Source organism: Lepisosteus oculatus, chromosome 12 (genome assembly GCF_040954835.1).
Source record: "Lepisosteus oculatus isolate fLepOcu1 chromosome 12, fLepOcu1.hap2, whole genome shotgun sequence".
In the NCBI taxonomy this organism is placed as follows: domain Eukaryota; kingdom Metazoa; phylum Chordata; class Actinopteri; order Semionotiformes; family Lepisosteidae; genus Lepisosteus; species Lepisosteus oculatus.
Window position 1 is genome coordinate 7,779,975 of NC_090707.1, and position 137,924 is coordinate 7,917,898.

A 137,924-nucleotide genomic window follows, 5' to 3' on the forward strand; every position below is an offset into this window, starting at 1 on the left:
GCGGGCTGATGACAGCTGCCCCTGTTCCCTGCCCAGGAAATGACATTGGATTTCCCCCCTTTATCCCTTTATATCTGGGACCCTATGCTGCCCAGCAGATCTTGCCTGTTCCCTTATGGACTGCGGTGGGGCTCCCCACAATGAGATCAGAGCAGCCCTAGTTTCTGCCGGTATCTGAGGCGTGGTAGAGCCCAGATCCCTGGCCCGCCTGCGACACTGAGCCTCAGTCTGTTCTCTGCAGCTCTTCTGCAAACTTCCTCAGGGTGTGCCACTGCTGCTCTGCTGTGCATGGCTACCTAGGTGTGGAGCAGCTCCTTTAAAAAATGATTTCCTGGTGCTTTGCTACACTTTACTGACCGTTTCCCATGGTGCACAGCGGTCACCTGATAGCCGATTGACGTTGCACCACATGCAGGAGAGAGGGTTCTGTTCCTGATGCTAAAACTAAGCTAAAACTACCAGACTGCGGTATCTGAAACTACCAGAGACTAACAGTAATATTTCACCTCTTAAAACCGCAGTGCAGGTCCTGATAGGACACAATGTTGTCAGATCATCTTTAGCCCAGTCATTTCCAAAACGATTGCTGCTCCACTTCATTTGATAAGGTGAGTGAATTGAGTCTATGGGTCACTGCAGCCACAGCCATTCAGCCTCCAGGAGATCAGTGCCAAGTCAACAAAGCTGCTGCAAATTGAACTTGATTTGTTATTAAATATTTTCAAAAGATGAAGATGAGGCTGCTGGGGAGTTAGCAGAAAACGTACACTCTGCCTTTTAAAGTTATTATGCAAAGCTTTGAGTCTGCTTTTTTTCAAGCCCAGGAGATCATCTGAAATGAATAACAATTCCAGGAAATTTTACATACATGAGATGATAGTGTTACAAAAAGTTAGCGCGTGGGTGCACATTTCTGGACTCTGTTGGGCTCTTTGACACAGTGAAGGTCTACATGTCCTGTGTGCTAAAAACACACCAAGCAGCACACTAGCATTTTTCTCACTCCTTTTAAATTCCCTGTATTAGGGTGCCGGCTTATCACAATTCATGATGGTCTGGAGGCCATTGCGATTTTGTAGTTTGAGCTCATCAGATCTGAGTAATTAAGCACAGCTGAGCTCCAGTACTGGGATGGGAGACCTCCAAGGAAAAAGTAGGTTACTGTCACAAGTGGTGCTGAACCTGAAGACGCTGGTCTGCATTCTGGACCTGAATTTCCAAGCCGACACCCCAGTCTGGTGAATGGAAACACGATGCTGTAAATGGTGTCTGTCTTCCTTTGGATGAGACAGTAAACTGAAATCCCAACTACTTGGTCATTGAAGATGTCAGGGCACTTCTAGAATGAAAAAAGGATGTTAACTGTCATCTCCTGGGCTTGAACAATCTTCCCCTACAAAGCTGAGCCCTTAATTCAGGTGGTGCAATGGTTCCTTTCCTCTCTACCCGATCTGCTGTGCAGGGGGGCTACTGCAGGTAGCTGTAATGGGCGCCCAGGTTGCGCTGCATTTCAGGGGTGGATGATGTGGGCCCCCTCCTATTCACTACGCATGTGTGCTCTTTAGGATCCTTTAGCATGAGAAGTGATATCTATACTGTATGTAAGGAGTAAAAGGAAAATAATACTGGAAAACAATTGTGAATCAGCTTTGTAATATGGCTACAAAATGGTTAACAGAGGTTTATCAGTAGGCTGGTGGATATTTGATCACAAGTCTAATGAATAAAGAAAGAATATGCATAGAGTTGAAAAGGTAGAGCTCGTCTTCTTGCTTTAGGATTCCCTTGGCATTGTCTGTGCATTAGCGTCAAGGCAGTAACTGAACCCCTGAAGAAGCACTTTGGATCTGGCATTGAGTCAGACAGCTAGGCCGCAGGCATCGCCCACATAGCTGCACAGTTGAACAAACACAGAAAACAGCACAGGATCTCTTCTCGCTGACCTTTTACTGCTTGTTTTTTTTTGTTCCTAATGGGAGAAGGACAGCTATCAGAGAGAGAGAGCTTTAATCCCTTTAAACTATTCTTTACAGATGAAACGGGAGTTTACAGCCGGGAGCTCTCAAGGAAAACCAAGCACTGCTGAATACCTTCCAACACACAGCTCTGCTTTCTCGTTTACAGGTCTTAAATCACCCGTCAAGATGACTGGGGGACACACGGGGAAGACCAGTGCCTCTGGCTCTTGAGGGCAGACCCTCTGGCGCCCTCTGGTGGGGAGGAGGAGAAGACACATGTTCCCAGGTCAGCCTGCTTCCCAGCTTTCGCTCTGCTTGTGGGCCCTTCACATGGAGCTCTGCTTCCATTCGAAATGCAGAAGCATTTTGTGTCTGTTATATCCTGTCCTGTCCCTTCCATTTTTTCTAACCACTTTTTCCAGTTCAGGGTTACAGAGGAGCTGGAGCCTATCCTGGCCAGCAACAGGCGTGAAGAGATCCTGGACGGGACACCAGTCTATCACAGACAAGCTTACACTCACACCAGGACTGATTGTCCCAGAAGCCGATCAGCCTGTCAGTATGTTTTTGGACTGTGAGAGGAAACACACGCACTCCCAGGGAGAACTGACCCCAGGTCTGCAGTGCTTACCACTGCACCACCATGCCGCCATGTTTTAGATAGATAGATACTTTTAGGTGGGAGCCTGGTCAGTACCTGGATGGGAGACCTCCTGGGAAAAACTAAGGTTGCTGCTGGAAGAGGTGTTAGTGGGGCCAGCAGGGGGCGCTCACCCTGTGGTCCATGTGGGTCCTAATGCCCCAGTATAGTGACGGGGACACTATACTGTAAACAGGCGCCGTCCTTCAGATGAGACGTAAAACCAAGGTCCTGACTCTCTGTGGTCATTAAAAATCCCAGGGCGCTTCTCGAAAAGAGTAGGGGTGTAACCACGGCGTCCTGGCCAAAATTTCCAATTGGCCCTTACCAATCATGGCCTCCTAATAATCCCCCTCTATGAATTGGCTTCATTACTCTGCTCTCCTCCCCACTGATAGCTGATGTGTGGTGAGCGTTCTGGCGCACTATGGCAGCCGTCGCATCATCCAGGTGGGGCTGCACATTGGTGGTGGTGGAGGGGATCCCCATTACCTGTAAAGCGCTTTGAGTGGAGTGTCCAGAAAAGCGCTATATAAGTGTAAGCAATTATTATTATTATTACTTTATTGATCCCGTGAGGGAAATTGCAGTGCAACAGCAGCTTGGCACAGTCAACACAGCACAGTGTAACAAAGTGATGCAATAATACAACAATACAATACAATCAGTACAGTCAGTGAGAAGTGCACTAAGAAGAGTTGCTCACAGTCCAGAATATACAAAGAACAAACCAGAACAGTACACAAAAAGTTGTATTGCACATCATAAATATAAATATGTTGCACACAAAACAGTTGTAGACGGGAAAAGCCAGATGTAAGCAGAGGTTACTGTTTAGTCCAAAAACAGGTCAATGTCAGTGTTGCCCCTTCCCAGACACACAGTGGATGCGTTGTACTGTCTTATGGCAGAAGCAAGAATGACCTCCTGTAGTGCTCGCTGTCGCCCCGTGGTTGGATCAGCCTATTGCTGAACGTGCTCTTCATTCTCACAAACATGTCATGGAGGGGATGGGAGACGTTGTCCATGATGGCCTCTAGTTTGGACACCATTCTCCTCTCAGCCACTACCTCCAGGGGGTTCAGGTCAGACCCAGTGACAGTTTTCCAGTTGTCTTCAGTTCTTTGCACTTATAAAAAAATAAAGCCAGATCCAAGCAGGCAGCCAGGCAGCATTTATCAGCACCACTCAATACTGTCCCAGGCAACAACACTTTAACCCAGTCGTAATCAATTTATACATCGCAAAGGAAGGGGGGGGTGACACTTCCTCAATGTAATGAATGAGAGAAATTGGCTGTGTACGAATTGGAGCTAGTGACAGCTAATGGACGCTACCCATATCTAGGAGATGACAAGAGCTAGATCATGGCAGAGATAATAAAATGCTACGCTAAAATGCAGAGATCAAAAACAGTACACGCAAGACGTGCTTGTACAAGACATAGTAGTGAATTATGGATATGAATGCTGATCACAGATATGACGGACAACAGGCAGTGGGCTAGGCTGCAGTCTTGTTGGCTCTGATGCGGGGGCTGTTGAATCATGTGGGCTGTGCTGTGGGTGCAGAGGAAGACACAAAGACTAAAACACTTTGCATGTGCTCTCGTACTGTACGTTTAATGACCCCTGCTGGACGTGACTCATTGGAAGGAGCTTCAGGGTGGTTCTAAAGGAATGAAGGTGATTGTTCCTTTTTCCAGATGAGCCAAAAAGGATGGAAGATGGAGCTGAGCAAGCTCAGACTATGATGGATACAGTCTCTGCCTGTCTGACTGGCCTATTGTTATTAGGAGATTCCAGCTGGAACGGTTCCTGGAGACCATCAGGTAGAAGCTGTCAGAAAAGATTACCTGAGACAGATTTTGCTTTAGAAATGGAAATTAGGTATTGAAGAAATTCATCTTGGCTCCTTCTGGCTGAGCAAAACTCTCCTGATGTTTGATTTCTGAAGGCTCTTTTAAAAAGATATCATGTTGTCTCTCTCATTGTGGAGCGGTGGTAGCAGCAAAACCTTATCATGTCTTCTCATCCCTCAGTGCTGGGGCATCTTCTAAAACCCCTCCTGACTTTCATCGCTTCCCTCAAAATCTCAAAAGCTGCAGGGCCTCACAGAAATCATTTCAGAAGTCCTCCATTCCACCCCCTGGAAGGTTATCAAGAAATTGTGTTTTCAATAGCAGTTAATCTGTACTGCTTCACCACTGCAAAAATGTTATGGAGATCGCAAATTGCATGTTGCAAATGATAGCAGATTAAAATGATAATAATTAATGGATTTTATTTAGTTCATAGACACTTCAGACCCACACATTTGCACATGAGAGAACACAATCCCATTCAATTACACTTCAGTGAATGAACAGAAGGCTTCTAATCCAGAGATCCATATTGAAGAAAAGCCACCACATGTGTGATACTGTATGTCACACCTGCTCTCAAACTGCCAGTCTGCATCGTGCATCTTATTCTTATAGCGTCATTGAGTTTGATATACTGTGAATCTATTGTCCTGCCTTTAACAACTCTCTGAGACCTCATTTTAGAATAAAACACGTCTCTCCAACAAAGACCCCAGAGATACAGTGCCTGTCAGTCACAGTGATATTTAAAAACCTCAGATTGAAATCCTCACCTCTCCTGCCAAGACTCCTGAGATACAGGACTCGTCGGTCATGCTGATGTGTTAAAACAGCCTCTGAAAAATCCGAAAGGACAGTCAGTCAAATTGGCAGAGATTTCTTTAGACAACAGTTCCAAGAGTAGAAACCCTTTCTTGATATTTCACTACAGCGATCAGACATAAGCCTACATGTAGTGTCAGACTGAAATTAGGTTACAGACGACCAGCACAGGGAGAAAATCAAATCTTCAGGCTGCGGACTGGGTTCTGTGAAGGCTGTGAGCCAAGATGAACTTTTTCTAAAGCAATCACTGCCAACACATAACCCAATATAGTCAGTTCCACAAAAGCGCCCCGGGTCAACACTAGTGTTTATTTGTTCTCCTCTGCCCGAAGCTATTGGTGATTGTATTTCAGAGCTATAATTGGACCTCCAGAACATATGTGAAATTTCATGCCTTGACTGAAACTTGAAAAGTCTTGTAGATTCAATAGTGAACATTCATTTGTGATCATGTTGAGCAAATAACTATAATATAATACAAAATAATTTGCATTGCATGTTGTGTCCTTAAAACATTATCGGTGTAGTACTGTAACATTCCTCAAGCCCAATATTTATGTACAGCTCTCAAAATGATTTAAATCATGAAGTAAATCATGTTCGCTTAGAAACCAAAATTTTGTTTTGTCGCTGTGGAGAGACTGTTGATTTGGATGCTTGAAAGAGGTAGATATACATCCTGTCGTTCCTTCTTTCTTGACCCGCACTCAGGCCAGTGGAAAGTACTGTAGGGGACTCCGCGCTGAAAGATCTTGCAGTTCCCTGGCAACACACTTGGAGAGGAAGTCCGCTGCGGGATCTGTAGATTGTGATTCATTCATCTCATTAAAGTGCCCAGAAAAAAGCACAAACATTGGTTCCTTTTTAATTATGATGCATCTGCTAAAAAATGCAGCACATTGGAGGAAATTCAATGTGCATTGTTTCCAAGAGCATTTAAGCTTGGCAGGCCCATTAATTTTGTGATGGAGAAGAGCAAAAAGCCAAATGAAATATGCTGTGGATGTTGCACAGACTGTGCATAGGCTTCTTATAACCAGATTTCTGCCTTGCAGGACCTATAGGCCTACTAATAGGAGCTATTTATTAATTTAATTGGCCAATGCTTTTATATAGCTTGTATTTGATCCAGTTTATAGAGCTACACATCTCATTGGTGCACACTGAGTCAACTAGCTTACTTAACAGTACAACAGCAATCTCACCCAGGATTTGACCCCTCATCCGTCTTGTTAAAAGTCCAGAGCCCTGATCACTACTCCACACAGCTGCCTCTGAGCCTGATACAGCATCATCAGAATGTACCGATTCTGTGTTGCCACCAGTGACTGCCAATGGATATTTGGCACTAAAAGGTAGCAGGAAGACAGCTCTTCCTTGTGTCAGTGTGTTCCAATCAAGATAGTTCTTGGCATTTAATTCTCGCTGCTAGAGAGCTTCCTCATGGTCGGTTGAAGATGGATCAGATGTGTCTGATCTTCAACATTGTAAAAAACTTGCAGACACAAGGACCTCTGGAGTCCTGTTGGTGTAAGGCACAGTGTGGACAGCTTAACAGGTAAATGCACCCTGTGACCCAGCTATGAGCAAGCAACTGACTCACCTGTATAAATGTAAGGAAAAGCAATGAGGACTAAGGCAGACCTCGAGTGAAGCTACAGCCCTCACTGGAGGTTAGTGTGACATGTGGAAAGGCCTGTCATTAATCATGTCATCAGTCTGTCTTGAAACATCTTGCTGAGTTTGAGTTCTGCAAATACAGCAAATGAATTAAAACCACCTGCTCTGGCTTGTAATGTGGTTTGTAAACTTGGTGTCCACATGCCCTGAAATTGTAGTGTCAGAAAGGGGCAAACTATAATTTGAGCAGAAAGGGTAGGTAAGGCAACTTTATCAGTTTATTACATCACACATTTTTTTTACATGTGATGTCTTCCACCTTCCACTGGTAGAGCCCAGTTCTTTTTCCTGAAACTAAAATAAATAGCTCTCAAAACTCTTACTTCTGGTACCTTAAATCAATGATCACTGGTTTCCAAAATAGTAGAAAAATTTGACAGTGCAGTAAAAGTTAGGTTTTACCAGTGACATTCCCTAGGTACATAAAGCTGTTGATCACACTCATTATGACAGCTGGGCAATTTCAGAATATTACCCTGGCTTCCTCTTCAATGGCAAAGCAATTGCTGGGCATGCCAGTCATTCATGCACAACACACAGGGGAGTTTTAATGTTTCATTCTGCAGCACAAAGTCACTATCTTGTTTCTAAATCCAAGGAAATGTCAACTGATTTTCCAGAGCTTCAACAAATCCTCATTTTTCATTTCCAGACTTATGTTGTCTCTTGATAAATGTGCCCCTTTAGATTATTACAGTTTGGAAAATTGGAGCAAACTTGACTCTGGAGCCAAGGGCTTTAAAAAATACTGACAGGACAATAGTTCAGTTGAGAACATTGGACTGGTTGCAAATGAGAGGAGGCCATTTGGTCCTCTGTCACAAGAGGGAGCGATTGTGGAAGTGCATTCAAACTGAGAACGACAGGCACCTCTTTACAAAAAGGGTTGTGGGAGTGTGAAACAAGCTAACCAGGTTTGCTGTTCAAGCCCACACTCTGACTTCCTTCAGGAAATGGATCAATTCGATACTAACTACCGCATGGGGCAGAGCAGGGGTCTCAAATATAGTTTCTGGGGAGCCCACTGTTTTCTGATATTTGAGATCTCTCAGTTACATAGTTGGTCTAATTGTTTAATTAGCTGCGCAATTATCATACTCTTAACCAGGCTGAGGAGATTTACAGGCCCCTGTATCTCTAATGAAGTGAATATCTAGTGTAATCCAGTGTAGAAGACCCTAAAAAATTCCATCGTACGGTACACCTAATAATGAAAGAAGTGAAAAAACGGGTCAATTGCTTAACTGGCTACTCAGGTCGGAAGAAAAACATAAGACACAAGGTTCTCCGGGAAGAGAGGCTGAGACCCCTGCTCTGGACCGACCACATGTGTCGTCAACCCCACGCAAGCACTTAGACTCACGAGCACTTCTCACCATAAACGTCAACGCACAAATTAATAAATTTTCACTCCACATGCTCTTCCCTATTTATACTCTCTCACTCGACTCAGTCTCCGCTCACTGCTAAGGTTCCCTCTTCCGAGCTCTTTCCCAGCTTTTCCCTTTGGATTAACACTCTAGACCTTATCGTCTTTCTTGGCTCTTGAAATCCTGGCTCAATCCCTGGACTATGGCATCGCTTGATGTTTTTTTGGGATTGGGTAACCTATTCGGAACTTTCCGGAACCTTTTCTGGGATTACTCTCCTACAGCCTCGCGTAGGGTCCAAACCCGCTGCCCTGCGGTCATCCTTGACAACGTGTCCTCCTCTCATTGGTGACCCTTCTGACCTTCTAACACGAAACCTTTCCTTCAGCAGTGAGGATGGGTGTTTCAGAAGATGTGGGCATGTGGGCCTGACCTCTGCCTTGGGCTACAGTCAGGAGGGGGGTTTATAGAACCTCCCAGTAGCTGAACACAAAATGTTGGATGTAATTGGAAATGTCCAAAAAACATTGCTAGAATCTGGGAATCGTCTTACCCATTAACAGCAGCAAAAGTAACAAATATGATCATTCTCACCTGTGAGCTCCACCACTCTCTCTGTTATTTGCTTCATGAATCACAAACTGTTTTCTGCTCCTGTTGTGAACAAAATGAAAAGCTGCTGAAATGACTCATTACTGCAGGCTGCTTTCTGCAGAGACTGCCGTGACCAGGCACAACGCTTAGCTGTTAAAAGGACGAAGGAAAAGAGTGCTCAGCTAATGGCTGGATATTTTTACAATGCCAAATTGTTCCCCTTAACTAATGGGAAAGCACAATCTTACAAATACAAATAGAAAGTTGGGGAAGAAGTCAACAACATCTAGAAGGGAAGAAAGCCTGTTATATGTTGTGACAGCCAAGGAAAAGGTGCCTGGCGAAGCCTAGCAAAGCCTGGAAGTGTAAAATCTGAACAATATGTGATCAATTGAGTCATTTTTAATTAATTATAATTAATTCATCATTACGTGAATGAGCCATATTTCAATGAATCCCAAAAGCTTTGGAATGCAACAATTTCACTTTCATTTCCATGAGTACACTAACATAACAGTGCGTCTGAAACACAGAGAATGCAGATCTGGGGCATTTATGAGCTTCCTCACTAGTCCACGTTCTTCTTTTCTAGTTTTCTCACTATTGTTTGATCATTTTGATCATTTTTGCTAACTGTGCATGAAATATCCAGGACAGGCTGGCTGAGCAACGCCAGAAAAGCTGTGACATGTCCTTGGCTCTGTGTGTGCATGGCACTGCCATGGGGAACTGGTTCATTTCACTGCAGTAAAGCCAGTAGGCAGTTCCCTCAGCCAGGTAGGGTCCATTGAGCAGAACATGTTCTTGTGCTTAGCTGATATTCATTCCCTTTTCAGAGGCCCAGCTTGGAATACATTTTAATACATTCCGTCTAGCAAACTTCAGCAAGTGACACATCTCTTCCTGGTTCTGCGTCAAACTACTCTTTCAGTCACCTCAGTCTCCTCTGCAGCCCACCATAGAGGATAGCATAGAGTGACCGCCAAGATAGCCAATTTGAGTGATCAGAAAAATGAAAATGGCCTGAACTGGCCACTAGCATGCTTTTATTATTTTGTAAAAATTGCTTTTCCTGCACATGAATTGCTTTAATTTTTTCAGCTGGAATTTTCCATCCTTACCATACTTATGGAGGCTTCCCACAATTCAATGAAAGACATGGACCATCTAAGCTGGAAGGCTGTGCTGAGTAAATTATACCAGAGGGAAAGAAAGTTTTAAGGTCTTTGAAGGTTTTGTTTTGAGCTGCTGTCAGTACAGACAGCCATTATATTCTCACTTCAGTTAATCCAATTAGGACTCAGGATGGGTAATGTGTACAGACAGTGTAGCAGAACTCCACAAAAACTTTGGCCCCCTTCACATTTGAAGGCACCCGGCTCTGCTGTTTTGTATCCTTTTTGTTACAACAGATTAGTCTCAGTGCTTTTTGCTTCATGCAGTGTGTGTTTGAGAGAGAGACATTTGACTTGAATGCACTTATGCCTTCTTCACACTGAAACGGATTGGCGTGCAAGGCTTCTAAAGTCTTTCAGCTTTAATCTTCTGCTCTGTGGGCAGCTGAGAGCACACTGAATAAATGAGTTACTTTTTTTTACCTGTGCATCCAAGAGCATAGACTGCCCTTCAATCCCCTTTCACATCTGCCAGATGACTTCACTCCACTTCCAAATGTGCGAGATCACTGCACTTCTGCATCCATGGGACCCTGTGTCCAGGAGTATAGACATCCCATCGCTCCATGGTTTGTACCTCTATGAGTATTTACTCATGCAGAAACAGACACAATGTTATGTTTATTGTAATATCTTTATTATATACACAAATGGGGGTGGTGTAGCATGGTCTCTGGTCTCACACCTGATGTGGGTTTGAGTCCCCCCTGAAGACACTGCTGTTGCACTTTGAGAGAGGTACATAACCCCAGTTCACCCAGCTGTGTAAGTATTGCTGGAGGTAGGCTCTGCAATGGACTGATGTCCAGGAGAGGTGTGGGTGGGGGAGTCACATGCTCTCTAGGCCACCTAACACCACTTAATATCGGCCACACTGGTTCATGAGCTCTGGCCCGATGAGCTTATATGACTTGGATATGGAAATGACCTTACAGCACCTACCTACTTTCCCAAATAATGCATATGAAGTAAAGAAATACAATTTTGTCTTATCTTGGTCCTTGTTCTTGAAATGATGACAACAGGCATCTGTCTCTGCTAGCTGGAGAAAGCTGAAATCTATTCAACTTGAACACACAAACAGCACAGGTGTCTCGAGAGCACAGAACTGCACGGGCTTAAAGAGCACATCTCTTTGTTTTTCTCCAGATGACACATCTAGAATTCAAAAGGAGGATGAGTTAATGAGTTTCAGATTCAGAGGTAAATTAAATCATTTTCATCCATAGAAGTTCTGTCCTGCATTGTCTGATTAAACACTTTGTTTTTGATCGTTCCTATAGAAGACAGTTATTTTAATTATGGTTGGGATATCATGAAGTCAAAAAATAATTTTTGATAACAAACCTAATTATGCCATTAATATTGTGGTCAAAGTCTCTGCTGATTAAAATTTGCTCTTTGTAATGTAATATTGCATTTTGCAAATTGTGCTGGGACTGTATGAATAATTCACGAACTACTCTAATTCACGAGCTGCTCTGATGCATGCAAAATATTTTTAATCACATTATCACTAGTTCATTAAGGATCTAAAGAATGTCCATCTAAATAGATGTTTTAAATTTTCTTCTTTCAAAGAGATGTCCTCTTTTGTGCCACATGTAGTAAGTAGTGATCAGATTTTAGCATCATGCATCTATATTCTAACCACTTCTTTTAGTTCAGATGCCAAGGTGGAGCCTGAGTCTATCCTGGTATCCTGGCAAGCAGCTAGAACATGGCAGGATATACCCTGCATGGGAGACACAAACACAGATACACACACACTCACACCAGGGCCAATTTTCCCAGGCAAATAACCTACCAGTAGGTCTTTGCACTGTGGGAGGAACCCACACAAGTACAAGGAGAATACACAAACTGCACGCAGACATCGCTCCAGGTTTGGAACTGAGTCCAGGGCCCCAGCAGTACAAGGGCCAATGCTAACCACTGCTAACCACAGCTCCACCTCATGTCATGGAAATCTTTTATTGTATTGTGCATGTATTAAGAGCCTTTCAGCTGCTTGAGAATAACGTAGAATACAAACGAAAAAGCAGCCAGGGCAGGAGTAACATGTTCTTTTATTTTAGGAAGAATGCTAACAACCTCTTTCTGGTAGCATTATGAGCTCACAACTAGTTGTTGAATGTATTGTGTTTTGAAAAGCTCCTCTTCAGGTACTCCTCACATGCTTATGCAAATTGTACTTAAGATTTTTACATTTTATTTTTGTCGTCACTTAAAAAAGATATTTTTGCATCTGAATAGTTTAATAAAAACAAGCTCCTTGTGGCAAACCAGAACCTTTTATATGATATTAGGCTTCAGTGTCTATGAAATTCTTAATATCACATTGAAAGGAAAATGAGCATGCTTTAATTATTTACTCATTTTAGCTTCTTGCTGTTCTTTCTAGTCTCATTACAAAAGATCATTATCTAGTGTGTAGCTTTTCTGACACTCCTGCTGAACCAGGAGCAGAATCCAGAGATGTAATTTCCTCTGTGGCATCTCTAGGCCTGGAAAAAAAATGAAAGATGCCCTGATATTCTCGGAGACTGTGACACAGCAGTGCTGTAGGCAGAAATGAGCCCTAGATCAGTTTTAATGTGATGCCACATTCCGCTTCTCAATTGTGAATTGCATGAACTCATTTAATGATTTTGGAATTGTGCCCTTTCTAAGGTGAACACAAACCACATTAAATCACGGCAGCCAAACAAGACAGGATTTCCACTGTTTCACTGCAAAGAGACACTGGAAAAGTCTGGACTAATTTATAACAATTTTCTGTCAGCCACATCAATCTTGATACTATACTACACCACGAACCCTTTCACACAAAATGGAAACGGTAGTGGTGAGCTCCACACACCCAACTGAAAGACTGTGGGTTCAAATCCCAGGTGGTTATACTCTAGTTGTACTCTTGAGCAAGGTAAACAGGTAGAATCCAGACCAGAGCCACACAGCTCACGGGGCCAGAGGTCATCCTGGTTTCTGTAGCGTTCCAAGGATGAGAGAGAACTTCTGTCAGGGAGGACCGGAGTAACTGGTGTTACATCATGCCCCTGGAGAACTCACCACCCTTAATCAACTCCTTCAAACTCCAGTGCAGTTTCCAATGAACTAATCAGACACACCTTCTTCCATCTGCCTATTTAAACCAACCTGACACACTACTCCTTGCTCAGTATTGGGTTTTACCTAGCTAGAGCTGCATTGTATCTTGTTCTCTGTTTTGCAAGATTTCTAGGTTTTTGGCACTGACCCCTGGCTTTGTCTCTGACTTCGTCTTCTGGATCTTGACTTGGTTATTGTGGATTTACTGGTTTTTTGACCCTGGCCTGACCTCCTGACCCATGATTTTGGAGAAACTCCTGCTGGTACTTTTGAGTTCAGAGGATTCTGCTTCTTCTGCACCGTAACAACTGGGGTACAGTGCCTCAGTCAAGGGTACCACAGCAGTGTCTGTAGCAGGGACTCAAACCCACAACCTGTCAGCATAGATTCTCGTCTGCCCTTAAGCACAGTACAATGCGTTCCCCCAGATAACATGAATAAATGCCCCGCTGTATGAATGGGTCAATGAGAATTTGTTCTGACACTGTCCTACCTGGGAATATAAAGGAATGAGTGATCCATGAAAGTGTGCCCAGGTGTATAAACATACAGCACCCAGACAGAGCTGTGGGACTGTCAGTGACCTCATACTGGAATGGGGCTGGGGCCCATCTGGAGGTGCAGACATGTTTCTTGTCCAGCAGTGTCTGTAACCACAATGCTCCTACTGGTTCTGCTTCATGGAAACAGACAGCTGTCCTTACCCACCCCTCATTCACAGAAGGGAGCCTAGCAAGGAAGCCCATGCTGAAATGCTCAAATGCTGAAACCCTAGTTCTTCTCTATCATTCTGTTCATTTAAGGATGACATAAATATGGGAATCAGTCATGCAAATTGTTGATAAAGATTCTATAGAAATGTACATACTGTAGTACTTCCTTTTGAAGACTCATGCATAAGCACTGGCTGAATCACTGTCTAACACTGTAGCTCAATGAAGTCCAGGCACTTTCTCCATCTAAGGCCATAGGACTATATTCTTCTCTGCCAGTCTCTGGGGTGGGGGTCCTGGACTCAGCTGCTGCAGCCACATACACCATGTGACAGGCAGCCAGGCAAATCTATGAGCATATTGTGGTGGACCCTGGGTTTGGTTTCAAGTGTGTTTTATGTGTGGTGTCTGCATGTTGTTTGGATGGGTTTTCTCCTATAGTCCAAACACACGCTGTCCAGGTTAACTGGTGTCTCTGTGATTGTCCTCTGTATGTGTGTGTCCTCTCTCTCTCTCTGTGTGATAATGACCTGAGTCTATCATTGTCTTAATTTGATCATTTTAACAGATCTTTAAGCTATTTAATGATGTTGATTTTAATTAGACAATAAAACCTCTGGACAAACCGGGCCTCCAGCACTGGAACGGGAGACCTTTGTTCTGAGGATGATTAAACGGTTTCTGATGATACCGGATAAATACACGTAATAGAAACAGCGGAACTATTGTTTAAGTGTCGCGTGTGGTGGTCGGACGATTTTACCAGAGGGATCAGAAACGGCACTTCCGTCTCTGGTAGTGGTGTTTTCTAGAGTTTAAAGCTGTGAAATTTCCAGAAAATCCATATCCTAATCACCTTTTTTTTTTTTCGGGAGTTGTTTCTAACCGACATAGTGATCTGCGGCTTGAGCAGCGGACAGACCTGTGCTTGTGGTCGGTGTTTAGTAATGGTGTAATCCGGAACGCTTTCTTCAGAGACAGCAGGTAAACAGAAAAAAAAAAACAAGGAAGGCGTTAAAACGCTTTCGCGAAAGCCAGTTTGAACCGAACAGAAGAATTGTGAATGTGTTCCGCGATGAGGTTCGCTAAATGTCCCTCTGGTGGATTCCGTTTAAAATGTTTGAATCAATAGTTTTTTTTTTGTTGTTGGTGTAAAGGCATTCTCTGGATGTTCTCGTTTGTTGTATCGGTATTTACTGGAAGTGAGCTGTTTGGAATGTAGTGATATGACCGGCATCTTCTGTTTTTTACAATTTCTGTCTTGACAGCTGTATTGTAGTGTGACCCGAAGGACATGGGTGTCACTGTCCTTTTGAAAACGTTGATATATTCTTAGGAACTGGGAAGCTGATTAAGTATTTGTTGTGATTCCTTCCGCAATGGACTGGATGATACCGTATTGTGGATTGTTTGCACTGACATCCCGGTACAAGCAATTCCTGAAGTTTGATGTGAAATGAATATTAACAAATGAAGTGTAATTTCAAATAATGAGGTGTCTATGGATTTAGTTAGAATCGTGAATGCTCTTTTTTCCTTAGCGAGTCAAAACGCATTATCACGCGGATTTAAAGTCCTTGTTATATTTTATAAGCTAGTGAATTCTAATAAGTAATAATACATGTTTTATTTAACCTGGAGGTGTATGAGAGTTAAATTGTAGGCTCTTATTCAAGAGGCCTAGTCACTGCTTCCTTCAAGGTGTTTTTTCCCCAGATTGCTGGCACTGCTCCAGAATGTGGTGTTAGTTTTATGGAATGAAAGGGTTAGTATTTTCTAAGCAGTCCGTGGTTTATAGATAACCTGCAAAACTAGCAGAATTGTGGCTATCTTGCTACCTACAGCAGTGTGCCACTACATACAGATGTATGAGTTCTCCTAACTGCTGCAATGCAGGCTCTGGTATACTGTGGATTTCAGGAATTCTGCAAGATAGGGGCTCAGTGCAGGATTGCTCTTGTCTGCATAGAGGGACTGCAGAACCGCTGTGTACGGGTTTCTCTGGGAGCCTTTTTAGAGGTACACCAGTGCCTTTTTAATTGACTGTTCAAGTGACCATAATAAAAATGTTATAACTCAAAGGATTATACTTCAGGTTGTTTCTTCTAGATTTAAATCTATACTAAACACATATGTTGAGTAATCAGATTTTTATCATCTGTAATTAAGATAAATCTTACTATTGTGCAGTTCTACATATGTGCTGCTACATTTATCTTTTTTTTAACTTTATTCTATCTTGGCTCTTCAGATTGTCTTCTCTGTATTGGACATTTCTGGCCTAAAGTGAAATTCTGGGACAGGGTTAATGGGGAGGGGTTGCAGAGTCCTCACTAGCTCTAGGGAAATTCTCTGGTTTGAGAACCAGTACAGTGAATTTGTCAGTATTTCACAGATCATGATATAGATGGAGTTATAAAAACCACAGTCTTTCATGTTCGTAAGTGACTCTAACAATGAAGGGATAATGCTGTGAACAATGAACTTTCTTATAAAAGAGTTATCAGTTTTTGCATAAATTATTCAGTGATATTTTCCCATGATAGTAAATTTAACCCACAATACATTTTCAGACATCACCTTTTTAAAGAGGCCTTCTTGGTTTTCATGCCTGGTTGTCCTGCAGTATGAAGAAGAAAAATAAAAACTGAAAAACGGATTATGGCTCAACTTGCCACGTTTGGAGTGGAAGGAAGAAATACCATAGCAAATGTCAATCACAGATCGGAATCACAGCAGAATCATTTTCTGGTGTGGAGGTGATGTCTGGGGATTCGGAACTTTAATGGGGTGCTGTTCTATTACCCATGAGCCAGGCACTTTGCTCAGATTTTCAGTAAAATGCTGCACTGGATAATTAGGTCCAAATTTAAGATTTTGTAGCTAAAACTGTCTTCCAAGTAAATGAATAATACCTACCCCTGGGAGGCTTTGTCCCAGTCCTGTAGTTAACAAGGGGGCTGGGCTGTTTGTGACAGCTGTTGGAAACGGAGTGGGGGAGGGGCACACCTTTGGCTCAGACATGTATAGGAATCGCTGTGACATGTGATACAGGGCATCTCATGAAGCAGGAAAGAGCACCGGGGGAGAGCAGTGTGCTGCAGGACGTTCAAACAGCGCTGCTGAGGGCAGCGCTTTGCCCAGGGAAGCCCAGTCTGTCCCTGATTGCTGTACAAATGGCCTTTTCTAACTATGTTAACTATATTTTCTTCGTGCCAGAGTCTGTGTGGATGTGTTTACGCATTAAAGAAATAGAAGAGCTGCTTTCAGATACTCCATCTGAAATGGATCTCTTATCCCATGACTTTTAAAGTTTCCACCACACTATGTAAGAGTGTTAGTGTGGGGAAGGGACAAAGGAGAGAGGACAGAGGAGGTCAAAGAACTGGTTTATTTGATCTGTATTTCCTGTTATTTCACAGAGTGGCTCTCTGCTGTATTGAGCCGTACAGATGCTCATTGACCACCCCAGCAGACATGGCTATTGACAAGACTTCTCAGAAGTCTCTTACAGGCAGTACCTAGAAGAACAAGTTCTCAGTACACGACTTTATTTGCTTTGTCAGCAAGGCACTAGAATGCAAAATCGTTTGATTCCAGTCAATTCATAACTTTTGTGATGATAATTAATTATAATAATACATAACCAGTTTTTATGTGTTCCACTTTTAGACATTGGAGAGAAAACGTGCACCCTCTGGCCTACTTTGTTTGGGATGCTGTATCAGGGCATTAGGAAACGTAGTTATCGGGAAATATAACAGACTGCTTCGTATTGCAGTCCAGAGCATTTCCCATATATTGGAACAATTAAATTATAAAGAAGGACCAGCCAAAAACTGTTATTCAGTTAATGAACTGTTCTGCTGTTATTTATTGATTGGGAATTGGCACCCCACATTCATTAATAGAGTGGAACGGAGTTTAGCCTGAGTTGTCTCGATTAACTCAACTGGATTATGTCATATATTTGAAGGATTGTTGCAAATCTTGTTCCGTCTGTAAAATCGCTGTAGTGTTACTCTAGCCATTTTTCTAGCATAACTTGACTAACATTGCCGTGGTCTCATCCTTCTGTGATGGGTAATGATAACATTTGAAAAAGAAAAGGCACACAAGTGAGTACAGCCATTGTTCTGTATCCCCAGATGTCTGAAATTGTTGAATTGGCTGAGCTCACAAGGCGTTATTGACTTATCTCGGATCAGTGGCCTCTGCCGCAAATATTATGAAATGAAAACTAATCTCTCAAACCCCTTGAAGTTTTTTCTTAAAGAGCAAGATTCCCTCTTCCCTCTGGAATGGAGAAGCAGGAAAGCCTGAAAGACAAGGTGCCTCTTGCTCACTGTATTGAGGTTATGACTCCAATAAGTGTGAAAACAGAACATTCTCATACTATGCCGACACTGGAATTGCCTCATTATAAGTTCTAACAGTTCTGTTTTTATTTAATGTGTAACCAGCACAAATTGCTGTAAAAATACAGTGTATAATTTCTAGTAGTTGAGTAAAAACTAAATGAAATTAGGGTAATATCATGGAAAAACATAGAAGTATATGTAAGATGCAACCCATCGGGGACCACAGTCGAGCAAAATAAATGCACAGTACTATAATAATAAATAACATCACTTTATTAACCCTTTACAATTTCTTGCGTTAGGAATTATCTTTTTGCATACCCCAGCTTGCTCTTCATGAGACACACAGATAGGGAGAGAGCCTGGTGATCACGGGATATGATCATGATCATATGATCACCCTATATGATCATGGGAGGAACACATTTACAAGGCATTAGGCAGTTTGCATTCATCCTGATGCCTTTCTTTCACCGGTTGTAGTGGGCTGACTGGGTCTCTATGCCAGAAGGGTTAAGTGGTGGCCTGTATTGGTGTTCCTGTTTGATTCCCTCTCAGGTTTCTGAAAAGAGCAGATCGGTCAGCCCTGGGTTTAGAATACCCCTAATCTAGCGCCAGTGCCAGCTCTGTTCCTTTTCACCAGCGGTCGCTCGACAGGAGCCGTTGTTCTCTGGGGGTCTGTGTGTCGGTCCGCCTTTCCACTCCAGCGAAGCAGGAAGGAGAGATTGTGTACCTTCCGGGGCACCCTGTTGCTGCACAGCTTCATGCGTCTTTGCTGTTGGTTCTCCACTGATCTCTGTTGTCAGCATGGCTTTTTCTAGTACTAGGTAATTATTACCAGGAAGCAGATTAAATTGCCAAAGTAGAAGGGCTCCTAAAAATACAACCGTTATCGTATTCTTGTAAATTTGTTTAAGTCAAGTGAGAGCGACTGCTAATTTTATTATTCTAAATCGGCTGTATAACATTAAAGTCTCATAGACTGTGCTGTGGCACAGGGCTGTCTCCTCTCATCCACTGCCAAAATAGCATTCAATAAAAACAACGCCCAGCTTCTTTGTGGCATTATGAGTCATTTTTCTTGTGTGACCTGTTGAAGTGTGTGATCTAGAAGCACACCTGTGATTCTGAGGCAGGTGGAAGTAATACTGCAGAGATCTGTGCGTACAAGAGTGAACCTTGGGACCGACCTGAGCTATTGCAGTATTTCTCAACAGATCTGGACAATAGCCTCATTTACAGATGAACACATCAGCATGTGCTATAGACTGAAGTTAGCACATACCTGGTGTACTTTTCTATCAATGTCTCTGGGCTGTCCTGAGGAATTTTGACTTGTCCTAATGAAGCCTTGGTGCATCACATCTTGGCCTTAGAATTAAGCTTCATTTCTGATGGCTTGTTCATCACACCAGAATACCGTGAAAGTGTAAGATCGTTATGCAGAGTATTTCAGAGATTTCAGAGTTTTCTACACAATTGTATGCAGTTCAGATGTTAGATTCTCTTTTTATTGCAATTCTTTAGCCAGGTTTTTCACCAAACATCTTCTGAGTTTCTGAATATAATGCATTACTATAGAACAAATCATCCTTTTCTTGTCCTGTGGTCCTCTTGTTTCTCTCTGTCTCTCCCTGTATCAGACACATTTTCTGTCTGGGCTCTGTGTGATTAATTAATTTGATCAGTAATTTACATGGACATTTAAATGACAAATGTATATGCTTCAGTGAAGCACTGGGTTAAGGTGAGTTCTTATAAGCTAGGGTAAACCATCATTATCACTAACTGTCTGAATGCCAGTTTGGTATCTATGAATACCGATATCACCTTTAGATACAGTTAGGAGGTTCTGAAGGCCTGTGCAGAGCAGCAGCTAATGTCTAATATCTGCTGCTAAGAAACTGAGTTTAGCCTTAAAGATTGGAAAAATAAATGTTTACTGTCTTGAAAAAGGATTTCACAGTGGGGGAAAGTTTAATATTATTAATCCTTGAGTTATATTTCTTGGAATGATTTCACTGCTGCCTTAGAGAATGTTTGGAAGATGCTGAGTAATCTGAGACTGGGGAATTACTGAGCGTCTCTGGATCTGATTTTCCTTGAAAAAAATCGGCAGCAACACAACACAAAAACGCAAAAATACACCAACCAAGCAAGCACCCAGATTGTTGTGCTTTGCAGAAGAAAGCTTTGGACTCTTTTGTGCCAAAAGATGCTATAAATAAAGGAGTTGTGTCCTAGTTGTTTGTTTTTATATTTCTGGTGGAAACTAGGGATCCGTTTCTAAAAACCCCCGAATCTTCAGTCTGTGGGAGACTTAAGGGATTGAACAGACCCCTGAGCATGGAGCTAGGAGGAGATTGTAGTCAGTAATGTTAATAGTAGCAGTTGCAATGATGAGATTCCTCAGAGGTCCAGAGGTGGCAGGGGGAACAACACATTTAGTCTTGCATGGTTCCTAAGACCGTTTAGTTTTGAAAGGCCGTGCTCTTGCCAAAACAAGGCCTCTGTTGTCTGCGCTGACCTACAGTGGGGGCTCCCCCTGGCCCGAGCCCTGCTGGGACGAGCCCCCACACTCCCACAGGCGCGGAGCACTGAGGCCTGCGCTGACTGGCTCGCTCCGACACGTCTTGGGGGCGCTCCGTCTCCGAGACCCGTGTGGCAAGTGCCCTGAGCCCAGTGGGCTGTGACCCCGGCTTGTTTTGTAAACGGGAAGCAATCCCCAAAACAGAGGTGTGGCGTCGCATTCATTTCCCCTCCCCAACTGGTTGGTTGTTCCAGTTTGGATGGGCATTCAGTAAATGGTGAAGGCTTATTTGCAGATGGCGAAGTCCAAGGAGATAACATGAGAGGGTTGGCGTCTGTAGTCCCTGGTGAACAACTGCCCGTTTTAATATTGGGAGTTCAAGTGGAATATCCTAACAAAGCTGTTTGGTGTCCAAGTCACTGCGATTCAGAAAAATCTGCTGGTGATGTGATGTACTTCTTGCTTATGTACGTTGGCAGCTGCTTCTTTCTGGGGAAAGGCATTGACATACCACTTCTGCTTCCTGCTTGCTCTGTAATGTCAAAGAGAACCCGTTGACATTGAAGGGCAAAGCACTGAAAAGGTCATGCCACATAAGCTGAGAGGGAATACGGTTTATCTCGCATGTTTCTGGGGTATGTGGGTATCTGGCTGCTCTGTGAGGCCCAGGAATGGAAACCCAACAGAAAGCTGAACGAGCTGCAGACTCTCACACATGATAAGAATCTAGACTATATCCACCAACGCAGGGACACAAATAGAAATGACTCTCGTACCTATGCGTGAGAGAGTGCATCATTTAATACTGAACAGGAGGAACGTCTTTGCGCAAACGGGTGTGGGAGTCTGGAACAAGCCCAGCCAACTAGTTGAAGCCAGTACCATCGCTTCCTTTGTCAGAAACAAGCGGACGAGTCTGCTCTCGTTTGTAACCTCTCTTCCGTCTCGATCGTCCTGCCTCGTGCGCGTTGCCTTCCTGTGAGTGAATCTGCACCCACGGGAGCTTTAAGGAATGTTTCCATGCACACCCCGGAAGAGATCAAGTGGCTGTGCGCCGGGGCTCTGAGTGTTCCCCCCCCTGTTGCAGGTCCGAGAGCGGAGCAGGCATGCTGACGTTGGCAAGCAAGCTGAAGCGGGAGGACGGAGTGAAGGCCGGCCGCGCCGCCAGCGGCTCATTGGACTCGGCGCACAGGGTGTCCATACGGGACCGGCTGCTGGTCAAAGGTACGAGCCCGCGCCTTGGATATCACAGACTGCACCCTCCGTTTGATTACCCAGAACGTGATTGAAGCCCACTGGTACAAGGATGAGTTGTCTTTCCTGTTCCTTTCAGTGCCAGATATCAGTTTGCACAGTATGGGTACATTCTGATGGTGCTGTAGCTCCTGTCTGGATGTCTGCGGGTTCAAATCCCAAGTGGGACAGGGCTGGTGTAGCCTTAAGTAACATACTGTAGTTCACTGAGATTGCTTCCGTAAAATACAGAAGTAAATTGATTTGGATAAAACCGCGAGCCAATAAAATTATTATTCCATTATATTCCATGTAGTTTGTTACAGTCCAGATTTCTGAGACTGGTTATTAAATCAAGGTAACAGAATGCATTAATTGAAGGTCTCTCAAAAAATGTAGCAAATTCCAAATTATAATTGTGAACTTGGTGAAAGTACTGGATCGTCATCATTGCTGTCACAAACCCCGCTCTCCCACGGGGAAGAGTGAGAGTTCACATTAATTGCGGTGTGAAGCTGCCCTTCCTGCTCAATAGTCACAAGCAAATAAGTACAGGCTGTGCAGCAGAAATGTTCCTCCGTGATCCGCATGCAGAGTTATCAAGTATGTTGTATTTGTCCGCAAAACCGTCTGGAAGTAGAGAGCAATATTTTTATTGGATTAAAAAATATGTCTTCACAAGCCTGCTTGTTTACAATGTTATAGGGCAGCTTCACATCACTGGAAGTTTTGTTGCCTTGTTCTGAACTGCACAACATGGGGCTGTGCGTACCTGGAAATTTAGTCTAGTTTATGATGGTGGTGAAGTTTTACATGTTACTGTGGACATTTTACTTTCATTGTTGTTTGCAGTGCACTCATCGATGCTGTTTCTCTAGAAACAACATATAAAGATAGCATTATAGTTCCCCTTCAATAACTATCACCTTCCTTTTCACTAATGTACACCTGGACCCAGAAATTCAGGGCAGTGAAAACCCTTAGCACTATCGCTAAGAGGGCCATCAGGAGCTTTTGCCATCCAAAGCATTTCAGTCTGTCTCTTATAGACTCACAGTAGAGGGAGTAGACACAAAGGGCACTTCAAATATTATTTACTTGGAGGGGCTTGCACATTTTCTTTCTCATGGAGAAGGTTTTTTTTTTCTGACACTGTATAAACCTATGAATGAATTGTGACAGTGTGTAGAAGGTAAAGATGGATGATAAGTTAAGAGCAGATGGAGTGAGGTTTGGTATGTGGGTTATAATGTTGGACAGGCAGGTTGTAAACCCTGGAACTGAGCTGCTGTGGTCTGTAGGGAGAGCTTAGTTTCACCAATCATTGTCTTGTGGCTTTTTAAACAAACTAAGGATGTAGAGTTCTTGTGCTCCAAACTACTGAGGTTCATTTTTCATGGCTTTATTCCACAAACGCCTTAGCACTGTGTAGCATCCTAGCATTTAACACTGTGCGTACTGTTTTATTTCAGGTTTATTTGTTGTTTTACTGATACTTGCACTGTTTGCATCTTGACTGGATGGGATAGAAGTTGCATTATATAAAGTATCTGCCAATTGAGTAAATAACAAGAAAATATCATTCCTGCATGGGGGGTCTACTTTATTCCATAAGCGGGCCTAACTGTTGTAAGGTAGTGCTGAAGAGGTAGTATCCAGCAATCACAAACCATTTCCATCCTCCACTCAATAGAGTTGTACTCTTCACATTTCCATTTCCTTCGACTGGAAAATAGGTCCATTTTTCTCAGAGAGCAGGGGGCCAGGAGAAATGTGATTGAACGGGTTTGAAAGCTGGAAATATTTTGATAAAGTAAAGGCCAGAACTCGGAAACAGCGACACAAAGGCCAGAGCTGAGCTGGATCAGGGCAGTGAATCGGCGAATATGGGGTCAGGTAGAAGCCTAGCTAGAGAGCAAGTGCTGAATAAGAAGTTGTTTTTAACAGGGCCTTAAAATTAGTTCTGGTCTCTTTCTTTTTCAGTGTGACTTGTGATTATTCCTCATCTGCTTTGTCCCCCACATCACTTCAAAGTAGATTGAATTGAATTAATAAAGCATGCGTATTTGTGTGTGAGCCAGATAGGACTGGCTTTCTGCATTAGTATGAGTATGTTGTTGTGCTGAATATTTAATACATGTTAATATTTGTTGTTTGTGGCCTATGTTAAAAAAAAAAAACAGGGAGACTCGACAAACCAGTCACATTTTTATTTATGGACTGAAATATAATCCTCCCCATATCATGGAACTCTTAATTTTATTTTTAATGTCTTAATTGCAACTCCAGTAACATCAGCCTGGACAGAGCTTCAGACTGGACTGGGAGCTGACACTGGCTATAAGGCTTTACCTGTAGAGCTGCTGACTCTTTTCATTTGTTCTCATTTTAGATTGCATCAGAATGTAAGAATAGGTACAGTGGGAAGGAGATCATGCAGCCCATCTACTGTAGCTAATCTGGTAATTAGTAGCTTGTTGATCCAAGGGTCTCGCCCAGCTGTTTCCTGAAGGAAGCCAGAGCACCCAGCATCATGGCTGGGCAGCTTCTTCTGCTCTCCCCCAACTCTGTTAGGAATTTTAAATGCACATCCACATACTTCCCACTGTTCATTGTGAAGTCATTGCAGGATAGAGACTTTGTCTGTGTCTTTGAGGATTCTGAATACTTGAATGAGGTATACCTGTTGTTTTGTTTTAGTTTAGTTTGGGTTTAGTTCCTTCAGCCTGTCCGTATAGGACATTCCCTTAAGAAGCAGAATATATCTGGTTGCTCTGCTCTGCACTGATTTCCATAGCATTGTTGTATTTTGTATAATCTGTTGACCAGAATTGTACAAAATATTGTAATTGTGGCCTTCCCAGTGCATTTAACTTACTATGTTAAAGCATACTACGTTTGAATACCCCCTTGATTTGAATTCTACACTTTTGACTTTACACCCTCATATTTTGTTTGCCTTTTTTATTGCTTCCCCACATTCAGAAAATTAATTCCCCACTTTACAAAACGCACAGAAGGTGGGCTATTCATGTTAGATTTGCTTCTGCACGGTTCGGTTTAATTCCAGGCAGATTTTTTAATCATTTTAACAAATAACTGTGTTCTCAATTTCCTGGAAGAAAACTGGGTCAGCTTTACAATTGAGCCATGTTTTGCAGCACGGGGGGAGGCTGTTTTGAAATCTGAACAGTATTTAAAGAAAGCAAACTGAAGTGTATAAGCTTAGTTGTTTCTCTGTTAATTCACAAATGGATCCTTCCTTGCCTTTCCTATGAGCTTCCTTCCTCTTTGTACTTTTTTTATCATCCCAGCACATTGCAGTTCACTGAAAGGCATTTTCACTGCTAGAGCTCATCCTGCTTTTTAGGGCTGAATTCTCTCCTTGCTGATGCCTGCTAACAGCGAGGGGCACCACACCCGGTTTAGATTACAGTTTCCAATATTCACAGTCACTGTAGGCCTTGTCCAGAGAAGGCTGGGAGTTTTGAAGAAGGAACTGCAGTCCCAATTTCTCAGACTGGTTCTTAAATCTCGGCCACGAAATTCATTGACAGTATAGAAAATTGTATCATTTTCTAATTAAGCACAAAATCATGAACTTGGCAAAAATACTGTAAACCATCTCAAAGCGCTGGTCACGCCACGGGCGAGAGTTCCCACAGATTGTGATGTGATACGGCCCTTCCTGCTTACTAGTCACTGTACTGACTGATGTAATCTGATGCATGAGCGAATGAGTACAGGTTGTGCAGCAGACATTCGACTGCAAACATGTTCCAACGTGATCTGCATGCAGTGTTAACAAGTAAGTTCCATTTATCAGAAAAAAAACGCGTCGAAGCCAAGAGCAATATTTCTCTCGTATTAAAAAAAGATGTCTTCACAAGTCCGCTTCTTTACAAAGTGGTAGGGCCGCTTCGTGTCCCTGGAAGTTTTGTTGCCTCTTTCTGAATCGGAGAAGTTAGCGCAGTGCCCACCTGGAAATTTGATCTATTTTGTGATGTCAATTGGAGGTTTTCCAAGTTACTGTATGCATTTGACTTTTACTGTGATTTGAAATGCAATCGTCAATGCTGATTCTTTCTAACCCCGAAATATAAAAAAAGCATTGCAGTTCCCCTTCAAGGGCAGTGGCGATGCACAGGCTGCACAAGTCGCAGGTGTTCAGTGGGCCTCCCCACGGCTTGCGGTAGCCCTGTTTACCTGTAATGTCACAGAACCAGATTCGCTGGTTGCGGTTTCCCTGCGCTGCTGCTCTGGTGTTGGGGATCAGTGGCACTGCACCATGGGAAGTGATTTCCTTCGGCTTCGGAAGACCAGACCCCTGGGGTAAGCTTCCCCTGGGCCAAAAGTGTGTGTGTGTGTTGGGGGGGAACACCTTCAGTTTTCAAGGTGGGTGTTTGACCGTGATTGTAGTCATTCCGTGTCCTTCAAGACATCTCCTTAGCTTTGTTTGAGTTTTTTTTTTTGCTCCTTTTGTTGTTGGCGGCTCTTGGATCTTTAAAAGCAGCTCTGTTCCTTGTCACTGACATGCTCGTGGAGCAGCTGAGACTGTTGCAGTGGGACGGGGGCATCTGTGATGTACCCGCTCTTCTGGAGCTGCGGCATATTAGCATTTCAGAAGAAAGCCAGTGTTTCTGGGCGGCCGGGGAATAAATCAACAAGCCTTTCCCGAGAGGGGGTGGTGATCTAGAAGCATTTCAACCCTGAGTCGGTTGAGGTTTTTCTGAATTTGAAGGTGTTTTTTTGACAGTTACTGAAGCCTTAGAAGGGGTTTTTGTTGAGTTTCAAAGCTTAAGTTGTGGAGAAATGGCAGCAAGTGAGGAAACACTGGTCAGTGGAGCTTCCTTTCAGTTCTGCTTTGTAAAACAGTGCTCATTGTCTCCAGTACCTCAGCTACCGTCCACATCAGTCACCTCCCAATAATCGGGGAAGCTCCTTATGGCTCTGAAACCATATGAGAAGATACCCGTAGAAGTTGTCTACCTTCACCAGATGTCCTGACCCAGAGGCAGTCCGTCTGGTGTTTGTTTGCTGAGTTCTTGTGTCCTGACACTTTGTCCTTGTTTCAGGATCTATGCTCCCTCTCATTGCTGTTACCTTTGTAGAAAAGCCGCCTCTATAAGCAATGAGGGACTGTGAAATGAGTGGCGAGAGAGTAGAGACCCTGGAGTAAAAGCCTCCCCCCCCTGACCTGAGCTGTAACCTGCTTTCCCTCACAAGAGCCCCCTGTGAACCAGATGTTAAAGAAGGGGGAGCACCACTTGACCCTGGAGAGTTTACAGCAGCCCTTACTTGGTACAGTACTGGTGGCTTGCGATGCATTTCCCATTACACGTGAAATTATTTCAGCAGTTTTTTTGGAGTGAGGCGCTCTTTTCTTCTTACTGCTTTTTCCTACTACCCACTGTGTGCGTAGTAGCAAACTGGACTGGGAAAACGCATTTTCCACATGGACCGGGAGCTGTATGCTGCAGTATAAGTGGTGGCCAGGCTGTGTTCCTGTGTCATTTTTAATCCTCGAGTGTAGAACCAGGAAGCTCTGACCTATCTGTCTACAGGTGCAGTGTTAGATCCAGCTTTCTTGCACTAGGTGCAACTTTCTGTGTCCTGGAAATTGATTTTGCTTCTCTTGGGGTGGTCTCACCCACCGTTTTGTGTTTTTGCTGCCAAGGGTGTCCCTTCTCTCTCGTTTGTAGTTTCCTGGTTTCGTCGACACCTCGCTTGCATTCCTCTTTTCTGGACTAAGGGGGCTTGAACAGAGCAAAGAGCAAAATCAGGATTTCAACTATCAAACTGCTTGGGTTTGCTGAGGCCGGGAGACCTCAGGTCTGATAGGCTCAGCCTGGGCAGCTTCACACTGAGCAGGCAGCTGGGGGTCGACAGAGGAAAAGTACAGGAAGCAATCAGCTTTGCGTCTGCCTTGATCGTGTCGAGGGTATACTGTTTAAAATGCTAGTTTGACCTTGGAAAACTTTAATTAGGCTCAGTGTTCTGCATAAAATTCTGAATTTAGTACATTATCACAAAGGACGTTGTGATACTAATTATGCAGGAACTGTCCTCCTCTGTCTTGAATTTCAGTAGTGAAAGGCTTTTTCTGGTTTTAATTTTTTTGCCAAGAACATCAAACCTTGTATTCAGTTAGTGAAGCAGCTAATCCGCTGCTTCTATTTTCTGAAATGTCCTAATTTTTAAAGCTTTTTCCCTTTTGTGCAGAAAAGTGTTTTTTTATGAGCTATTTTTAAAACAGCGTATTGTTCAGTAAGTTGCTTTCTTCTTTCAAGGCCAGGAGTCTGGAGCCCAAGTCCTGGTCAGGACTAATCCAGTAAGTCCTATAGGTCACCTGTTTCTAAAGGTTGGGAGCACCTGTGGCCTATTGATTAATGATGCAGATAATCTCTTCATTTTGGAGAACTCTGATCTTTGAGAGCTGGAGGCCATTTAGATTTTGATCCCCAGTGACCTCTGAATTGCTTAGCAAATCGCCTGCTTAATTGATTACAACTGAAAGTGTTCCAGGTCTTTGGAAATTGGCGATTTAATTGTGATGCATAAGTCCTGCCATTTTGGGGAATGGAGGTCCCTGCTCTTCGCCAGTGCTTCTCTGATCCTGGGGGACTCCTGTGTTCCGAATGAGCTCTTAATCACCGACAGTGATTAAGTATGCTGAATGGTTTCTTCAATTGATCTGCTCGCTTTTTGACTTTGTTTCTGCAGTGCTCCAGCAGCTTCAGCATAGAGAGCTTTATGCAGTCTGTCCTCAAGTTGTTACTTTGCTCTCCTGTTTCTGACTAAACATCTCTTAACAGATGATTTGTGTTGGATAAACACTTCCTGTTGGCAGGAATGACAATGTGTCAGACACTCCCACAGTGAGAGATGTTTCCTCCTGCAGAGGTCCCAATGGTCTCATTTCACCGAACGTTCCGGTGATGGAGGGGTGTTCGTGCTCAGAAATTGGCATAGGGTTCACACCGGTGACAAATCCCATTCTGCTTTTTAAAAGCTGAAAGCAAATTTAAAGATTTGCCTCAGTTAAAAAAAGGAAACGATTAGCCTGTGATGAACTTGGCTGAAGTGGAAACTGGAAGAGAATGCTGTTGCCCAGGACCAGGTCTGAGAGACAGTGCTCTATGTCCTTGTCTAGTTAAAACGCTGGACTGATGTGCAGGACAGCCAACACATGTCAGAAACTCCATATCTCTCTGGTTTTGCTGTGCTTCTGCTGTTCTGTTTTTTGAGCTTCTGTATTTTATATTCTAACATTGCTTAGCCATTGCTCACGAGTGAAAAGGGTCGATTGCACTTAAGGGTGAGTGTATCCATCAGACAACGTTAGAAGCATTGCAGAGCTTGTAAGGGGAAAATGAATAGTGAAGTTCTTTTAAATCTGTTTGATTTACCTTTTCATATAAAATAAAAAAAAGCTTTAAAGTCACCCGTGAATACAGGTTGACTCATCCAGCGGACATAAGCAGGTTTAGGAAGGATTCAGAAAATAATCTTTGAGTAAAGAGCCACACAACTGTATTGACAAGGAGAGAGAGTGTTTTAATATCTTTTTTTTTTCTCTTTTTCTGTCATTTAATTTTGCTTACGAAACCTTGGTGGAACTGGGAGATTGGCAGCTCGTTGTGGAGGAGGAAGGTCATCAGCAGCTCGGAAACCGAGGTGCTTTTGTCAGCGTCTTGATGATCAGTTGCTGTTTTCAGAGAGGGGGACAGTATGCATAGCAAGCAGATGCACACACGCATAAAAAAACGTTAGCATTCCCCACTCTTAATTAAACCTTGATGCTTTTTATTTTGTGTATTTAATATAAGGAGCGCAGGCCTGAAAGCACGTTGAGGTGCACACCAGTGAGATTTCTTCCCACTTGCTGGTGCAGCATGTTCAGCCTCTGAAGATTCTTTTGCTCGGCAAAAGATACAAGACAATCAAAATCAGCGAAAAAATAGAACAACCTGAATGTTTGGCAGGTGGACAGTACAGTTGAAATGGGGATCTCTAATGGAATTATTTTACAGCTGTAACTAGCTGCTGAGGTCTATAATCTTTTAGCTTTGCTATTTGGACAGCTCTCTGGCTTTTCCCATGATCAGGTGACATGATTCTCTATGTCCTCGTCTGTGATCTTGTGGCATTCAAGGTATCTTTCCAAGGCTTTGTGAACCTAGCTGATGACTTGCAAACATTTGAGGATTACATTTTTAACAGCTTTACAGGGTATAAATCTTGCAAAAATGCAATTACTGTACTTCAGACAGATATTTATGCAATATCCATTATCGCCACCAGCTGTGTGGAGCAGCGGTCAGGGTCCTTTACTCGCAAGAGGCAGGTTGTGGGTTCGAATCTCAGCGGGAGCCCTGCTGTTGTACCCTTGAGCACTGTGCTTTACCCAATTTGCACCAGTAAAATAACCAGCTGTGTAAATGGGTATAAGTGCTAGACACTTTCAATAAAAGCGTCAGCCAGATCAGTGGGTTTTGTTTTCATTTGTGCAATAAAAACTGAATGTCTAGCAGCAAGGTTTTGCCAAGTCGAGCTTTGTTACATTAGTTAGCAGTGGTTTGAATGAACCTGGAGCTGGCGGTATGTGGATGGGGTTCGTATTTTTTATTTTCCATCCACTGTTGGGAGTGTGCAATCCTAAAGATGCAGTGCATTTAAGCCATCAATCCCAGTCATCTGAAGCCGAGGGCAGTCCAGCCCATTAGAGCACTGCACTCCTAATCTCTCAGTCCCAGGCTGTGAGAACACCCAGGGGTGGCCTGTCACTCAGACTCCTGTAGCAGGAGCCTCATGCCAGTAGGAGTCAATTAATGATTTAGAAGCAACAGCCTAATAGCAGCTGAGATTACACTGACACAGCTTTATGTGAAGGGTGCCTTGAACCTGAACTTACGGTAATAGGAGTCAAATGGGATTGTTTGCAAAGCAGTCTGATGGATGCAGCAGCAGCTGAATTTGAAATTTAGATTGGAGGACTTGCACAGTTTTTTTTTTTGCTGAAAAATCTGCAGATGTGCCAAGTCAGTAGAATATTCTGAACAGAATACCTGTAGGTTGCTTATTCAGGTGGAGCTGCAGTGATGGTCTCTGTGAGAATAGTCCTGGAACTGGATATTTATTAATTGATAGAGTCTTACTCTGTAACGGAAGTCTCACTGGACGTGTGAATTGTTGGGTGTAGGTGTCCTAACCTTCTGTCCAAAGCACTGTTACAGGTGCATCCTTTAGGACACCACAGAAGAGGTTGTCATTAAACTTTGAATAAACTGCTGGATGTGTTTTGCAGAAAGCGTAATAGTATATATTTTACCCATACATGAGCTCACAGTCTTACAACATATTCTGAAACTACTGTGAGCTCATAGTTGTAAAATCATTTGCAATGCAGGTCCTAGAAAGCCCTCCATATTACCAATGAAATAAGCTTCTTGTGATTAACATTGTGTGTTTTACTGTTATCTCTTTAGCACATGCAGTTCTTTTAGGCATATATTACATTAGGGGTAAGTTCAAGGAGAATGCGCATGCAAGTGCAGGAAAATAAAATCGCTTAATCATAAACACAGAGATAGATTTGCAATGCTGGGGGAACACCAAAAAATAAAAAGGTAAGAACTACAACAGTGTAGAGATTGTGATTTCAGAGTGGTCATTTTAACACACTGGTTTCTATTCTATTTCTACAGGGAAGAGGTGTATAAGAAATTATGATGCATCTTGAGCTTGTGGTCAGGGCCTGGGGGCAGTTTGTTCCTGAGGGGCGAGTGCGGGGCAGAATGGAGACGGGGCAGAGGAAGACTGGTGGAAGAGTAGAATGATTATGGAGTAATGCTGCAGCTTACTAGCTGTAGCTGAGCTTGCACATTGCACTTGTTGAACATAATTATCTGAATTGTATCAGTATAGTTTTGATTATACCCATGTAATGCTTCCAAAAAACTCTAGTGATTAGTTATGTAGTTGCTTATCACAGTTTTATAAACTTGCATTAGCCTTGACTATAAGTAGTTACTTTGTAGCAATGTCAATATTTCTATTGTACCAGCACAGACTGTGCTAACACCCCCTTCTGTGGGTCCACTGATAGAATAATACGCTCCATTGTTCATCCTCAGGAACTTGATGCTTAAAAGTTTTGTTTTTAAAAAGAATAATAGCTTCTGAAAATTTTCCCAGTGTGGCTATCCCTCCATTACAGTTTTCGCTGAGAGGTTTAAAAAAAACAACATGTTTTTCTACTTCATTCCAATCTTGAGAATTGTTTCTTCACATCGTGTCTGAATTTAGGAGCTGGAAAGAATCCACACCAGGCTGTTTTGTGTGATTTAGGTATGGGAAACAACAGTTCGCTTCCAGCTCGGACCATCTATGGATAAGCCAAATTGTGTGATTTAATGCTCTCACTGGGCAGCAACTGACAGCGAATAAAAATCGTTCTGTTTTGTTTCAATGAGCAGCATCAAAGACGTTTAAACTGTGACTCCAAGATCTCCCCGCCCCAGGGCACAGCACGAGCGAGGGGAATCACTCCCTGCTAACGGTGCAGCTGCAATCATTTTGGATGTAATGGAATCCAAACAAATCCGCAAAGTTGATCACAACTGTTTAGCTCTGCTCCTGCCAGGTTCCAGCTCTGGTGTCATCTTTACCAGTGTCGTCAAGATCCTTGTCCGAGTCGTTGAACACGCAGTCTGTGGTGCTGGCAGCGTTCAGCATGCCTGGTAACGGGCAGGGCTTTGAAATGGGACAGCTGCTTGACAATTTTTTCTTGAAATCTTGTTTACTGGAGATATTCATTGAAAAGCTCAGCTCTTATTAGAATAAAAATAAACTTTATTTTGTATAGCAACTTTAAAAGTGGCTTCTCAAAGCGCTTTACATAACGACAACCACAAGAATAAACAAAATACACCAGATACGCACAAGTGAAAATACACAATGAGAGATGGGGGTACTGGGTACAGGAGGATCAGGGGGGTAAATAACAGGACCAGTTAGGTAAAGGCCCTTCAAAGGAAGAAGGTTTTGAGTCTAGATTTGAAGGAGTTCAAGTAGGCAGCTGCGTCAGACTGCATAGGGTGCAAAGGAACAAGTAAAGGTTTATTCCATGCTGAAAAGAGAAGAAAGAAACGCAGTGTTTTGGCTGTTCTTTTGGTAGATTTATAGGAGTTTAGAGAACGTGACTCTCTGATATCCTTGGGGAGAGAGCTCCAGGGCTTGTGGGCATAACAGGAGAAGGCCCTGTCACCCATACAGTGTAGACGGGCTTGGGGGACAGATAGAAGAGCAAAGGTTATGAGGTGGAGAGTAGGGCGATTAAAGCTCAGACAAGTACTGAGGTGCCAAGCCGTACAGAGCCTTATAGGTGAGCATGAGGATTTTGAAGTCGAAACGAAACCTGACAGGAAGCCAGTGCAAGGACTCCAGGAGTAACGGAGTGTTGTGATCACTTGAACTAGACCTGGTCGGGATTCTGGCTGCTGGATTTTGGACACACTGCAGTTTGTTCAGTGTGAATTTAGGAACCCCAGCGAGCAGAGCGTTACAGTAGTCAATTCGGGAGAAGACAAATGTGTTGATCAGCTTTTTAGCAACAGTTAGTGATAACACAGGACGTAGTCTGGTGATATTTTTGAGGTGAAAGAATGATGTTTTGACAATATGTTGCACACGTGGGTCAAATGTCAAGCCTGATTCAAATATCACCTCCAAGTTTTTCAATTTAGACTGAAGTTCAAGTACAGTATCATCCACTATGGTATTATTAAAGACGGAAACTGTGCATAGTATGCTGTAAGTTTTTAATCCTGACAGATCCCAAAGCATATTGCTTATTGGAAGGGGGCTCAAGGCATCCCCCTCTGTAGTGCAGTCCTGGTATGAGGGTGAACCTCAGGGAGGCCAGGTTATATGAACCCAGAGTGGGATATAACCAGTAAATTGGGATTAACACCCTGCTGTTTCGAAAAGTGCCTTGGGGTCGTCTGACACCTGAGGTCTGACACCAGGCAAGGTGGTTAACACTGTGTTTACAGTATCCTCATAATCCTGTCCTAATAGGAGACGGCACCGTACTTTCCTGAGCGGGCAGCACTGGTGCGCTGTGTTTCAGGCGCGTCAGTGCTTCGGGACACACTTTCCATTGTACCTGTAAGGGTGTCCCAGGTGCTGGAGCACATGGGCGCGCTGGCCTTTTCCGTGCTGTAACGTCAGAAAAGACCTGTTGAGGCAGCCGAGGGAAATGTCGAGGCAAACTTCTCATCTGACAGGCGAGCAGCAGGGGGCTTTGATGTGTGGAGGGTTAGCGGTGGGGCAGCCACAGCGATAGAGCAGGTTGAGGCTGGTATGGAGTCTCAGCTGTGGTGAAGAAGGAGCAGTCCCAGTGATTCGGCCCCAAAGAGTCAAATCAGAGCCGAGGGTGGTGGGGTGTAGCACTGGTACAACATTAGAAACCTGCATTCAGGTGAGTGTGTTGACTGTTACCTTCTCGGCCTCTTTCCAAGCAGTTGGTCTTGGTTCGTGGTCTTAGCTTCTTCACTGCAGTCAAGGATTTCATATTTCCAAAAGAATAACTTCAGTAATTTTTGTATTTCTGTTTGTTTTGCAGAAGTTGCAGACCTTGAAGCAAATCTTCCCAGTAAGTACAACATTAGCACCATTATATTGTCTCCTTCTCATGGTCAGTGCTTTATGGCCCTATCCCATCATTTGTTTAGCTGAGAAATATAAAAAAAACTCCATTACTGTGAAAGCCTATAGTCAGAACTCCATTTCACCTGACCTAGTCGAGGCTGTATTCCAACTTTGACTATCCCTCTGCCTCTGACCTGAACTCCATGGGTGCAATAATCAGTTTTAGCAGTAGGTGGGGTTATAAGCAGAATTACTGTTATTACTCAGCCCTGTGATGCTGTATTTATATAACAGCTGTAACAGAACACTTTCACCCTCACCTCACAGAAGGATTATCACTTCCACCACAGTTTGTTGTAGCTTGCTTCATTTATAATATCCAGATCTGTGTTCCTAACACCTGGATGTCTAATGACAAATGCAGGTTTAATGCACAGGGATTTTAACAGTCTAAGACAGTAAGTATTTTTATTTTGCATTGCTTAAACAAAGGTTTATCTTTGTTGCCATCTACATTCAGAAAGGTGATGAGATTTCTGAAAATATTTTTTTATATACATTTTTACTGTGGTGAATGACTACATCCTTATTTCTGCTGGACAAATGACAAAAAGCGTGATTGTGATGATTGTAAGTATATAGATTTTTACAGCATAGGCTACAGAAGTAGAACTTAAAAATGCAAGTATCTGACAAATCAGAGAAACTCTGCATTTCAGCTCCTCTTCTACCTGGCTCAGGACCTCTTTAAAGAATACATTTCTGTTTCTGCATCGTTCATGAGTTATAGTGGCCACTTGAGTTTTGTTTTTCTTTGACCTGTTTGTGCCCATGGAGTTTGAAACCTTATCCCCCCCCACCCCCCACCCCCGCTACAGGCCTGTCAGAGAGTTGCTGGAATTAATCATCCCTTTGATTTCTCAGCCCAGTTCTCTTTGTAAGTGGAGCATCAAAAGCCATCGGATGCTTGGCGTTGGCGCAGGGACTGGTGCCATGCCCTGCCCTGCCAGCTCCGTCTCTGTCAGAGAGACAAAGCCGTGCCCGCTTCCGAGATATCCTGGCACAGCTCAATGTCGAAATGTCGAGAGGGTTTTTTAATTCCAAGTGAGTGGAGTGATATTAAGAACAGGATTTAAATTTTGTTAATTTGTCTCTACTTCTGAGTTCTTGTTCCCCTGGCAAAGCCCTGGCAATGTGGTGGGTGTGAAGAAAAGTGCAGAGCCCAGCCCCTCTGTGAGCATTTACCCACTTCAGAAAGCTGCCCTGGTCTTGCCTTTCTCAGCTCTTACAAGTTGTTTTTTTCTCTAATACAAATAATGTGGTAAGGGCTTCCTTTAGAAATGTAAGAAAACCTGTCACAGACATTGAGTACAATTACGTGTGTGTGTGTCTGCTTGATGTCTGCATATGTGTGTTGCTACATGTATACTTGTGTGGGCTGTTTCCTGGAGAAAAGGATTCTCGTGTTCCTGTGTTTCTTGGGCTCCTCTCTCAGCTGTTTGTTGAGTTTAAAAATGCCGTAGCCTGTACAACTGAGAAACACTCTGTCCTCTAAACAGAGTCTGTGTTTGACTCATTTGCATTTGCCTTTTTTGGTTCAGTGAGAAGTTAGTTTCTCTGCGAGCGGTGTCAGGGGTGTTTGTGGTTTTCCTAATCCCCGCCTCTGTTCTGCTGTTCTTTTCCCTCCTCCAGGTACCTGTAAAGTGAATTTCCTCGATGTCAACAAGCTCCACCACTTTCAACTGACCGTCACCCCAGGTAACCTCGCCGCCGTGGAACGTCTCGCGCGTTTCGCCATCTTCGAAAAAACCCGCAAGACCAAAACGTCGGCAGGTTTCTGGTAACGGGCAGCGAGATGGAAACTTCTGCAGCGTTTCTAGCCTTTTTATTTAGCTGTATAAATAAAAAACATTTTTTATAGCTGTATAAAGTTCATCCAAGGAGTACAGTACCTCACTTCCTCCAAAATAGAACTTGTAGCGCTGTTAGAAAGAAGCCCAGAGTGCCTGCTGCTTGGCTCACTGTCCACGAGGCATTCACATTACCCCTCATCACCTTAGGGACCCCTGTGAAGATGCTCTCCACTGCTTTTCCATCCTGTCTTCAAATTCACATCAGCTTCACATTATTAAGGAACATATATAGATAGATTTTAATCTAACCTTTTATTTTCTCCATTAAAGAAATGAAACCGCACGAGCACACAACTTGACCAAGTGAATAAAGCGTCAGATGGAAAAAAAAAGACAAAAAAAAGGAAACGCTCAGAAAAGAACACTGTAGTGCATTTTGTGGTACAGTGTGTTCCTCTACTCAAAACGGTTACCGAAAATTACTCATTACTCCCCCTTGGCTCAAACTGAGTCAAGCATGTCCTTTTTTGTAACAAGCTCCTTTGTCCTGATCGCCCATGATAGCCTTTCCCAACATATGATAATATTTAACAGTATGCTTAAAACTGTTTAATGTTAAAATTTGCATTTTGTGACTATTAAGGACTGTTGTTGGAGTGCTCTGACCTTAACACGCTGCTGTGCTTAGCAGTCTTGTCAGTGTGCTGCTGTATGGAGCACCACAGGGTTTGATTGTTTTGCTTTGTATTTGAAGGAATAGCTTTCTGTAGCTAAAGGTTCTCTTTATACATTTTTGTATTCATCATTAAGACCAGAACAAATTCCTGTGGCATTCATTTGGTTACACAGCAGAATCCCACTGGAGAATAGTATCAGCTTGCAGGCTCTTTGACTCACCCACACGTCATCCGTACCTTGGGAGGTTTTCTGTTGACTCTTGCAGCTCTCCTTCAAAGATCATTCATGTGCAGCATGAACAGTCAGAAATAAAAACTTCAAGTTGTGTTTAAATGGCAGGATGGTGGGGGTGGGGTGAGGTTATGATAACTTCCCTTTTATTTTTAACAGAAAAGGCGGCCGCCGTCTCATTCATCTTCGATTCTTTTCCCTTTCGTCTTGTTAAAAAATGAATCCGTTTTGAATTATTACGTTTATATTCCAGGAGTCACTGTTAGGGCTCGGGCACTACATTTTTACACAAGGCTCTTGGGCGTCTGGAAGCAGCTACATATTCAAGTTGTTGAAGTGGATAGCCTTGTTGCTTTTCAGAACAGATGGATGGGGAACCTCGAATCAATTAGCTGATAGCTGCCAAACGGGTTAGATGGACCCAGTGGCCCCCTCTCGTTTGTAATCTTTCTTATGTTGTTGCGTCTCGTGATAATTGTGAGAATCTTTGTGTCTCTCAGTAACCAAGTCATGATGTGTGCTGATTCTTAGATCTCTCACCTATGGCCTGCAGTCATGTAGTAATGGTTTATTGAATGAGAGCAAATAGAGATGTACCATAAAAGCTTCCTATCCCGATTAACCCTTTCCGTTCTGGACATCGTCTACAACTAGCAGGGCTGTTGTCCTGTACGGGCCGGGATAAAGGCAGGAGTGCTAGACACGTCTGGAGTGTTGAAGCGGGAGGCATGAACGTGTAGATCTCTTTACGACAGCCAGTATTTTTAATATATCTGAAAATATATTAACATCTAAAGTTTCATGTCTTCATGTCGATTGTATTGTGAAAGCAGCAGTCATGCTCTCTGAAAGAAGTGCAGGGAAGTGCACCTTACTAGTGTTTTGGTCTTTGCTCTCTGGCTGTAAGTGCTGAATTATTGAGGAACTGTAGTGTGGAAAGTTAGATTATTTAGGAGCTCCTTGCACCAAGGACACTGTTCAGCTTAGGCCAAGGCAGAAACATAAGTACTTCCTCAGCTGCAGAGCCAGACAGGAATGACTTGACTGTCACCTTTACTTTGAGACCTTCTGTAAATGTAAGTTTAGTAGTATAGCAATGCGTAGTGAGGTGTTACTTGTGTCTCTTCAATGTAAAGTATGATGAAATACTTGTCTCTTTTAAAACTTGAGTTGGCACGAATTAGTATTAATGATCAAGAATAATATTTTATATAGTTGTTTTTATACATGGCTTCTCAAAATGCATTACAGTAAGAAAAAAAAAGATAACACAGATAGGAGGATGATCAGCACAATTGAACAACAAGTGTTTAGAATGGATTAGAGGATCCAGACACACACTAATTAAATAAAAGCCTATCAGAAGAAGAAGGCTTGGAGTCTGGATTTAAGATTGATATCCCTGGGGATAGAGTTCCAGAGAAGGCCCCGTCACCTATAGCACGTTACCTACAGGTAGCTTTGGGGACAAACAGGTGACCAGAGTCAGACAAACGAAGATAAGTTAGACAGGTACTGAGGTGCCAAGCCATGCAGACAGAGCCTTGGAGGTGAACACAGTGAGTTTCTCATCTCACAGATGCAGTATGTGTGACTGTAAGAACCGACCTTTCAATTTCATAAGAACAGCTACAAAAAATAGCCTTTTTTTTTGCCAATCTGGCTCATTTTGATCGTAGATAATTGATCCAAGTCTCTCACTGATTTGTGTTCCTTTCTTTGTGCTAATGCACTTTCACTGGAACTCTGCTGAAGAGGTTTGGAAAATAAGTGCTAATTCTGAATGTATAGGCATCTATTAAACCTGAAAGTATGCTTATACGTGGAGTTCTCGGGGTGGAAAGTGCTCTATAAATGCTAGGAATTATATTCATGAGTCAGTGTGCCTCTGTGACATGCAGAAGTCGGTTTCTTTGTCAGGCTCTCTGGGAGTGGATTTTTTTCTGCCTTTTCATTAACATTAATGCACAGACTCCATCAGCTCTTCAGCGATGCAGTCAAGAGCCGTGTCAGCCCGGGCAAGGAGCTCCATTCTGCAGCGCTTTCATCACGTCTTGCTCCCTGCTGCGCCTTTGCTGCCGGGAGGGGGGAGCTCTCCCATCAGGCAGTGCTGCTGTGTGTACTGTTGCTCCAAATTCTCCTTTTCCCCACCGCGGCTGGAGTCTCAGCGCTGAGCGAGGACAGCCAGCCAGGGCTGTGTTTTCTCGGAACAGATCCATATTACATTTCTGGTGACTTGAGGCTGTGTTGCAGGAGTTTTGAAAATTGTTGTCGCTGGGAGCTGAGGCTGTTCTGTTTTTCTCTGACCTTTTTTTTTTTAATAAACTAGTCTTTTAAGTCAGTGTTTTGGGTTTCATCTTCTCCTGCCTGAGACAAGGCAGCATGAAAGCTAATATCAGGCTGACAGTGTAATAGTTGGCGTTATTAAATATGAAGAAATTATTTTCACAAAATCTGGAAACTGGGGGCGGGAGTCTACCTTTTGAATGTTACTTGGATATTTTTCCATTTAAAATCCGGCTGACCCTTTGGTGACAATTTGCATTCACCTTTACTATTTGCAGAGAACTCCATTTGCTGGTGTATAAGACACTAGTATAGAAGCCACACAATGATTTTACAAGGACAATTTAAATAAAGAAAGGTCGCAGTGAATAGTAGTGCTTAAATATTTACTCTTATTATAATGGGAAGACATTTATAAGGTAGAAAATTAAAATATTTCTGTGCATACTTCTATAATGGTAATTACCAGCAATCAATATTTACTTATTGAATCAAAACATCAATGTTCACTGAAATCAAAGGATTTCTTTGAACATCCGTGCAGTATTTTCTACAAGCACAGAAAACAGTGCAGTCTAAGCATTTTGCTTCAAATCCAGATGAGTCCTCACTGCTATTCATGTCTATGATCACTGGTCCAAGCATGTGGCCAAGGCTGATGATCATTGTCGGTCTCTGTGCCTCTTCTCCATGCGGGATGCACTTTAACACATTTTACTTAATTCCCATATTAAAATGTTGAGACACAACTTTTTTTAAAAGGCTTGGCTGTTTTGAGTCCATACAGCTGTGGTTTCTTTTAGTATTCAGGCTCTAGCAACAGACTGTACCTCCCATTACAGTTCTTGACCTTATCTTGGGGAACATAAGGGATTTTAGTCTTACAGACCAGTACCTACGATATTTTACTTAGGAATTATTTTTGAAAGACTGCATACTTATAAGTGCTAATTAGAATTTTATTCTTTTAAGAATTTTACTTGTAATTTTATTGTAGAATATTTAAAAAAAATAAATTCGAAATTCTATGCCGAGACAATGCCATTTGTGTCAAATTATTTTATTGGCACATGGAAATATTGGGGAAAAAAAATACCCTTTCTGTAAAGACTGCCGAAGGAGCAGTGAGCCTGTAAGTATTTTACCTGTTTTATATCATTGAGTGATTAATTATGTGAGATGCGCACTCACGAGGATTGGATTCTGGATTTGGGTTCCGAGCAACAGGTTTTACTTCTTCAGTTTTGTTGTTTTGTCTTGCATTGGTATGGTAATTTTTAGGGAACCCCATGGGCTGTCACTTTAGGGTACCCCAGGGGCTGTCACTTCCTGAGCCGCGGTTCTGTTTGTAAGCGAGATGGCATTGCAGCAAAGAGGGAGATGACCCTATTCAGCTGCCTGCCCAAACGCCTGTGAAGGTCTGCTGCTGAGAAAAATGAAAGCGTTCTTTTCATGCATTATTAAATGAGGGAGAAGGTTAACGATGAGATTCTTCCAGATCCCCCTGACAGCCCTTGGAAGAGCTGTCTTTTAACCAACCCGGCCACCTGTGGAACTGTGAACCCTGTCATTTAATCCACCAGTGTGTCTGAAATCATATCCTCAGTTGTCTCCTTTTCCGCAGTCATCTGTGCTTTCCGTGAGATTTTCATTTTTGATCTTGAACAGAGAGGACTACAAGGTCTTTCAAAATCCTCGAAGGCGTTGAGTGGAAACTATGTGGCAGTGCCTTTAAAACTGCATCGAGAAGTGCCCCTTGTTCTCAAGGGCCTGTGGGTACCCTGGCTTCTTTCAAAAATGGTCTGGATGAGGTTCTTGGGTCAATGAACAACGAACTACCATGCCGGCTAGATGGGTTGAATGCCTGTCATTTGTGTAGGAACCTAGGTTCTTAGGTGGTTCTAAAGTACCTCTTAAAGTTTGAAATGGGTCTTTGGTTTTGGGTAGAAGCAGCACGATAGAGCTGTCAGCTGGAAATCTCTTTAATTACCCAGGAAGGGACTGAGTAGGTGGAGCCAAGCCATTTCTTCAAACTTGCCTTCCCAGAGTGCTTGGTTTATGGCGCAGATTTCGAAGCCTTGTTGGGGAAGCCGGTTCCAAGGTTCTCTCACTAAATGGCTAAATGTGATTCCTGCAATCCAGCGATCACGAGAGGAGCATGGAAGACAATCCCAATCGCTTCTGCTTGCAGGTTTCCTCTCACCTTGGGGACTTTTGTCCTGTTGGGACTTGAATTGACTGGAAGAGAGTCCAGGGATGCCTTCCTGCCTTCGTTCTGGTTTCCATTTGTCTTCGCGGTTGAGCTTCTGGTGGGAGGAAAGTGGTCTGAGGGTCTTGTGCCATTGATCTCATTGCTGTGTTTTTCTTTCTGAGGTGGCTCAGGAAAATCAGATGTGTCTTTACCAAATGGCCTGAGGGGCCTGCCCTGCACTTGCGTTTTCAGCAACAGTAGATTAAAATGTGGCAACATGTCTTCCGATCGATGGGACTTTGGCTTCCAGCTCCTTGATGCCTCTTGCAGAGCTTATATGCCAAATGCATACTTGGACAGATGTTTCTTGTTCTTGCTAAAGAGCTAAATGTTCGTATCCAAACTTGGGCATAAGCAAGTAACTTACGCATTTTATTCTGCTTCTTGGGGAGTAAACAAACATACATACTTCTCTTAGACTACTGCTGTCAGTTTCCTCTACGGGCTGTTTTGTATCCTTTTGCTAATGGATCATCCATACCTCTGTAATGCAGGGAGTATGGTGTCATAATCAGAGTATGCTTTGTCTTTCTGGAACAAAGAGAAAACCATTATGTCATCAGCTTTTGTGTGACATTAATTGGGTGTAAATGCACATGAGGGAGCAGCTTGTGAATTATGAGCTGACCGCTGCCTGAACTCCTGGCTACCATCGTGCGACCTGTCCTCTTGATTCTGGAGGTTAATGAGAGAGGGAGACAGGAGAAGGGGTTGGGGCAAACAGCCAAAGTCACGTTCACCCCTCTCTTCAGTCATCGTGAGACCTTGCTGCTCCCTCATGCCTTACTTTACAGGACAGGAAATCTAAAAATCTGCTGTCTGCAGAAAATCTTCTTGCAGCCCATTATTGTTCTCGGTAGAAGGAACATTAAATTCATTTGTTAGGTTGTTTTGTATATTTATTTAAGCCTGATTGGCCAGATTTTTTTCCTTTTGCATTGTCCTGTAAATAGTTTTGGAGATTATGTAATGAAGCAAGATGATACTCATACCAAATTGAAAATAAAAATCTAGCATTTAAAAAAGACTTCAGCATTTAATGATGGGGAGAAAGATGTGGTTATTATCTATTCTGTGTCTCTATATGTTCCCTGTCACTTTTAAATATTATTATTTTGCTGTAAGGCAAAAGCTGAATTTTATTGATGTCTCTAGACAAGCATTTTGGGCATCCAGTCGTATCGTCTTCACTATGTCTATAACTGAACACATCTCTGCACATGACTGATTGGGAGCATGCTCGTTTGTCAAACATGTTTAATAAAGGATCTGATGTTCAGTGCTAGGAACAGGAGCCCTTGTCTTTAAAAAAACATTTACTCCGAGCTGCTTAACCCTGCTAGGGATTTTCTACAGTTCCTTAATGATTTTTACATGAGTGACCCCTGCAATAATGATTAGTTTGTCCCCCAGCTCCCAACCCTTATCCCCACAATATGTAGGTAGGTTTCCACTAGAAGGGAGGGAGAGTTTTAACACTTGAATAGCTCTTTGTACATCAGGACTCTTCAAAGACTGCATATGTCCTCCTGTGATAATGACTCTTAATTAAACAGGCGCTTATCAAATGTTCCAGTTAGTCATATTTAAACATAAAAAGTCATTAAATGAGTGATGAAATTTTTAGATTATGGTGTTAGTCTGAATTTCTTAAGCTTTAATTAATTAGATTGGTGAATATAAATAGCTACATGATTGTTTTTTTGTTTACGGTTTGTTTGCGTTTCCTGAGGCATGATTATTTCACAAGGCAAGCGATCGTATTGTATCCCAGAAAAATGTGTTTTGGAAATGAGAAGTGTTCTGTTTCCATTGGAAGTCTTTCCTTTACTGAAAGCTGCTTGTCTATGCATCGTGGCGAGGTCACGAAGCCCGTCCCGGGGGCTGAGGGCACAGGGCGGGCCCCCACCCTGGATGGGACGCTGGTTCATCCCAGGGCAAGACAACACAAGGGCGAAACGCGAGGCACCAGCTAATCCAGCCATGTGTCTTTAAAAGGTGGGAGAAAATCCAAGTGAGCACACATGGGTCCAGAATCGAACCCTGGCCCAGTGACGTCCGAGGCAGCAGCACAAACAGGCACGCCACCGTGCCTCCCTCTTTTGCACGTCAGTGAACACATTTGCAGTTTAATATCGTCTGCACTACTTTGCATTTTTAAAAATATGCGGAAATTTCATTACCGAGCCACCAATATTGCAGCCATGAGGGGGGGAAAAAGCGGGAAAAAGAATTATGTTTAAGCTGAATAATTAACACTAGCGTCGGCTGCTGCACACGACGTTATTGAGCTGCATTTTGAAATGCAATTACTCCTCAGCTTCTTGAGGATTAATTTTGCCTCTGTGTACCAGCCGTTGCTGGCGCTGATTAAGTGTAGACGGCCCAGACGGGACCTCGTCGCAGGGCTGTGGTGAAGCCCACAGTATTGGAAACAGACGGCCTTTTTACCGCGAAGTCCCTGGGAGAGCTGACTTACAAGCACCTGATTCTTTTAGCATTTAGAATTCCTAATTACTTTTTTTTCCGCTATCCTGACCCAATTGTTTGGAATCCCAGTTGAGCATTTTTTACATCTCTTGCTTGTCGCTCTGAATCCCACAGCACGGGAGAGAACGAGGGAGTGGTGTAATAGGGAGACACAAACGCCGCGGGCTTTATTTTCTGGGTTTACTCCCTCTGGTTAAGGGAACCCACAGTCCTGCCTGGACACCCAGTTGACATAAAAAGAGACTTATACCCCCTATTAAGAATGACACTAAATCTGCATGGCAAATTGGACCCCAATCCTGGCTTTGTTTAGGAGCGTAGAATGAATTGCCAGCAATGAAATGCCAGCAGCCATATCATCCTGCAACTCACAACTGGCAACCCACTGAAGCTCAGCAGGTGTGAGCCTGGTCAGTACCTGGATGGGAGACCTCCTGGGAAAAACTAAGGTTGCTGCTGGAAGAGGTGTTAGTGGAGCCAGCAGGGGGCGCTCACCCTGCGATCTATGTGGGTCCTAATGCCCCAGGGGACGGGGACACTATACTGTAAACAGGCGCCGTCCTTCGGATTAGACGTAAAACCGAGGTCCTGACTCGCTGTGGTCATTAAAAATCCCAGGGCGCTTCTCGAAAAGAGTAGGGGTGTAACCCCGGCGTCCTGGCCAAATTTCCCATTGGCCCTTACCAATCATGGCCTCCTAATAATCCCCATCTATAAATTGGCTACATTACTCTCTGCTCTCCTCCCTACTGATGGCTGATGTGTGGTGAGCGTTCTGGCGCACTATGGCTGCCGTCGCATCATCCAGGTGGGGCTGCACACTGGTGGTGGTGGAGGGGATCCCCATTACCTGTAAAGCGCTTTGAGTGGAGTGTCCAGAAAAGCGCTATATAAGTGTAAGCTATTATTATTATTATTATTATTATTATTATTAATTGAATGGAACAATGAAACGGTGAATGCAACTGCAGTGTAAGGAAATGGTACTTTTGCCGCCAGCAATGCTTTCATATCTCTCAGGTGTGGGTCTTTTTAATTTTTTGTGTATGGGAACATGTTTCTACAATTGGAGAGAGGCTAGCTACTTTCTGAAACAAGACCCTTAGACATGCACTCTTGATAGCCTTTATTGTATGAGAGCTTTTTTTTGTATAAGACCACATAATGCATTGTCTTTGGTGTGCAAATTCCAAAATGTCTTTGTTTCCTGTGTCTTCTGTGTGTCTTTCTGCTGCAGATGAGCCCTCTTTGATGCCTCTTTGATAGCTTCTGCACGTTCGCCTGTCGCTGCTGCTGCTGCACGTATCTTCTGTCATCTCTTCTTTTCATAGTCAAAAGGTTCTCTGAACTGGACTGTGCTACAGCATGTGTGTCACGTTTAGGTGTTGCCTCCATTCATCAATGCTGACATTTGGCAATAACAGAAAAATAATTGCGGCTTTTATTTATTCGTTTTTACTCCAAATGACTCTCAGTCATTTTCATGACACATTCATTTCTGGACAAATTAGGGTAGACGTTTTTGTATCCTCATGTAATAAATTAGTCTTCAACCTGTCAATGAAGTCCTTCTGCTAATTCTATTATATGTGGCTATTTATAAAACATTGTTGCTCCACAGATGTGTAATATGGGAAAAAAATGGTCTGGTGTCTTGACTATTTTCTGGGATGTTGGTTCAGTGGTTTCTAATGGGAATGGATTAATGGCTCTTTCCTGGATGGTTTCTGATGGCTTTATCCTGCAAAGCTTTTATGTTGAACAATGGATTGTTTAAAAAAGAGTAACCCCATCTCTGTTTGCACATCTAGTGACGTATGCAGTGCCTTCCACATGAACAGAGACAGAATGCTCAGTCAAACAGACAAGTCAAAACTGTTACTTGTGCTTTACAGTCGAACAATTTGTACATATAATTCAGACTAAGCTAACGATCCCAAATACAATGTTATATTTTATTTTGGGGTAATTTCATGCTTACATTTGATCATGGAACAAAATCTCTCATGTGCTCACCCTACAAGTGACCGTAAGTATTGGGACACATTGAGCACATTTCAGAGTGTAAAAGTCACTTTTTGGTTGCCTGTCCTTTTGAGGCGATAACTGCATGAGATCTGTGACAATGTGAGCTCGCCAAACTCTTATTATTTTAGGGTGCTTTGTTGCAATTGTTTTGAGTTCTTGCCTATTCTAGGGGTGTTCTGACTTGAGATTTAAACATGGAGATTGACTTGGGCAGTCTTTGTTCTGCTTTTTATCTCCTGATGAACACCTTTGTTCCATTGTCTCTATGGAAGCATGTACAATACATATGGACAAACTTTCTCTTGCATAAGCAGACAAAAAGGCCATGGCTTCACCTCCATTGCTTCCATCATGCTTCACAGGTGAGGTGATGCTCTGTGGAGCATCTGTGGCTCCCTTCTTTCTCCACACTTCCAACTTTGTCCTCAGTTTGGTAAAGGTTTCTTTCTTTCTCATGAGCCTATAAAACTTAGTTCTAAAACTGTCCTTGTCCATCTTTGTGCTTCCGAACCGCTTAAACTCTCTTTTCTGTTCTTGGTGTTCTGGCCTTCAGCAATCTGTGGATTTTGAACCTTCACCCCTGCACTCTGGAGTTTGTTGGCAGTTTCTCTGACACCTGTTTTAGGCTTGTCCTCAACAACTCGGGTAGTTTTTCTGTCTTCACCTGCAGATAATTTTGTTGCCAACACAACCTTGCCTGATTGGCAATTATTCCTGAGTTGGTTTCTTCTTCAGTATGTTTCAAATTGTTGATTTTGGTATTTTCAGTTTCTTTGCTACGTTTCTGTTTTTTTTCCTTTCAGCTTCAAAGTCCCCTGATTTTATTTAACAGAAAGTTATTTGTTTTTTTTTTATTTCCACACAATAAGATGTGTTTAATTTACCCATGAGGGTAGAAATGATTAAAGTCTATTTAAAAACATAGGAGTTGTACTTCTCATCTTCAGGGTATGGGTTCTGTCTGTTACTGCAACCTCTGTTGGGAAAACAAAAGTAAATATTGAATTGTCTATTCTTAATGACAAAAAACAATGAAACTGGGATAAAATCTCAGCATAGTCTTTTAAATTTTGAGACTCATCCAAGTGCAATTGATGAGCATCCATTTTAGTTCAGGGGTTCATTGTTTTTATGAAATGTTTAGATCCTCTTTTGGTTTAGCTTTAGAGCAAAGCTGTCATTTGAGACCTGTTAAAATTTTGGCTGTCGAGCTTTTACTCAGTGGCAGTTCTGACCAAGTAGGTTCATATTCTGAATGTATTTTCGGGGCATTTTTTAATTTTGCACTGCGTTCATCTCTCTTCGTTCTCCATCTGAAGGATTTCTGAGCGATTTATTTTTACAATTTAAAGAGCAGTACTGAGCTGCAGATGATGGGGTAAGACGACAGATGAGACTCTCTCAACTCGGCGTCTGCTGTGTCTCAGTTTGGTCATCTGTCTGGTGAGGGGTGAGGGGATGGCCTCCACTCCACCAGCGCCGTGCACAGACACTCCTCTGGGCATACATGGTTCTGATTTCTGTGCATGTCTCCAGGTGGGTACTCTTAGACGCTGCTGACGTTCCCTTCATGAGGGGAAAAAGAGTGCTAAGATAAGCCTGATGAGAGTGTAGGGAGATGAACTTGGCCAGAGCAATTGTTTTTATCTTCGTGCGAGCGTGGCTAGTGGAGCTCTCTCCGTGCCCCTGCTGGGATTCAATCCCAGTCGGTCACATGCTCCTCCAGCGCCCCTCCCTGGCGGAGATGGCCGATGACTCTGTCAGGCCAAAATCCTGGGTCCTCCGTCACGGGAACATCCTGCACAACACCTAGGACTAGTGCAGATCTACTCTGCTCCTTCGAGGGATCAATTGCAGTCGCGAGCGGGCCTAGAGCCACACAGCACCACTCTCCAACCAGTAGAGAATTCTGGGACCTTCAGTGGCAGAGTTGTACACTGTTTCAGAGCTGGGGTGATGTCACTTTTCTAATTTGCTCAGTGCAACCTGATCCCTGTGCCCTGTTTCAAGTCTTTGTGTTTTGGTGCTGGAGGCCTGATTTTACCAAGTCCTGGGAAAAACAGAGCGATGGATGGACACTAACGAATCCATCATTATCCCCGTTATAGTGAATGCGCAGTGAGCAATAATCATCTGTGGACACTAACAGCAGTGGTTTAGCTTAATTTCATCAATGTGATCATGGCTATGTTATTTCAGACTTTTGTTATCAGACAGACAGTGAAGTCTTGCAAATAAAATGCACTGTATCTTCCTTGTCATAAGATTTCCTTTTAACAAGATGTCATCTCAGTGCATTTCCATGCGCAGTGCAGGGGTGACTCATGGGCTGAACACACACAAGGCAGGAGAGACACTTGACACCATATGTTGGCTACGACTGTGTACCAGCCAGTGTGTGGGTGCACAGTGAGAGAGCTGTTTGCGGAGGTTCCTGAATGAAAAGTGGCAAGACACCTCTCCGCTTGGCTGAACATGGAATGTCATTAGCCATGCAGATTGCAATGGTCTTTTGCTTTCATTAACCACACTGTAAGTAAGTAATGTTCAAAGACTGGGACTGTTCAAAGATAAATTAAGCCTTGCTGCATTAAAACACTGTGATTTTTTTATTAAGTCTTTGCCTGACAAATGCTCCTAAATCCTGTGGCTCCGGGGTGTTAAGTTGCTTTAGAATTTTCAGAAGGGTTCTAGTGCTTCTGCTGTAGATGTGTATAGGGTAATGAAGCACTTTCAGACGTGGTGAATGGCCTTTCATAGTACTGTCCTAAAAAATTACGCAAAAACACGGTTCAGGCTGAATGGCAGTGCAGAACTGTCACAGCTGGGCTTCTCACGGTCTCCCATTTGCCACAGGCTGAGCACATGTCCGGAAAGGAGCAGATCGCTTCCTGCTAGGGCTGTCAAGTAAGAGGCGAGATGTGGCACATGCTTAGCAATTTAATACCCCAAACTGGAAAGTGGTGATTGTGTATTAGGTGTTCTGTAAATGACGATATGAATCCGAAACAGCCAGTCGTCTATAATGTTCTTTCTCCCTCTTTCTTTTTGTCCTTATATAACATCACACAGGTTGTTGTGGGTGTTCATAAAAAAAAAGGGATATCACAATATTGCACCATTGGGTGATTAAAATGGGATACATTCTTGAGCCTTCTTTTAGAAAATATGAGACGGTTGCAGAACTAACAGTCAACTGGCTGTTGACTGTTAGTCGACTGGCAACCTACTGAAGCTACGCAGGTGTGAGCCTGGTCAGTACCTGCTGCTGGAAGAGTTGTTAGTGGGGCCAGCAGGGGGCGCTCACCCAGCGGTCCGTGTGGGTCCTAATACCCATTATAGTAACGGGGACACTTTACTGTAAACAGGTGCCGTCCATCGGATGAGGTGTAAAACCGAGGTCCTGATTCTCTGTGGTAATTAAAAATTCCAGGGCGCTTCTCGAAAAGAGTAGGGGTGTAACCCCAGCATCCCGGCCAAATTTCCCATTAGCCCTTACCAATCATGGCCTCCTAATAATCCCCCTCTATGAATTGGCTTCATTACTCTGCTCTCCTCCCCACTGATAGCTGATGTGTGGGTGAGCGTTCTGGCGCACTATGGTGTAAGCAATTATCATTATTATAAAAAGTAACTGGACACAGGAATGTGCAGGATTGATAATAGCCTCATCACTGCAGGGAAGACATGCCTTTGCAACTCTTAAGTCATCCTATACCTGATCCTGATTGGCTCTTGATTTATCTAGAAGAGTGGAGTGGGGATGCAGAATACCCTTTTCTCTTCTCTTTCTGCCCTGATCATTCTCAACAAGCTCATCACCTGTTGCCGAAGGTATTGCCTCCTTTGTGCTGCAGTTACAGTGAGCTTGGTTAGAGGGCGCTGTTTCCCCCCCACACACTGCCTGTTTTCAGGTTTGATGAGCGGCACAGGCTAAGACATGCTTTCCATTGTTCTTAATAAATTAATACAGTTTTAAGAGTTGCAATTTCTGGCAGTTTTAGTACAACTCATTTTAGTATAGATCAAGTGGGTAGGTGCGTCAGCATGCGGAGGCTGCAAAGAGCAAGTAATAGATTTATTCTATGCTGAAAAGAGAAGATAGAAAACGTTTCGGCTGTGTAGGCTTCATAGCCGAAACATTGTGTTTTCTTTCTTCTCTTTTCATCATGCAATAAACCTATTACTGCTTCATTTTAATATAGTATTTGAGAAACCTCGTGTGTACAAATTCAACTCTGATTCTGGATGCTACTTTAAGAAGTCACAAAACTGATTCGTCATTGAGGGCTTGTCATTGAGATGCCTCCACAAAATCATTATTTGTTCCTTGCAAATAAATTGTACACACCTCTTCTGACCTATTTGCAACAGGTGTGCAACTCTTATAACAGGAGAACAAGTTACAATCTTTTAGTACATAAATGATTGTGAACCTGCAATTTGTACAAATGATTGTGTCCCTTTGCTCTCTTGAAAGGAGACATTCTAACCCTGCTGCAGTTACCATGAAGGTAGACCATGAACTTTCCACAAACATCTCAGTCTGTCTGAGGTCTGTAGAGCTCTTGTTTTGATCCTTATAATTTAGCTAGCATAACAGGGGTGCGTGTGCTGTGTGTAATGATAGCTTTCCCTAAAGGAGAAGGCTATGAGTTAGCCTCACAGGAGGAGAAGGCAGTCACACAATAATGTGGCGTTGCTTGCCACCTCTGGTGGTTGACATTTGAGTTATCGAATCCGCTATAATAGTAAGAGGACGCTGAAGAGCACTTCACTATTGTCTGCCTGCTTTGCAGACACTTGGGGAAAATGAAAAAAAACTGTTCTTTCATCTCCAAAGTGGTTCCTCTGAGCAATGTGGGACCCTATTTGATGACCTGTGTACGTCCAGCAGACTGAAGAGGTGGCTGCTTCTCTCGTTTCGACTCTTTGCGTCACACAGGCCTGCGATATGCAGGCTGTTTTGACCCTGTCCTTGAAGTTGAGCTTTCTTGCTCAGCTGTAGAAGAATACCATGTTGCAGTGCCTCTCAGCTGTCTGATTGTTAATACGTTGCCTTTCTATTAACAGATGAGGGCTATTACCAGAGTGGAAAATTCCTGTTTGAAATAGATGTCCCTGAAGCGTATAACATGGTGGTAAGTAAACCTGTCATTTTATTTTAATTAAGAGGAAAAGCTTTTCTGTGGAACTGTAGTGGCGGCATAGAAGGGGCAGCAGTCCTATTCTAGTGGCAGATGACAGTGCATTCTGCCAAGCTTCCATTGCTTCCATAGCTTTTTTTTTTCAGATCATAACGTGTAGGTTCGTTATCCCATAATGCCCCTGCTTCTCAGTTTAATGATCCTCTGGGCAGTTTCGATGGATGTGGTGGGAAAATCATCAAACATCCTTAATTTTAGAGGTGGGAAACGAGATTTGGTCCAGGTGAGGGGCCACAACCACACACAGGCGCAAGGAAGCTTGGACGGACGCCTCCTACCCCGCCTTCGAGTTTGGGATTGAGCTCTTTTATACTAACACACACACCCCTTAAAGAACGCCGCTGTTTTTCCTTTACGGACGTACCGGAATTGTTGCACTTAGAACATGTTTTAAAAGGATTCATGGTTTAAGGCGAGAAGGACTTTTCTATGTTCCTCTCGGTTAATTTGAGCACATGTATCTCTTGAGGTGTCGCCACACTGTAAGGTTTAGTGTTCTTGTGATAGTAACAGATGTGTTGCTGCTCTGGCTTTAAAACCATTTCCCCCTCCCCGATATTTAACTGATTCCTCTCATGGTGGGCGTTTGTGCAGAAAACGGTCATGTCCGTTTAGTTCCCCAGTTAGTGGTGGGGGCAGCCCTGCCTGTTTATCGGGTCGGGCTGTACAGTCATTTAATCCGCTGTGTTAGAAAGAGGCTCGTGGTGGCCGAGTGAGCCCCTTTCGAACCGGATCCCTCAAGTGTTTGCTAATGCCGGCAGAAAGCTCTGAAGGCATTCCCAGGAATGTCACCACAAATAGCCTGGTGGTGGTGGGGAATGTTGTTGATGGTGTCTAGGGCAGCCGATATGAAGCAATATGAAGTGCGTCGCTTTCCTTGAAATCGGTGGTTGGCACTGCAGGGCTGACCCCCTCCTCTCCGTGACTCTGTCATGGGCTTTCAGGAGGTTCAACGTCATTGGCCGCTACAGGGAGGTCCACTCTTCCCTGTGCAGGCATTACCCTTCCAGTTTCACGGTTTTCTATGAGTTAAAAAAAAAATACTATTTTATTTTTTGTAAGTCACTCCAGATAAGAGTGTCTCTCATGCAAATCGATATAAAATAACGAAAGGATCATTTGCTTTCACTAACGCAGTGTACAGTAAGTGCATAACCACGGCGTGGCAGGATCTTGATTGCAGGGCAGCAGTGTGGAGCAGTGGTCAGGGCTCTGTTCCTGCAGTATAGGTGGAAAGTCATGGGTCAGATCCCCAGCTGACACTGCTGTTGTGCCCTTGAGCCAGTACTCCACTCAGATTGTTTCAGTTAATGGGAAGTATAAATCAACTGTGGTTGCAGTTTTGAGAGGAGCCTGGACAGGTTTACTCTTTTTTTTTTTTGGCTGGACTGGAATGGCATCTGTGTGTCAGGAATTCAAGCTTTGTTTGATGGTAGAAATCATGGTGGGGTCTGTCAGTGCTCATGTGCAGGTGGGACTCATGGACTCGTGTCAAATTGTCTTTTATGGCCTTTTAAGAATGCATGCCACTCTGTCGTTTGTCGATACATTGTACTTCCATTGAAAGCAGGACCTTTTCAGGATTCCACTGCTCACCGTTAGGCTAGAAAGTACTCTGGCCAGGCCTCTAATCTGTCTTATTAACTTACATATTATAGAAATAAATTGCATCTTGGCGAAACATTTTGCAGTTTATTTCTGTTCTGTAAGTGTTCATTTTCCTAGTGGCTTATTATGAGCAAAGGCACAGACTGGCCTTGGTTATAAAGGCAAAAAGACTACGTTCCCAGTGGCGGGTCGGGGCGAGTCGTGGAGCGGGCTGTCAAGAAGGCTAGGTGCTGATGTAAAGACAGCCTGCCTACTCGTCTGCCTTGCATTTTAATGATAAAGGCTAGGAGCTTCCAGGCAGCTGATAAAAATAATCCACTGCTTGCTAATTGTGTTTAATTAGATTTAACTGTATTTTAAAGCGAACAATAAAAGGAGAATAATGCCATAATATTTTGAATACATTTGCATTTCAAGCTGTGGGCTCTGCCAGCAGCCAGTGTTATGAAGTGTGCTGTTTTCCTAAATAATGGCTTTAAATAAAGCACAGCGTGGAAAAAAAAGCCAAGACAGCAAATCATTTTAAAGTAGTCCCTAATGTTTTACCCCTTGCATATCTTACAGCTTGGGAAAACGGCTGTTCTTTGATCTTGAAGTGAGGGAAATCTTTTTTAAATATAGAAGTAGTTTCTGCTGAAGAGACAGGAAAAAAAGCCAATGTGACATTTATGAACAATAAACAGAACAAATTCAACAGAAAAGGCCTTTTAAGTTTCTGAACATGAAAATTTTCATTAAAAACCTTTCAATACCGATATCTTGTGAATTGCAGCTGTCAGCACAGGTTTGTGTTTTACTTGGATGTTTCATCCCTGCGTCTTTTTTTTTTTTTTTTTCAGCCTCCGAAAGTGAAATGTTTGACTAGAATATGGCATCCAAACATCACAGAGACAGGTGAAATCTGTTTAAGGTAATTATATCAATTCCTCTTCTTCTGTGGCTGTCAGCATGGTGCAGGTTCAGGCTGCTGCTACATTAGCGCCGAAGGGTTCTGTGAAATTAATGAAACGCTGGCGGAACGTCAAACATGGAACTAAACCACATCTATTCAGCAGAGCTGTCTCAGTTTTGTTACAGTGAAAGGCCAGCAGTGTTTCATTCATTGAATTATTCCAGAGTAGGACTTGACTGCATGAAATAGTCCAATAGGTCAGCCCCACCCCTCCCATGGGGGAATCAGGTAGGACATTTGTAACAGCTTCTCTTTTGCTGCACATGAGATCATGAAGACAGTGTATCTCCGGTGCTGGAATAACTTGACCACAGCTTGGTGCCCCATGAGAATGGGTGTGGGACTGATAAGTCAGCTCAGGAGCACGAGGGAGAGTATGTGAAGCAAGAGCACAGTGTCGGGAGATCTCCTGCTTTCATCTTCCACACAGATGTTTTCCTTTTTTTGCCATGATGTTCGCTGGACGTGACATTGGCTGTCCGGAGAGGCTAGAGTCAGGCAGTCCGATACGGCACCAACCTCTCGTTCAGTCTGGGTGCTGAGCGCCTACAGTGCAGTGTGACCTCCTTCTCTTCTCTTGCTGCAGTTTACTGAGAGAGCATTCGATTGACGGCACAGGCTGGGCCCCGACCAGGACACTAAAGGTGAGCCAGTCGGTTGTAAAGTCAGGGTGACATTCTCTCTGCCCCTACTGGTATAGAGGCTAACATTTGAAATCTGAGTCTGCTCTGTTCGCTTTTTACACCCCATGAAAAAGGTTTTCCTGATGCTTGGTGCATGACTTGAAATCTTTCACCCCCCCTGCCCTTTCATTCTCGCTCAATGTAAAATAAGTCTGTTATCCCCTATTATCTCTGTTGTGCTGAAGTCCCTGTTGGTGGTGTGTGTTTTTTCTGTATTGCTGTGTTGGACTCTTCCATAAAACAAACTTCCCTTAGGGGATGATGAAGCTTGAGTTGAAAAGATGATAAAACACAGGCTGCTTGTGTGTAAGAAGGGTAGCTTGTTCCAGATCCCCACAAAGCATGGCATAAACAAAGTGTCCTAGTGTTCCCTGGTTTGAGTTTCACTGTTACTTCAGAAGAATTGTATTAGGTTGACTCAGTCAGTGCCTAGTGTCCATGGCTGTAGTGCACCAGCAGCCATTCGATGCAGCACATCAGATGGAGGAGTGAGGGATTGTTTCACTCGCTGAATAAGGGGGGAGCTTAAGAAGGCTCAACTCTGCAAGCCTGGAGTGAAATTTTACCAAGGACACCAGGGATTGTGGTCTTGCAAATAGAGAAAAAGAGATCTTTCAACGACCAAGTCATCAGAAGTTCCATTTAATATCTCATCTGAAGGTTAACAGCTCCTACAGCACTGCGTGTCTGGTCATCATATAGGTCAGTGGTTTGGGAATTCTGGTCTCTAGGTCCACTGGTACACCAACACTACTTTCAATGACCTGAGAATGTAACCGAGATCTCCTATCACAGTACTAGCCAGGGACACCTTGCTTATTCTGATGTTTGATTTGACCAGATCGGGCCACAGGGTGAAAACACCACTACCTTAAACAAAAAAAGACATTTGGGGTCTGGGGGGTTTGTAAAAAGTTGGACGGGAGTAAATGACAGGTATATACTCACCTGCCTGGTCCCAGAATCCCGCATTAGGGTCGTGAAGAACATGGCATGACGCTGGCAGACAGGACCCATGGGAGAAGGAGAAAGGACACTCTTGGCACACGTCCACTAAAATGACACAACTGCACTCCCATGAACTGCACAAGCACAAAACTGCTGTATGCAACACACTGCCATAAACAGTGCATTAGTGTCATCATGTGTGATTGAGCAGGTTTTAACGGGAAGCTGGAATGCGAATCCGTACTGTCAGGCTTGGTGACAGCACTGCAGTGCGTGTATTTGGCTTTGAGGAGTGCCCTGTGATTCTAATCTTCGGATCTGGTGGAGGACGTGAGGGTGTAAAGTTTGCGTTTACTCGGTATTAGTTTGCCCTCCTCCACACAGTGCCTGTTTTCACCTCTCCGTTGTGTCTCGTTGTTTTTCATGCAACTATTCATCTTATTTTGTTCTGTTTTTAGGTGTATTCCATCCTCTGTTTATTACAGCCACACAGTGTTTTTTTTTCCTAACGCTCCGGAGTTCAGCCCCTTGTTTTTCTGTGCACTGCCACCATGCTTGCAAATATTTTACCACTCACATGGCTTAACAAATCTTTAAAATCACGCAACTTGAACTGCATTTACGAACCGGATTAAATGGATAGTGATTAAAAAAAAAAGTACCGCGGTCCTCAGGTAACTATTGCTTCCGCCTGGTTTCACTCCTCTCCAGTACGCCTGAGCTCACAAGTCCATGCGGGATGGGTATATTCCTCTTTAACACGTTGTGACTGCCAGCTCAGCATCTCTGCTGCCTGCCTGAAGTAACTGCGGATTAACAGAGCTCCAGGCCACCACCTCTGCTTTTTAGCCCACTTCTGTACTCGGGCTGTATCCAAATTATGATGTACGATTATTAAAATCATTATGGTACTTGTGCTCACTTGCAGACTGCAGCTTTTTTTATTTTAATGGGTCAGATGAAGTTCACATTTAATGTTTCCATTCTAAGTAGGTATATGATTATGAAATGCAGATGTAACCCAGTTTTTTTTCCTCTTTCTGACAGTTGTTAGGTGAACATATAAAAAAAAAAAAAAAGACGGGCAAAGAGGCAGACTACATCACCCGGTTTTTACAACTGTCAGTTGCTGGAAAAGAATCCAAGGCAGTTTCCATTTGTACCTATTGATATAGCCGAGGGCGTTTTGCTGGAACACTGTGAAGTGCCTTGCTCAGGGTTACAACAGCCTCGGATTCGAACCCCCAGCCATCCAGTTATGAGTCTGGACCTCTTCCCACTGCTAAGCTGAGGTGGTCTCTGGCAGGGCAGAGCTCTGCACTGAGTGGGTAAAAAAGCTCCTTTTAAAGTCCCTTGTTTATTACCTGGGCTTGCCCAGTGTGTTTAAAATGCCCATAAAAGTGAAAGCTGTCAACCAAAGTGTGATATATAGTGAGTGTGACACTCATCCATTCGCTTGATAAACTGTACAGGAGAGGTATTGTTTTCTGTTAAAGAATGCATTGATTCAATAAAACAGCACACACAGCAGAGGATTCAAATATAATCCATCTTGTTGTGCGCGATGCTCTGATTGATGTTTTCATGCCTGACCTTGGAAAACATTCTTGCCACATATGTATAGAATAAAAATATAAATTGACATTTAAGTCTGATGCATAAAAGTGCAGAGCTGTGAAAGAGGAACAGTTGTTGACATTCAGACCATGATGTATAATGATTGGAGGAGTTTAGCATTAACATTTTGTTAATTAGTTCTTACTGTTGTCAATACAGGAAACGGAGATTGATGGGGAAAAGGACTAATAAAACTGCATGCTTAATAGCCTGAATTCCCATCAGGAGGCCATTACTGCCTGTTGCAATCACCAACATTGCAGAGCCACAGTGAATCTGTAAGCAGCTCCGACTTTAATTAAAGTGACCCAACTTGTGTCAAGTTAGTGACTGTGTCAGTTAGCAAAAAACACGTTGCAAGAAAAATCTATAAGTGCTCACTCAAAGCTCTTCATCGGAAAGGGTGAAATTAACCTCCATTTTCCTCCATGTAACTGTTCAAGTTTTAAACTAGGCAATTTCATGGTGTTCTCATGAATGCGTTGTGCTTCATGAATGCCCACTGCGTGTTCAAAAGTGTCTTGGAGACAGAAAAATGTAAGCTAGTTCAGCAGTGGAACAAAATTCCATGACGTCTAGAATCCATATTACTCAACTGTTCTTCTGTATTACAAACATAGTTTGAAAATGTTCATTTCTTCAGATGTCTAGTCTCCTAGCCTTTTGTAGGTTGCCGCTGGGCTGTAAACTATGTGTCCTTTCTAGGCCGAGTAATGTTATTTGTAAGACTAGGGTTATTGCTTACCCTTGCTAATATTAGACGCCATTTCTTCCTTGCTCTTTGACGTTTTGCCTTGCAGCTAATATTCAGAGACTGAGTCGAGGTGAGGCTTTTCGGAGGTCATCTTTCTGCCTGCTGGTTCCTTTCACTGCATAGAGCAGTAGGTGCGAGAGAACTGTTAGTAGAGCTCATTCCTGTACTTCATCACCTGCTCCTGGCAGCACAGGCAACCAACACGATACAGACTCGTGTTGGAGGGAAATATGACTAAAACGCAACAAGATAAAGCCCTTGATGTAAAGTAAGTCCAGGAAAAACACAAAAAACCAATGGCTCTCTTTGGAATTATATTGTAACCTGATGAATCAAATTGAAATTGCCTTTTGCGGTATTATCTTTGGAAGCTCAAGTCTTTTATCACCTTTCTGTCTAAGGCTTTTAATTCCGCTGTTTTGAATGTGGGCCGCAGTACAGAAGGACTACTGTGAGTCAAGCCAGTGAACTAAATATAGAAGCACGTCGCAGAGTGAACCATGGGTGGTTAAAAGACACAATTTGACAAGATTGTTATTTCAGACACGGTAACTGTGGTAATTGCACTTATACTCAGCTTCAAAAGAAACTTTTTCCTTATAATGGCAGTAGGTTCACAAAGTTGTCAGTAAAAAGACAATTTTTATCGTAGGTGCACTAACAGTTTACATTGACATAGGCCAATTCATTGAATAATAATAATATCACTTTATTAACCATTTACAATTTCTTGCATTAGGAATTGTCTTTTTGCATATCCCAGCTTGCTCTCCATGTGAGGCACAGCTCAGAGCCTGGGGTCAGAGCGCAGGGTCTTCCTTTGTAAGGCGCCCCTGGAGCAGATCAACGTTTATCGTCATCAGTGCGTGTAGTGTGAAAGTCACTGTTAGAAACTGTACACGCTGTACATTTGTGACACATGCTTTGCAGTCAGCTTGAACCTGGATAAGCATGTGTCCGTTCCCAGGTCTCAGAGTCCTGGATAGCCCACATCACCCAGGCTTGTCCTGATATGCCAAGTAGCAGGACAGCGCATGTCCTCATGGGATATGTGTGCAGTGTCCTTCTTGCAACATGGGAATGTGACCAATATGCTGTGGACACCCTGCTTGCCACACGTGAATCTAACTCCCTGTCTCTGACTTGTGAATGTTTTTTTTTTAACTATAAGCCTGACCCTTATGGATGCTAAAACCCTTGCTTCATCAAGGTTATGTTCCTGTGCCTGAAGGCTCTTCTTGATATATAATGCTTCACCCCCTCCTTCTGTCTTTTCTGTTTCTCCGGAACAACGAGCACCCAATTAACACAGTATCCGTCACCATTACTCTTGGTATTACAGCCAGACAGTCTTCCAAAAATAGTCTGAAGGTCTGCTCTCTATATTTAGATAGGAACCCAGTACCTTCGGGGCATGGGTCATTATACAATGTTTTTGCACAGCAGTTGAAGTTCTAAACCTGATAATAAGATCAGTTCTGCTCTTTTGCTGCAGCAGAAGTCTCCTGCTGGTAGTCTGTGGTAGTCAGAGCCTGAGGGTCAGGCATCAAATCGCACCACAGGCATCAGAAATATCAGGTACAGTTTCTTGGACATGTGCACAACATTACTGAGCAATCGAGACTCTGCTCCATTGTCGGTACCTTTAACAGTAATACTTATGTATGTATATGTCCAGGCCCTCTTCCGGAGTAACAGAGTTTTAACCTTTGCCTTTCTCAGCTTTGCATTAAGAAAACCAGAGAGCTGGCACTTGGTTTCCTTTTCCCTTCACACATAAAAGGACACTCGGAGCAGAGCTACATTATTCTTCACTATAGAAAGAGCAAGCTGTAATTGCTCCTCGTGTTCAGTGCCCACAAGCCATCAGATGCAACATAATCGAAAGGTTTCCCAGTGCACTGCCGAGGTTTCTCAGGCCACTGGAATACACGTACCAGAAGGCATTGCAACAAGCAAAACGGTCTCCTGGCGTATGATATGGAGGGATGTTTTGTTGCTGCTAATTGTTTTTTAAAGAAAGATTTGCTCTTCTAAGCTGCATCGGATCACCCGTAGCTTGGATGTGCAAGGCGCAGCAGGCTGTTTGAGGGAAGGTGTGACAGTCCCAGGATTTATGATTTATGATTCCACATTAAGTATCTCCCGAACAGTCAACTCGGAGGAAGAAAGATTAAAACTGTCAGGGACAGGGCACAGTTTTGTCGTCTGCGGTCTTCATTTCAGCCTTCAAAGCAGGGGTGCCCTTAATGAGAGTGCTGTAGAACTCCGGGACAACATCAGCAAACGTAATAGTTTCAGCTGTGTCTGTCTAGAAGCGGAGAAATCAGAAGCAGTACTGATGCCATTTTCGGTTCTCTGGCCTTGAGGGTATCTAAGTTAACTTTGCATATTTTTCAACGGAATTGACCATGCAGATACCAACAGATAATCTGTTTGATATAAAACAATTTACTGAAATCAGAGTGTTGTGACCATTATATTTAACATCTGTTGGAGAAGACAAGTAAACACATGACTTCTGTAACATATTTAATGGTAATGTTTGTCCACATGCCAGAGAAGTAACTTAATTGAATAAGCAGCATGTAATGAAGAAGAATAGTCAAAATTGCTGTGAAATATGGATGAATAATCTAGGGCTCTTGAAAGCTAAGGAACTAAAGCTAAGAGCAAAACCTGTTAACTTTTAATGGTCGCTCTGAATGGGAGGGGGTTCTTTTTACAGCTAAGTCCAGTGGTGACCTTCAAATACTGGTGTAAATTAAGACTGTGTTCTAAAGCTTTAATACAGTACTTTGTACTGGTATTTTTTTTCTTTAAACAGTTATGGGTTTGACTTTATTCGTGTCTTTCTAACTAAAGTTTTTTTTATTCATTTGTATTCCAAGAGAGATTTTATTGCTTTAAAAACTGAAACACTGTGGCTGTGATTTAATTGTATCTTGACAATGTAGACAAAAAGACCATTACTTGAACCAACAGAAGTATTTTTATCGTAGAAGGTGAAACGATTGCTTTTGCAGAACAATAATTTCACTTTGACCTTTACCGAGTAAAAATAAGTGCTTCCGTAATTCTCCTTGAACTACCTGGAGGGTTTAATCTTCCCTTCCTTTTTTAAAATGTTAAACCTTTGACTTGCTAATTAAGCATGCTTTAGAAGCAGAAAGCTCTGTATTAATAGGACACTGCTTTCATTTGTGCATGCTTCAAGAGCTGTTAAAACTCTGGGCTGATCAAGTGCTATTTAATTACTTATTGGATTGCTTCAAGGTTCAGTCTAGACAAGGACTGACATTTTTGTTTATTTTCTCCCCGTTTTTATGGCTGGTAGTTCTTGCTGGCTGAAGTCATTAATGTTCACAGAGGCTCCAAAGCTAAACAAAAAAAACACAAAAGCAAAATTGCAAAGATCTTCACTTGGTAATAAGGGGAGCGCCTGTGAGATGTATGTGTTGGAGTTGTGTGTATCGGTGCGTCCGTTACTCAATCGTTTGATAGTGATCTTCACAGCAGTTTACCACAACGCACTTCACAGAATTACTCAGCTGTTGACAATATAGCCACAGTTGACCATGTGGGCACAGAGGAGAGGAAAACACAAGCTCCCAGTGGAAGAAAAGAAGCCTCTGGGGGTCCCAGGCCCAATGATTTACCCCTCTGCTGGCCATGAGTCAGTGGTGCATAAATCCTCATAGATCATGAACGAGGTCCTGCAAGGGCAGGGCTTGGGATCCTGCTGTCCTGGGTCTGTCATCACAGGTGTCCGGTGTCTGTGGGCAGGGCTTTCCAGGAAACGGAAACGGCTCCCTCGCTGCCGCGCACTTGCTGTTTCGCCTTTCCTGTATATCCATCCGAAAGATAATTAAAAAGGGACGGTAAGAGCAAAGACAAATAGTGAAAGGACAGAATGTGTGAGCTTGGCCTGGCCCTTCGATTACCATTACTGACGGCAGTCTTCCAGGACTTATAGACAGTAGGCACCCTTTCTCCGTGAAACGCAATGGAAGATCACAGTATTTGCACATCTCCTGTGTTCCGTTTTAGTTCTTGTACCTTTCTCTTGACACCGTATCTTATAGTGGTTACTGCAGGCATAGGAGCACCATGACCCCAGGCTATGAGCGCTGATCATTTATGTCCCTTTAATAATATTATTATTGTTTCTCTTCCTCTGAAGCCTAAGGCTATGCTGAGATTGTGTTTTTCCTAAGAGGTCTGTTCATGACTGTAATGTTGTCAAGGTAAATTACAGCACAAGATCTATTTAAAAAACTAAAACCTCAAGGCTCCAACAAGTGCACCAGTTACTGCAAACACCAGCTGATAACCCTGTCAAATATCGCCTTAAATCAAACAGACGTGTCCTCTGGCCCTCGTCTCATTTTTAACTCCAGTGCGTTGAGCGGGAGCAGATATTAACACGAAGTGATTAGTTTTAATTAGAGCAGTAATAGGCTTCACTGGCTGACTTGTCCAACTTTTTCGATAGCATTGCAAAGACCGCCCCTGTCAAACAGGGAAGGAAACGCTTCAGGCTCCACAAGGAAGATGGGGACGAAAGGGCACACATGAAAGTCGAGGATTATCTTGGACTTGAAATGGTTAAGTAAAGGAGTGTTAGAGCTGTTTCTGATCTTATGGAGCACAATGTCTCTTTCGTCAGCAGGTGAATTAAAGGGGGGACTTTAGGGACGCCACCCTGTAAGAGCCCAGTGTGGAATTTAGCAGGGCACTGGGGTTAACAGCCCTGCTCTTATGAGCAGTGCTTTGGGATCTTTTTTAGGGTCAAGTAGTCCTGAGGTCAGTGGTGGAACATGTGGGTCCCCTCCTACATAGGAGAAGTGCTTTCGGAGCTTGTGTCACTGCCACACCGCCGGCCCTCCTCCGGGCCTCCTGCTCGCAAGGTCAGCACACGGTGATTAAATCAGATGCAAATGTCTTTTCTGGGGGATAGCGAAGCACTCTGCATGCACAGCAAGAACATGCAAGAACTTATCTGGTTTTCTTCATTCTTCGGGGTTTTTTATTTTGTCATCTTAGAAAATTCAGTTCATTTATCAGTTCAGCTGCTGTCTTCTTCATTGCACGTTTGAGTTCGTGCAGTGACGTCGGTATCGTAATCGCACCTTAAGAATGAGGTCTGTCTTGGCGGCGGATTCGACACCTTTGGACAGCCGCTGTTGTGCACCCAGAGGTCACCCCTCTTTCCACAGCGCTCAGTGTGCAGGCTGACCAGGAGTGTCGTGGGCCCTTTGGGAATGCTCATGGAATGTGAAGGAGACTTCCGCTCATGGCTGCTCACACAGGCACCCACGATAAGGCCCGGACAGACCATCCACGCTCATCTACCAGTCTCCAGGAGAGGAAAACGCTCCCGGGATCCCTCCGGAGTTAATTTCTTCCCAGCAGTTTTTTTTTTCCCCAGAATAAAGCTTTTTCCCCCAGCCTTTCTTTTCTGTGCTAACTTTGAGCAAGCAGGACCATTCTAGGGGCTTCAGTCAAAACACTCACATTTTGAATCCGAGTACAGCTGAAGTTAATCTGCCCGTTTACTCCCTAGCACTGCGTAGGCTGCATTAGCATTGCAGTTACAGGATGACAGGTGGGGGCTTTGCAGTTATTGATGACTGGTCAAAACTTAAATCCATAATCGCCCCCAGTTAGAACTTCTCCACATCTCAGCCGGTTGTTTAAAAATAGATTAAGTCGTTAAGTAGAATCGGTCTTTTAAAATGTATTACGTTTTACTGAGACTCTTCCTTTGTTTTAACTTCTTGCATTGATTTTCTTTTCCTGTTTGTTCTCTTTATCAGAGTTTGTAGTCTCTTTTTTCCTTCGAGTTTGGAGACTGACATTATAGGGGCTGCGTGCTTGGCAGACAGGTGGATTTCAGCGATATTGCTGAAAGATTGCATTGTTTAGAGGCTGAACAGATAGCTTGGCTGGGTATTGTGCAGCCTGTCAGCTCTGTGCAGAAGAGATTTGCACTGAAGTAAATGGTGCACAGAGTCCAATCGCTCATTCTGAGAACCGGCATTAAAAAGCTATTAGATGCAGAGCTGTGAGGAAAACCCTTTCAGTCGGGGGATTTAATTTCTTTTCTCATTTCTTTTTGGGTTGCAAGCATAGGCTTTTTAGAAATGTGTGCAAAATGCATCTGCTGTTGGTCTCCTCTTGGTTCCTACAGAGCGTTTATGACTGTTTTAAGATGTCAGTATTCGAGAACTGTTTGTTGATCAGTGCTGCTCCCAAGAGACAAGTTTTGCTCTAAAAGATTTCTAGATGTCTCCTAAACCTGCAGTCCCAGCTGAACTGTGCAAACCAGAGCAGAAGTAATGCGAGTGTATAGAGCCACACTGGAGTCTCATGTTACTCATGCTGTGACCTGGTAGATATGGCATGTTGTCAAAACTTAGAAATCACTTTACAATTGCTCTTTAGAAAATGCAAAAATTGAAGGCTGTGAAGACAAAGGGATAAACAGAGGCAGAATTAAGAGTATCTGAGGGTCTTCTTGTGTACCTTATTCTAGCAGAGCAACAATTAACAGGGCTGGACAGCCCCCAGGTTTAATAGCTGACCTCGTTTCTTCATACAGTAGTTTTAAGAATCGGAACTTGAGCTGTCTTAAGTCTGTCTGAGTTTCAGTTATATTCTTACAAGTCCCTCTCTAGCCACTAGGTGGATAAACTCCTTACCAGTTTCCACAACAAAGAAAAGACAAAGTCCAAATCACAGTCCTCAGGTCTGCACCCATCACCTGACCAGGTGCTGGACTGGACTGGTCAGGTAGACCCCAATAGGCTTCTTGTGGGAGTGAAATCCACCATCTTGCCCCACTGCTACTGTAGTACCACACTGTAAAGGGTGGGACAAGTGATGTTAACAACTTCATAATTCCATCTGATTGGTGAACATTACTGAGCAGCTACTGCTACTGAACATTGATTAGCTACTACAGGACTTCATATTGACTGCCTAGGGGAGGGTTTACCTTCAGTCGCTGAAGAATTAACAATTCCTAAATGACAAGCTTTGTCACTTCTTATCAAAAGTAAGCCGTACTAATACATTAAATTTTCTATAACTGTAAAAAACCCGAGCGCAGCCTTTGAGAAAATTGTTGATGCTTATCACATGCATATTTTAACTCCCCATTGTCTTTGATGGTTAAGACCTTTGCACAGCACTGAATGATTTCGGGTTTAGCAGAATCTCTTTATTAAATTTTGAAACAAATATTGGCACTTCCCAGCTTTGTTAGCAGCAGTTCTGTAATGTAAAGCTGGACAAATGCAGTGCGCTGGTCTACACAAATAGAAACTTGAATACTTTGCTCGCATGAAGGCACCTGTACTTTAACAGACAGTTAAAGCATTGTCATGCCAATACTTCATACTTCACTGGCGTGGTTTGATTAACAAATAGAGGGAAAGATCATTTGAAAGTATTTTCGTTTCTGGTTTTGTCCTAAACGCATGCATGCAATTGTCTTGACTACATCTGAATTATTTATTCATTCCAAGACGTTTGTACCTCTGTGTGTTGTTGAGATGACTAGTTTATACAGCTGCGTATGACGAATTGTACCAACAGATTCTCAAGAGCCATTCATGCCACCTCTTGAAACTATTGCAGTTTCATTGGCACATACAGTGAGGCAGTGTTCTGCCTGTGTGTGTGGGCGTTCTTTCAGTAGATATATTGTTATAGTTAAACACGTGAATTCAGGTGTTGAAAGAGAAGAATTTTCTTGCTCCTAGTTTTTTCTTTTATAGCACTGTTTTGTCAATCAACTGTACATTTCATTCCTTGGTGCATTGCTTTCAGATCAAGGAGAGCATACGTTGTCAGCACCTGTCCTACTCTTTGTCAGTGTTGATAAAGCCTGTTCAGTGGAACACAGTGATCTTGTATCCACAGGGAGGATTAAAAACATTGTATTCAATTTGCGTTCCTTTACATCAAATCTTGTCTCAATACATTTGTAAAACCCAGGTGCAACAGGAAAAACTTCCAAACAAAAGTGTAAGTGGTTTTGGAACTGGAATTCAGTATAGTTGGAGCTCAGGAGGAAATATTTACCTCAATTGGGCTTCATAATGGAAAATGTTTTTAAGACATTTCATGCATGCTTACAAACATTTGTATGTAAAGAAAAGATGTAAATAATCATTCTACTTCTTTGCAGGTGAAATAGAAAATAAAATTCTCTTTGTGACCTGGAGTGTAGGTCTTGTAAGCCCTGCTGTAGTTTACTTTTACACAGCAAGTTCATTGCTGTTCGTTTCCATGTGAGCAATTTCAGCCGTTATTCCAATTAGTACCGCTGCCATCACCGCTAGCACTAACAGTGTTTGTTGTTTTGTTTCAGGATGTGGTGTGGGGGCTCAACTCCTTGTTCACTGTAAGTACGGGGTTCTGTAATGGGCCATCCTGCATGGGGAGCAGGGAGGGACCACAGGGGGCCGTATTAACACCCTGAGACACAGGACTATTCTCACCGTTTCAGTGCCTTATTAGCAGTCGTCAGAGCTCAAAGGAGCGCGATTGTGTTTCCTGGAAGGGTGCTAGAACGACAGCCACCGATGTGATTGGCACTGAAAACGCAAGAACAGCTCCAAGCGTTCCTTCTGATTAATGACTACACAGTGGGAAGCAATTAAAAACATTCAACCTGGCGGAAAGGAGTTCTCACTGTACTTGTGTTTTTAGGCTGGAGTTTAGGTCCTTATTCAAATGCAAATCTGCTTCCCATTGCAACAATTCTCGATTGAAGAGACTTGAGAACTGGACGTTCTTCCACCCTGCAATGTAGGTTAAGAAACAGCACGTTCTGAGTTCACATATAGTCCAGCTGTAATGTTGTTGTACCATTCTGGGCTGTTCATTATTGCATATACCTCAGTGAGTGGTGAATGATTTCGTGTGCCCGGAGGGGAGTGAGGAAGTGGAGGGTTATTGCACTTCATAGGGCAGACTGCAGCCGGTCAGAACGCTTAATATACATATCAAGGCCCTGCAGAGTTCAGTCCCACAGGATCCCCTACCAGTGTCTCCCTTGGATGTCTCGCAATTGCAGTTTCCCTGGAAAGAACAGGGTTTACACTGCGCCGCTAATGCGGCCTGCGCTTAGTTGGTGAGAGCACACCATGGCCTGCCGCGAGGTGAGGTGGTCACTCGGATATTCATCTTCCTCATCCGCAGCGAGCCGCTCACTGGCAGGGCGATGTCATCAGCGCGCTCGATGCTGGTTTCCCAGGCCAAATCTCTGATTGACACCATGCTGGCCCACGTATTTTGCCCAATTAGACGGTTTTACACATATGTATCCTGAGCAGGTCCAGATGAGAGAAACCAACCCAGAACTTTATGGCAGTTTGAATAGTTGCCCTAAGATATGGAAGAGGCAGTTATTTTTCTTTTCACTTTAGGCTTAGCAAAGTAAAGGAGGCCAGTCACCCCATCTAGTCCATTTGCTATCCAGTAACGAATTTATCCGATTGAAGTTCTTATCCAGGATTGCAGCTTGAGTAACATGTCTGGGTACACCCATACCCCTTTGTCTAAAGAAGTGCTTCCCATACTTAAATGCTTTCCCCCATTTCCAGTTGAGTCCTCTGGTCTGCGTTTCACTGTTGCTTCTGAAGAAGTCCGCTGGGTTGAATTCTCACTGCCCTTTAGGAGTCTGAAAACTTGTATTTATGTATTGTTCACCTCGCCTCCCTCAAGATGTGTACTGGATCAGTGGTACGCAGCGCCTCACGTAATTGCTTGCAGTTCCTGTGCACACTTTGGCACACGCTCAAAGTGTTCGTTACTGGTTGCATGCAGTCCTGCTACCCTAAAGGTAGGACTCGCATAATTCAACACTGAAAAGCTGGGCTACGTACAATAGCACCACAAAGGGACGGTTTAGAGGAAGAATATTCTGTTACAGAATATTCTGTTAAGAGAAGAAAAGGAATTATCAGCCCACAGTCTTTAAGTATTCATCTATTTACATTTCATCCTTCTCTTGAATAATAAGTGGGTACCGAGCACAAATGATGTATACCACAACCGCTGGTGTCTGAGCCGGTTTCATTGCTGCAGGGCTTACTGGGCTGGGCGAGGGGGGACACCACCACCACATGTGCTCAAACACCGTTGCTGATTGAGTTAATTCATTTCCAATAACTGAGCTTTACGTGGCTTCCAATACACCATGCATCTCTTCCGCTGAATTACCCCAACATAGCTCCGGGCAGCAGGCAGTGCACGGATTCACAAGAACACATGTCCTTCTGGGCTTCATTGGAAATAATGAAGCTGTAAAAAAAAACACTGCTGTAAGCGTGTGAGTATAAATGGGCTTTTGTACCAAGTTGCTAATGGAGTGTGGAGATTCTGACAGCTTTTAACATGTGACTTTTTTCCTTTTCTAAAGGATCTACTGAATTTTGATGACCCACTGAACATTGAAGCAGCAGAACACCATCTGCGCGATAAGGTAAAGTCCAGCTGTGAAAAGACCCCTTTAGTATCTACTACACTGAATGTATGTGGTCTTTTTACATTTGACCACATTTTTAGGTTTGTTCCACCTGCTTATTTGGCCAGAGTCTCTGTTGGTTTGCTATTTTATTCTGTGGTAGTTTCCCAGTCTTCTGCAGTATACAGTGCTTGTAGTGGTCTGTACCACTGCAGGGACAAGGGCAAAGACGGGGAAGTCGTGCCCAGAAGACTGAAGTTATCTAACGCAAAAAGGCCACGGAAACACTCATCTCCAAACCACACAAGCCTGGGTCTAAAACAAGGACGCATTGATTTTTCTTTTTAAAATGGTCCAGAAAAATGTTTGGGATCTTGGGAGAATATTGTTCTGTTATTGTGTCCTTGGCCAGGAAAATCGCATGTTTCAAATGAGTTTTGATAACATGTGCAGTATCTGGTCTCCCTGACACCTACAGCAGGATGTGGTTGACTGGTGCAGAGATGGTGTCTGGGGAAAGGCAACTCCCTCCTATACAAATGAATGGTCAAATATTCAACTTGGTTTCTGTAGTTGTCCCTCTGGAGTCTTGACTTAGACTCATAACTTCTGCATGCTGCAAATCTTCCAATCTTTTGTTAGCTAAACCTGTGCCAGAATACTGAAATCTTGTATTTTGATTATTAGTCTTCCTTTGTGTGGATAGGAACCCAATCATGCTGTGGTCTTCATGCCCTGCCATAGGTTTTATATGAGCAAAGAAAGGAAAAGTCGTTGGGATAGACACTTTAAAGAGCCGTCAGATGCCGCTGTTCTCCTCCTCCGTTAACAGGGTCACCTCACACTTCCAAAGAGCGGAATCAGTAGTGAAATTCCAATGCAGGGCTTTCTTAGATTGTTCAAGTCACGCAGAACAAAACTGAATCTGTTGTACGGTGGTAAGATGTTTTTTGTCTTATTTTTTATCCACTAAAAGCTGTGTGCAGAATCTTCAAGAATGAAAGACTTTTTTATCAAAGCACCTAGGGGAGGAGACTGTTGAGGCAGATCAATGAAAAATACATTAAAAGAATGAAAATGGGATTCCTAAAAGCGTGTCAACTCAGTGCTTATATCAACATGAAACATTAAAGGCCAGTATTAAACATTAAGGAAAATGCTCTGAGCCCTAGACAGTTCTAGGGCACATACCGAAATGTCTCACCTTTTCTAAAGAAGAGAGCGATCCTTTAGGGCCGTTAATAGGATTGGCATTTCCCTTTTTTCTTTACCTGCACTTAACTGAACAGAGCTCTGGCATCACTCACGCAAGTTAAAAATACAATTTGAGCTGCAGTTCTTACAAGAGTGTCTTGCTCTGGTTGCTTTGTGCTGTGTATCTGCTTGCATCCAGGGAAGGGGCTCTGAATCGTGAATCCCCAATTACTTAACTCAAAAGCCAACAGTTTATAAAAAAACTCTTATGCCTTATTCTGCATTGTAAATTAAATCTACAAGTTCCATCTTAACAATACCAGCAGAACCATTTATTTTGGCCTTTCCCCAGATGTCCCTGTGAAATTCAGATTACAAAGACTTCCTACACACCTAACAAAATGTGTGAATTTCCTTGAGGAAATGCAAGACCTTAACAATTAGTCATTCTTAGTTACGTTCAGTGAAATTGTTCTGCTGTCTGTGTGCCCTTTAAGCAATGTGTTTGGCAAACATTCCAAATGGCTTTCCCTAGTTTTTCCGGGCATTTAGAGGGGAGAAACATTTCAGTGGGCCTGTGCAGTGCATGAAATGACTGTCTGCACAGCAAAGGAATAGATCAATCTCTTGGAGACAGACTGTAATCGCCTGGAAACACACAAACAGAAGTCTTTAGAGGAAGGATGGGTAATATAGCCTTAGTGAGTAAAAATATTGCCCTTTTTTTCTAAGAATGTCATTGCCATGTGTTTGAGCCTTAAAATAAGGACTCCTCTCTACAGATGAGCAGGGAAGCAAATGAGACTCACCTTGGCACAGCGGGTCTACCTGTCTTGGGTTTTATTACCTGCATGCCCTTGTCTGCACTGTACCAGTAGAGAAGAAAAATACTATTAATTTAGTTAACTTCTGGCTATTCAGATTTACTCAGAGTAACTAGCACAAAATGTTCAGAGCCTAAGACCCTGTATCATATACATCCTGATCTGAATGTCTGCCATATATTTGGATAATTAATTATTACTCAGCTCTCTGACTTGTTTTTGTTGTCTGGGATGGCCTAAGACTGGTTTCATTACTTGTTAGAAATCGCTGTAATACGTGATTGCCAATAATTCAATAATTAATTAATTTTTTTGGCCAGTGTTTTTTTTTTTAGTATCCTTACCTGTCCAATTATTGCCGTCAGTGCTGATCACTGAAAATATCTACTCAAACCAGTAGTAGAATCTTTCATATTTAGTTGACACCAAAGAAATATCAGTTCCCTGCAGCTTCTGCCCAAGCTGCAAGCAATCGTGATCTCATTATTCGCATTATTCTTCAGATCTTCTCTCTTTTAACTAGTTCAAAGACCTGGGAGACGGCAATTCTAGTTGACACTGCTTATATGAGACTGGAAAACATAGTTTCCTGCATTACCCCGTCAATAAATGAACAGTCTCCGACATTGCTTGCTGCAGTATGCCTTTACAGAAAGAGCAGTTTGATGTCTAGAATGTTAGCAGGTTCCTGCCCCACTTTAGCATAATGCGAGTAAATCCCGTATCTGTTTCCTGAGAGCCAGACTTGTTTGCTTTCCGAGCACCAGGGGACGCTTCCCTACGGAAGCGTTCTGTAAACACGGATCCGAAGATCAGCATGACTTTGCTTCATTGTTACCGGAATCTGATTCCATTGAGAATTTCATCTTTCTGTTCTGTTTGCCGTGTTTGATTCTTCGTGGCAGTCTGTGCAGCAAAGCGCAGCTCTCCCGCTAAAAGCCTGTCTTTACATTGTGAAATCACAGTAAATGATGACATGAAAATAAACAGGTGCTCCTGGGATGGGTAAATGAATGCAGACGTTGGAGGAGATGTGTGGCCGGTGTGTGGCTGCTCACAGTTCACATGCATCGGGCAGACTTGACCTCGTTTCCGCAGTAACTGAATCAAGAGCACATCCTTCTATAACATGACCCCTGTCTGAAAGAGCAGACATGCCAGGGGGGTTTGTGTAGCTGTTTGATTATGCTGTTTCTTGTACGTACTTTAGACTGAGCTTTGCTGATGAATTGTTCCTTTTGCAAGGGTGTTTCATTTTTTTTTCTCGATTTTACATAAGAAGATTGAGTGGAGTGGAGTTTAATTTAGTCCTTCGAGTGCGGGTCTGCCCATCTTCTCGTTTCCCCTTGAATGGTTCTTGCGCATGAATGAGTGGAACCGTGTCAAAAACAGGCCCCCGTCTCCCCTGGCTGGCTCGCTGAGCGCCGTGGCAGACAATCGCAGTGTCTCCGCTGGGATGGATGAGGAAACAGCTCCTCTGCGGTGGGAAGCTGTTGTCCGTTGTGCGGCTCTCTCCTGGGAGCGTAACCGTAACCCAGGCTACGTTCTCGCCAAGCTAACAATTTGGGTCAGGCTCACACGCTAGAGAACCGCAGAAAACTGGAGGCAAGGCAAGTCGTCCTGTTGGGTTTTAAGACCGGAGACCTCGGTTTTGTTTCCTTTCGGCATTATAACGTGGCAGCAGGAAAGCTCTGGCTTTGGGTTCTTTCATTTCACTTGGAGACTCTCTCTCTCTCTGTCCAGGATATTGATCGATGCCATTTATTTATAAATTATCACCTTCCTCGGTTAAAATTGCAGCACACATGAATGTTTAATGGGCAGAGAAAAGAAGTGTAGCTTTAATAGTGAAAGGTGCTGCTGGGATCAGTAACCTGTACTTGTACTGGGCTGAGAGGTGTCGTGACAGGGAGCCGACTGAATTCGAACACAGATTAGAGTTCGAGGGAACTGAGGGGGGCGTTCTGCAACTGGAGTGCAGAAGACCAGCTCTGTAATGAGCACTCTGAGGCTTCGGTTTTATTACGATCAGTCAATACTAAATATATATTGCAATTGTTTTCACTGTTATAGGACATGTATGTCTTAGATGAAAACTTACCGCTGTCCCAAGCTTCTCCCCTGTTATAGCCCATATACAAAAATCCTTCAGACTGTCCGCTTCCTGCAAGTACAGTAGTTGCTTTTTTTTTTGTTTGTTTTTTCCCCCGTGTGTAGTAAGAGTTACTCGTGAGGATTCACTGCCCGTTCTGTTCCAGGGTGACGGTGAGGCAGGTGGTAGTTGACTTCTTCAGTCGGGCTTGACGTCTCTGAGCGACAGCGGCGCGCTGTACGTGAGGAGCATCTCTGCGGGCTCTGCCAGACAGCGGGGCAAAGGTCGCTGGCCTCCTCCACATGCGTGCATGTTAACACGCACATTTTTCCTCATGCTATGTGACTTGGATCAGCTCTACCGTTTCCTGTTGCATCACAGCCTGAGATCTCACAGTCGCTGTGAGAAGCCCTCTGCGCTCTTGAGCGCTCAGAGCTGCGGCTCGTTCCGCACCCCAGAGAGCGTGCTCAGTGCTCAGTGTTGGAGTTGTCCACGCAGCATCTGTCCTCTTCTGTGCTGCTCCTGACCGGGGCGAGTTTAAGGCATGTCAGTCTCTCCACTTTCAACATGCAATGCTCCCAAATGAGGTCATTTTGTCACAATCGCAGTTTTTTTGGCTTTGTGTCAATCCTCATGTCAGACTACACTTGACTCACTGCTGAGGCTTCAGGACTGCTCCTTGTGTCTGCACATGAGGTCCTGGAACATGATTTTCTTAATACTAGTTAGGCTAAAGCATAGCAGTATCGGCTCTAAAGCAAGACAGAGGAAAATGCAGTGTCTTTGTTGATTGTTTGGGATAAGCTTTCTGAATCATCCTGAAATCAGTATATAGATAGGAAATCCATTGCAATGCCCGTGACCTTACACCTTAAATCTTTTTCTGTCTCACTCTTTCAATAACTGTACTGCTAAGAAATGTTTTCGATTTCGGTATCCAGCTGGTAATAAAGGTAGGTGACTAATATTTGTTGGGAAGCGCAGCTTTTTAATGGTAGAAGGATTGCAATCCAGATTGCAGTCCTTCTGGTTAGCTAACAAGCTAGCACAGTAACAGAAGGCTGTCAAAGTAATATCCATGCTTAGTGTAAACACTGTAGGTTCCTTTGCTTTTTTTTTGGCGTGGGTGTGGGAGCAAGTCACTGTATGGGCTTCAAATGAGCTCCTATCACTAACATGCTCCACGCAGGGGCCTGGCAGTTTTTACCATGAATCAGCTTTCAATTTCAAATTCCCAGTTAGAGCTAATGAACCACTGTACTATGAAACCTAATTGCCCCCAGGATTGTAGAGAAAAGCAAACAGCAAGCAAGTCGGTGAAAGGCTCACTGCCTCAGGGAGCAGGGCTGAAAAGGGGAGAATTGGTGCAGAATAACAAGGAGAGCTGCTGTGCTTCTGCGGCAGTCGAGACAAGTGGTTTGTCATCGTTTTACATGACAACAACTTGTCTTTGATTCCTGTGTTTAGCTGCCTTGCAGTTTGGGTCTGGGGATCTTGTCTCTGGCAGGCTCTGTGGGTCTGTGTCTCGATCTCCAAGCACACACAAAGACTGTGCTTCCCTCCAAGGACTCAAGAGAATAATTTGCACGTGTTACATACTGGGTGACTTAATAGGGTGACTCGCAAGGCTTTGCCAGTGACGGGTGGTCTTATTTTAATTCCGTCCCACATGGGACAATTAATACAAGTCTGTCGCTTCTCTTAGGGAGTAAATTGCTGAAACAGCAAAGTCAGAATGTTCTAACTCCTTTTATAGCAGCACAGTCCCAATATTAATCACATCGTGTAGCACCATGATTTTGTCTCAAAGGCATTTGTCTTAATCAGCAAACATATTTGCATAGGTGTGCGTCTCTGTGCCGTGTTATCATAATTAAACATTTCACACCCTGTCTGAATGTCACATTGTCGTAGTAATGCTCTGACAGGAAGACTCACTAATCAGGTTTTCATTCTAACTTGTTTTTAGAAGAACCAGTTGAGTCAATTTAGCATTTATCAACTAATTCCAAAGACAGATGGATTATGGCATGAAGGAAATATGGATGTAGTCTTCTTGCAAGAGTATGGAAAGGATTGTTTTTTGACATTGCTTATGAGTTGAAATACTTATTCTCTTTTTTGTAACTGCAGGGTAAGGGGAGAATGTCTTAACAGTTTTTATGGTAGACATGCCTCCTCTATGTGCGTTGCAGACAGGTATTTTCAGACCGTACTTTTTTTTTTAACGTCCCTATTGTCAGCACAGCAGTTATGCTGACAGACAGCCCTGGAAAGGAGAAGAGGCGAGACCATCCTGGGGCTGTAACGAACTGCCCCGCCCTTCTGGCCCGGCCGCAGGACAGGTTCCAGCTTTCACAAAGCAGACGTCCCACACAAAGACACCAGACTCCGTGTATGCTGCAGGACAGTTCGGTTGCTGAGGAGGCTGGGACAGTGTGAGTCCGTGCCTCTCTGCATGTACAAGTTCTGAGATGTGCAGGGTGTGGCATCTCGTGACAGGGACTGAAAAAGGAGTGAATCTGTGGGGCTACAAATAGCAGAAGGACAGAGATACCCAGACGTCACCAGCAAGATAACGGCAAAGAAATAATCTCCTTGGAGTCTGCTGTTTGCATGGCAAGGAGTGTTCAGACAGGAGCCTGTCTGGAAGAGGCCAGAGGGTTAAATCCTGCGTAGACTGGTATCTTTACTGGTGTGCGACACCTGCAGTCAATAACAGACCCCGGGCAGATCCTGTTTATTTGTTTTGCACTTTTTAGATTGCAAACCTCCAGTCTAAGCTGCGGCTTTGTGGAATGTGGAACCTGACAAAGCTCTGGTATTTCTTAGCATTTCTGTTCACGGTTGATAAGTTTTTTAATTAATGGGAACACTAAGTCAGGTGGATAAATGGTGGCTATGTGGTCATTGCCTTACATCCTAAAATAATAAAACAACAAAACTAGGTGGTGTTACAGCTTTCTAGAGTGTGTCATCTAAAGCTGTCTTTATATATCATACCTCAGTGACCTTTGAGGTTGCTTCATTTAATTAAAATCATTATTTTTAATATAATTTAAATGCAGTGCTGTCAAACTCTTTATGTACCTGTAATGCAACGGAAAGCCACTCTTCTCAGTTTCTGGGATAGCATCATCATTTTATCTTTAATCACCTTCTCAGCTCTGCTCAGAAAACAGAGCATCTTTGCTGTTCAAGGGTCTGTGCTAGTTGGCACTGTCTCGCCCTGGATATACTGTAAACCTCAGAAAGACTCGTGAGAGTGAAGTCATGTCGGGCCTCCTCACAGCCGTCCTAACAGGAGCTGAAGGAACAGGGGTTTACACACAGCGACTCTTCACTACACTCCTGCTGCCTTCCTGAACCGCCTCGGCGTCTCTCGCAATGCAGACGTGCGCTGCAGGAAAGGGGAATTATCACAGCCGTCCTTTCTGTTCTCCCTTCTTGCAGAAAAAAGCACTTTGCTCACTTTGAAAAGCTCTCATCTACATGGTGTACAGCTTCTTTGTTACAGATTCACCCGAGTCTTCTGACGGGTTCTTAATTGCCATAATTGTTCCTACTTGACATGCCGGACAGATGAGCAAATTATTCAAGTAAAGATGGCTAGCGTATTCAAAGGCTAGTGTCAGATGGAAATGCTGCCGAGGCATTATGTAAGAGTTTTTCTGCGGTCAGAGTTTTTCAGAAGTTGAGCTGGAGGCATTATGTTCTTGAAGCTCTAGCTTCAGAGCAGCTTCCGGATTTCTTCCTGTCCTGCAACATCAAAAACCGCTCCAATTTTATCCTCTATTTCTCTTTCTCTAAGAGGCTGCAAAGCTGCCAAACCGAAAGAGGGAGCAGCGTTAATTTCTCTCAGTAGATCCTGCTGAGAATTCCTTGATGTTGCCCAGTTTGGCTCTTGTTCATCCCGAAAACAGGCGCTCGGTCCGGCACGGTTAAGCATTCGCGCGGAGTCCCGCCTGATCCTTGCTGTCGGAAAGACGGAGGGACTCGGGAATAGGATATGTGGAGCAGCCCCCCCACTCCTTACTTCTTTCCCAAGGATACTGAGCACAGAGTGAAGTGGCTGCAGGCCAAGTTTAAGCTTCACTTGGCTTCCTCAGTTCTCCATTGAGCTGCCACTGTTATCTACCAGAAAACACCCAGTCCTCTGATTCCTCAACAGGTCCCTATCCAGAATCCACAGGACGCCACCGGTTAATAATTCAACTCTACTACCTTTTTCTTAGGTGCTTGTTTGAAAATAATTTTACCAATTGGCCTCCTTAAGATGAGCATGTTGTTTGTAGCACTGTGCACACTAAACAGATGGCAGTTAAGGCATATTGCATAAACCCCCAGCACAGCCAGTTATGAATTGCATTTTTAAACAGCCTTGGGAGGAATTGCTTTATCTTCAGCTTTCGTTTTTGTAGAGCAAGGGCCTCATTTGTTCTTTCAAGGGCGAAGAGAGACTTATGTTCTGCATTAAAGAAACATAACCTCACTTTACTAAGAAATAACAAACAAATACATGATAGCGAATGTTTGATATGAAATTCCAGCTTGATATGAAGAGCAGCTTAAAGAACTTTCTGTTACTGTTGTAGTCTTCCTTGCCTTGACAGAGGAGTGCTTTGAAAAGGTCCAGTTTGCACACCCTTCTCTCAACTTATGAATGTGATTTGTTTTTTGAAAACTGTTCAGAAGGTGAAAATTAGTTAACTGAAAAAGAAATTTCCGATACTTTGCACGTGAAACCTTCTGATCCATTCTAAACAATCGCTGCATTTTCTGGTTAATAGAATTACCCTGTTTACACAAGTACAGCAGTTAATAAGACAGATGAATGTGTAAAACGTCTAGGAACATAGAAGACCTGAGGACCTGCAATGATGATAGTCGTGCTTTAGGTAGCAAAGAAGATGCCTTGAAGCAAAATCACAGGAAGATCTTTTCATAACTGCAGAATATGTAAATGTGTGCTTCATTATAACGAAAATTCATAAACCGTTCTTTTTTTAAAATCGACTGGGCACTTTCATATTTTGATTTGCAGGCTGTGTAAAGTATGCACCTCGGTTACTGCGTCGTGCTCTGCAGGGAGATCAGGGTAGATTCTGGATTCTGAACGGGAGACATTGACTGTTAACAGTGAGGATTTGGAATGAGATTTAGGTCCTAGAGAAAAGCTGAGGTTTACTTCATAGCCTCTGGGGCAGTATCAGTGGACCAGATGTCCTCCTGTTGACTGTCTTTGTACAGTACACCCCCTTTGCAGAACAGTACATGCCCTTCTCTCACTTGAGAACCACTTAATAGATATCAGGTTGCATTGTTCCGTTTAAAACCATCCTGTGCGGACACAGACGTTGCAGGTTCCTACAGTAGTAGCCTACGAATTCTCTCACCCTCTGTCTTAAAAAAGAATTTCCACCTGCCAAATTACTGAGCGGAGATTATCCCAAGCTTTCTCAAAGAGCTATGGGACGATATTTAAAAATAGACCCTGGCAAAGGTCAGGGGTAGAGGGGCTCTTGAACAGGTGCCAGTGTGCAGCCAGCTTCGTGCTTCAAGAGTTCCTCAGAGGCCCCCTGCCTGCACACGCAGCCTAGCTGCACTCACAAATACGTTTAACGCTGGGGGATATTTTCATTATTTTTCTTCTTTCTAGAATATCTTCATTTGCTGTATTTAGCTGTCCTTTTTGCCGATAATGAATGAAAACGGAATTTTAAAAAGTTTATTTGGTAAGCTTTCTGACCTTCAGTACAGGTGACGCTTTCCTTGCTTATATGTGTGTGTAGGCCTTCAGCGAGAGGGTCAGAGGTCGATCAGTGAGAATTCCCACAGGATTTTGGAAGCCCCCTGGAATCTGGAATTCCCTGCCCGTTTTGATCTTCTATATTGCATGTTTTTGTGCACAGCTGGAGTGTAGATATAACTGGTCAAATCATTCGAAGCAGCTTACTTGAAATGGGTAGCAGTTCCTGTCCACAGGGTGTTGTTAAAAAAGATTATGCAGAAGATTTTACATTCTTCAGGCATAATAGGCCAACATGACCCTGTTTCCATGCTGGAGATGGTTTCAGATTTCATTGCTCCAGTTTCTTCCCCTTTTCTGAGCCGTCAGGATTCAGCCGACGTTGCCTCCAATCGGACCAGCGTAGGGATGGAAGAGGCAGTGAATTACAGCACAGGGTTGTTCTGCAGCTCCCTGACAGTCTCTCGCTTGGCACCCAGTGTTTCCAGGCCTCATTTCTCATCTCCACCGATACAGTTCACTGGTCCCATCACCCTCTGGTGAGAAATTAGTTTGCCCAACATTTGCGCAGCTGTTTGTGTCTGCCAGCCGTGTTCATTATTGAGGCACACTTTGCTGCTCTCTCCTTCATCAGCCCTGATTAATGAGCGGGGTGCGGATCAGCGCTCTGTCCTCTTTCTGCGTAATGAGCTTCCAGTCCAGCACATTTTAACGGTGATGCGTATTAGCGCACAATATCTGCGCCCAGGCGACAACGGGCTGCCTGTCACGTCATGTTGCGCTACGCTGCCTTTTTGCAGGGTTAATTGGGAACCTCAGAGACTCAATTAACAAGTGTTGGCATCAAAGGTAAAACCATCTTTGCACTGCAGCTAGGTGTTAGCTCTGCGGTTCGGCAGCAGTTTCCTAAAAGTCATGAATGTTTAAAATAGGAGTGCAGACATTTGTGCGCAGCACAGGGCCTTCACCGGCTACGGCATTAGAATCCTCAGCTCGGCTCACAGGCCTCGCAAGAAACTGAAAAAAGCTGTGGTTGTGTTCCTGCAGTTTGTGTCATATGTGAACGACAGGAAATAAGAACGAAAGAGCATAAACTGAGTTCTCATGTTAAGTTTGGTCTTGATCATCATTTGAGATTAGTAATGAAGAGCACAGCTGAGATTAAAAATGTATGACCATCAAACCAGGTAGGAACCAGAATAACTGTGGTTTTTGTTTGCTTATAGCAAAAGTTGGGGGAGACAGAAAGATCATGGGTGTGTTACTTCGGCCGTTTTGTTCCACTATACCAAAGTGGCTGCAATTGACGTTCCCTTATGTCTCTAAGGGTGTTATCGATCCTCTTGAAATGCGATCTGAGGAGAAGCATTTCATTCTAGTTCTTCATGAACATCTCGATGGTTTCTTTCCAGGAGGATTTTCGGAGTAAAGTTCAAGATTTTATCAAGCGCTTCGCCAGATGATGACGGCGGTCCCGCGTGTCCAGGCCTGTGGACCTCACGCTGCACAACCGAATCTCCGCTCTCCCCCCCCCCACCGGACCTGTTGTGCCGCCTCTGCAGACGCTGAAACGAAAGAAAGAAAAACCGAAAAACACTCCTCTGGATTCCGGATCCTGCCGAGGCTGCCGACAGCGTCCGGCTCCCGGGAATCGGCATCCCAGCAATCCGACACAAACCTCGAGGTGTCTTTGGTCACAGGGAGATCTTTGTGCACGGAGCGAGCTGCAGTGTCTTTGGGTATCAGCATCACGTTTTGCTTTATTTAAAACCAGGAGAAAAAAGGATAGACCCCCACCACCCATGTTTTTTCCAGTACCTCATCTTGCCAACACCAGTCTCAGACAGTAGCAGGTCTTGCCCCCCACCGAGGAAAGACTGCTTCTGTTTTACTTCTGTTTATAGCACGTGCTCGGCAGGACAACAGGAGAATCAAGTCGAGCCACGCTGCAGGTTTATGATTTATAGTTCGTTCTCACGCGCAGGGGGAGAAAGCGAAAGCTCGGATCTCCAGGAAAGCTTGCCTTTCACACAGCAGCCCCTTATAGTCATGGCTTTCCGTCTCGCACGGAGTCATTCACGACACAAATGCCTGAATCGCTGAATCGAATGTCATTCATGGCCTGTCAAAGCCAAAAGCGTGCCCCAGGGCCATGGACCTCCAGGTGTAGCAGTCCGCCAGAATCGCTGGCGACGGATGTAATGCAGTGCAGCTGAACTCTTAGCGTGTGGAGGTTCCAGCCGCACATCCGAATGCTCTCCGCTCGTCCCCCGGCGAGCAGGGGCGGGCGGCGGGAGGGCGGGTCCGCTCCTGCCAGCAGGGGGGGGGGTGTGAAGGGCGAGTCCTGCTCTGTGCGCTGAGCTGCATGAGGGAGCCCTGGCGGGTCAGTGGCCATGCAGCACGGGTTGCAGCGGTGCGTCAGGCGCCTGTGTGGCTGGTGAGGGTCTATCCCTTTATTTATCTTCTTTCATCTTTCTCAGAGTTGTATATCCATTTTATAAAAAATATATTAAAGAAATATAATAAAGACCTCCGCATGCTTGTCATTTTTTTGGCCTTTCCTATCCGTTCCTATTGTGCAACCACCTCGTAAAAGCAAATTGTGCCGCTTTGTTTTCCCCTAGCACTTGAATGTAATCAAAAAATGCATCTTTGGCACTCAGTTTAATTTCCAGTTTTGTTCAACGGGTCCCCACCGTGCATCCTAAAATTAGTTCCTTGAAACATTCTTCTCTTTAGCCCCCAAGACCTCACAGATGTTCCAGCCCCAGTTCAGTGCTGGAGCACAAGGATGTGCATACATACCTGCATATGGTAAGGTATGTATTGGCATTGAATAAGAACTGCGAATATATGTAAGGAGTAGTATAACCCATTTTTCTTCAATATCTGATACCTCATTTTTTTCTCTTTGGATCTCATTTCTAGTGGGAAGCAGAATTGTAGCCTGCAGGTAGGAAGTAGCTAGTGTTTACTGTTTATTGATATTTTTTGTTTGTTTCTCTATTTTAGATAAAAAAAATAGGTTTTGCTCCGGTAAATTGTCTCTGGTTGCCTTTAGAGGCCAAGGAGGGTATATTTTCCCTTGATGGTTTCTTGAATTTTGCATCCACAATCCAGTCCGATTCGCCAGCGATTTCAGGTGGAGCAGGTCGTTGGTCTGAGGCGGTGATAACTTGATCATTTTGTTGCAGCTGAATGCAGAATGTTACAAACCTAACATTGGTGCACTTTTGATTTACCTCTAAAGGTTCGGTTTGAATTGGTGAATCCATGCAGCGCAGGTCTTCACATATTCGCAGTCTTCACATTTTCGTAGTCCCCATATTCTCTCTTTCACTTTTACCACACTTGTAAACTCAGGTAAGCTACCACATGTACTTAGGCTGCTGTACAAATCTGAAGTTGTAAATTAAGAGATTTTTGTCCCACTTTTCAGGGAATTAGCAGCTGGATCTCTTTAGAACAAAACAGAGCTGCGGGGATCTAGAACAAGCTTCCCTGCCAAATCAAACTCCGGACTCCTGAAGGGAGTGGATGGATGGACATTTTAGCTGCACTTCTACTAAACCACCAAGTGAGCAAGATGGACACAGTGAGGTTGTCCCTGAACCTGAACAGCTGCTGAATGGATGACTTTCCGTGTTGTTGCAGTACAGATGTTGAAGATGCACAGTCTGTACTCAAATGGAAGTACTTTGAGCTGTGTGCAGCTGGTGCCAGATTGTCTTCTCTGTGTTAATCAGTTCTTCTTCAAGTTACCTTTTCCTCCTTGTGTTCCATTCCTGAGTTTATTTTGAGCTGGACAGATGAGAGGGCACACCCAGTAACAAAGTGGTACTGATTACTTGTACGATAAGTTAGGGAAAAGCTGTTTCAGTCAAGCCAGCTGTAGTCATCGGTGTTCTTAGTTATAACTGATTCACAGACAGAACAGCCGATCGGACCTCGACATCAATCACACTCCTGTGCACATTGCAGCATGGCGTCTGTTAACGTTAGACGAGAAACCATGAGACGAGCCTGTCCTTTCAGAAATATTATTTAAGATACGAGGTCAGAAGGACATCTCCTGTTCAGATAGTTGATTTTGACAGTTTTTGTGCTGAGTCCGGGCTGTATGGTTGTGCACTGGGTAGAATTGCTGGATCTCAGCCCTGGGGCCCTCGGTTAAATTCTGATCCTGAGGTGCTGTTGGCGTGGAGTTTGGAAGCTCTCCCCATGTTGACATGGGTTTCCTCTGGGTGCTCCGGTTTCCTCCTGCAGTCCAAAGACATACTAGTAGGTTTTTTGGCTTCTGGGAAAATTTGGCCCTGATGTGAGTGAGTGTGCATGTGTGCCCTCTGACGGACTGGCATCCTGTCCCGGGTACACCCCGCCTTGCGCCTGGTGCTTGCTGGGATAGGCTCCCCCGCGACCCTGTATTGGATAGAGCCATTAGAATGGATGGCTGAGATTGAATCCACCGCGAAGACTAGCACGTTGTGAGCACTTTAGGAAACCGGGCATCCAGCTCGGGCAGGTCCAGTCTAAGGAGCTACTAGATGAAACTGAGCCTCTCTCTGTGGGAGAGAGGCATGGCGTCTCTGCTTTGGAACAGATGTGCAGAATGCAATCGATTGACGTTACATCACAGGAAGATGGAATTAATTTTTCGACCTGAACAGGAATGTAATTTCAGCTCCTGGGGTATGGATTTGCTTTCAAAACCACCCTCCCACCCACGCACTCCATGATGCTAAAGTGGTCTCCCACAATGTGCTTCAGATTGCAGTACTCATTTATAAGTGCGTTACTCTCACTCCGCTGACTAGGCTGGAGGTCATTAACTGCCCATTAGTTACTGTGATGCTGTTGTGCCGGAGGGCCAGTCTAAGGCTATAATCTGGGGCCATCAGTGAGGCCTGTAGTGAGTGTCCTGTGTCAAGGTCACTTATTTATAGTGACCTAAAAAGACTATTACAGTTGCTATGCCAAGGGAAATTCTCTCATGGATCGCCTTGCACAGGAATGTTGTTCCAGAAATATATTGGATTGGACGGAAGTTCTTCTACTGGTGACAGTTCTGATAAAACCGATAAAACACACACACACACACATCATAGCAATAAATAGCAATATCGGAGATGTGTAAGATTTCGGCACCTGTATCCTGTTTCTTGTGAATAATGAAGTCCCCTTGTTCTGAACTTCAGGCACACCATGACATTTTGGCGGACAGAGTAATCAAGAAAGGAAAGAAAAATGTAACTCTTTCCATCCAGATTGTACCAGCAGCTCTGTGCTCTGTGAGTGAGTGACGACATGCCAGGTTTACAGTTAATAGGAAGAGAAGTCAGCTGGCCAGGAAATCGGTTTCTCACAAGCAAAGGTTGTGACATGCTGCAGGATACAGCGAAGGAATTTCTTAACGTTTAAGTAGTTTTGACAACAAATACTAGCCAGGAGCGTAATAAGACAGAAAGCCTTTAAACAAAATGGTTTATGTTCTCGTGGGTTTTGTCCTTAGAAACAGCAGTATTTTTACAGACTTCCAATTTTTTCAGGAGCTAAGAATGTTCTGTACCTCGCAACACTGGAGATAAAATATACGTCAGTTCGAAACATCTCTCCTGGGGTCTGTTTTTCTTAGAACATACTGCCAGAGGAGCCCTTGTGGTTTCATTGGGCAGTTTTTGGAAAATATTCTAATTTTGGTTTGTAGTGTTACATTTGTGTTCTCATCCTATAGACCTAAATCACTTTTCCAGACAAGAATGACTTCTATTTTCTGTCAGCAAACTCAGGAATTTACCATGCACTGATCGTAAAGTATTTTTTATTATCTGTGTTTACATAGTGTATACAATGAGCACACATCTTACATTTTGAAAGAAAAGAAGACCAGTTAAGGTATTAAACACAGGGAAAGACAATGCAGATGTTTAAAAATCAGGTGCATCTGATAAGGGGTTTTGAACTTGGTAGCAGACAAGAAATGTTGAGCCCATTGGTGAGTAAACACACACCTTTGTTTCGTGAATCTTGCAGTTTTGATGACCTTGAGGACTTACTACAGCTAGTCTGGCAAGGGTTATAAAAGCAAAGACAGATTGGATCAAGCACACTGCCCCAGAATGAGTGTGGGAGCTGTGGGAGGACAGAACGTGGAGCTGTGGCCCATCAGAGGAATTCTGGGAGTAAGCAGCCCTTCTGGTGCCACATGTTTCTCTCAAGGTACGCACAGTCCACCCTGCTTCCGCCAGATATCAAGAAAGTATTATTCCTATGGGGGGGCTGCATGGTGCCGCAGTGGCTTGAATCTCAATGCTGGGGTGCAGTTCCTGGCCTGAGGCGCTGTCTGTGTGGAGTTTTTACGTTCTCCTTGTGTTAGACTGTGTTTCCTCCAGCTTCCTCCCGCTGTGCAAAGACATACTGGTATGTTAATTGACTTCTGGGAAAACGGGCCCTTTTGTGAGTGTGTGCCACGCGTCTGTGTTTGTGTCTGCCTGCCCTGCGGTGGGCTGGCATCCCATCCAGTGTGTTTCCTTCTCAACCTCGGGGGTGGAAAAAACAAACTTCCAACCATGCCATCTGTTCGCTCAGTGAAGGATTCAAGTCGGCAAACAGCTCAGCTGCAGATGTATGGTATGGTAATGGAGGCACTATACAGTAAAAAGGCGCCGTCCTTCGGATGAGATGTAAAACTGAGGTCCTGACTCTCTGCGGTCATTAAAAATCCCGGGGTGTTTCTTGAAAGAGTAGGGGTGTTACCCCGGCATCCTGGCCAGATTTCCCATTGGCCTACTAATAATCCCCATCAGAGCAGAGTGATGAATCCCCCTTCATCACTCTGCTCTCCTCCCCACTGAGCGCTGGTGTGTGGGGAGAGTACTGGTGCACTCCGGCTGCACACTGCTGGTGTTGGAGGGGATCCCCATTACCTGTAAAGCGCTTTGAGTGGAGTGTCCAGAAAAGTGCTATATATGTGTAAGGAATAATAATAAAAATAATAATAATAATTATTATTATTACTACCCTGATATTGCATTAGGCTTGCGACTGGATGGGTGATGTTTTGTCCTCCCTCACTGCCTTCATTCTTTATGACAGAGACAAGGCAGGTGATCCTTACTGCCTTCTCCAGAAGTCTGCCTCTGAACAGTTTTCATCCATAAAACATAGTGCCACATTTCTGAAACACCCTGCAAGAATAGAGCTCTTGCTTCAGAATAATGCACTGTAGCCCCACTTCTCACCCCATAATGCAATTACAGTTGATTGCAGGTTGAAGTTTATTCCATTTCGCCAGGAATTCAGTAGGGAATAGCACTTCAGTGAATTAATTTTCATACTTCTACAAGGAAATGTGGATAATGGAGACTTGTAAATGATGGAACTAATGCCTGCCCCTTCTCTTTCATTAACTCAGTGAGAGAGGAGACCAGACGTGGTGATGTTCATGTACAGTATGTGAAAGCTGGGGAAGGGAGCAGGCCTGTGGAACCATGAACTCTTAATAAGCTACAACAGCGCATAGAAACTAGGGGGCATGAATGGTGCCTGGGGTATTGGACCCTGGGAGAGGTCATGACAGGGCCAGGGTGCATTCTGGAGCAGTTTGTGGAGATGTGGTGTTGAGAAGCAGAACACAAGGGAACTGAGTGAGAAACGTTACGGTCCAGGGAGTGAATTCAGACTCACTCCTGCAGGTTAGGCTGGATTCCTTCTCTGTAGCACTTCAGGGAGAGAATATGCGGCACGGCTGTCTCGTGAAGCGAGATCGGTACACATGCTAAGGTAGAGGGGGCTGGGGAAGAGCTAAGGTGGGGGCTGACGTTCAGGTCCAGCAGGGCTTGCTGCCACGTGATTTTTAAATATATCAAAGCTTGACATTTAAAATAGCTTAAGAATTATTAGCCACACTGAAAGTCATGTCCACGAAGCTCTTTTACTAGTGTGCTGTCTGGTTACTGTTCCCTGTTGTAGTGGCGTTGAGCCTGTTGCACAAGGTGACATCAATTCCCTTTGAACCGAGAACATATTCTCAGTGGCAGAAGACCTGGTCTTTTGCTGTGTCTGGACTCCACTGCTGTCTTGGATAGTACTTCCCAGCTCTGATCCAACCTCTTATTCACAGGCCAATTGATTTCGGTTTTCCATCTGAGAGCCATTAATGAATTTGCTTTCAGCTCTTAAGAGGTCAAATGAGATTTGTAATTGGTTGCAACCCTGTACAAGTTTCAGAAGTGCCCTCATTCAGGTGTTGCTGAAATGTAACTAACCAGACCTTCTAAGAAGAGAACATGTGCACTGTGGTGTGTGTGGGCGCGTTTGGCACAGTGTCATGTCCACTGTGGGCGTGGCTCATCTAGCGTTTCACCTGTGTCTATTCTTCAGCTAATAAAGGCTGTTTGTCCAGGAAAAGCTGTATTTTGAAGTACGGTATTTCTGACACTCAGGACTGACAGAAGAAACAAGTTAAATACAAGTAAAAGGGTGCAGATCAAGTCAGTCATGAATTAGCACTGGAGATGGTCGAACTGGAATGCAAACTATCAGACAGCGTTCTGTCAGGATCAGGGATAGGGAAATCTGGTCTAGAAAGTGGAATTGCCTTCTCTGAGCCCATGAGCAATGGTATTTCGAATCCCAGCAGCAGCAGAGCACAGATGTACCCATCACACACAGAAGAACACCTGTGTGAAAAACCGCTGTATGGACCAATGTGGGAAAAAAAGCTAGGGAAGGAAGGGGCTTCAGGTGGTTTTCTCTGCTGGTCTGTGATTGCTCTGAGCTAACGAGGGTACCAGGCCATTGCACAGCAGCCTTTGAGCCTCCGATCTCTGGTTACACCAATAACGCGCTCTGGCGTGAGAGGAAAGAACCCGCACTCATGTAGCTATTGGCACTGGCTGATAATGCATAGGAAGTTTTGTCTTTGTAATTGCTTTCAGTGTTTTTTTAACTATCTGTTTCGACCCCATGCCCCCTTTGGTGTGCTTTCAGATGAAATTTAAGATGAATTTCTTTTCCTTTACTGGGATCAAATTGTTTTTTTTACTGAAATCAAGCACTGTTTTCCCTCTATTATGGGAACTTGCACTTATAAGCAGATTTTAAGCAGAGCCATATGGAATGCCACATCACATTATAGAAGTCTTCCACTGGAAAACCAAGTTTTCAAGACTCAAGCCCGAATCTTAGCTACATGGAATATGCCCAATATAATACATTCCTCAGCATCTGCTTTCCAGTGCATTGTTCCATATTAATTATTTTAAGAATGAATAGAATTAGACCTTGTTTATATATCATATTTCATATTTTGATTGGATATGGAAGTCCTGCAGAGCTGTCAGGTACCTGACTTTAATATGCACAGCTGGATGCTCAAGCTCAGATCCAGAAACCTTTTGTTTTTGTTTCGTTTGAGAAAGGAATTGGATTTGTTTGCTTTAGCAAGTGTAACATGGCACGAGAGAGCAGCAAAGCTGAATCAGAGAGGGAAATGCAGTTTATTAAAGGGGAAGAGAGAGTTGCATAAGGAAATCAGCCCGAGCAGTGTAATAACAGGCTTGCAAGTATGAGGCAGGGAAAGGATTTCCAGGAAGTGGCTGTGTGTTGTAAAAGAATGAGTCACAAGTTTGCCAAGCTTGAGTCTGACTGTGTCTCGGGTAGCTAGTGAGCTGAGAACCAGCACCTGCCTGTCGGGCAGTGTTCAGGGCCGACCCCGGGACTGACTGTCGCGCTGTGTTCATGGCCGACCCCGGGACTGACTGTCAGGACTGAGTTAGGAAATTCCACAGATATTGTACTGCACACGAGAAGGCACTGTCTCCCAGTGTGAGGAGCCTGGTCTTCATCAGAGTGAGGAGGCTCTGTCTCCCAGTGTGAGGAGCCTGGTCTTCATCAGAGTGAGGAGGCTCTGTCTCCCAGTATGAGGACCCTAGTCCTCATCAGAGTGAGGGGGCTCTGTCTCCCAGTGTGAGGAGCCTAGTCCTCATCAGAGTGAGGGGGCTCTGTCTCCCAGTGTGAGGAGCCTGGTCTTCATCAGAGTGAGGAGGCTCTGTCTCCCAGTGTGAGGAGCCTGGTCCTCATCAGAGTGAGAAGGCTCTGTCTCCCAGTATGAGGAGCCTGGTCCTCATCAGAGTGAGGAGGCTCTGTCTCCCAGTGTGAGGAGCCTGGTCTTCATCAGAGTGAGGAGGCTCTGTCTCCCAGTGTGAGGAGCCTGGTCCTCATCAGAGTGAGAAGGCTCTGTCTCCCAGTGTGAGGAGCCTGGTCCTCATCAGAGTGAGGAGGCTCTGTCTCCCAGTGTGAGGAGCCTGGTCTTCATCAGAGTGAGGAGGCTCTGTCTCCCAGTGTGAGGAGCCTGGTCCTCATCAGAGTGAGAAGGCTCTGTCTCCCAGTATGAGGAGCCTGGTCCTCATCAGAGTGAGGAGGCTCTGTCTCCCAGTGTGTGGAGCCTGGTCCTCATCAGAGTGAGGAGGCTCTGTCTCCCAGTGTGAGGAGCCTGGTCCTCATCAGAGTGAGGAGGCTCTGTCTCCCAGTATGAGAAGCCTGGTCTTCATCAGAGTGAGGAGGCTGGTCTTCATCAGAGTGAGGAGGCTCTGTCTCCCAGTGTGAGGAGCCTGGTCTTCATCAGTGTGAGGAGGCTCTGTGACTCAGAGTGAGGAGGCTCTGTGACTCAGAGTGAGGAGCCTGGTCTTCATCAGTGTGAGGAGATAAGAATCGGCAAGCCTCAAATTAAGTGCTGGACTATACTAATGCAATTAGTTCTTAAGATAGCCTAAAGCTAGATCATTCAGTGCCTTATGCAGTATTGAAGCTTGTGCTTGTGCTGGATTTTTTACTTTTCTTTGCTTGCAGTTATGTAAACTTTAAAACCACTGATTGACATTTAAAATGCAACAAGAGTATTGGAACCAATACCATATACAGTGTATGTTATGTTTTAGGGACTCTCATTGAAGTATGCAGTATGTGGTATCTTCTATTATTCTACACTGTACTTAATGTTCTTATCTGGGCTTGTATAAACTTTCCCAGACTCCTACCAAGCTATGTTTCTCCTTGGGAAATTATCATAATCTACACTAAATGTTTTTAATGACAATGACAAAAGATATTGTTCTGATAATGTCGTTTTACTGCGTGAGATTTACTGTTCTGTCTTGAAATGGTCTCTGAAGCCCCAGTCAGCACTTGATGGAAAGTTCCGGGGAGGAATGGGTGGCTGAGCCTTGATCTCATGGATAATGTTTTCTCCTGGCTTTCACTGGCATCTTCTGACTCCATGCTCTGAGCCTGTCGAGACAGCTCTCAGGAGAGCAGTGTGCCCAGGAGATCCTGTTGGAACAGGCAGACAAAGGAAGAAGAAAATGCAGAAACCTGCAAGTGTTATCATGAACACAGGGAAATTACCAACGAGGTCATATTTGGTTTAAGATGTGACAGGAATGAATTACTGTGCAACCTCTTGTGATTGACAGTGAAGACGGAAAATACCTTTCATTTTTGTGGTATGAAAATCTCCTTCAAATGGGAGAATAATGTACTTCAGATAGTGAAAAGAGCCCTGCGGAGACTCGGGCAGCTCAGAAGGTTTGGTGTGTCTCATTGTTATATGGTCCATTACCTGTGGTCCATTTTTACAGGTCAACAACTGAAAGCATTTTAATTTATTCTGTTGTGGTCTGGTTTTGTAATCCAGCCTCTCGCAACAGCTGGATAGCATGGTCCACACATCTTCCGAAATAACTTACTGGGACTTACCATCCGTTGCTTCCAGATATGTTAGCTTTAATTTTAGCCATAAACCAGGCTTCTACTGTATAAATCTCCAGAGATATTACAAAATGTTTGGGGGGACATCATTCCAGGTGGCAATTTACTGAGGTCTCATTGGGTTAAATCGGCAGTCTCTGAAGATTATCAGTGACCACTCCCATCCAGCTTTTACAGCTTCTTGCCTTGGTTAAGATGTATCAAATCTAGAACAGGAAGGTTATGGAAGAGCACCTATCCTAAGGCTATTCAGTCTTTAACAAAGCACTGATATAAAAGTATATATGTAACTTTGCATAAGGATATCATGATATTCCAGGCAGATGAGGTAGTATTTTGCACTAAAACTAGTTGATTATTATCTTCATTATAATGTAGCATTGCATACTATTTTGTATATGATATGTGTATGGTATTTATGCTTTCGTTTTTCTTGTATCTTGTTGTTGGTATCTCTGTTGTTTTAGTAAGTCCAACACAAAACAATCCTAATGACCTGAAGGGCTGGTTTGGCAATAAAGTTGACGAATGCTACCAAAAACGTCATTAGCTAAACTTCATTCCCAGTTCCTTTCATCACCTGGGCTACACACAGAGGCCCACCTTCACCCTGGGGTGTTTAATAACTACACACTTGTGTTGGTTTTTGCTCAAGAGCGAGAGGTTACTGGTCCTGGCTGAAATGTTCCAGTCTAGCCATGACCATGATAGTCAGAGATAATATTAGAGGTTTTCTCCATTGTTTTAAAATGCAACAGTGGAAACTACATACATACTGTGATCCAGAACTGTGTACATGTGTTTGAGTTTATTAATCTGTATGGCCTCACTTCAAGCTCTCCTTTCAGTGTCCCTTAAATGCTTCTTTGAATGTATGGAAAACAGGGACTGGAGTCTTTTTTCCAGGGTTTTCCTGTTCTGCTTGGACGTCTCGTGGTGATGGTCCAAGCAGTTTATATTCATTATCAAGGGGAATGACTAATCGGAGGTAAAGAGAAACCATCCAGTTTTAGAAAATGTGTCCGAATGGGCTGGGCTATCAGTTCAGTCATCTACAGGTCGCCCGAAGTGCAGCGTGCTCAGTGCTGCTTTTAAGGACTTACTGTATCAATGTGTCTCTGCTTTGGTAATTGTCTGTGTCTCCGGTTGGCCAGGGTACTCGGTGTTCTTGGCTCTTGAGAAACATTGATAATGAAAAAGCAACAGCTTAATGGATCAGGAAGCGGAGGCTAAAAAGTCTCGTAGTACCTCAGAGATGGACCCTGCCTGCCTCTCTAAGTCTGTGCCACTCCTCCTGGGTCTGGTTAATGCGCCGTAAGTGAACACATTCAGATTGAAGAGCTCAGAGCTTTAAGGCCTTGAATCTTCTGATTTAAAAGTGAAGCACCAGCGTATTGGAGAGCCTGCCTAAGTGGGTATTAAAGCAAAGGCAATCAGTGTGCTGTGTGGGAGTAGCAGCCCTAACCTTTCAAAACTAATAAGGTGGGAAAAAGCTGTGTCGATCAAGGTCCTCACCGATACTTCATGGGGCTCCTCAGATATCTGGGCCCTCTCTCCAGGGAGACACGCACAGGAAATTAAAGGATTGGTAAAGACTGGCCCTGGCGCTCACCTGTATTTATCTTTGGTTGATAATGGCATCACACTGCTCCTTTTAAAGTCCATTCACATTCGTGTGACCTGTTAAAAATTTTCAAATAGCTTTCAATGAGCTGCAGATCGCTTTTTCTATTTGTTGGAGGTCACCGGCGAGAATCAAGTTACTGTTTTATGGATGGCACACACCTTCACATGACTAACAGGAGACGGACCAGATGAGGTGCGAGTGGCCCTCTGGACTTTCTACATTTCTTCCTAATGGACTATGTAAATATGAGGCATGTGCGCCTGCTGAACGCTGAGCAAAGCAAAGGGGCTTCGGGATGCTAATTAGCGATAAAATTGACTTTTACAAGCCTCGGTTGTTACAGAAGCTCGAGAGAGTCAAGCATCAAAGCACAATTCCAGTGAGATTAATAAAAGTTCCAGGTATGTATTTAAGTTTCAAAATGATTTGCAGACAGTAGGAGGAATAATTAAAAGGATGGAAAGAGCTTTTCTTCTCATTTAAATATAGACAAAGAAAAAACAACAACAAAGCTCTCTTTCTTATTGGTTTATTGCTTTTCTCATTAGCTGACCTGCTATTGTACTTTCAGCTACCAGTTCCCCCTTCACATTAGCTGTTCTTCCTGCAGAGAAAAGATCTTGATGATTTGATTAACCTTCTGATCTCTAGCCAGTTCTATTGGAAATCACAAGTCATTATTATTGTTTTTGAAGCAGAGGACCTTGTGCCTCTGAATAAGGGAGCTCTTCAGCTTTTTCTAGTGCAGCCCCCAAAAAAAACAAACGCTCATTACATTAAAAACCATTTGAGCCGACATTGCCTGCATCCGTCTGCATGCTGACGATGGCAAATTGTTGCTGAAATGTGTAGGCGTTTTTAATAATAAAGATCATTTTCTTTTACCTTGTGAGTTCTACCTACGCAAGCGCTTCTATATGGCACTGTGGAGCTTGCAGTCTCTCAGTAGATGAGTGACTCAATGAGTGGGCAAGGCTATCCAAGAATCTCTCTTTCCTCTCTCTCTCTCCCTCCCCGTGCAGTACAAGACCTGCTGGTGGGAGAGTGCCAAGATGTCAAGAAGCAATGAGTGAGTCTAAATTGGGTACACAATCAAAAAGACAAAAAAAGATTCTTTAAAACACTTCACAGCGTGTCACAGCAGGGATTTGACTCCATATAGTAGGGAAGTCAACTGGGATCCTGAAGAAGCGCCATCTTGTAGGGTTACAAGAATGTTCCAGTGCCTAGCATGCCCATTACAGTTTCACTTCTAGTGTCATTAAGGGTTAAAACATACATTTTTAAGGTTGCCTTACATCCAGCGATGTGAATGTTTCCAAAAGGCGGTTGTGTCCATTCCAGGCCAGTTTGGGACTCGAGCTCAACATGGTGTACGCACACGGAAACCGTTAACGTCTTATGCTGAGCTAGGGTAAGTGTCCATTGTAATAAAGCATTATATTGGCTTCTTGTGATGCCAGAGTTCAATATTTTGAACTCTAATCATCTTTTCTTGAAGGACCTCAGGTAATCGGCTTTAACAACATGGCTGGAGAGTTTTGGAAACATTCACTCTGATCCCTGTTTGTAAAACCTCATGTTTAGCAAAATTAAACTTCTTTGCAAAATATCCAGGAAACCTCCCTTCACTTAATGCTGGTGTGGTGCTGTTTCCATCTGGATTTTCAAAGGCTTGCAACAAGGAGAGGTCACTGTCCAATCCACTGTTCAGCCAGTGAAATTTAATTGTTTAAGTGATTCTTTAGTACTGAATTCACCTCTGGATCTACTGTCCCACACTGTACAGCCAGCCTGACTGGAGAGACATCCTTTTGGCACTAGACTCCACATCTCTACACCAGGACAGAAACGCGTCTAGGCTCTGGCAATCAGCGAAGGATAGGGTTAGCAGTCTCTGTCAGAATAAACACACTTGCACATTCCAATTCAAAGAGCTTTATTGGCATGAGCAAATGAATTACAGTGTTCAGTGTGACTGAATGGCACAGTATGCACCATGTAAATCACTGGGGCTCTGTACATAAACACCACCATTCAAAAATGAGATTTTCTTGTGGGGGGGCAGAGGGGAATGGCTATCTGTACAGAACAGTCAGATATGCTGTTAAAACCCTTTTGCAATTATGAAAATGTCATCTGTGCTCTCCCCCTGACAGGTTTTTGATCATGGACATTTTTGTGTTCCAAGCAGACACAGCGCTGCTCCCTAGACTGGGGTGAACTCCTCTACACTCAAGGGGTGACATCACAACCAGTAACAGGAACAGCACTGCTGAGCCCTGTTCTATAATTACCCTTGGAATTGTTGCCATAGTTTGTACTTGGCACCTTTGAAACAAAGAAAGAATCTGAATGTTCTGCTGCTTGTGTAGAAAGAATACACTGGTGGGCACACATGCCCCAGCTGACAGGCACGTCCATGATCTCACACACACACACATCTGCACAGACATACCTTGTTAACAGACAAGATCAGCATTATAAAACTAACTGGCTTGCTTTCGTTGTGTTTTTAATTAAATTTCAAGTATGCCATAATAAAAAAGGATGTTGTTATTATTAGTATATGCAGCCCGTATCTTAGAGACTGATGCCTTCTGTTTGCACGAGGCTATTATCTTCAGCATCATTTTTGTTATCATTATTAGATATTTCCAAGTATCTGGTGCAATTCACTCTATGTCAATCGAAGGTGGTTGGTTTTCCTAGGACGTTTCAAAGAAAGTGCCACTTTTGACAAAGTACAACTGTCCCGTCTTTTAAAAAACTGAGGGTTCAGTGGAGGTTAGAGAGTGAGCCTCGCTGTGTGACCGCCGGGCAGTCCTATGCCAAGCAGCCCTCGCAGTGACAGACAGCTCTGTGCCATTACCTCTTCCCACGCTGGGTCAGGCTGCAGTGATGCACTGCAGAGACCGGAGTGCCACAGAACGTCCTCAGTGACGGGTAAGGAAAGGGCCGACTCCGCGTCCGAGACCCGTTTCCGAGCCTGCTGGTGGCCAGACGGATGTGGCTCTCAGTTCACCCCTCTCGGGGTCTCTCCTACTCTCTCCCCGCACTGCCTTAGGAGTGCAGTGTAGGATGCAACATGAGACAGTACATTCGCGTCACCCACAGTCTTCTTTTTTTTTTAGTGTGTATTGGACAGAAAAAAAGTATATACAGAGCCACCCCCGGGCGGCGGAGTGTCCGCGGGCGCCTACACGATGCCCTCGCTGCGCTTGCTCCGCCACACGACCAGGGCGGTCATGAGCAGCGTGACCAGGATGGGCACGGCGATGAAGGGGCCCAGGATGTTGTTGGGAGGGTCGCTGGGCAGCCGGCCGGAGAGGGAGCAGTTCTTGAAGTAGAGCCTGTGGATGCCGATGAAGAACTCGTCCACCAGCCGGTTGGGCCAGAAGCAGTTCATCTTCTGCGCGATCAGGTAGGTGCAGTTGGTCAGCTCGCCGTAGGACCTGCAGGAGACGACAGGACAGCATGAGCTTCCTGCTTCTAATGAATGATTCCTTTTCGCGTTTGATTTTTACAGCAATTTGTAGTTGGCCGTTCTGTGAGGAGGACCAGTAGATGATCTTGAAACTTGAAACTTGAACGACTCCAAATACACCTTACTCTAAGACTTCCGTCTTAAGTATTTACTTATTTTCTAATGACATTCCTGCCTTAAAAATGCAATCCACACTTTTCTCTACATTCAAATTTCAAAACATTAGAAGGTTTACAAACAAGGAGGAGGTCATTCAGTTCAGCAGGCTCATCTGCTAGTAGCCAATTAATCTGAGCATCTCATCCAGCTGTTTCTTGGAAGAAACCAGGATTCAAAAATGTTGCTGGATAGCTTGTTCCAGACTCCCACAAATTTGACAAATTTATTCATAACTCTGGAGATGTAGGGTGTTTTATCATTCTTTACGATACTTAGTAGAAGTGTCACAATTGTGATTATTGTGCCCTAAATACATCTCTGTTCTGCTGCCAGGAATTCTGTTAGACATCTCGTTCAGCAATTGACAAGAATAAGTGTGCAACCAAATGAAAAGATATCTGTCAGTAAATTGCAGGACTGGACAGGCCAGTATCACCGTGAACTCTGCTTGAGAGAGTGGTAAAACAGAACGCTCAGCAGCTGTGGTGACAAGTGATAACCAGGGCTACTGGCTCAGAATTAGCAGGGGTTTAGTGTTGCTACAGCCAATTTTAAATGGATCTGGCAAATGTAGACACTACTCTTACTCTATTCTTACCGTTTTAAAATGAAGGTTAGATTTACTCAGGTTTAGGATTAACATAAACATGAGCAGCTGTTACTGTTCTTCCCCAGCCAAGAATAAACCAGGAGCTGCTAATTATTTTACCACCACCAACACATGCAGCCACACATTGCTCCTTACATAAACAGCCCAGTTTCAACAAGGATCGTTCTTCTTAAGAAAAAAGACAACAAGGACAGCTTCCCAGGCTTTCCAGAAGATCTCAGGACTGTCCCTAAAGCTTTTGATGCAACCATTGAGGCGAAAGGATCGCCCTGTGCTGCTCAGAGAAGATTTCTCTCCTGCTGATTGAGCCAGAAGTTGAGTGGCACTTTGGACAGTCTAAATTCCCCAAAGGAAGTGCAGAAAACGAGGATAAGGTAATAAGAAAAACAATTCTTAACAGAAAAGCACAGAACATGATCAGCTTCCACACTGAAATGTGAAATTCCTAGGAACCATCTGTTTGGCCAAAGAAATATTACAATATCACTGTCAGAGACGGCAAAGTCAACGCCTTAACACAGGAATTAGACAAATTAAAAAAAAAAAGATTATAGGACGGCTCCTGTTTCAGAGTATATCACAAAATAAAAACCCCAGAGGTGAGGAAACCTCCTGAGTAGCTCTTACTTTCCTTTGGGTAGAACATCAGATCATATTCCTTATCAGATCCCTGCAGTTGTTTAAGAAATAATGAAAAGCTACATGTGCACATGATGGAATGTGGTAAGCATATTTAAATATTAAATACATGTTTAAATATCTCATCAGGCATGGCGGTAACTCCCAATACCATTATATGTAGACCACAGTATGTAATTTTGGACATACGGTACGTATACAGTATGTCATTTTCATATCAGGCCAGAGATCATTGTGGTTTCTGTAGCATTCAACACAAGAGAGCACATTACTCCCCAACCCCCACCCCCTGGATGTGACACCAGTCCATCACAGTAATCACCCCCCAGCAACACTGGTCTCCACTGCTACAGTAGTGAGGACTGGAGCAGCTGGGGTGAAGAAGCTTACTCAAAGTACAACAGTGTCTGCAGTATGAATATCATTTTCCGGGAATTTGCCCAGTCTTGGTTTTTTGATATTCTGAAAATCTCAGGATAAGACTGAAAAATCCCTCTGGGATGATATTTTTGATATTGTTGGACTGTACTATGTTGTGAATAGTTTCATCAAACACAAAGAGTTGATACTTGACTATCATTTTAAAAGCATTTTTTTTCTCCAAGAAATATATTTTAATACCTGGGAGATCTCATAAAAAAACGAATCTCATGGACATGCAAATGCTGGTCTGTTTCCTAGTCGGAAATCTCTGTTTTCATACCCCTCGGCAGGCAACCATAAGACTCATTTGCACAAACCCCACTCAAGAGGAAGCAGATCTTTGGATAATGACAGTAACTTCCCATGCTCAGAACATTTCCCCTCAACAAGACAAAACAGACGTTCACATTTTGAAACCAATGAGCGAAAGAGAGAGTCAATGAGAGACAACGTAAAGTGAAACGAGCAGCACGTGTCTTCAAGCCACTGTGGCTAAATTATGCTCCCACAGCTGTACTCTACATTGTCATAAATCCTGTACATCACTAAATCAATCTTATCTCATACTGTATAATGCACATTTGCCCTTTATTTTCTATAAAATCTAATCTTTCAGTCTTAAATCATCATATTTGTCGATTTGTAAATAACTAATTAGCTCCCATAACAGTAGCAGTCACACTGTTGTAAAGAAACACGTGACATTTCTCATCAAATCAAGATCCCACATTATAAAAAGGAGGATAAATATCAAATCTTACATAAAGAATTGCCCACTCATTCCTTTAAAGTAACGACAAATACTAATATTATTTTTAATTTTAATTTCCTTCAGAGCCCCTCTCTTCATTATAACAGTGGTGTAAATTAGGAAACAGGCTGGCAGGAGAGTCAGGTATCATTCTTCTTCCCCAGCGGGGCTCTGCGCTGAACACAAGGAAACCCCTCGACTGCCGGACTAACAGGCGCTGGGGGGGGCTTTTTTCCCCACAGCAGGATGAGCTCTGCGCTGCCTGAGCGGGACTCTCGTCACCTCGCGGGCCGTCGGCGGCTCTGCCAGGCTCTGGCAGGCAGGCGGAGCAAATGACCGAATGGGCTAGACTTCCGATCCGCGGCAGCAGTATTGCTATGAGGCAGCTCAGCTCTAGAATGGGTGTTGTACAGGCTTGCATGACGTGGTCTAATCAGAGAGATCTGGGGGAAAATGAGTTACAACAAGCATGAAAAGGAATGTAGGCAGCTCGGAGGAGTGGCTGCCTCAGAGCTCCTTGGTCCCGGGTTTGATTCCGGGATTGCGGAGCCTTCTAGGTGGATAAAGGTGAGTCAGACTCAGGTGGTTCTGAAAGCAGGGCACAGGCGTTGTTTTCTTAGTGTTTTCAGGTTTCCCCTTAAGGCATGCTGATTAGGTTAGTGTGTTCGTGTATGCGTGACCGCGCATGTGCATGTGTGTGCACACGTGATCATGTGTGGGCCCTGCCATGGACTGGTCTCCTATCCAGGACGCAGTCCTCACCTTGTGCCTCCTGGGATAGGCTCAACCCTTACCCCTTCCTCATGCTGGATGAGTGAGAAGTAAACTGGTGTATAATCTGCTGGAAGGTTTACTGAAAGTAAGCTATTCATTCACATGTGCGTTTAATTCCTGGGTTAGATCTGGTTAGATTTGACTTTCCTTTGTTTTTACACCAACTGAGAACTGTTTCTAGCAGTTTGGAGTTAATGGAGGTGTGGCTGGCTGTGGTTGTGACTCCAGCATCTTTCTCAGGATAGAACAGGTCATCAGGTCACCTGCTACGCCTTGCAAACCCCTGACGTCAATCTGCTACACCCGTCAGCCAGAGGAACAAACTCTCCGCCTTGGATCCACACTTTGAATTCAGGAGGAACAAATAAAAGTTTATTCAATGCTGAAAGGAGAAGAAAGGCAAAACAACGTTTCAGCTGTGGAGCCTTCTTCTCCATACAGACGCTGTGGAAGGCTCCACAGCCAAAACAGTGTTTACGTTCTTCTCTTTTCAACGTGGAATAAACCTTTACCTGTTCCTTTACAGCCTACGCATGCTAACTCAGCTGCCCACTTGAACTACTTTGAATTCATGCCCACTCTAGGGATTACTGCGCTGTAATCCACTTTGAAAGTGAGTTCTGTCCAAAACCAGCTACACTTGGAATACAGCCTTTTAGCAGCAGATCTGAGCTAACTCCTGGCTGTTTGTTTCCAGAGCTGTTTTCTGGCTTGGAGAGAGGAATCCTGCAGCCTCCCCGACTCTCAGGGCCCGGGGTCCTCTTCGGTGTTCACTGACTGTCGTGGGGGGGGCGTCAGTTTGAAGGCTCATGGGAGAGAGGCGCTGGCAGCTCTGGGTGGCACATGTCTACAGGGTGAAAGGAGTCCTTAGCCATACACTCGAAATTTCCACCAAGTCTCTTCTCATGCATATTAATGGGAGACTTAAAATAGAGCTGAACACCAGGCTCTGCCCAGAACCTGTGTAGGAGACGGGACTTGGCGCTGACAGCATGGTCACAGAGCAGCGGGGAATTATTCCCTGTGCACACATCCCCTCGGGGCTTCATAGTTTTTCTGCAATCTTTTAAATCTCCTGCCAGGAAATCTGAGTTTAGCAATCTAATAACTTTAAAAACACAATTCAGAAAGAATGAGAAAGTCATGTAGTCTCTGAGCCTGTGTCACTGTGTCATTCTTATTCTGATTATTTAAGAGATCTGGGGCAGATTGTATGTTATTAGCGGTCTTCTAAATGAACCTAATGATATGCATACATGCAAAGGGCATTTGATGAAGTTTTGTGAACTTCCAACAGTTTATATCAATGGATTTTCAATTCTCTTTTAAAAAAAAAATAACCTCACACGTCCGCACACCTTTATGAATCCACTGATTATAAAATCTGGGGAAAACGGGCTCTTTCTTATGTCTGTATAGCAGGTTAGTTAACTCATGGGCTGTGCAAGCAGCGCTACCAGTGTAGGTCTGGGTCTGGTCTGGTCAGTACTGGCACAGGAGACCTCTGTGGAAAAGCCAGTTGCTGTGATAAGTAGTGGGCCAGTAGGTGGTGATCGTCCCTCTGGACCACTATATTTCCAAGGCTGTCGAAATGAGTCAAGCCAGTGCCCGAAGTTGGTCAGGGCGTGGTCGTTCTGCCCCTGAGGGGCGAGGGTGGAGCAGAAACGGGATCTGGCAGGGGGAGAACGGAGTCGGGGCAGAAGAAGTCCGGTGAAAGAGGGGGACCGGAGAGGGTGAGTGGATAAATATAGAGAAAGGGAGGAAGAGGAAAGACCCTGCGGATTTCTAGGCGAGCCGGAGTTCTAGGTGAACTGGCGCAGGTCCCCCCATGTGGCTTAGCACAGGCAGGGCAAAAGAGGAAGTAGTGAGAGCACTGCTCGCCCTGATCTCCTATTACAGATGCAAGCTTTGCCAGTGCTAACCAGAGAGCAAATTACGCAATGCATCTAAGTGATATGGATGTCCGGACCAGCCAAGCAGTCCAAATACCACCGATGACAAGGATGGCCACGGCCGTTCACATGCGTTCGTGAATCGGCAATCGCACACACTCGCCCCTGGTCAGGGCTGGGGTGGCTCCACTCCCACTTGCATGGACACGCCGCCATGTACTGATCAAGCGATCAGTTCTAAAGAGAAATCGATGCCCAGCAGTTTGTTCAGTCCTCCAGCCTCTCCGAGTCACGATTTTTGTTGAGCCACTTTCTGGTTTTTGTTTTGCTGCATAGCAAGAAGAGTCTCTCCAGTGCAGTGGGCTAGGATGACAAGGACCTCTCGTTGCATAAATACAGAAAACCCATTCTGTCACAGCTACAGGATCATCAAAGCCAAAACGTCTAACGTCAGACTAGCAGAAAAGACGCCAGTGAACCTGAGATCCGAGAGGTGCACGTGTATCATGCTGGAATCCGGTAAGGAACGGGGCCTGTGTCCTCTGTCACCAATGACTCACTGAATCTGATGGTGTGTCAGTAAGCGCTGGCAAATAAGACTTCAGAGAGAGTGCCATCCCCTGACAGGACTGACAGCCAGTCAGGATAAATAGGTTTCCTCTGTGCTTGGAGTTCACTTAGCCCAGAGCTTGTAATTTCTTTAAAGGGAGAAAATGCTCAGCTATACCACATACAGTACAGTAGATCTCTCTTACTCTACACCGATGCATTTGGGGGAAAATGTATTATTGTCCAGGCTTTAAAACCCAAATCTTCTTCCCCTGATTAATGTAAGACTGGTGCACGTCAGTACAACATCCAGCCGAGGGCCATACCCTTACAAAAAGTCAAACATCCACAGTGTTTGAAGCATCAAGCTTTCAAATCCGAACTTTCAGAAATGCCCCAAAAAAGTTTTAATTGCAGAGGGGATCAGAAAGAGGAAGAGTTTTCCAAGTGGCACTGCTCTGTACCATTCCAAGTCTGCCGTGAAGCTTATCTGAATGAGCCTGTTGACTTTAACACTTTGTTTTGCTGAAAAAAGGCTCTTCGAAAGCAAACCATCCCCATTCCTGTACCTACAGGACACTAGGAAGAATGAATTTCCTAGGCAGACTGCATGGAATTGTCGCATGTGCCAGCATGCCTCTGCGGGTCACAGCTCTGCTACACCGTGCCGTGAGACCCTGTGGAGATGAGGTGTGGTGGGAAGAAAGGCAACCCAGCCAGTCAGCTCTGCTCTGGATGTTTTCTTAAGATCCCTGCCAGTCTGGGAATCGGGGCTTGATCCCAGCCTCTCCCCTGCAGTTAGCTGGAAAAGGGAATGTGCTGGAATGTGAGAACAAGCCTCTCCTGCCCCCTGAGAACAGATAATCAGGGCTTTTTACAGAGCACTACACATACCGGAGAAAGAGCCAGAAAGGCAGCATTTCCAGAGACGTAGATGATGCAAACTCTTGGATGTACCTAAGCAGAACGTAGGAGGACCATAGCAACGGCTATAAACATTTTTCAGTGAAAGATCACCAGGCAACAACAGGTTTCCAGCGCCAAGCCTAACCCTCACCTGCAGCAGTCACCTGTATGGCCGGGAGTGGGGAGAAACCGTAGAGGCAGTGCACTCGCAGAGGAGCAGACCCTGCAGAGTACAGGACATGAAGGCTGGTCCTATGCTAGTGACACCCAGGAAAGCCACAATACCCCCTCCACCAAGGGTTTATTAGGGAAAACAGGTTTGTGAAAAATGATGGAAAAAGCCAAGCCAATTAGTGTTGCCTATAATTATATAAATTCAGTGTCCTACTTCAGCCTCATTGAAAATGCTGTGCACAATTTTGGTCAGTTTGTTCCAAAGAATGTTCCTGCAGTGGAATCCAGCAGAGAAGAGCATCCAGATACATTCTGGGACTGCAGGGAAATCCCTGATTGGGGACCTTATTAATAATTATTAATTATTATTATTATGAAAATGTCACCGAGGGAATGCAAAACACTTATCACACATAACATATCGTGTATGGTCCCTGTAACCTTTAAGCAGTGAGTCACCCTAATTAATTCCATCAGCAAATAATACACTTGGTGTCTTCATCTTGGCCACAAATATTCCTTCTTTCATCCTGTTTTTCTTTGCTTACTTAGTGAATGCTTCTTTCCGAGACAGCCCCGTGTCTGAAACTTCTGAATCACATTCAATTATAGTCCCAAGCAGCAACAACATTATGTATTTTATATATATAAATCCCATTGTGATAACAACAAGAACATACAACGATTCAATATGGGGAAAAAAATACAAAAAAATAAATGTGCTATTTTGAAATGCACAGATGTAAGTCAGGTGCAAGCTGGCCGTTTGATGAGAGCAATTAATGTTTCTGGTACATTCTGACGGCTCTTGATTGTTATGAAGCACTCAGTTGCTCGTTTATCACAATGGTAACATGAAACAGCAGACTGTGGACATTTGTAATGTCAGATTCAAAATAAATCATAATCACATTCTGCTAGCTCTGCTTTACCAGGTGGTCTTATTTTGTCCAAGAGCTGCAGGCATGCTCTGCAACAGTTAGTTATTGCACCCAATTAGCTTATACTAATCAGGAGAGATTTTCTCAGAACGTTCTCTTGTACTATCTGAGAAGACGTACCTCTGCTGTACCTTGCTTTTACAGCATGCATTGAGTCAAGAAAAGTAAAAGCACAAAGCTGAAGGCAACACTAAATAATAAAAAATAATTTAGCTGTGTAACTTAGTTGTACAGTGCTACATAACTCAGACTGTTAGTGCGTTAGCAAAGTATTCTTCGAAATCTCCAGCTTACAATGGAACAGTCCCCAAACTTGTTAAAGAATGAAGGCAAGGGACAGGCGGCATTCCTTGCGCTCACAGAGGTGGAAACCATCATATGCCTCAGAGATGACCTCTGTGCCATCGCTGCAATGCAATTAATTTGGATATTCAAACCAAGCAGACTGCGGTCTGATGGCAGGGCTTCGGTGCAGACCAGAGTGCTCCCGGCTGTCACACGCACTTCACAGAAATGTGTTGGGGTTTTTTTTTTGCCCCGATTATGGTTTTTTTCAGCCATTATTCAAATGTGCTGGACTGCCAGCCCACACAAACTGCATAGCAAGTGTTGGAAATGCGCTGCCCTAATGTACATGATAAACAGCATGGAGAGGGCACCATGGTGTCTGGGCCTATTAGTGTGGCAGCCCACTGTGAAAATGTACTGTGATCGGTTGAGCTTGCTCCTACTGCTCCACCTCAGTCCCGATACAACACCATCACATCGTGACAATGCTGCTCAGGGGGGTGTCATAAAAGTGGGGGCTCTGGAAACGGGGACCCCAATCTGTTTTACTCCCCGCTGCATCAGTACAAGCTGCACAGAGCTTCAGGAAGCCCTTTGTTGTTTTGCTATTAATCAAGTTATCATGGCGAAAACAAAGAGCTCAGAGAAGATTAATTGCAAACTCACTGGCCCATTATTCCTATTTTAGTTTACATCTTTCCTAGAGGTCAGAAAAATGAAAAATAACTTCCTCAGCATCGCAACATCAAAAATTCAACATTTTAGTATGTCTTAAAAACTCATACATCAGAGCCCCGAATGATTTATATGACATTCTGGGATTTATTGCTATGTTTTCTATTCAAGAGGAAGAAAAACTACATAAACAGAATGTGGTGCCAAAAATTCAAAGAAAAATAAGGACCGTAATTATTCCATCTATCAAACGCATAATATTTCCACTGATTGAGTGCTAAGGCAGCTATAGTCTCCCAGCTCAGTATCATCAGAATGACAGTTTTTAGTGTTGTAGTGTTAGCCAGCTGTGTTTCCCCAGCGACTGGGAGGACAGTGACATGCTGTGTGCACAGCATGACGATGCTGCCCATCACCAGAGCAGTAGAGAGGACAGATCTGGTCCTGAATGAAAAGGCAATCCGGCCCCTTTGCTAATGCACCAACATCAGCAGTGCAGAGACAACCTGTCAAATTGACTGATTGACTGAATACCCCCACCATCACCACCACCACAGGCTCCTGCACAGTCACTGGTGAAGCAGACAAGACAAATGCCATCAGGCTCTCTGTCCCATGAGCCTCCTGTGAGGCATGCAGCACTGGGCCGAGCGGTGGCTCTGTGGCTCAGGATCTGTGCCTGTGACTGGGAGGTTGCCGGTTCGAATCCTGCAGTTGGCAGAGGAATCCTACTCTGTTGGGCCCCTGAGCAAGGCCCTTAACCCCAACTGCTCCAGGGGCGCTGTACAATGGCTGACCTTGTGCACTGACCCCAAGCTTTTCTCCCTGTCTGTGTCTCATAGAGAGCAAGCTGGGGTCTGCGAAAAGATGAATTCTTAATGCAAGAAATTAAAGCAACATTATCAACATTATTTTTATTTATCACTGACAGATACAGGGAAATTCCTGGCAAATAAGATGTGCTGTTATATACTTGGAAGTTGCAGATCACTAAACCGCTTCCTTCTGAGCAACCCAAGATGTTTCCAGTGTCGTCACCTTGGGGATTTGTCTTGACTGACACCATGTACAGCTCCAGCAGATCAGCTGAGTGCACAGAGAAATCAAGACATGGAGACATCGGGGACAGTCTCGTGCTCACTCACTCTCCCCTTTGCAAAAAGAGTTGTGCACTCGTTACTACAACTATAAGTGGCACTTAATCACACGCTTTTCCAAGGCTAAGAATCTTGAGCAGTATGCTACCACAGTATTAGAACTACGCTTTAATATAATTGTAAGATGAGCAAGGAATTCACAAAAGAGATCTGCCTTCCATTACATGTTTAATAGCGGCTGCCTTCTGCTGGGTATTCTGACAGCCTGTGTAATTATTTATTGATCCCTACGAGAGCGATAATGATAAATGTAATAAATAATGATGGTAAAATGATATAACATGATAAAACACAAAGGAGTGGCTTACAGTAGTCTTATCCTAAGACACTAAGCTTTAAAATAAACTAAACAAAATGAAGCACATATTTCCCACACTAATTTACTGTATTTACACAGATGTTAGGCTAGACACGTACCAGCATTCCAAGAGGCAATTTAAAGCAGCCTTATAAAATCACTGAGGAATCTTATTTGGTAATATGGAATTTCAGCAGCATGCAAATGTTTAAATAAAGGAAAATGATCATCGTTAAGCAGTTTCAATCACAACAGGGTAGGGTACCCTGTACGTTTTATTTTCAAGCCACACCCTAGAAACATTTTAAAGAAGAATTTAAAAAGCCCTAGTGATGAACCAAATAAATTGGGCTCAATTCGATTACAATGCTACAGTAGCTTTGGTAATCCCCCCAAATGCAGTCCAGCATTCAATTGAATTTGGCACAATTTCATTGCTTTCTTACACAGTATCTTTTGTACACCGCAGTGCAGTGTGATGAAACACAAACCACACAACTGAAGCAATGGAGTAAGTACTGTACCTCCTGCAGGTAGGAAACAACTGTGACTCAAGACTTAAGTCAAAGATGCTGCTCCACACTGCTCTAACAGGCAAAGGAGTTATGTATCAGAATTGGCTTCTCCTGCTTTTTGTACTGTGCTGTGACAGAGGAGCTGATGTTTGACTGATAAACCCCTTTCAACCGAAGTATTTAAATCATCCTGCAGCACAGCCAGTCAGGTACTTGTTGATGCACAGAGGAACTCCTAATTACTTTAAGGCACTCTGAAATACTTCAATTATCTTCCTATATCCTGAGTATATTTTACTATTAAAATACTGGTGAATGTGAACAGTTCACACACCAATCACTTAAAATCAAATGACATGGAAACACTATCAGCTGCCTGACCTGTGCAAAATATCCACATCAGATGTCCTGTCACTTTGCACCATAGGAAAAAAATTCGAATGCACTTCTGCTGACTGAGGGTCTATCTGTGAAAAAAGCCCTTTGTCCCAATCCTAAATAATCATTCCTTTCCTGTTCCGAGTCAAATCCTGGTTTCCAGATTTCGGTTCTGCGACTACAGTAGTTTCACATCAAGGGGCGCCCCACATAAGTGAGTAAAAAGCAATCTAGCTTTTTCAGAACACATAAGGGAAACGTTCGCTTTCCCGTGAAAAACGGCAGTAATTAGTCAGATCATTAAACAGAACCCTGCCTGGGGACTCCGGAGAAAGAGAGAGATGAGCGAGTAACTTGAAGACCCGGGGTCTTTAGCTCAGGCTGACTCAAACATTGATACGTACGCTGTCTCACTTCAGGCCTCCTGTGAGCACAAAGCCGTGTCAAACTTCATTGCGTGTGCCGGACCGTCTGAAACGGCAGCTGGTACTCAGCTGGCTTGCAGTTATAATCTGGTCGTGATAGTATGCATACCATGCCTTTCTTTTTCTCAGTTCCCAGCTAAGGGTTTCAAGGGCGTGCTAATGCAGTCAGGGCAATGAAAGATGAAATAGAATTCAAACGCCCCGAGGTTTCACAATTTGATCAATCCTTCGAAAGAAAAAGAATAGGAGGGCTTCTGTTCCGAAGAGGCTGTACCGTGTAATCCAGCTGTCTCCCCGCGTGGAGGAGTGTGCACGTGTCTTTGAATGTATATCAAGTAACAACACTCCTTCTGTTTCTTCAGAAGCCCGTGGAGCTCCCATGCAGTCAGCAGTAATGGGATTAAAGTCATTGTGTCTGTGTTTCGCAGTCATTAAGCATCCTTCAGGTGCGTAAAAACCAGAGATGAGATTATACCCTAGGGCCACACTGGCACCAGATCACACAACGTCCAGCCACTGGGAGATCCAGTGATCCAACGCCACTCCAGCGGGTTCTCTACTGCAGAGACACGAACCAGAACTCTCACACGACACACGCGAGAATGATCAGGCGGAGAAACTCCAGCGCCTCAATGCTCAGGTTCTCTGAATTCATGCACAAACGAGTCCTGGATAGCAAATATTACAGGACCAGTGACTTAAAATAACAGGCTTCGGAATTTTTCTGCATAGCAGAATATCAAGTTAAATGTGATCAAAGGGATCAGCATTCCATCGCAGGCCTCGGATCTCGACACCCACATGAACAAAAATCATTCGGAGCCATAGCTGACTTTTTTTTTTTAAAGTATTTTCCCGCGGACAAAGCATCCCGGAGCTGCGCTAAGAGGTGGGTGACCCCGGGGTCCCCTCTCTGTGCGTTTCCACTTTCCTTCACGTCACACATGTACAAGAAAACACAGAAGTTTTTTTAATTGTTCTTAGAACCAGCAAATAGCCCGAGAAATCTCCAGCCAAGCACACTTCTGCCTCCTGCTTCTCTCCGTTTACAGACAGCTTGCTGACCGCTGATCACCATCATCATCATCATCATCATTATTATTATTATGCAGACAATTCTGAGAACATGCAGCCCACTGAACCTGCACACTCCCTACACTTGACACTACCAGTCTGTTTCTTTAATGTTCGCTTCAGAGCATGAAGAGAACCCCTAGTGACAGCAGCCTGAGACCCCACAGCTACAATCGGAACCATTTTCCACAGCCGCGGCCATCGCGTGAACCCTGCATACTGACTGCCAGGCCCCAGACCGCAGCACCCCTGTTAGTTCCACCAAATAGCGTTCCGGCTTATTTCGCAGACTCCCGGAGCGTCACAGAAGGCCTCACGGCACAGCCCGGCACCCAGCAGCTGGGCATCTTCAGCTGTGGGGTTTTTCCTTAAAACTCCGACATATCAGTGAAACCGGCAACGTGAAAGACATTTTGTACTGTCTCGTCTCTCTGCCCCGGGTGGCGGAGATGAGGGGGGTGGGGGTGTCCGATCACAGGGCATAAAAACTTGATCTAAAAATGGCAAAGCGGGTAAAGACGGTCATGGCTCCAGACACTCGTTAGACAAGACCTCCTTCTGGCCACAGACTGGAAGTGACCAGCAAGGTGGACAGAGCTGAACCGCTGTCCAGGGAAAGGGCTTATCCAGGCAGTGGGAACGGCCAGAAAAACGTCTCTTACCAGTGTGAAAACCCCACTTTCCACTCCAGGCACACCCTCACTCCGAGTCAGAGAAAGAAAGGACAAAAAGGAAAAAGATTTCCCGGTTTGTTAGTGACAGGCCCTGGGGATGCCAACCCTTCCCAGAATTCAAGCACTTCTTGTCAATACAGAACACCAACCAGCACGCAGGCCCACATTCAACGCCTACTAAATTTGCTCCTAAATTTTGTGTTTTATAAGACAAAAAACGCAATTACCTGTTAGATAATTCCTTCAGGATGCTAAATGAACCGCCCTTGTAGACAATTTTAATGTTTGTTATTGATGTTCGAACACGTTTCCCTTTTCAACAAAGTGTCAGAGCATTGTAGCAGAAGGTAACACTTCATGACAACAGTCCAGAGTGAGTGAGTACAATCTCACTGGAGAAAGTGCCATTTAAACAATGTGCTCCATGGATTAAGTCACCAAAATAAAAAACTGCCTGTGTGCACTTAACTACTTATTATCTTTCCACAACACTATGCATTATTAAAGGGGCTGACAGGATTACTTGATTCAGGGACTCTCAATGCTCAGCATAAATATTTTAATCACTGTTTTCACGCTTCAGCACAGGGGACCTGAGACACCTTGTTCTTCATGAGCTGTTGAGCACAAGCACTAAAAACACATAGGTGTGTTCACTGCAAAGAAACGCATGCTGATTCCACAGCAGACCCTGCCCGTCTGAACACTACTTAAGGACAGTGGCAATTGTCCAGCTACATTCCTGGGCTTGAAGGCATGACATACACCAACAGGCTAACATACCTGAATAGTCTGCACTGTTCAAGACTAAAAAGATTCAGGTCCTTTATTAAAATCACTGACAAAGTCAACCCAGCAGGCTTGTTGAGGACCAACAACCAAGCACAAACCAAGGGGCACAAGGGGAATCTATGTGGAAGTGCATTACAGTATTTTACAGCACGGTACTTTGTTACACAAATTGGAGTGGGAGTGTGGAGCAATCTACCCAGCCATGTTGTCAAAGCCAATACCCCGCTTTCCTTCAAGAAACAGCCCGATGAGCCAAGAAAAGGGCTGCATGGGCTGGACAGCCGCCTCTCATTTAGAAACTCTCTTGTGTTCCAACGCCCTGTTATCACTTCACAGCTCACAGTCTGCAGCACAGCCTGTTTAAAACGAAACCAACACTCAATCGCATCTTCCTGTTTTTGAGAGATAGGAACTGGTTAGAAATGGAGACAAGGCGTGTCCCCCTGCCCCATTTAATGGCTGCATGCAGCAGGGATAGCAGTTGCCAAACCGCAAAAGTGAGACGACTTGAGGGAGGAATCTGGATTGGTCAGGCAAGCAAGTAGGAGTGCCCAGAAGATGTGAGGAAAAGCCATCTTGGACACCTGCTGCTGTACATTCACAGCTTTCAGCAGCTGATCGTCTTCCCAGGATCTGTGCTCTGGAGGTGCCCCACTGCTGGGTCCCTATCTACAGAGCAGCAATGCCATTAGAGCAAGGAAAGCTTTTTAGTGCACCTTTGCTGCAGACAGTGAAAAGAAGCCCCACAACAGCCAAGGACTCACTCACTCACACACACACACACACACACACACACACACACACACACACACACACACAATCCCTTCAGTTGATTTCTACATGCATGTGGCAGGATGGAAAGATGGGCATTGTGCGTAGGGATATTAATTAGCACTTGCCATTTCATAGAACTTGGGCGGAGGAAACATCTTATGATTTTCCCCTCTGCCTTTTGTCCAGCCAAAGTCAATGTCTGCAGCCTTGGGCAGTGGAACTGTCTTGCAAGGCGCAGGCTTGTAGGCAGCTATATGCCTTTATGACAGAGAATATGTACTGTGCAATACTCTATCTGTGCAACTCCTAATTGAGGCAGGCTGGCCCACACAAACCACATGGGGCCAACAACACTTCCACACGCAACTGGAGTGCCAGGTAGCCCCGCGGTATTTCATGAACTTAATCAAAGATGAACTGCGTGGAATTAGCCCCAGGAGTGAAGTTAATAGGGGATCATGAAGAAGCTGCTCCAGAAATGAAAGAAGCAGTCTGATTTGGCTTCGACAGAGATCCCTCCATGCCTTAAGTCACCACTGCCCAGCCTAAAAAACACAGAGCAGGAGGCGCATCTTTACACAAAGGGTGGTGAGAGTGGGGAACAAGCAGCCAAGTTGTGTAGTTGAAGCCAATTGGCCGGCTTTCATCAAGAGACAGCTGGATCGGATTCACAGATCAATTTGCTACAAATGACCAGACAGGTAAGATGGGTCAAATGGCCTCTCGTTTGTAACTACTGTAGTCCTTACGTGCAGTGCTGAGGGAGGCACTACAAAGAATAGGAGCAACCTTTCTCCCAACACCAAACAGAGGCTGCAGGGAAGATCTCTTGTCCCCAAGGGAGGATCTTGGAGATGGGCTGGGTCAGAGGTGGCGACTGCACTGGGGACAAGACAGGTGGGGGGCAGGTGAGCTCTGCAAGACAGCAGCTGGGCGGGTGGCACGAGAAACCCACAGGTATGGGCACAGGCAGGGCGCAGGGCGAAAACACAGGGCATCTCAAGGCGTGTCCTGTCAGACTCTGTAGGCAACATGACCCCGCGATGATGATGTGTTGTGTATGTGTGTACTATGAGAAGGAGGTCAGATAGCAGTGACACACACAGATGAAAGCAAAATCAACTCTATTATTGCCATTATTACACTCAGAATGCACCTCAGATTGCACGACCTCTTTTGTCCCAGTGCTCCTGTGGGCACTGACTCACATTCTCATAAATGTACGAGATCAGTCAAGGCCACAGCAAGATAAAGTCTCAATAACCGAGGGTTGAACTTCTTGCACTGTGTTTCTGCAGTTGCTGGGAGATATGAGCTGAAGCTGAGTTTAAGGCACAGCTATGTTGTGGTGGTTTCTTTCAATTACACTGATGACACGTTACGTTACGAGACATCATCACACATCCAGGCGTTCCCAGCCGATTATCCCAGACAAATTCTGCGAAAACTGAATCTTGGAATCACAGAGCACCAGGCAGGATTAAGAGAATACTGCTGCCCTCCCTGTACTTGAGGCCGATCTGTGATAGAACCACAGGGAAGCAGAATCTCACCGACATCTCTTAGGTAAAACCTGCAATTGCAGAACAACATGCAAACTCCACACAGACAGACAATTCCAAACCATCGTGGAGATCTGAGGCCTCGGCAGGTCACTCAACACCGCCACCTCACCACGCCACTCGGAGGTCGTCGGATTAGGCGTGAAAACATTTTTAACCTGTCTGTAATGGAAATTTGAGCTACTTTTTCATCCATCCATTCAATTTCTAACTCTAACGGCTTTATTCAATACAGGGTTGCAGGGGGAGCCGGAGCCTATCCCAGCAAGCAATGGGCACAAGGCAGGATCACCCTGAATGGATCGCCTGTCCGTCGCGGCGCGCCGCACAGACATGCACACACTATCACCAGGCCTCGTTTTCTCAGAAGTCAATTCACCTACTACAAGGCCTTTAATCTATGGAAGGAAAGCAGAGCACCCGGAAGAAACGCAAGGTAAGCATGGCAAAGCCGAACAAAATCTTTGATTCCTCCAATTTCATCCTATAAGACCTGAAATGTGAAACATCTTTGGGTTAATATTCTTGCTGGCACAAATAATCATGGTTTGTGAAAGCAGTTCTAAGGTTTCGTTGGAAACTGAGATTAACAGTGGCATTTCTTTTTATTTCCTTGGAACTGACATTTCCCGGCACAATATTTTCCATCAAGAGCAAAAGTGAGAATTCGAGTTCGGTGCCCAGCCGGTGTTATGAAAGAGTGTTTACTCATACGCTGGAGGGCAAGACCCAGGCAGAAAGTTAGAACATGAAGTTAATAAAATGAGAACCTGTGGGGTTTTTAGCAGCTCTAAAAATCGTATACAGCTCCTTACAGAAAGGAACTAGCGAGTCAGTTTTCGATAACGTGACTGGATAGCTTGTTCCAGGCTCCCACAACCCTGCTCAGAGTGTAAAGCTCTCCTGCAATTGTAGTAAAACCATTAGCCTTACGCATGAGCTGCTCCATACCATCGTATGCATACTGAAGATACGCAAACTACCGGATAGGACTGTGTTTGTGCCTGCTGGGTGCTGTATTGCAAAACAGCTCTGGATATCCCTGTCACCAGAATTGATCAAGGCAGATAAAAGGTGACTCTGAGTGCTGAGAGCCTGATACCTTGTCCGCCTCTCTGCAATCAGAGACAGATGGCCCCCCATGTCTGCCCTGGCCAGCGTCAGCGGTGTCTGCTTACAGAACAGTGTCATGACACAGGGCTGCTGTCCCTGCGCACTCTGGAGTCCAGACATAAGGAGTGCCCTCCTGCACCAACAAGAAAGGACAGAGACTTAGGATATTTGCACAAGGCCGGACATGAAATGGATCAAACTGCTATGCAAGAGGAGTTTTAGATCGACCCTGTTGGGAGTTTTTATGTTTTTTGTTTTATTTTGGGGGAAAACAAACAGGTTTTTATCCAAATACTGCTCAGAATGATTGCCAAGATAAAATGCTACATATAAACAACAGTATTCAAAAAGATTAAATAAAATTCACAACTTCGCCAACATCCCGACAGATGACCTTTAATGTAGACAAGTGCCGGGTTTTGCACGCAGGTAGTAAAAACAAAGTATAAATACCAAATTGGAAAAGCTGAGCTCAAAGGGGCTACTCATGAAAAAGACTGAGGTGTTTAGATTGACTTATTTCCATATTCTACACAATACAGGGAAACGATTAAAAAGGCAAACAAAATGCTGGTATACAGTATATACTGTAGCTAAGGTAGGCAGAGAATTTAAAAACTGGATGTTCTCTTAAAAATGAACAGCTAACATACTAGCCAGGCTTCATTTAGTGTCCTGTGTGCAATTGTGGTCAGCATGTTATCACCATGAAAATACACCGCTCTGCTATCAGTTCACAGTCCATCTACCAGACACTGTACATTTCAGGGCTTAAGTCCCACACTGATAAGAAACTGAATCTTTATAGTCTTGAGCAGAGAAGGGTAACCTGAAACAACTATTCAAAATCCTCAAAGACACTAACAAATTCAACCCAGCAGATTTCATCTGAATGAGCAGTGAAACATGAACCAGAGGGCACAAGTGGGAACTACGCGAGAAGCTAAGAACAGGAGACGCTTCTTTACCCAAAGGGTTGTAGGGGTCTGGAACAAGCCGCCCAGCCATGTTGTTAAAGTCAGTAACCTGGCTACATTAATGGCTGGATGCATTAACTACTAACTACCAAATGCAAAAGGCCTCCTCTCATCTGCAACGTCTTTTATTTCTTGCAGCATGAATTCAGACGGGTTGTTCAGAGTCTGTGGGAGTTCTGGAGGTCAAAGACTGCAGAAGGCCTCTTTGTCTTGGGCAGCAGCACCAGCAAACCCAGGGGCCAGGGCCCCAGGAATGAGGAAGTGACCAGGCGTCCTCTCTGCAGCACAGGCTCTGAGGTGGGGAGGCCTGTGGGTTCCCGGAATAAACAGATGGGACTGTACTGTATGTTCATGGGGAGGGGGAGGAGAACAGTTTCGGAGTGCAACACGGTACCTCACAGAAACACAAAGTCGCCACGCGGGTCAGGCTGCTGCTGTCACTGCACGCCCCTGAGGCCGCTCGGCCTGCTGGGTAACACAGCACTGGCCTGTTCAAACCACCGCCCTCCACGCCAAGCAGGTTCCATTCGAACACGAACAGTGCTGACGTCTTGGAAACAGGGAAAAACCCCGACATATCTGTACTTCCAAAAACCCCTAGGCCACACGTCTGACACAGAGCACAGGCCCGACAAGAAGCTGACGGGGGTCTCTCTGCACAAGCTGCTTCTTACTTCTGAGCACACTGCTCCAACGTGTTTCAGCTTGCGCTCTTTTCCCTGTCAAATTTCAAGTTCAGGTTTCAAGCTCAAACTGGCGCCTACATCAGAAGACACTCTCAGCCCCTAGCAGCCTCTTCATTATACTGTATCTCAAGAGAGCTGCCAAAAAAAAAACACAGACTAAGCAAAAGCCAGTTTTTAAAAAAGCAGTCAAGCACTTATTCTCTCAAATTGTCAAATAGAATTCTCACAAATATTCTCTTGCCTGCCGTGCCTCTTGAAAAATTGTGACGTTTGGCAGAAGCCAAGCCATCACGAGCCAAGTGTCCGCCATCATTCAGAGTCACAGAAAGGGCAGCAAATGGGCGAAACCTAGTGGCACCTCTTTACCTAGTGGAGGAGCGCAGTGGGGGGCAGATTAAGGGAGCACACGCCGCAGGATGTTGTCTGGGTGTTGTGTCAGTGGGGGGGACAGCCCTTCCTGTACAAAAATAGAACTTTGCATGTCAAAACAGGCAGGCGGTTTCTGTGGAAAAACAGAGCTCTGTATTAAGGTGCATTAAGTATCAGGTGCATTTGTTCCAGCCCAGTAAAATTGCCTGTAGAGGTCAGAAGTCGGGTTTCGGTACACCGAAACAAAGCTGCAGGTAAAAGGAGGGTGCTGTGCTAAAAACACAGGTTCCTGTTTGTTCAGGCTGCTCTTACTGCGATTGGAGCTGCCTATGTCAGCACTGTTCCATGTTCGCCCCTCTTGAGGAAGACACAGCGGACAACTACAGCTCGGATTGGGAATTCTTTCAAATAATCGGAATGGTCTAAAATTACTTTCTCTCCTGGGAGAACAACTGCGCCGAAAAAGTTTTCTGCTCTCTCCATTACTCCTGAGATGTAATCAGAACACTGCAGATGAGAACCGAAAAGCAGTCCACTGGCCTCTCTCTTTGCCCTGCCGTACTTACTGTATATGTGCAATAGCACACAGACAGACGTGCAATTATGCTTCATGACGCACAGCGTGCTTTTGGCGACAGCCCATGAGGTTGTAGACCAGATCCGCGCTTTCTTTTATTGGCGTGAAAGGTTGAAAAGGTGGAGGTTTCAAAGGGAAAAGGACAAGAATCCGGAAGGGCAGTGTGTGTGGGGAGGAAACAGCCCAGGGAAAATTACTTTTGCTTTTTCACTTGTCCCCCCTGGAATGAGCTCAAGAACCCTGTGCTATTATTGCTATCATCTTTTCCAAAGAAACAATAAGGACTTGTTTGTCCAGTCCCCTGCCCAGCCCAGAGCTGAAAGAATCCAGGATGCACGGGTTTAGTGCGTTTAATGTTTTACTAGCCAGGTCTCTGAGTAACAACCTGTACCTAAGCATTGAATCTCTTTAGCATTGGTCTCTACTCAATGTCACGGCAGGGACACTAAAAACACAACAGCCACATCAACTAACGCGCACAGTCGATTAACCATCACATTTTGTAATTCCAGTCTTCCTCTGGTTCACTGGCCATCCACCGTTTCCTGCTGATCTCCTCTGTTACCCAGCTGGCCAGACACGCAGTGCTCACCCAGCAGGTTCACCCAGCGCAGCTGGTTTGAAGGGTGGTGATAAAAACATTAAAGAACCGCAGCCTCAATAATGCAAAGTCACCTATCGACCTTAGCCTCTGCAAGACAGAAAGGGACCTTAGAGAAGAAAGCTAGAGAGCAAAGACAGCCCACAATGCTCCCATCATTTGCATCCAATTAACAACAAATGCAGCTGGGCAAACCGTAGACGTAGGCTCATTTCCTAAACCCAAACCAGTACAAAGGAAAACAAATGGTCCACACTATAGGGAAGTTCCTGAAATTTATAATCGCCTCCAGTTAAAGAAGTATGAAAATTAAATAAATACGAGAAGATCAAGAGAGATGCCCGTGACAGTCCTGCAAAGCTTATTCTGAAAGTGCCCCCGGTAGGCGGCCAGTGCAGGTCTCTTACTCCACAGTGTCCTCCCAGTTGCACCAGTAGCCCGGGTCCAGGGCCTCCATGTCGAACGTGAACTTGGCCAGGCAGTGCTCCTCGATGGCGTGCACGTAGAAGGCCTCGTCGCACGCCGTCACCGAGATGAAGTGATGAGCTGCAAAAGGACAAGAAGTTACGTCAGGAGCTTTGACAGCACGGGGTGGAGGAGGGGGAGACACTGCCCCTTCACCGTGCTGTTGCATATCAGTATTTTGAAGGATAAGGAAGACAATTTCACAAGTGCCAGCACAGCCAACGAGAAGGGTGATTTTCAGGCAGCGAGTGATTTTTGAAACCACACAAAAACCATGTCGATCGGGACCATCTAGCTTGATGGTTGCCAGTAGCTGATTGATCCAGCTGTTGCCTTAAGGAAGCCAGGGTGTCATGACTGGGTAGCTTGTTCCTGGCTCCCACAAGCCTTGGTGTAAAGGCTTGTGTCCTATAGTATTAACAGTCACAGGCGGTATTTAAAATAAATCTCTGCATATCCAGCTCTTATGTTTTAATAATTCTCTATTGGGGGAAAAATTGTAATATCCATATGCCATCCATGTTGTGCTAGTTCAGAGATGAAAGACCTCTGCACTGTCTCTCCAAATCCAAAAAGCACTCCTCCTCAGCCCGCCTGAGTCCCCCAGGGCCTCTGGGTTTAGAACAGCAACTGGTAAATCTCCCAACCACTTTCCTGCAGACAGGGTTATCTCTTTTGATTGACTTCAGCTTTAAGTACAGTCCGCACCCCCCCTCCCCCCTGCCCTGAGCTCAAAGCTAAATGCTGTATGATCAGTCAGGCACATATAGAAGGCTGATCTTCACAGATACCAGCTTTCACTTCAAAATACTCCTGTTCGGGAGAGTATCCACACGTCATCCTAAAAATAAAGCGTTATCACCAAAGTGGAGGTGTGCATGTTAAAATGACGACTCTGGGTCACTGCTTTGCAAAGCTCTGGGGTAAAAAAACAGGTGGGTTGTGCAGCCTCCGATCAATTCCTAAAGGTCCAGTCTAAGTGCAGCTAAAGTACAGATGCTCTTTTACTGTGCGTTTTTCGTGCACGTTTTTAAAATCATCCAGAGTTCGTGCCAGAGCAATAAGCACTACATGAGGAAATACCCCCATTAAAAGAGTACAAAAGCCATCTGGCAGAAATGCCGTCGCTGTCCTGCAAAAGCATTTAACAAAATCGTCCTTTACTCTTCTTAAAGTCGTGGGTCTTACTCATCTACTCCCCAGGAGAAGGCTGCTTCCCTTTTCTACTTTTTATCTTCTACTTACAAGGGCTTCATTCAGCCAAATGGGAATGAGCACTGCTGCAAAGCATGCAGGTTACTGCATTAGATTCAAGGATGAAGACGGCAGACAATATCTCCAGCATGTAGCTGTAAGACAGGGTCCACTGCATCTCAACACTACAGAAGAAGAGATCCATCACTGTGGCAAACAAGGGATGCTACCTTGCACAGCTTAATTGCTAAGAACAGGTAGAGTACCTAAAGCAACAATCCTCTGATCATCCTACAATATACAGAAGAGAAAGTGTTTATCTCTCACTTGCGAACCTACAGTATTTGTATCTGATTCCGGAGAGTGTGCTAGTGGTGCTGGTGCAGACGTATCATCTGCGCAGGGAGTAATAAAGGAAGGATCAGTCTCTCCTCCCGACAGCTTTGCTCTGGCACTGGGGGCTGGGCTATTGGTTAGCAGCCGGAGAGATCCGCAGGGAGACCCGGCAGTTTCCCCCTGATCTTTAATATCAGGCCGGCAGCCACAGGGGTCAGACCGCTGTTGAGCCGCCGCCATGAATCACTAAACTGTGACATTCAAGTTCTGACGGCAGTGCTCTGCTCACCTGGAACGTGTTCCCGTCAGTGGAGACAAAGGCACAAACAAGCGATCCGGGGGGGAGCCAAAAAGAGAACAACTCAGCACAGGCCCACGTGTTGTTTATCTGCCCATACAGTAGATCTCTCTCTGCCAGTGTCATGAAACTGGGATTCCAATAAATAATTAAAGACTTATGTAACACTAAAATAGTTAAGACTGTTGCTGCCAGCAGAACCTTGAGAAGGTTACAGTTGCAGCAATACATTTCCTATTTAAAACGCAGGACATTTCCCGGCCCCATTAAACTAGAGCACTGTTTCCTGTAATGTGCACACAGGGACCTGTGACAATGCACCTGGTCTCTTCCGGAGCAGGGCGAAGTAAAGATCCCTTTCACACAGACGGACACAGAGAAACCAATTTGTGCTTCGGAAGCACGAGATGAATCTCACAGCGTCTGTTAAATTCCAGCTCGACGCCCTTCTTTTCTGCATTTACTGTATGTCGCTGTTGAGTGCTTTTGCACCACGACAATAACGTTGCAAATCTTACAGGACTTGAAATAGACCCTGCGCAACTCACAAAGGCAAGGATTCCCTTAAAATTCTTCTCCTCTCCTGGCTTTCAGACAATCTGACCAATCGCCTCCGTCAAAACGCTTTTTTTCCCCTGACTGTCTCTCTCCGACTGGACTGCTCTGCTCCTCCCAGGCCCGGTTGTCTGTAAATCATGAGCATCTGGCAACTTTTAAAAAACGGTCCATTTGGATCCATTTAAGAAAATGAATTCCACAAGACAATAAACAAAATGGAGCAAATCAGAAAATCATTTGTGCTGGCTGATAATTGATTTTCTGTCTTCTGCTCCTGTTTTTATATCTTAATTGCTGCTTTTTTCACTTCCATGTCTATTTTATATGTCAGGAAAACTCCAGATTCAGAGAGAATAGCCCAGCTCTTTTTTCACTGAAACAGCTGAGATGTTTTTGTCCCGTTTCATGGTAAAGATGACAACTACCATCCTCTTCCCTCTCCAACAGGGCTTGTTTCTGTTCCACTCGAGTTCTCCAGGTACATATTGGGTTTAATTATTTAATAAACCGCTTAATGGTAATACTTCTTACTTGGCTCCACGGTGGATTATACATACTTGAACCTTTAATGAAGCAAATGTTTCAAGGAATCAAAGTGAAAGGCCTGATGGTAATCAACTCTAACAGCTGTCCGTCCCCGATTCTCGGGCTTTTATTAATTAAAGTCTCTCGTTAGGATGAGATCATGTTAAGCATGTTAAGAGGCGCACCCGGAGAAAAAAAAGATTAAAAGTTCATTTCTGTCACCTCTGGCCCCTTAAACACAGAGAGCAGCTTTCATCAGGAGGAGAGGAGGAAGGATCTTACAGAGAAGCAAGCACAGCCTCTAGCAAAGTCAGGTATTCAAAGCAGAAGTTTAGGTTAAAAGATGAATACAAATAAAACAATGTCTAATTTCTTCTGCAGGACACGTGGCTGTGCTAGGATCAGATCCTGGGCCTGGAGGGCCCAGACACGGAGAGGTTCTGAGGACAGCTGGGCGTCCAGACCGATCTGCCGAGACAGCTCTGCTGGCAGTGACGCCGAGAGGGGTTAACGCACGCGGCAAAAATAAATCCGGAGTGGAGGAGTGGAGGAGGCACTTACAATTCAGAGAGACACGCCACGCTTGGGCGATGACAGAGCTGACAAGAAAGAAAGAGGGAAAAAAGAATCCAGTGATGGGAAAAAAAAGCTGAGGCACCCACAGTCGGGGGAAGTGCTTTCAGAAAGCCAATAAACCACACTGTGTTGAAGGACTGCAAACAGATGGGGTGCACAGTAGCTCAGAATGTGCAAGCTTCACTGCCACACCTTCCTGCGTTTCAGGGGCAAACAAATGTTGTTTTTTATTCCAAGAGGAATGAGTCTAATCCAATTTCTGTTTTTCCACAGAACTGTTTTTCTTTTTAATTAAGCTTGGCACGGAATAACTGAGATATTGTAAAATACCATATACTTTTTTTTAACAGTAGTTAAACCATTCAAATTTTTTTGGACTAATTTGATCAGAAATATCTAGAGCATGAAAGCTTACGTTTGCACTAATATGAAATATGATCTAGCAATTCAAAAATCCAACAGGAAGAACAGTGCCTCGCATACAAGGTCACGTGATATTTTGATATTTGATCGACGTCTCTTGGACTTGAATGCATTTTATAATGCTATTCTGCCTTTTCCTATGTAAGTACAAATACCATAGAAATCACTACTTGTATCTGCAACAGATGAGAGCAATTGTAATTTCTGCAAGGTTGTTTTGCTTTAACACAGATTTACAACCAACTTTCAAAAGTGATCATTTAATCATCCTGAGGACACGCTGCTAACGTTTTTCAAATAAATAATTTGAGACATTGATTGACCTATCTAGTGCTTCATATGATCTTTAAAAATCTTAACGCTACATGTACTGAATTGAAAAAGACAACATGCATGCATATGATTTGGTAAGTTTTCTTTCTTTTTGCATTAAATCTGATTTTTTTTTAAATCGTAAGGTGAAAAGTCGATATCTTCACATTTGATCAAACAAGCACATTTCCAGATGGGAGATTGGAACCTGGCATGAGGAAATCATGTGAATTAGCAGAGGAAGGGGCTTTTTCCATCACATAACACCCCTTCCCATTGTTTGTAATCTCTTTAGAATTTAACAGGAACCTTTACAATATCCCTAATTAATAAGGAAGACCAGCCCTGCCTCTCCAAACAGCTTCCCAGTCAATCAAGGATAACCGCTGGCCACTCTCACTGTGAGGTACATCAGCAGCTGAATGTGCAGCTTTCACTCTTCATGGGTACTCAGGACAGCAGGCCGTCTCTTGGGGAGGGGTACATTGAGACAGAAACACTTTAGCACAGTGTCTTCTAACATCGCCTTGTACCCGAGGGTATGCACAGATTGGAGGAGAGGTATGTCAATCACAGGCAGCACCACCCCATGCCAGAGGTCAAACATTGATTGGAGGAGAGATACGTCAATCACAGGCAGCACTGCCTGTAATTGACAACATATTCAGACAATGATATTCCACCTCATGCCAACAAGAATAACTCCGAAATGGAAAGAATGAACTGGATACATGGAAATAGTTGTATTTGTTGTGTTCCTGTTCTGTAATCAGATCTATGTGTAAGAGAAGCCAGAGAGAAAGTGAATTGAGTAGTTCTGTGCTGTGCAGGCCTAAGGACGAGTGAAAACCCTGCTTCATAACCCCCAATCTCTACCCCTGACACCCAGACTAACAAGACTGGGACCTGCTGTGAAATATCAGGAAAAAGTAAGGGTTGCTGGTCCATTTCTTTACAAAAACACTCGATAAACAAAGCTTCTAGGAAACAAGGAAATGGCTTTGTGCTTCAGACTTGTTGTTTTTCGCATGCCTGATCCTGTGAGAGCAGTATTCATTGTGGAAAATCCCTGCCCGGCAGCTAGGAATGGAAAAATACGAGGATTTACTGGGAAAGGCAGGACATGGTTCTGCATTTCCGGTCGGCACAGGAGCAGGTGTTGGAAGGAGCTGGAGAGGGATCCAGCTTCCCTGACTACTTCCTCTCAGGCGCCCCCCCGCCCAGGAAAAGCCAGTTCCCAGCAGACCGTGCTGCTCCAATCCGAGATGCATCCTGCAGAAGCTCTTGGAGTAGCCCACTGGGAACTCCAGTCTGCGGAGCATTAGCACGAACCTGGCTGCCTCCAACAAAAACAGACCACTCACTGGGGGGCTCCCGCCCCTCACTCGGGGCAGACCACACCCGCATCGAGGCCAGGAGGTAACATCTCCTGCATTAGCCATCACTCTGCTCTCCCCCTCACTGAGAGCTGGTGTGTGGGGAGCGGACTGGAGCATCATCCAGGTGGGGCTGCACACTGGTGGGGGTGGGGGAGAGTCCCATTACCTGTAAAGTGCTTTGAATGGGGTACAGAAAAGTCCTATATAATAATACAGCATCCTTACATTAATAAAGTGTTTGAATACTCAAAGACATGCACTTGCAATATTCAACTTCAGGTCAGGGACTGAAACTTCAGGCCCAAAGACTGCAAACCAGGACACATTTGGATTTGGCATTATCAGGCATTATCATACCTGTAAAGCACTTTGAGTGAAGTGTCCAAAAAAAGCGCTATATAAATGTAAGAAATTATTATTATTATTTATTATTATTACTTGGATTCAAGAATCCAAGGTTTCTAACTCGCCATTGCACCCCTGGTAAAATTAGAAGAAAACGCTTATAGAGCAACACTCCTGTAGTCCCTCAGAGACATGTGAGGCTCTAGGAAAGTGGCAGTCTAGGTATGACTAATCAATTGGTTGCAGCCACAATGTACCTATTAAGTATGACCAGAACCATGGACGTTGTGCTTATCACAGAGGACATGGGAGCTACGGGTCACCCTTTCTTCCCATTTCATCAATTTCTTTTTCAATTTCTGCTGTCAGGATCTAAGGAAAAATATGGCAATATTGTTAATAATTATTTAAGCAGCCATGGTAATATCACCCTTACCCCCAATAAAAAATAATAATTCTGGCAATATTTCTGAGGTAATCACTCAGATTGGCCCTACAGAACATTTTATAACCATCATTTACCTGTTTGATACCAGGAAAGAAATGATGATTTTACACAAGGTGCAGACTGACCAGTCACACAGTCACAGTGTAGCAATCTCACACCTCTTTGCAGGTTTTACATACTGCCCATGAATACTGCCTGGAAACTATCTTGTACTGTATGTACCTGGTCGGGGATCTGCTCTTTGTGGGTTGAGGGTCGTGGAGTTATAAACATGCCTCACTGCCAACGCTTGTCTGCTTGTTACAGCATGTAGTCAGCTCCTTAAATCCAAGTTTATGGCCCAGCAGAGCAGCTCAGCCTCAAACTCCCTAGCCTCAGGCTATTTCGCCCTAGCCTCAAACTCCCCTTTTAAAAAAAATCTTCTCTGTAAGTATATCATGCAGTCTAGCCTAGTGGAAAGGCAAAGTTAGAGCTGAACTGGATTCTGAAATTTGTAGTTGTGCATTAGATTCAAGTTCAGCTTAAAAAAAACGAATGCATGCTTGGACTGGGCAGGCTACTCAATACAAAGTAAATGCTCAGACATTCGCATGTACAGTATCGAATATATATCGATTTGCCACTTCAGCACCGATCCTGGATCTACCATGGTGGAGCCTTGTTAGTGCCCTCCTACAGCGTCAGTCCAGTTTTGGGAACACCTGACTTCACTGTGCCCCCGACATCACCTTACCACCCCAGCCAATCACCAGAGAGCTTCGAATGTGATGTCACAGGAAAGGGGAAGTAGAGCAGTCTGAGAGCACCTACTCACTCGCAGTGCCTCTCTCCCGCTGTGTGCTCTCTTAATAACTCCAGGAGCACTGTTTTTCCACAGACAAGAGACTGATACAGGAAAAAACAGTATGTATCAAGTATTATTTGCTTTTATTGGACAAAACGATCTGCAGGTGCATGTGGGAGAAGGACACACAGGTAGCAACAGGTCTGCAAATTGTGAACACAAAAGAGTTTGGTAGCAAATTCATTTTACAAATGAGAAGAATTAGCACATGCTATGGGTGCTTTCTATGGCCACTGCTGATTACCAGACACTTCATTTCAACAGATGCTGAATCTCATCACTCCTTCTTCACTGTTTTGGGGATCTGACTCCTTTATTTCACAAAATCCAGAGAAATGAAAGCTTTGTAGTACTTTTACTTGACGATTTTACTTGGATAAAAAGCTGTGTACCACCATTACATTTTTATAAAATAATAGAAAATAGGCATAAGGGTTTTCAAACATATGATGCAAATAGCCCCCAAAAAGTTATTGTACATTGGTTTATGGCAGTTTGGAAAACCAATGACAGTGTTATTTCAGTCAATTTCAAAGTTTTCCCATCAATATATTAGAGCAGGGCATAAACCTTCAGACGGAGATATACAAATTTTATGTAAAGCTAACACTGTGTCAGCTACTGGAGTATTCCTACAGAACTCAGGAAGAGTTCCCAGGAACTGCAGTGAAAATGGTTGAAGGATTTCCGAGCAGATAGCAAAATTTTCAGAACCTTCATTTTGTGTGCACATCTTTCAACATCCTCCAGCCACACTTTGCATTATCCTCTGAGTGCAGGTAGATTATGGTTGTTGATGGTTTTATTCTCCAGGGACAAAATTAATGTCCAGCCGAAACACCTTGACCATTCCCACTCAATCACTGCGACTGTGAAGAGGGAGCACCTTGTTCAATCAATACCATCACAATATTTTGCTACACTGAATCCCTTTGATCTGCTGATTAAATTCATAAAATTTTTGCACGCTTGTTAGCTTTCTGATATAAGGGGTATTAGTATCTTTGCTTGCCAGGATAAACTCCAGCTCCCTGCAAGCCTGGATTGGAAAATGGATGCACTAGTATCAGTAGAAAGAGCTACTTTAAACAACATCCACAACCCTGGATAGCTGTAAGATGTCTTAATACTCTTGTGTGATAACTTACCCAATGGGGGGACATTGAAGATGTGATGCTCATATTAAATAAACAAAAATGGAATCACTTACTTGGTATGCCCTTCAATTGAACTCAAATTTAAAACCAGAGGAAATGTGCTTAAGCTCAAGTTTCAGACACTACATATCAGTTGCATGAGAACAGTCAACTATACTGTAGAATCAGATTATCTTTAATTGACAATATTGATGATCAGGCTGCAAAAGGCTTTGGGCTGTGTAATGAAATTCTGTAGTACCGGTATGGTTTAAATTCTCCTTGATCCAAGATGATTATAGTCTGAAGTGAATGAATGTGGAATTAAATTCATAAAGTAATATGAAACTGTGAGAAACCACAGTAACTAGACTGAATCAGAAAAGCATTAAGAAATATTCTTCAATAGTAATTTTGTTTTTAGACAGGTTTCTCAAGGTGCGAACTGTGCTGTTTTCAGACCCCTCACTCATTCCTTCTTACCAGCGTGGTACAGAATGTGTTGGTTTGGCACAGACTCCCTGCCACAATCTGGCGCTCCTGACAAACCCTCCGGTGATCAAAATCATTGATCTCCCTCTGGGCTGCCTCCTCCTCAGCTCACTCCGAGAGCCACATGACTCCACGGTGGGATGCCAGCCCCCCTGCCGAAACCCGAGAGCGAGGGACTAGTGCACCAGCACATCCAAGACCGGGCCGGTGCCATCCTGCTCCTGGCCGGCTGCTGGTCTCAAGGTCTGTGCCCACGTTCCACAACGTGGCGACTCCACAGTACTTTAACTTTTAAGCTTTACATGGCTTGGCACCTCAATACCTGTCTGAACTTTTATCGCCCTACTCCCCACCTCGCAACCTCTGCTCTTCAAATTCTGCCCTCCTTACTGTCCCCCAAGCCCGTCTACATTGTATGGGCGACAGGGCCTTCTCCTGCTATGCCCCCAAGCTCTGGAACTCTTTGCCCAAGGATATTAGAGAGTCACCTTCTCTAAACTCCTTCAAATCCAGACTCAAATCCTTCTTCTTCAGAAGAGCCTTTACTGAACTGGTTCCATTCTTCACCCCTCTGCTCTTCTTAATACCACCTTCCACGGTCTCCTCTATTGTTATTGTTGTATTGATGTAATTATAATTGTGTCCTATCTTGTGAAATCTTCTTATTTATTGTTGTAGTCTTCTTATTTATTGTTATTGTCATCCTGTAAATCGCTTTGAGAAGCCACCTTTAAAGGCGCTATATAAAATAAAGTTTATTATTATTATTATTATTATTATTATTAACAAAGATCAGAAATGTGTGAAGTTCTGCAATACGTCAATTAATTTATTTTGTTGCCAACATTTAGTAACCGATCTGAGAAACTAGGTGTGCAGATGGAATGAAAACGTGCAGACAGTCCTACAGAATACGGTACTACAAAAAGTCCAGGTAGTCAACTTGACCAGAATATGAAATCCGTTTTTATAAAATTTTTCAGTCTTCAAAACAAAGCTGTTCATTACAAAATCCTAGACCTCTGTGGCCACCATTAACTGTAGCTGACCCTCACAGAACTTCTCTCCAGGCAAGCTCTGATCTGCTGACCCAGCAATGAAAGAGATGGCCAGGGTACAGCAAGAAGAAAGCTCTCTCTCTCCCTGCCATATAGCAGCGTAATTAGCACAAGATCTGATATCCTTTTCAATCTTTCATCTTATACGGAAAATAGAAAATACCAATCCTTTTGTATTTCCAATCACCAAGGAGGGAAGCAATTTTGAAATGTCAATGAATTTCTGCACAGAACACTGACTTAATTCACAAACCAAGGCCTGCTGTGTCAAAGTCAGTCGGCTCTCCATTAACCTTGTGGAGCCCTGCTCTTGTTTAATCGGATAAGGAGCTCGGGACCATTGACATGTAGTGAAAAACAATTCAATTCAACTTACGATCTGTATGGACCTAACATACATTCAAGATTTAATTTTCATTTTATCTTCAGGCCTGTGCTGCTTGTATTTCTGACACCCGCAATATATATTGACTTTGAGGGACCATCAGGAAATATAATAATTATCTCTGATGATTCTCAGGCTTGTCTCCTGCTCATCTCCCAGACCAGAAAGCATCTACTCAGAGCTCCAAAGAACCTGAATCCTTCCTATTATCCCTTTACTCACAGTGCGTCTCATGGACCAGATATTACATTTATTACAGGGAAGACTGCACTTGCCTTTAGAAAGCAGAAGGAATCATACATAAAAAAACACCAGCTATTGTTTTGCTGTTCAGTGCACATTGCCTGTTACTCGACTTGAACGATTGAAAAAAGATGTTCAGTCCCCCGCGCAAGACGAAGGAACAAGCATGCCTCAGTGCACAGCATTCTTGTCCAGCCCCCATTTCAAAATCCAGCGCATCTGAGCTGCGATTGAGGAGCAATCCTCACAGAACAAGAAGCTCTGACGGTGCTGCACAGCAACATCACAGTTTAGACTGGAGAGAAACACTGAATGTGGCAGCTCGTACGGAACAGTAAGGTTAGGATTCGAGCTTCATACATAAGTAACTCCCACTACCATCCCCCAGTGCACAGAATGATCCCCGATAGAATTACACCAGTGGCAATTACTCTGGCCATTGCGTAACCGATATAATGTACACTACCGCTGGGCTGACAGTGGTCATTCAGGCAGAGCCACTGTCAGCCAGTGGCTGCCCTGCAGTATGTCAGTGTGCTCCTACTACTCTCCCAGGCAGCTTTCACGTCCCGTCACTGTGAGGGAGACAATATGGAACTACTTTTTAACTAATGGGAAGCCCCGTAAATTCCCCCCATTTACGTTACACAATAGAAATGCTCGTCCCTTACGTGAACAAGTGGGTTTTTTTCCCCCAACAGTTTCTCAAACCCTCCTTTTTTTTTTAGAATGCCAGGTCACTGCCGTGTGCCCAGCGCTGCCCGTTACCGGACGGCTCTCTGTGCGTGTCGGGAGCCCGGCTGGCTTTTCCTGTTCCGAGACCTCCGCTGCTACAGTAGTTCTGCCCGGCTCGCTGGACTGAGCCGTCAACATCTCGCTTGCGGCTCCGCTGTTTCCACAGACGGAACAGAGCTCATAAAAGTTTAGGATGGCCCCCCTCCACCCCCGATGACCTCACAGGCCACACTGCACATCACCGATCACAGCCGTGCCCCTCCCCCGAGTCGGCACTCAGTATCCGGACGCTAGCGCTCCTCTTCATCTTTTATTGAACTTAACCTGCCAGCCCTATTTACATTTTTAATCAGGTGATTCCTCCCGCACGCTGGGCGCGCCTTGGCAGCGGGCAGAAAATAATTGATAAAATACTGACAATGCAGACCCGGGGCACTGCTGTCCTCACTATTTTATTCTCCTTAACATTATCATCATCTCCACGGTAGAGAGAACTTCCATTTTAAAATGTGCTCAGCCAATTAGCACCGAATTGTCTAATTTACCCAGAGCACAGTAGATTTGGTCACAGTATCAGCCTTACAGCACGGCCATCCACATCAAGCCCTGCAGACGCACACAGTCTCAAGGACACAAGAAGGCACACGTGCATGACTGCTTTATTTTATGTAGTTAGGGTGCTATTTTTGCATTTGTTAGTTTTGCACATTTGGGGGTCAAGGTTGTATCCCCCACATCTGTAAACTGCTCCATAAGTGCTAGAAAAAACAAACGGAGACAAATCTTCCCTCCTGATGTAGCGCAGCCCTGCTGGTGTGCGCCGATGACCAAACTTTGTGTTTGTTGCACAGCTGAACCTCATCGCTCTGACTCTGGCGTTCCCGGGAAAGGGCTGGGAAACAGGGAGACGGATCGCCCCACGCAGGCCTTATTTCCTGTGGGGTCGGTCGTGCGACTGCAGACAAGGACCCCGGACCCCCGGGAAGCCCCTGCAACAAGAGGTGAAGGTAGGCCTCCTGAATGGAGGAAACAGAGCCTGGAAAGAGGCTGGGAAAAGGAAAGGAAAGACCAGAATGTCACACTGACCGAGTGTGGGAAACATTCCGCTGAAAGCAGCCCTGGACCAGCAGCTTCTTTGTACACTGGGATGTGGCACAATGCTGGGTTTACTGGGCAGGAAAGATCATTTCTTTGACCGAAACGTAGCTACCTGCCATTGTGAACTCTTCATTTTACCTCAGCAGTGTGGAAAAGTGGATGGCTTGAGAGATGGAGAAAAGGACTGTTCTGAGGCCAGCTGAACCACTGTGAGTCTTAACGCAGAAACCTGCTGCAAACTAAAATCACACCGCACTGCCATGAGGCCTGGGACACAAGACACAGGACACAAGAGGATACCAGACCGTTGTGAAAGTGCTCTCTAGCTTGAAAAACTATGGAGACTGCACAAGTTTAGCATCCATTAAAGTCCTGTAGCAGAAGGGAAAACAACAGGGACACAACAAACAATGGGGATGTGGTTGTTGTACACTGTGGACAACACACCGACAACAGCAATGTCTCTAGTGTCTATATAAAAGGTGGCCTTTAAACTGTCCAATGTTCTCATTTCTATATGAAGTTGCGAAAAATGATCAATTTCCACAATATATGTTATTTTCTTTATTTTCTCAAACCAAACTTCAGCCCACCCTTCACCCTGGGGGCTTCTGCGGCCCACTTCCATCACAGTAACGAAGCCACATCTGGAGTGCACATCTGCTCGCAGGACTCGCTCAGACTCCTTTGATGTGCAAAGGACAATACCGAGAAACCCCACCGCAGAAGAGAGCGTTCCGGAAAGGGACAACAGTTAACGTCGCCACCTGTACTGCAGGCAGGACCTTTCCGACGGACCGAGAAGGAGAAAAAAAACCCAGAAGAGAACAGATGAAGTAAACAAAGACATGAAAGCTAGCTCTTGACAAAGCATACTGGGGTAGAGGCACAGGGCTCGGCCCAGAAGGAACAGATGGGGCAGGCCGCAGTAATTTGAACATGGGATAACTGCACCAGGAGATTAACATCTGATCTGCTGAGCACTATCATCCTTACAGCGGTGCTCCCTGGACATTAAGCTAGTGGCCTTGTGTTTTTCTAAAAAAAAAACTGAATAAAAAGCACAGACTGTTCTTCTGATACTATGGAAGCAAAAGCGTTTACCTGTCACGTGTAGAAAGCATTACAGTACGGGGTAGCTGCACTGCACACTTAAACACCACCACACAGCCACAATGGCCCTCGTTTTACAACTGAAATGCCCGCTGACTCACTCACTCCAGCGTACGAGGATCTTAACACAGTGGCCCGGGATTCAGAGCTGCTCTTGCCTAGAGACGGCTGCATTGTTTGTTGTGTAGAACTGGGCCTTTAATAAATAAAAATATGCAAGAGAAACCCGTAGGTGTGGGTCACGGAGATAAGGACTCTACAATTATGATTAAAGCTTCTTTTAAAAATAACTAAAAGCCTCCCACCTACGCCAGAAATGACATTTGCTAAAGGACGTGTGCGGTTGTGAAGGGCATTCGGTTTACGTAACTAAAAACGCAAGGCGCGAGAAGAACTTCTGCAGCAGCCTCTCCTCTTGCTTGATCATGAAGCGGCCAGCCAGCACTGTACTAGGAAACTGGGAAACGAAATGATTGAAAACCCCTCCCGCAGAGAGCCAGGCCAGCCTGACTGCCACCACACTCTCCAGGCAGTGCGTTCAATCACGGGTTTTATACTGCGGAGGACGAGAAGTGTTTGGCGACAAAAATAGCAATTAACCCACCTTGCTTTTCTTCACAACTGGTGTGAAGGAATTGGTACAGGACTAAAAAACACTGGATTGCGATCCCTGCTTTGTCTCTGCTTCCAATTTCGCGGCGTGTAATTATGTCTTTGCACAGAACCATTGTCGTAATTATGTGATTTAAAACATAACTTGGAATTTCAATATGATAAAGACGCTAGGCTGGTCTGTATTGTGTGAATTGATCTACAAAATTCTTTGCCTACGTTGCAGCTTCTGATTATTAGGAATACCTACAGCTATGTTCGTTTTTTTTTTAATCGCATTGTCTTGCATTTCACTACCTTGTATCACAACGGGTTACCATCACCACGCTAGCGCCGTGGTTCTCAACTGTACTCCTAGGCAGCCACGGATCTTTTGTACTTTTTTGCTCCAAACAAGTTCTTAATTGAAGACAATGCAATGATCATTTTCTTTCTGTTTCATATGCATTTTTAAATTTAAGAATAAGGTTTTAAGGAGTTGTATGGGGAGCGGAATTAGTCTCAGCCCCGTACCGCACCGACCTCTCTCAGGTGGACGAGCTGGTGGGGCTAATGGGACACTCTGCGGGCGTGTCTGAAACACTGACATTCCTACCCGTGTCGGTTTATCGCAAACTGTTCGCCCATGAAGAGGTTTTAGCAAGATATATGGAGCATGTTTTAATTATCACGTAGAGGAGAGGAGAGGCTGTGCAATGGTCTGTATGCTGAAACTTGCTCATCATAAACGTTAAAGAATTTCTGAAACCAAGAATGAGTGCACAAAGAAGTCTTAAGCAATCAGCTCATTTACATATTAATTAGCAGCGGTGATTAGAACGAAAACGCATAATTTACCGTTATCTGCGATGCTGAGATAATCGCAATTTATGCAGTAGAGCAATTTATGTAAATTATCAGCTAAATAAATGTTATCATTTATACTGCTACCAGCGATATTATTGATAGGTTAATTATCTGGTCTGGAAATGCTATCGTCATGCTGGTAATAAAACATAATTAATTATACGGGTTGAAATAATCTCCATCAGCAGCGATGGAAATAAAACGCGGATGTAAATCCTGGCAGACACAGACCTGGGCGACACTTAAGGACTGCTCTCCTTTACGATGTACCTCGTCTCTCTGTGTCCATTGCCCAGACTTCGCGCTGTGGCCCTAGGGTATATAATAACGTGAAATAAAATACCTGATCGGGTTTTAATGAGACTCACAATTTAACTTATTTTACAGCTGAACTAGTTGAGAACGCTGGCCCTGCTCTCCTTACGGATTATTACCGTTAAAGCGGGGCGCCTGTCCTAAAAGGCTAACCTGATGATGCTAGTCCCAGAATGATGTTTTACTGTCTTTTTACCATTAGGGCAAATCGTGAAACCGGAGCGGATACCTGAGCAAATAATCGCTTCATTTCCACAACACGCACCTGAGTGAAACGCAGGTGTGTATCTCTAGAAAGGGCGCCCCAGCGTGCTCAGACACCGCGACTCTTGCTCGGAGCAGTTGTGCTTCGTTGCATTTCAGACACTTAAGTTTGCGCTCCTTAAATGTGCGGAGCTCTTTAGGAGACCCAAGTTCTAGCAAGATCCAGCAAACTCAAACGGCATATCATTTTTTTTTTGCTTTGAATTACAATGCTGTACATCTGCACCGCGCAAGTTGGATGTAGCTGTTTGGATCATATAGGATAGCCATTGAGAATCATAAAAACAAAACGCATCACTCCGAAGTCCAGTACTCTTTAAAGTGATGTATTTATATCCCTGGCGTTTACGATGTGGACTTACCTATCACAAACCAAACAAGCACTGGTCTCGACGTCACCGGCGCGTAATCCAATGCCATGATCTTCTTCGTGAAACGAACAATCTTTTTTTTTTTTGTTTATGTCTGGAGTCCGAGAGGTGTAGCCGAGATCACCGATAATTGCGATCGTATCAGAAACTGGCGGCGCTCGGTGCAATCACACGGTGTACTCCGGCGGCTCAGGAATTCGTATCCATCGTTGGGCAGGGATAGGAGGAGAGCGATTACCGAACAGACGCTGACCCTTTTTCCTCGGTCCCCCCCCCCACAACACCACCACCACGACCGCCCCCCAACCCTAGACAAAAACAGCGGCTCACGTGTAAGGCGACATCTCGGGGGCACCTGGGTTCACAACTTCACCGGGGCAAAACAAGTCCTCTGAAGAAGGACCTCTTCTCCAGCGTGACAATTCCCTTCAGTTCCCTGACCCGCCGTCCAAACTTATCAAGTCCCGATTTTGTGCTGGTTTGATCGGGGTCCTGAACCCGGGGGCGCTTTAACTTCGAGGCACGCGCGTGTGCCTGCGAGCCGTCCTGAGCGCCGGACAGATACTGTGACTGACTGGGCGCCCGGATCGGAGTCAAATACGCCTGGTGGGGGGTGGTGTTCTTTGGAGGAGGGATCTCGGTTTATAAAATCAAGCCCTGGAACCTGAAAGCAAGCGCAAAAAAAAAACAACTTAAAAAAAATATCAGCGGTGTCTTTGAACCTCTTCTACCTTAGCAGGAAAAAGCACCAACAGTGGCAAAATCACCGATATCATACAGTATACAGTTTTCTACATACAATACAGTATAGTAGCCGATGTTTACACTATCGCCCTGCCACGTCGCGCAATATTAACATCTTTCATTTTCAATAAATTAAACTGTAGTTTGTGTACTCTAATTGTCAAATAGGTGGAGAGAAACGTCCACCGCCTTCTTTCAAAGTTGCTTCTCTGTGAATTTAAAAGCAGCCTCGGAGATAGCATCTGCGGCATAAGCCGGCGCAATGTACTACATTGTGCACAAAGTGCTGCGAAACAGATGCGAATCCTTTTCTGAAATAATTTGATGACCTACAGCACGTTGCTCGTTTCCCTGTGTTGCTATTGTGGGCTACAGTTTGAAGAGAGCGCATTTCGAAAGGCTGCAAGTTCCGCTTTCTATAAAATACAGAACACGTCCCTACGTTTTCGTGCCTGGATACTCGCGTCTGTGTTCCGCAAAGGCTAGGCTTCATATAAAAAAGCGACAGAACTCTGTCCCTGTCCCAAAGACCCAACTTCAGCAGTCTCACATCCCTAACCAGTACAGACAGCTCTCTGGCCTTAACGGTGGGTAACCAGTATGGGCGTTGGAGGCGTTTCTTAAAAAGGAGACCGAGGAGACAGACTCCCTATATTGTCCTGTATGGTATTTTTTGTTTTTACTGAAAGTTAATTTCAATGCTGCTCTTTGTTTCACGGTAATACAAGCGTTCGTTTTCACGCTGGTTTATAATGTTAAGCGCCACGGAAAATTGGAGCGTATCCTTAAACGCAGGAGATTGCCAGGTTTAAACCCACATCTCCACCCCTGCCTTTACCGCTGAAAGGTGAAGTTCACCATGATTTCCCGTTTCTCCAGAGCCCGGTCGCGGGTTACCTCCTTTCGAGAGACTGTTGTTCGCACCCCCAGTCACAGGGCTTCGAGCTACTGGCGGAGACGCCAACAGGTTTAACAGCTTTTTCTGGGTTAATGAGCCTGGACTGTTTTGACACGGCTGCCGGAGGAACCTAGTTTTGAATAGCCTGTTTGAATAGGAGTATAGGACTTCTGTAGGTTTTGTATCTCAACCCTCATTGTATCTCATTAATTGGTTGTGATTTTGGACGCTATGTACTTCGCTCTAAACACGTTTCTACAGAGATACGGACCGCGCACAAACGCGAGCTAAAAGCTAGCCCCTTCTTAGAGAACTGGTTTATTTTAATTATGACTTCTGTTTTCTAAAGCCCTGTGGCTGTTGAAGTGCTTTATAGTGTGTGCTACTTTATTTTGAGGTTGGTCCGCATACCTGAGTCCTGGCTTTTGAACAGCCCACAGAAGCCCATCTCGTTGCAGTTCCGAATTAAAACAACGACAACAAACAGCTCTTTGCCGAAGGCTCATCTAGCTGTTAGGGTTCGCACGGCTCCTTCAACACTATTCGTGTGATTCGATTTTTAAAACGGTACAAAAAATTGATAATCTCGTGGAAACGTTTACTGTAGCATATTTCCGCTTTCATATAATTTGCCGCATCCGTAAGCTGCATGCCCCGTTCACTTCACTATTTCGAGATTTTGCGTAGTACTTGCTATCAATCTCAAGGAGCAGTTGTTGAAAGATTGTCCTTGAGAAGAGGATGTTACCCTACTTTTACTGGCCTACCACATTGTTGGAGTAGGCTGTGGTGGTACCGGGATGATGAACGTGACATCTGAGTTTTCAGTTCAAATAGTGTAACCGATGGCCTCTCTCAAAAAAGAGTATTTTTGGATATTTGTTCTTTTTTTAAAAAACAAAAACAAAAATAAACTCCCGCGATGAACAAAGGACATCGCGCTCGTCATCCGTGTCTGACGCAGTGGTCTAATTTATGACAAGAGGGACCGGAGCACCACCCCGCCAAAAAAACCCGAAAACCTTCGCCTATTTTTTGAAAGCTGACAAGAGTACAAATACTTTTTTTTTAAACGAGGGTGGGTTTGTTTTAAATTAGGAATGGGCATTATAAAACCATCTTCTGTGATGAAAGGCACCGTCCGATAATTGCACAATTAGCCAAAGAATGCCTCTGATGCTGCTGTCTCTGAATGAGAAACATCTGCTCCTTCCCAGGGAGGGGGAACACTTCAGACTGTCCGAAACTGGAGGATGTTGGCAGCAACGAATGATCCGAACGGAAACATGGATCAGCGTTCAAGTCTCGCCCGGCAGCGCCTCCACGTTTCCGTTTTTACCTACATAAAATAAATAAGGCCTTATCTGAAATCGTTCCCTTCCAAACTCCCAGGGAGGGGAGAGGGACGGGGGCACATGCTAAATAATCTCTAACACAGTTCGACGCAACCGAGCAGTGCTATAAATATATATTCTTAACGTATGGTCGTTAACAGTACGACTGCTGTTACCAAGGACATAAATATGTACCCGACAGACCTCATATTATGAATGCGAATGTCAGGTGTGTAATACAGTAGATTTAAGGCGAGTCAATAAGAAAGCTTTATTTAGTAGCTCCCCCAGAGTATTCATCGCAGACTGTATCGTTACTGACATCTAGTGTCCTCTCCCCGAATACTGCAGTGTAATACTGACACACTCAGCCCTGCGTGTGCGGGTATGTCCAGTAATGGCTTCTTCATAGGACTAATTACCTTAAGAAACTGTCCACCTGGATAGAATAACTTCAGCAATTAACCCCCCATCGAACAGATCCTTGAATATACAGGTGATGCACAAAATAATTTAATATTTACATCAATACCCCTAAGGAAATAGAAATCAAGATTTGCCTTTAATAAAACACTTAATAATCAAGAGTCCTGTGGGTAGCCATTCCACATTGGGCAAATGTGAGGTGCAAATTTTAACATCTGGTTCTGTTAAGAGGGTTTTGATCTGAAATTAGTTTTTCTCTTCCCTTTATCTACCTGTCACAGCACGAAGACCTTCTCCCACGTTTTACCCAGTGATATTGGGCACTGTGCGACAAGCGCGTCCTTTCAGTCTGCGAGGAGAAAAAAAAACACGGAGAGTTTCTTCCACAAACTTGCCTTCCTCGCGAGAGCTGAACTGCGTTGTGAACGTGCACGGTGGACGATACGGCCCACTGGCGGTTTGCAAGCTCGCACACGGGTGACGGCTGATTGCGCATCCGTCTCAGTATCACTAAACGTCACTTACATATTAGTCAACGACCTACAGGAACGAGAAACCTCCAGTGCAAACTAGGCAGCGTCAATATGGTGAGTGCGAAGTTCCAATACATCACATTCGCGTCATAGACCCAGTACCCTGGCTTTCCAATTAAAAATCGGCATTGTCCTTTGCCGAGTGAAGCAAACTAGTTTCGGTTGTATTTGTCTTCTCTTTTTTTTTAAGCATGGAACAAACCTTTACTCGTCCCTTTGCTGTATTTCACGGATCTTTGAAAGACCTTTATTAAAAACAGTTCGTTCGGCATATTTCACTGGTGTTTCAAAGACCCAAACTGACCACAATAAACGAGAAAGATAGTTCACAGAGCTCTGCATCCGACAAGCAGAGGGAGTTCTGAGAGAACCTGCTTAATTCCATCTTATGGCATCTAATGACATCCAGGTGGGGCTGCACATTGGTGGTGGAGGGGATCCCCATTACCTGTAAAGTGCTTTGAGTGGAGTTTTTCAGAAAAGCACTGTATAAGTGTAAGGATTATTATTATTATCATCATCTTAGGTTATTGCACTGAAGAAAAAGGTGTTTTGGTGTTTCCCATTAGAGGTTCCGTTACTATATTGTTACCGACACCTAGCGTCGCACGCCGGTACCGCACCGCTGTACGGACGAGCCCAGCCCTGCGGGTGCGAATATACCCGGTAACTCAAGGAACGGCTTTCCATCTGATTTCATTTCAACGTGTCCGCTTCCCCCCATACCTTCAGCGGTTACGGGCCGTCCGCAAAGAGCTTCTTGAATTAACAGGCGATGCTCAAAGTATTGTAACACATTTAGCACAATATGTGTGCCCGCTCGAAGTTGCAACCTACTACGGCAGCACTGCACTTGAGTTAATGTCTTGCTTTCCCCTCGTGTATTAACAGACTATATCGACATGTAATCATGTGAAAGCCGTGCGGAACTTATCTTTATTTACTCGTTTTCATGAAGTGTAATGGCATTACATGTTACTGATACGTTATATGGACTTTTTGTAAAGTATGAATTTTTGTTTCAATAAAAAAGTTTAAAACGTGTATATTAAGGGCACCGTTTCCGTTTTCACACACAGTATAATATTAGCACGACTGACCGGAGAACCTGAGGTGTTTTGAAATGCTGAAAATATTTTTTTTTAGTATCGACACAAAGACATCTCTACCCATAACAGTTACACGTATTTCCTGCGTAATGTTTTGTATTTGCAGAAACGGGTTTTGGTTTGGTCTTCTTCCGAGCTGGAGAGGTTTGTCGGGGCTGATGATAGTTTGAGCGCTGTGATCTGTGCGCAGGTTTGGAGGCGGTGCAAAGGAGAACAGTTTCCCGATTTCTGTCAAAAACCTAG

The 137,924-nt window shown here is 44.2% G+C and overlaps 2 protein-coding genes across 3 annotated transcripts; one reads left to right on the forward strand and one right to left on the reverse strand.

The window, feature by feature from the left end:
* Positions 1–14,676: 14,676 nt before the first annotated feature.
* ube2f (ubiquitin-conjugating enzyme E2F (putative)) lies at positions 14,677–81,162 on the forward strand. Its single transcript, XM_015358521.2, has 10 exons — positions 14,677–14,914; positions 21,909–22,045; positions 34,683–34,712; positions 36,401–36,466; positions 51,599–51,666; positions 54,180–54,250; positions 54,879–54,936; positions 66,675–66,707; positions 68,730–68,792; positions 80,046–81,162. Exons 2-10 carry the CDS (start codon positions 21,928–21,930, stop codon positions 80,094–80,096), a joined length of 558 nt encoding a protein of 185 aa, XP_015214007.1. The 5' UTR covers positions 14,677–14,914; positions 21,909–21,927; the 3' UTR covers positions 80,097–81,162.
* A 12,786-nt stretch (positions 81,163–93,948) lies between these two features.
* ramp1 (receptor activity modifying protein 1) lies at positions 93,949–133,911 on the reverse strand. Of its 2 annotated transcripts, XM_015358571.2 has the most exons (4): positions 133,824–133,911; positions 132,629–133,301; positions 116,674–116,812; positions 93,949–95,481 (listed from the first exon to the last, which is right to left on the reverse strand). In XM_015358571.2, the coding sequence occupies exons 2-4, from the start codon at positions 132,684–132,686 to the stop codon at positions 95,226–95,228; spliced, it is 453 nt and encodes a 150-aa protein (XP_015214057.1). In that variant the 5' UTR covers positions 132,687–133,301; positions 133,824–133,911; the 3' UTR covers positions 93,949–95,225. The 2 variants fall into 2 exon arrangements, with proteins under 2 accessions (XP_015214057.1, XP_015214058.1); XM_015358572.2 differs by lacking the exon at positions 133,824–133,911 and having other exon boundaries at positions 132,629–133,421.
* Positions 133,912–137,924: the final 4,013 nt, after the last annotated feature.

What these genes read in the sequence shown, in the direction of transcription:
- ube2f (XM_015358521.2), top strand. Translation starts at nt 21,928, where the DNA reads ATGCTGACGTTGGCAAGCAAGCTGAAGCGGGAGGACGGAGTGAAGGCC. An exon ending in CTGAAGCGTATAACATGGTG is followed by an intron (nt 51,667 to 54,179) that starts GTAAGTAAACCT and finishes TTTTTTTTTCAG; the next exon opens with CCTCCGAAAGTGAAATGTTT. An exon ending in AACACCATCTGCGCGATAAG is followed by an intron (nt 68,793 to 80,045) that starts GTAAAGTCCAGC and finishes GTTTCTTTCCAG; the next exon opens with GAGGATTTTCGGAGTAAAGT.
- ramp1 (XM_015358571.2), bottom strand. Translation starts at nt 132,686, where the DNA reads ATGGCATTGGATTACGCGCCGGTGACGTCGAGACCAGTGCTTGTTTGG. An exon ending in GCTTGTTTGGTTTGTGATAG is followed by an intron (nt 116,813 to 132,628) that starts GTAAGTCCACAT and finishes GTCCTTTTGCAG; the next exon opens with CTCATCACTTCATCTCGGTG. An exon ending in AACTGGGAGGACACTGTGGA is followed by an intron (nt 95,482 to 116,673) that starts GTAAGAGACCTG and finishes CGTCTCCTGCAG; the next exon opens with GTCCTACGGCGAGCTGACCA.